The following is a 144,179-nucleotide window of genomic DNA, read 5'->3' as shown; positions in this document are numbered from 1 at the left end:
CTTTGGTATTTATCTACAGTTTTTTATAGCTCCTTCTGCTAATTTGCATGATCTTTGAATTACACAGGAGAAGTAAGATCTTTTGCCATTAATAGCCTAAAGTGAAGTGATTCTGGCTTACAAGATTGTTTTTCTGTTCCAATTGACACACACAGATCCAAAGTTTTAATAACCTGGTTATGGTAAATTCTAAACAATGGCTCACCTTGTACACAAGTGTCACTTTCTGAAGGTGATCTACATGGCCCCAGTCCTGCAGAGAAAGACCATGATGGTGTGCTGGTACATTGTAATTTTATAAAAAGGAAGGAAGGGAGGGAGGAGAGGCAAACTGAATTGCACTGAGATGTTTGTCCTTTTAATTTTATCTTCCCGCAGCCTCTTTTCCTCTCTTGACACTTTTCTACACCAAGCATTATCCATCCAAAACTCCCAAGTTCCCAAATGGCTTCCAAAACAATACCTTAAGAGGTACAGAAGCAAGAAATCCATTTCTACAGAGAAAACTGTTTTTCTCCATAGAATTTATAGATGTTAAATGTAAATCATATCAAATTATCACTGAGCATTTTTATTTTATTACAAAATTTGATTGCAACTAGTTAAAAATAAGTTTGTGCCTTTAGCTCTTTAACTCTAGTTCTATAATTAAACAAAATAAATAATCATGGATGAACAAAAATATCTGTGTATAAAAATTGCAAATTGGGAAACGGACTTTGGCCCAGTGATTAGGGCTTCTGTCTACCACATGGGAGGTCCGCGGTTCAAGCCCTGGGCCTCCTTGACCCGTGTGGAGCTGGCCCATGCTCAGTGCTGATGCGCGCAAGGAGTGCCCTGCCACACAGGGGTGTCCCCCGCGTAGGGGAGCCCCACGCGCAAGGAGTGCACCCATAAGGAGAGCCGCCCAGCGCGAAGGAGGGAGCAGCCTGCCGAGGAATGGCGCCGCCCACACTTCCCGTGCGGGGCTGACGACAACAGAAGCGGACAAAGAAACAAGATGCAGCAAAAAGACACAGAAAACAGACAACCGGGGGAGGGGAGGGAAATTAAATAAATAAAAATAAATCTTTAAAAAAAAAATTGCAAATTACCTATAAGATAAATATCTAAAACTAAAACATTGGTTAAATATCTTATCATTTATTAATAAATAAGAATAGTAAATAATCACTAAAGGTGAAGCTATAGAAATATGCAATGAAATAATTTTTAAAGCAAATCATGAAATACTACATAAAGTATGGTAACATTTTATATAAGACTCATAATTGTAGAAAATAAACACTAGAAAGATACTCATCAAAATATTAATAATGGTAGTTTCTGGCTTATGGGATTATTATTAATTTCTTTTTTGTCCTTAGTAGTTAGCTATTATATACATTATAAATAATAAGCATGTAATATTTTTAGAACCACTAGAAAAAAGAAGAAAACTCTTGGATTCTAGTTATGTCTGGCTCACTTTGAGCAAGTTGCTTAAGCTAACTCAGCAAGTTACTCACCTTAAAAACTGGGATAATAACTGTACCAATCTCACAAGGTTGGGTAATAATGAAAATAAATAATACAATTCATGTAAAATTCTTAGCACTGTCACATAAATAAATGGGGTCTTGAAAAGCCCAGCTGAAGGATCCTCTACAGGAATTTCAAGTTTTCCCCTTTCCTTTTATTCTTAGTCATTTTAACCATCAAGAATTTACTTAATCTACCCTAGAATTCAAATTCTACTGAAAGCAAATAAGTGCTGCCCTAATTTGTGGGAGTTGGTTGCATCAAAGAACATAACTATGGCTGTGGCCCAAGTTGATATTTTCCACCAGCTGCATTACACGTTGGTGGTTTCAACAAATGGCCATAATGGCCAACAGGGGAGAGAAAAGAATTATCTTTCTAATCCACACTCTTTGGGAACCCTAAGAAGGAAGCACATAATTACTAGAATTTGGCTGGCATATTGAACCTAGTGCATTAAGAAAAGTCATGGGACTCTTAATAATAGAAAATGGTTCAGACCTCAGGTTTTGTATGTCATAAAATAAAAATAAATCCTTTAAGCAAAGCACTCTGATGAAGAAATGTTTTACTTCTGAGCATACTTCAGTCATTTAAACTGGAAAAATAAATTGTTATTCTGTATAATTATGATATTGTCATTTTTCTTGGATGTATATATCAGTGTTAATCAGGTAATAATATGATTGAAGACATTCACAAGTTCAGAGCTTAACTTATTTCTTCCTTCATTCATTCACCCATCATCTGTTTATTGATCACAGAGCATATACCCTTCTCTAAGTAGGTACTAAGGGTAAGTCTCTTCCCCTGGAGCATACTATACAGCGGAAAAAGTAATCAAATTATTATGCAAATAAATATGTATAAATTTAATGTAATTAATGTTATGAAGGAGGTAGTACAGTACTAGGTAAAGAGGGGAGGATGTGGAATTAACAGCATCAAGCTTTTAAGGTGTTGAGTAAGGCCTCTTTGTTTTCCGGTGTGAGTGCTAATCGTGGTACATGTGCATCCATACTTGACCTAGTGAGATGAAAATGTTAGGCAGGCGTTGGAGAGCAGAGTTGCCATAAATGGTTGTGCCTGTCATGCGTTACGCTACTCTAGAGTGTGTCACTCCCATCAAAGTTATCTTAAAGTTGCATATTCGTGATGAAAATTTTCCTGCAGAAAGTGTCTGGAGGAAAATTTGCCTTTTCTGATTTTCACAAAGGACCATCTTGGCTAGCAGTGCTGCTTTATGGTAGGACACACTTTCCCTCCTCCTGATATTCCCTTTCATGTGGAGGTGTTCCCCTAGAGTAACTCTCCTGGCCTCTCTTTGCCTCACCTACTTCTCCTTTAAAGAGTGATTTCTTCCCCTTTTTTTTTTTTGAGGTCCCAGGGGCAGGGGATTGAAACCAGGCCTCGTAAGTGGGAAGCCAGCCTCTACCACTGAGCCACATCAGCTTCCCTGGTTTGTTTTTCATTTTGTTCTGGTTTGGATTTGCTTTTTGTTCATTTCTGTTTTTTCAGGAGGCACCAGGGACCAAATCCAGGGCCTCCCATGTGGGAGGTGGGTGCTCAACCACTTGAGCCACATCCAATGCCTGATTTCTTTTTAATGATTACTTTTGTGAAAGGCAAATCAGAGTCAGTCTGCAGTCCTCAGCATTTTATTCAGGACACCAAGGTTTTGTTGAAGCAGTGGAAGTCAGAACCAAAGTAGCTTGGGTTTTTATACACACAGAAAGGAATTTAGCTTGGCTCCTATTGATTGGATCAGGGTTTGTCTATGTTATAGGGGTGGGGTTAGGACAAGTGGGCTTTATTTTGTAGTGTGTAAAAAGGTAATGAATTGGGAAGTGGATGTGGCTCAACTGATAGAGCATCCGTCTACCATATAGGAGGTTGAGGGTTCAAACCCAGGGCCTCCTGGCCCATGTGGTGAGCTAGCACATTCGCAGTGCTGCCGTGCACAAGGAGTGCCATGCCATGGAGGAGTGTCCCCTGCATAGGGGAGTGCAAGAAGTGCAAGTGCAAGAGGTGCACCCCTCAAAGAGAACCACCCCACATGAAAAAAAAAAAAGCACAGCCAGCTCAGGAGTGGCACCACACACACAGAGAGGTGATGCAGCAAAATCCCCAAACCATAGAGAATGCAAGGGGACACAGAAGAACACACAGCAAATGGACAAAAAAGAGCAAAACAGCAGGTGGGGGAAGGGGGAGAAGGGGAGAAAAATTAATAAATAAATCTTTAAAAAAAAATAAGGTAATGAACTAGGGGCCTGATTAGCTATCTGGGTCTGCTGCCTTGGTAGGGATCTCAGATTTCAAAAGTGCAACTCCAGAGGGCATGGATTTATTATTTTGTGTTTGTTTTGTTTTGTTATTTGCTGTTTGGCTCTGAGGGATCCCAGGGCTTTCACTAACAATTTTATCGCTTTGAAAGGAAAAATTGACCTTCCATGATTCATCTGCTTCCTGTTTCTTCCCTTCCCATCTTCTGAGAACCAGCCTATCCAAAGAGAAATTGTGTTCCAAGTTGTCTTCAGCCACTTGGTAGGTCTGGCCATAAAATGGCCTACAGGGAACTGCCTTGAAACTTTCTGCCTAATTCTGAGGTTCAGTCGTAGAAATTACACGGACCTACAGATATAAACCATAATCTCCAATATCAACATTATCAGAAATTGAGGTTATAGTCCACTTCCTGCTCTACTGTTCCATCTTAGTTTTCAATTGGTCCAAACTCAGGAAGAACCCCTCATACCTCAAGAAAAGAAATGCAATTTCAGTTTCCAATCCTAAAACCATGAAGGAAATTAGCTGTCTGGGATAAAAAGCGGGGTCCATTAGGCGTCATCTTTCCTCCCAAGACTTCTCATGCCTGTCGTGGTAGAACCAGTCAACGAACAACTTCAGTTTCAAAGCCCACCTCTTCTAAGCTTTTGGTTTCTTACTCAAATTAGTTCTTGGCCAAAGTCTTTAATATCCTATTGCAGCTTGTTTTAGACACTCGAATGCCAACCAGTGGTAAACCTCACTGCTCTTCCCTGCTTGCTAGTGACTGGAGGAATAATTCTAGTCGTTTTCAAGCCTCGTGTGACTAAGGAGAAGCAGCCATTTTTAAGATACTTGCAGTTCTCTGGTTTGGCCTAGCTAAAAGCCCTAAGGTCCAAGTGCTGAGCAACTAATGGAGGCTACCTGTACCCTTCCTCTTGCCATTGTTCTGTGAAAACCAACAATTTAGACCCATAAATTGTTAGGCAAAACATACAGTAAAAAATGAGCAAGGTTCAGCATCATTGAGTGGGGCTTTGCCATTTCCTCTCTGCCAGCACCTCTTACTCCTGTCCCGGACTGACTCACCTCAGCCCATCCCACCTCACTCTGTTTTGGCAACGCACTGGCCTCCTTGTTCTTCCTAGAATGTGCCACGAGGGTTTCCACCTCAGGACCTTTGAGTGTTGTTCCCTCTGTATGAATACTGTTACCCAAGGTATCAATCTTCAGGTCTTTACCAAATGTTACCTTCTCAGTGAAGCTGTCTTTGACTGTCCTGTTTAAAACTTTAACTCTAGCACCTCTGCAGAAATTCGTGTATGCTTTCCTGATTTATATTTCTCCATAGCACTTAACACCATCTAACAGACTTTGTTTGTTTCTTCACTTGTAAGTTCTATGAGGTCAGGGATCTTTTTCTTAACTCCTTTTTTCCTTGCTGTATCCCCAGCACCAAAAGCTGCATCTGGCACTTAAAGAGCACACTAAGTATTTGTTGAATGAATGAATGAATGAATGAATGAATGAATGAATAGCTGGTACCTATTGTATTCTATCCTCCCTATTAAATCCATTAAATTCTATTAATAAGAACTCTCTTAACCATAAAAGAGGGCTCATTTTATAGAGCCCAGGAATTATGTAGAATTAATTATGTAAATAGATATTATTCAAATTGCAATGGTTTGGTACAGCCTCCTAATTCTATTTTTCTCCAATTTTTCAGTCTTCTCCTCTTATCATAGCACTGAAATGGCAGAACAGGTAACACTAAAAAATAGGGAAAGAACTACCTCCAGTTGTCATATTAAACTACTGACCATTGCTAGAGCAGACTCCTTTGCTTACTTATAATAGATTTGTGTCCTACTTTTTTAGCATTAAATAAATAAGTAATCTTGACCAGAACTCTAGTTTGAAAATGTCATCCTCCCATGTTGCATATAAGAAAATGCTAGAACAGAAACTATGGCAAGAACAAAATGATGGAATGTGGAAAACCACAGTGCTCCATTCTAGTTGTCAGGGTCAGAGCTCTGAAAGCCAAAGTGTATGCCTGGGAAACTTTCAGACTCTGCTTATCCTCTGACACACCTATACTTTGGCCCTGTTTGAACTCAAGGAACTCCATGAGACTCCTATTTTACATTCACACAGTGACACAACAAGAGCAATGTGGGGTAGGGTTAAACATGCAGCTTCTGGAATCAGATGACCTGGGTTTTATTCCCCCATTCTACTACTGTGTGATAGTAGGCCTTATTTAACATCAATGTGCCAAATATTTCCTCATATATAAAATAGAAATGATAAGTATATCTACCTTTAAGGTTGCTGTAAGGATTTATTAAGATTATAATAAGATCACAAAATGCTTTGTGTTTATAAGCATTTAGTAAAAGGTTGCCCTTACTCTTTCTGCTTTGAGATACTCAGGCTACCCATCCAACTCCCCTGAGGAGCAGATGAGGGCAGCACTGATAATTAGTGTTTGACCGCAGCTCTAAAAGGCTGTAACTACATTCCTCTAATACCCAACACCTGGCAGAGCACCTGACACACAGACATATTTTCTCTACATTTGTTGAATGAACAAGCTAACTAAAGGAATCAAGGCTTTTTGGAGAATTCCAGTCTATACTTGAGAAATAATGAGCCTTTCTTAACTCCTTGAGAGTGAGATTTCCAGCTCATTAGGCTATAGCCTCTAAATTGTCTAATATGGTATCCTCTTTCTAGAAGGTACCAAAATATTTGTTGGGTTGTAACCAGATTAAACAAACATAAAATATACTAATATAATTTTTACCTTTTCTGAATGATTTTACATGAGAGGCAAAGAGCTCCTGGGATTAAGGGAACCATTGCATGATTAAAAATGCTCACTGCAGGTCTATGGTGAGAGGAAGAGGAGGCTGTGCTGCTGAAACACAGGATTGTTTTGAGAATCGAGTAAACTACCAGAATGCTGGGCACATGGCTGAGGCTCTATAAAAGTTAGTTCCCTTTCTCAATAGTTCTAGATCACATTGGTCACACTACCGCCAATGGTCACAAGTCACACAGAATGTTCTCTGTAGTTACTATTGCCAGATAAGAAGTTTCCTCTGAGAGTAAAAAAATCTCCAACCCTTGTAATGCTTCACGTTCTGCTACTGCAAATGGTGGCAATGACCCCTGCTGGAAGAAACTTTAAAGCTCAGTCTTTATAATCAATTCAAATATCATAAATTACAAAGTATCAAAGGAAATGGTTGGGACTATTAAAAGAAGACATGCCATTTACTATCCATTTTGGATAGGCATCTGTAACATTTGCTTCAAAATAACATAGATTTTTTCATTTACAGCTCTAGTGAATTTATGTGCCTCATTATAAAGTAATTCTGCAGGAGGTGAGGGATTAGAAAGTAGAATCATTAACTCTTTCTACAGAGGAAATCCACAATAACCTACAGAGAAGGAATGAAAAATGTAAATAATAATCTCATATTTAGCACATAGCCATTATGTCATTTTAAGATATATTCCTAATCACGTACTAATCAGTCTCTTTGAATTTGACTATTCAAAAAAAAAGATCAACCTATTCTTGATTGTCTGAGTTTAAATAAATCATGACATGATCTTGAGAACTTGGCAAGAACATCAATGATTTTGCATCAGGCATCACACACCAGCTGCATGTTGAGGGATTGAAAGGCTTTTCTAATTCTTTACCTTGCTTCATTAGTGAATATGTGGTGATGCATGCATTACCGCGTTTGTGTGCAGGCTCAGCGCCCCATATGGAGAGGCATCCAGCAATGTCACAAAACCCAGGCATCGTTTGCTATGATGCTGAACTTTCAAAAAATAATAAGGTGATATTTTCTACTAAAATGGTTTTATCTATGAATGGACATATGTTTATTTGTCAATAGAGCTATATGCTTAACGTATATTTGTAGAACCTGTTGCAAGTCCCTAATGAAGAAACAATTTTAGCTGTCACAGATGAACACATGTACAGTATGGTACCCATCTTCAAGTCATCATACAGTAAAAAACAATAATTTCTTTGCCAAATCTATGTCCAACACATTTTCTACTTAGTTCTTGACAACTACAGTACTTACTGGAAAAAATATCTGTACTGTGAGCTGTATGGTTATCTAATTAAAATTTTTTCCCATGTCCTCAGTCTTATCACAGTTATTTACCTTATATTTGAATATGATAAGTTAGCAAATATCCCTTTTGTTAGTTATCTGTTGCTGTGTAACAAATTACCTCAAAATTTAGTGACTTAAAACAACAATAATAATTTATTATCTCATGGTTTCTGTGCATCTGGAAGTCAGGAGTGGCTTGACTTGAACAAGGTCCCTCATGAGGTCACAGGTGAGAGGCCAAGGCTGCAGTCATATTAGGGCTTGACTGTGGCTGGAAAGTCCACTTCCAAGATGGCTCATTCACATGTTTGACAAGTTGTTGCTGGATGTGTTGGCACAAGGTCTCAGTCCTTTTTATGTGGAACTCTTCAAGAAGTCTCCTTGAATGTCCTCATGATATAAGCTTCATTTCCCCAGAGTAACTGATCCAAGAGAGTAAGGCTGAAGAAGCAATGACTTTCATGATCTAGCCTTGGAAATCACACACCATCACTTCTTCCATGTTTTATTAGTCATATGAACCAACACTGATACAATGTGGGAGGGAACGAGACAAGAGCTTGAATATTTGAAGTGAAGATCAATGAGGGCCATCATGGAGGCTGGTTACCACACTCACAAATGGATTTTATTTTCAGATTTATAATCTTCCATTGTACTTATATTAATTTGTTTAAAATCTGGTGTTGCATATGTTCATTCTTCTATCTTGGCTGAACATGAAAATAGCAGTACAAAAGTAAAACCAGAAGATCAACCATAATAAAAATGATAAACATTTGCATTTAAGTAAAGAAAAAAACATATCTGACAATATGGCAATAGTCATTTGTAATTTATTGGAAGCAATTACTTAATGAAAATGAATATCACTTTAAGTAATTGTTTAAAGTTATAGATCTGAAACCTAATTATTTAGAGGGATTTTGCTGCTGCATCTTGTGCAATATTCTGAGACAAAATCATTTCATCTCAAACTAAAGTATTCTTAAAATAAAGAAATAAAAGCTTCATCATGTGTCTGGTATTCTGAAAGCATTTTATTAATGACACATCAGTAAGAGAATGAACTTTATAGGTTTTTACAGCAGTGTAAAAGAAATATCCTTGCAGAACTTATCATAAATCCTATTTGCAGAATCTCTAAGTAGCCATCCTTTTCCATTCAACAAATATTTCTGAGCATTTGCTGCTTTGAGATACTCTAGGGGCATAAAGAAAACTAAGTCACAGCATCTGCTCTTAATTGCATTGATAAGGCATTGATAAGGCTGACACATACTTTAATGCTAAACATTTTGTGATAAGTATTTTAAGAGAAGGAAAGAGTATGATATAAATTAGAGTAGAGAGAAATCATTTCTAATTGGCACACCCAGAAGGGCATTATGGTATACCAACATTTGAGCTCACTTTTTAAGGATGAGTAGATTTTAACAGCAAGAGACAAAAAAGTGGTGATTACAATGAAATGAGCAGCAAACCTGAAGTGTAAATGAAAGATATCATGACGATACTAATACACACATGGTCCTCCCAAATATAGGCTCATTATACCACAACCTACATATTTCAGGGTGAGACCAGGTAGATCACGCTCCTCTGATGATTATTTTCTTTTCCTCTTCCATCCTCCATCCAGTTCCACATCATCATTAACTTCTACTGGCTTTTTATCACCCTCCCCATTTAGCCTGGACTCTTTCAATTGCAAGTATGCCAATTCAAAATACCTCAGAAACTGAGAAATATTTATTGGATTGCTCAAAAAAAAAAAAAAACATGTATGAGAAGAACAGGAAAGCAGCTGGGCCTTGGGGACACCTAGTACCAGAAATACAATTGTCACCAAGATCATCTCTCGTTGACCTACCATTGCCACTCTCTGCCTATTGGCCTCATTCTTTTATATCAGATTCTTCTATGTGGATGGTCTCTTGCAACTTTGTACCTCAAGTCTTACAAAAAGGGACAATACTTCCCTTAATTCTAGTTTGAACAATCCTGGGTAAGGACTCTCATAGACACTCTTAGAAAGTAGTTCCAGGAAGTGGATTTGGCTCAACTGATAGAGTATCAGCCTACCACATGGGAGGCCCAGAGTTCAAACCGAAGGTCTCCTGACCTGTGTGATGAGCTGGCCCACGCACAGTGCTGATGTGCACAAGGAGTGCCCTGCTACGCAGGGGTGTCAACCCAGGTAGGGGAGTCCTACATGCAAGGAGTGCGCCCCATAAGGAGAGCCACACTGCATAAAAAAAGTGCAGCCTGCCCAGGAGTGGTGCCACACACACAGAGAACTGATGCAGCAAGATGGCACAACAAAAAGAGACATGGATTCCCAGTGCTGCTGACAAGAATACAAGCAGACAGACAAGAACACACAGTGAATGGACAAAGAGAGCAGACAATTGGGGGGGGGGGGGAGGTTGGAGAATAAATAATTAAAAAATAAAAAATAAATCTTTAAAAAAAAAAGTAGTTCCACCCCTGGACTAAACAACTATAGCCAAGAATATAGTTGACTATATAGTCAAGACTACAGCTGCCAGACTATACCTGGAAGTCTCTATTAGAAGCATATAACTGAAGCAGAAGCTGTTCTACTAAAAATGGGTACAAAGCAGATGAAAAAATTAATATGCACTAGAGTTCAACCTTTAACTGCTTACAATACAGCACATACACACACACACATGCATACACACAATTCTTCCAATATATGCATTTCCTACATTCTTTCTGCATTTATCCATAAGAAAAAAAACCTGAGAATTCCAATCAGCTACTGCCTCCAGCTTTGATTTCAGTTATGTAGCTGATGATCATTTGTCTCTTCCAGTCCCAGATAAAAACCCTTATGGTCCTGAAACTTTGGGAATAAAGGAAAAACATAACCACTCCCAACATTCATGACATAAAATCATGGAGGAAATCAAGATAGCTGTGAAGCCTTCCATTTGTGTCGGTAAGGCAACATAACTCAGCACATGTACCACACCCTGCTGGAAAGGATGGTAAGAGGAAGGAAAAAGCATGCTAATTCCATGGGTATACATTAATTGACCGATTTCTGTCATGGATGTGAGAGTCAGGCAATCTGTTTTCCCCAGCTCTATTTTATCCCTTGTCCTCCAGTTTCTCTTCTGAGAAGGCAGTGTGGGAAATGTTTCTAGAGAGGGCTTTTCACCTTAGTAACCCACTTGTTGCCGTGGAAGTATGGAAACCCAGGAATTTTTTTGAAGGTTTTGAGCTATTCAACACCCCTGTTTGCCAGTATTAGTGATTTTTTTATCAATTCAGATCCCTTATCTGATGGCGGGTTCCATCTTAGATGAACCCAATGTCAGGCTAACCTATTCCAGATATGTTACTTATGCATGTTTTTAAATGTCAACTTTGTGCAGCCTGCCCAGGAGTGGCGCTGCACACACGGAGAGCTAATGCAACAAGATGATGCAACAAAAAGAGGCACAGATTCCCGGTGCCGCTGACAAGAATACGAGCAGACACAGAAGAATGTGCAGCAAATGGACACAGAGAGCAGACAACTGGGGTGGGGAGGGGCAAGGGAAGGGGAGAGAAATAAATCATAAATAAATAAGTAAATAAATAAATAAATAAATAAATGAATGAATGAATGAATGAATGTCAACTTTGTCTTTGAGAGTACCAGAATGTAATTCATATGAATTGATTTTTGCACACACACCCCCAAAAAAGAATAATTATAAAACATCAGAAGGTACATAACAACAAACTACTACTAGCATTTAGATCTGGAAAAGGATTAGAGAGAAAGGGGGAACCAGAGAGTTAGTTTTTCATTTCTGTATTTCCGTATTTTTTGACATTTTTGCAGCAGCAATATATTTGCAATGAAAGATTGAAGAAAGGGTAATTTTAGAAAAAGCATTATTTTCTTGTACTTAACCTGTTATAAAAATTTATATATATATAAACAATTTATAAGGGAAAGGACTTGAAACTTGGTTAAGCATATCGTACTTAGTTTCAGTCGCTTAAATCTCAAGATGGCATGCTTAGTCATTTCAAGAGCAGCTCTTCAAAGGAACAAGCTGTAAACTGTTTTATTACCACCAAGTCACTGAAACGCATAGCTTTTCTGAAAAATTCAGGCAAAGTACTCAGTAGATGAAATTATGCAATTATATTCCTAATTCTCCCACAAGTCTCAAGGCATTTAACTATGCAGTTCTTGTATAACCACTCCTCTTTTAGTACCTCCATAGAACCTCTTCAGAAGAATTCTAAATTTATTCAAAGTATAAAACATTACATGAATAAGACTGTCCTGACAAGCATTGGATTTTAGCAATCTTTTCCAAACTACCTGTATGCTATTGCAGTGCACAAGTTTTGTTTGTTTGTTAATAGTCCAGCCTTTGAACTCCTTTCTTTGTTGGAATATCCACCATTGTGGGAGTCTTGGGGAAGGAAAGACACTATCTCCCACAATGGAAATCAAAAAGGCCTGGTTCTTACACTCCCTGTCTCCAGAAAGCTAAGGAGAGTTGGCTACCTCCACCCAGGACTTTGACTGCAAAGAATCTGGGACAGATTATTCTTCCACTGTTGCCAATAGAGATGCCTGAGGTCTAGAAGTTAGGATGTCAGGGACGAGAGGAGTTGTGCAGCAACCAGAGTTCTGCAGCAGTCGTGGCAGCAGTGTCCTGAGCTCTTCCAGCGACCTGGTTCAAATCTGGTTCTTCCCTCTATTGGTTTATACATATTTTCTGAGACTGATTTTCTTGTCACTCCATCAATTCTATAATTTACACAATATACTTGCAATAAGTTATTTTGTTCTCCTTCAAGTAACCAGCAACGGTCTCTATATATAATAGAATTTAAATTTTAAGCTATTTCATTACAGCCATTGTGTCAGATTGTGTTTCCTTGCATGACCATGAAAAGAACTCCCATCCCTCATTCTCTTCTTACAATGTGACTTTTATACTTCTTCAATCAAGAGATGGAGTCTTTGGTTCCTTTCCTTGAACCTCAGTGGGGTTGTGACTATGTTAAAAAAAAAAAAAAAGGTATTAAAAAAAAACAGTATTATGTGACTTTAGAGGCTGAGTTATAAAAGGTGAGAGAGCATCCCCATGGACCAATGGGATGCTCATTCTTGGAATCCAGTCATCATGCCATGAGCAAATGGAGAGACCACATAATGAGACCATGAGTAGGAGTTTGGGCAAATAATCCTAGCTGAAGTCCTGGTCCCAGCCACCATCTGACTCCTGCCACAGGACCGATCTCAAGTGGCAACTGCCAAGCTGAGCCCAGTAGATCCTAGAACTATAAAGTGGAAATAGAGAAATTATTGTTGTTGTTTTAAGCCATTATGATTTGGTGTGATTTTTTCCACAGCATTAAATAGTTAAGAAAGGTTCTAGTAACTGGAAGTGGGATGCTGCCATAACAAGATCACTTAGAACACATAGCATTTATTGTCTTTGGGGCCAGGTGGCAAGAAGAAAGTTGGAGAATATTGAGGAAACTTACTCAAATCCAAATGCCTCCAGAAAAGTGTTAGCAGAAGCCTAAAGAGTCTCAAGAAGACTGTCTGCAAGAACTCAAGCAAAGTAAAGGAAATATCATTAGAAGCAGAATGAAGGGATGCACTTGTTATGCAAAGGCATAAAGTTTTGCAACACTGTCACCGGGGATAATGTGAAAAATAGGAAATGTACCTAGTCAACTTGATGATCTAGCTAAGGAGATTTTTACACAAAATATTGAAATTGTCACCTGGCTTCTCACCTCCTATGATAAAATGTAGATGAAAGAGATACACTAAACAATGAACTGGTAAGTATAAGAGAGCCAAGACTTCTCGGGCTTGAAAATAAAACAGTATCTTTTTCCCAGCCTCTCTAAAAGACAAAGGGTTCTAAAATTAAATTATTTTCTGGGCAGAGATGAACTCCAGAGCACTATCAAGAAAACATCCTCTAAAAATAAAACTAAGAACTGTAAGGGAAGAGCAGGCAAAACCGCATCAGTTTAAGAGTATACTCATCACCTCTCTTGCAAATAATGGCTGTGTGGGGCCAAGATGCTACCCAAGTGAGTTGTTTTGGGAACCCACAGAGCAAGAGGCTTCAGGGTATTGATCTAGAGAGAGTTGGACAAGAAGATAAATTGCTCAAGTTAAAATCCTGAGTTTCTAGCCCCTGAGGCTGGAAACTGCAGGACAAGAAGGCTAAGCCCCACCCTTAAGGCAATAAGCTGCTCCAAGCCCTGACGGGCCACCCAGCAAGAAGGAGCATTCTCTGAGAATTCTCCAAGAATGGTAGGGTTCTGGCGAAGGGTGAAGAGGGGTTTCCTTTCTGTGGGTTTGTTTACCTGGGCCCCCTTTGACCTTTGAGGAGGATACCAGTTGGCCTGAGGTAGCACCAGGAAGAGGGGAGAGGTGAAATCTGCTGAGGCAGCCTGATTTACCTAGCCAACCTGGAAGAGACCAACTTAGCCTGGGAGAGTGTGCAGTAAGGCAATTGAGTAGTCTGTGCTGCAATCTATCAAAATATCAACTCTCCTAAGAGTGGCAGGCAATAGGAAGTACTTAAAGCATATTTAGGGTCCCCTGGGAGGAGGGGGTGGTGTCGAAGAGGGTTGAGTCTTTTTCTGTGGCAAATTCAGTCACAAGTGTCCCATTTGAATTTTAAAAGTGAACTCAACCTGACCCAGACAGGTGAGGGGTGATTCCTTCTCACAGGCTATTGAGTCCTGCTGCCCTAGGGGAGAAAGAAATAAGAATAGAAAGGGGGCAGTGGCAAACTTGCCCGATGGAAAGTGACTGGATAGCCTTCTGAAGAGTTAACAGATCCAAAGAGAAAGTTAAGCTCAGTGGAGGAGTTTCTGCCTTGAATATACAAGGTCCCTAGTTTGATTTCCAACTCCTCTTAAAGCCGTGATCTACCAGGATATCAAACACCTAGACGATACTTTAAAACAGGGAAAACATAGACGTTATATTTGTGCCAGCTTCTCTTGGGTCCCTTATTTTTGCTGAAAAAAAAAGGTTACTTTTTTGAAAAGTTTAACTTAGCTTACTTGCTAAAACCCACCTCAAAACCTGCAGAGGGAAGGCTGCAGAGTAATTGATTGATAAACACCAGCAGCCTGAGATGCGCCACAGGGGCCAAAGAAGGAAAGCTGTTCTTCCTTAGTGTTTAACTGCTTGCTTGTGTGTCTGTTTGTTTTCTGTTTTCTTGTTTTTCTTTCCTCTTCCTTCCCGACCCCTTTTTTTCTTTTTTTAAATTTGGTGCTTCTGGCATGTTTCTTATTTGTTGTGCTCCCTCTTCCATGATTTCCCCATTTCTGTGTATACCAGTTTTGTCTACCAAGGCTATCTCTTTTCATTCCTTCATCTGCCTATCTTCCACTTTCAGTTGTTATTCTTACATCCCACTTCTCTGTTTAGTCCACAATTTTTCTGGTTTATATTTCTAACTTAGCTATTTTGTTTTCTTTCTTTCATTAACTTTTTTTTTTCTTTTGTCCTTTCTTTTCTCTTTCCCTCTCTCTCCTCATCATTCTGGCCTTTTAATTCATTCCTTGTTTTTCTCTATTTGGATTCCCATTTGACTGTAGGTACTCCACTTTATTGTTCCTGTTACTCTACACTGCTTACATGAGTTAAATATTCATTGTCCTAGGTCTTATATGGTTCCTCTTATAACTTTTACTATTATTATTAATATTATCCTTTTTGTTTTCTTACCTCTTTTGCTTTCTCTGGCCCCAGTCTTTTTTCTTCAAGGGAATATAGAAATCAGCAAAGAAATAGAACAAGAAGAACAAAGTGCCAAAGAGAAAACTTAACATGCGCAGAAAAACAGCAGCTAAATAAAACTGTAGAGTAGAGAGAGCAGCTACTCAACAGAATAAACCCGTCAAGATAAAAAAATGACCAGACAGCAACAAAAAATTACAAACCATACCAAGAAACAGATAGACATGGCCCAGTCCAATGAACAAACTAAAAACCAGGAAGAGATGCAGACCATCAAACAACTAATAAAGCTGTCCAAACAAATATCATGGACCAACTTAATGAAGTGAAGGAAGAAAATAAGGATATTAAGATGACCCTGATAGCATATACTGAAGAAATTGTAAACTTACATAAAAAGATAATGGATATGATGGTGATGAAAGACACAATCCAAGAAATCAAGAATACACTGGAGGCACTTAACAGCAGATTTGAACAGCAGAGGAAAGAATTGGCGATATGGAAGACATTACGTCTAAAATCAAATGGAAAATAGAACAGATAGATTAAAAGATAGAAAAAATTCAGCAGAGACATAGAGATTTGAATGACAATGCAAAACACACAAACATATGCATTATAAGCATCCCAGAGGGAAAAGAGAAGGGAAAGGGGCCAGAAGGAGTGTTGGAGGAAATAATGGTTGAAAACTTCCCAACCCTACTGAGAGAAATGGATGTACATGTCCAGGAAGCACAATTCACCCCTAATAGTATAAATCCCAACAGGCCTACTCCAAGACATGCACTTGCCAAACAGTCCAATGCTCAAGAAAAACAGAAAATATTGAGGGCAGCAAGAGAAAAGAGAACCATCACAGACAAGGGAAGCTCAATAAGATTATGTGCTGATTTCTCATCTGAAACCATAGAGACAAGAAGGCAGTGGTATGATATAATTAAAGTACTAAAAGAAAAAAAACTGCCAGCCAAAAATTCTCGATCCAGCAAAGTTGGCATTCAAAAATAATGGAGAGATCAAAATATTTACAAATAAACAGAAATTAAGAGAGCATACCAATAAGAAACCTACCCTTCAAGAAATACTAAAGGGAGTTCTGCAGGTTGAAAGGGAAGAAAAGGAGAGAGAGAGCTGGAGGAGAGTGTAAGAATAACTAAAAAGAAAAAGAGAAAAAGAAAAACAGTATTTGACATACATAAACCCAAAGAAAATATGGCTAATGTAAGTAATTCCTTGAGAGTAATAACACTGAATGCTGATGGATTAAACTCACCAGTCAAAAGATAAAGAATGGTAGAATGGATAAGGAAATATGACCCATCTATATGCTGTCTACAAAAAACCCACTTTAGACCCAGACTTTCACAGAGACTGAAAGTGAATGACTGGAAAACAATCTTACAAGCAAATAATAACAAAAAAAGGGTGGGAGTAGCTATACTAATATTGGACAAAATAGACTTTAAATGTAAAACTATTGTAAGAGACAGAGACAGACACTATATATTAGTAAAAGGGGTAATCTTTCAAGAAGAAAGAACAGTCATAAACACTAATGTACCTAAACAAGGAGCCTCAAAATACATGAGACAAACACTGGAAAAACTAAGTGGAGAAATAGATGCCTCTACAATTATAGTGGGGAACTTTAATACACCATTATCTCCATTAGACAGAACATCTTGACATAGAATCAATAAAAAGCAAAGACTTTGAATAATATACTAGAGGATCTGGACCTAATAGACACATACAGAACACTACACCCAAATACAGGGGGATATACATCTTTCTCAAGTGGACATGGATCATTCCCCAAGATAGACCAAAAGCTAGTCCAAAAACCATTTTCAATGAACTCAGAAAGACTAAAATTATACAAAGTAATTTTTCTGACCACAGTGGAATGAAGCTGGAAATCAGTAAGGGCAAAAGAACCAGTTTAGGCACAAAGATATGAAAATTAAACTGCACACTCTAAGAGAAACAGTGGGTCAAAGAGGAAATTTCAAAAGAATTTGAAATTCTTGAATTTGAAATGAATGAAAGTGACAACACAACATATCAAAACCTATGGGATGCAGCAAAAGCTGTAATGAGAGGGAAATTCAGAGCCCTAAATGCATATATCAAAAAAGAAGAGAGAGCTAAAATTGAGGACCTAATTGCACAAATTCCTAGAAACACACAAGAAACCTACACTGATGAAAGAAGAAATTGATGAACTCAAAAGACCAATCACAAGTGAAGACATAGACTCGGTCATCAAAAACCTCCGAACTTAGAGCCCAGGACCAGATGGCTTCACAAGGGAATTCTACCAAACATTCCAGAAAGAACTAACACCAATCCTACTTAAACTCTTCCAAAAAATAGAAGTAGAAGGAACATTGCCTAACTCATTCTGTGATGCCAACATTACCCTAATACCAAAGCCAAACAAAGACTCCACAAGAAAGGAAAATTACAGACCAATCTCTCTAATGAATATAGATGTTAAAACAAAATGCTCAGCAAAATACTAGCTAATTGTATTCAGCAACACATCAAACAAATTTTATACCATGACCAAGTCAAGTGAGTTTCATCTGGGGTGTGCAAGGATGGTTCAACATAAAATACACCAAAAATAAACAGATCAAAAGAAAACAATCACATGATCATCTCTATAACAGAAAAAGCATTTAATAAAATACAGCACACTTTCATGATAAAAACATTGCAAAAGATAAGAATAGAAGGAAACTTTCTGAATATAATAAAGGGTGTGTATGAAAACCTCACAGCTAATATCATATGCAATGGTGAAATCCTAAAAGCTTTCCCACAAGATCAGGAAAAAAGACAAGGATTCCCACTATCACCACTCCTATTTAACATTGTGTTAGAAGTACTTGCTTGAGCACTGAGGCAAGAAAAAGATATAAAAGTCATTCAAATTGGAAAGGAAGAAGTAAAAAATTCACTATTTGCAGATGACATGATTGTATACATAGAAAGCCCTGAGAAATCTACAGCAATGCTTCTAGAACTTAATAGGAGTTCAGTAAAGTCACAGGTTATAAGATCAATGCACGAAACTCAGTAGCATTTCTATACACCAATAATGAGCAATCTGAGGAAGAAATCAAGAAAAAATACCTTTTACCATAATAACTAAAAAAATCAAATACCTAGGAATAAATTTAACTAAAGAAGTGAATGATTTACACACATAAAACTACACAACACTCTTAAATGAAATCAAAGAAGACTTAAATAAATGGAAGAATATTCCTTGCTCATGGATAGGAAAACTAAATATCATTAAGATGTCTATCCTATCCAAACTAATCTACAGATATAATGTAATCCCAACAAAAATCAACACAATGTTTTTTACTGAATTGGAAAAACTATGAAATTTATTTGGAAGGGTAGGAGGCCCCAAATAGCCAAAGATATATTGAAAAAGAAAAAGGAAATTGGAAGAATCACACTACCTGACTTTAAAACATACTACAAAGCTACAGTAGACAAAAAAGCAAAAAAGTATTGACACAAGAATAGCCATACTAACTGATGGAACTGAATTGAGAGCTGATCTAGATCCTCACATATACAGTCATCTGATATTCAACAAGGCCACCAGCACATTCAATTGAGAGAGAATGGCCTCTTCAACAAATGGTGCTTAGAGAACTGGATATCCATATCAAAAAGAATGAGAAAGGAACACCATCTCACACATTATACAAAAATCAACTCAAGAATGATCAAAGATCTAAATATAAGAGCCAAGACCATAAAGACCTTGGAAGATAATGTTGGGAAGCATCCATAGGAACTTGTAATGGGAAATGAGTTCATGAACTTCATATCCAAAGCATGAGCAGTGAAAGAAAAAATAGACAGATGAGACCTCCTCAAAATTAAAAACTTTTGTACCTCACAGAGTTTGTTAAGAAAGTGAAAAGACAGCCTACCCAATGGGAGAAAATATTTGGTAGCCATATATTTGATAAGAGTCTAATATCCAACATATAAAAAGAAATCCTGTATCTTGAAAATAAAAAGACAAGCAACCCATTTAAAAAATGGGCAAGTGATTTGAACAGACACTTCTCAAAAGAAGAAATACAAATGGGTAAAAAGCACATGAAAAGATGCTCCACATCACTAGCTATTAGGGAAATGCAAATCCAAACTACAGTGAGATACTATCTTACATCCATTAGACTGGTGGCTATTAAAAAAACAGAGACCTACAAGTGTTGGAAAAGATGTGGAAGAATGGAAACCATCATCTACTGCTGGTGGGAATGTAGAATGGTCCAGCCATTGTGGATGATGAAGAGAAAGGGAAGGAGGAGCAGAAGAATCTAGGGCATGAATGTAAATCTCTTTGTTAAGATTTCAGAAAAATTTAGAACAATGCCTCATAGCACAGTCAATTCCAAGACTTTTAAGGGTATTAACAGTGGGTCTTAAAGATCCTCTCAGTTAAAGAATAGAGCCTTTAAAAATCTTAAATTGCTTTTGTTTTCCTACATAAGCCTACAGAGAATCCAACATTAGGGAAAGGTTTATTTATTTTTTTTATATTTTATTTTATTTTTTATTTTTTGGGGGAAGTGTTTATTTAAAGGAATAAGAGGGTTTGCCTCAAGGATTATAAAGTGATAGATTGAAAAAGAAAGAAAAAACATTTTAAGAGGATTATTCTGGTGGATAGGTAAAGTATTAAATAAAAGGAGATATCTGAAAAGTAAAATAAAAATAAAGAATAAAAATAAAACCAAAGAGGACTTTAGACCTCTACCCTTTTACTAGCAGGAAATAGGCAAATTCACGTTTTCTTCTTTTTGTTATTGTTCTGTTTTGCTAGGCCAGTAAAAAGAAATTGTTGAGAAATGGGGGGAAAGAACAGAGCTTGCTGAGAAATGGGAGAGAAGGACAGATTTGATGCAGTCTCCTTTAGGCAGAGACAGTCACATTTCTTTATGGGAAAAAAAAAAAAAAAAAGATGACTCTGAAGGCAAAACTGAGAGCCCAGGGGATGGAGCCAAGAACCATAATAACAACTCCCAGGCCAGTGAACTGAGCCCTAATCAAAATTCAGGAGACATGCTATCACTCAGTGACTGCTGTGCTCCTCTTATTCTAACCTTTTTGAACTATCCCATAGTTGTAATGTTGGGAGTGTGGGAAGAAGATAGCCTGTCTCTTTAGTTCAGAGGTCTTCAGATTGAGAGGAATGGTATTTAAAGGAGATGTACCCAAGGAAAAACGTTCAAGGAATCTCATCTGCAGCTAATCCTGGTTTAAATGGCAAATTCATGAGTTGAGACTCAGGAAAATGAAAAGGGATGAGTGTATTTTGAACATGGAAGTGATGTAATTTATCAGCAATGTGTCAGTTTGATGCTGGATGGACCCCAGAAAAACACGACCTTAGAACGAATTCATTCCTATGGGTGTGAGCCTATTGGAGGTGAGACCTTTAGATTAGGTTCCTTCAGTTAAGGATTTTTTATTAGATTTCTTCAGTAGGGTATGACCCAGGGCAGTCCTTAATCTTCTTAGTGGAGTCCTTTACAAACAAGATGAATAAGAGACAAAGACAGAGAGAATCCCAGAAGCTGAGAGAGAAACCAGGAACCTGAAATTGACAAGACTCAGAGGAGATGGAAGATGCTGTCATGTGTCTTCCCATTTGACAGAAGAGTCCAGGATCACCAACGGCCATTATTTAGGGAGAGGGCATCACCCATTGTCTTGATTTAGACATTTTTATACCCTCAGAACTATAAGCTTGTAACCTAACAAATGCCCATTATAAAAGTCAACCCATTTCTGGTATATTGCCTTGATAGCCTTTAACAAACTAAAACCTGGTTTGAGGGTTGACTGTAAGATACAGTACTTTCTAAGGTGACTGCAAAGCTTCCATTCCAGAGGCTTTCCTTATAATAAGATCTTGACATTCTGGCCCCTGAGGGGGTATATGTTTTCTCCTCTTTGAATATGGGCATGCCTAGAATAATGGCAGAAGTGAAAGGATATGACTTTATAGGATAGATTATACCAAACAATACAGTTTCTACCTGGGCTTCTTGGGACACTCACTCTTGGTATCCAGGCACCATCTCATGAGGATGAGGAAAGATCTCACTGAGAACCACATGAAGGCGTTCTGGCCAACAGCCCAGCTGAGGTCCCAGCCAATAGCCAACATCACCTCCAAATGTGAGGAAGTCAGCTTCACCATGACTCCAGCCACAGCCATCTGCCCACCATAGCTTGCAAAGTGGCTCTGCTTGACAAATTTATCCAGGGATGAAAGTTTTTTCATATTATTCCTTTTCCACCAACTAAGGTTGTCTTCATCTACAGGGTTAACACTACTGAATAGTACCATATTTACATCTTCACTTGAAGAAAGGGCAAATAGAGCAGAGTGGAAGGCAAGGAACTTCCTTATTAAAATAGATTCCAGAACCATCACATTGGCTAAAACTTAGAGCCACCACTGGCTGCAAGGAAGGTTAGGAAATATGGACTCTAACTGAGCAAGTATATACCCAATTTTGGCATACAGGCTGTAAAATAATCCCATGATCCCAGTTTCCTGGTATTCACACCCTTCTGTAATCCTCTGCCCTGAAGGTGAACAGGACCTGTGACTGACTTCTAATCAATAGAATATGGCAAAGTGATGGGTTGTGCACGTACATGATTTTATATAACTTAAAATTGTAATGTCCCACCTGCTAGGAGACCCTATTGCTTGCTGCCATGTTGTTAGTTGCCATACAGAGAAGGTTACACACCAAGCCAACAAGACACTGAATGCTGCCAGCAACCTTGTAAGGTTGAAAGCAGATTCTTCCCAGTGTAGTATCAGGTGAGAACACAGGCTTGGCCAACACATTGATTGCAACCTTGCAGAGGACACAGTGAAGCAGTGTCCAGACTCCTGACCCACAGAAACTATGAGATAATAAATGTGAGTTGTTTGGACAGGGCAGGTCTTCCCCCTGTTGTTCAGGAAGAGTGCTGGCACCACAGTACTCTCAGAGATGGAGCCTGCTCCCCCAGGATTGCAGAGAGCTTGGCCTCAATCGCCAATGCTGAAAGAGAGTGGACCCCTCACCCCAGTGTTCAAGGACAGTACACTGCTGCTACACAAGGATTTAGAAGGGGTGGGGCTGCTGCTTTATCAGTCACAGAGGCAAAATATCATCCAATAGGTGACTCTCAGACCTTGAAATCTAATAAAACATGCCCCACAGGGTTTTGGAATTGTTTGGGACCAGTGACTCCAGTTTTCCTTCCAATTTCTCCCTATAGGAATGTAAATGTTTATCCTATACCTGTCCCTCCCTTGTATATTGGAAGCAGATAACTTGTTCTCTAGGTTTCACAGGACCACAAACAGAGAGGAACCGTGCTCCAGAATAGACCACTCCTTTAACTGAATTTGAGGAGAATTTGTACTAAGAATGTTTACTGAAATGACTCAAGGCTCTGGGGATATTGTGATAGAATGAATAGATAGTGTACGTATAAAGAACATGTCTTCTTGGAGTCCAGACCTTGGAGCGTGGTGGTTTGAAGCTGTATGTACTCCAGAAAAATACATCCTTAAATCTAATCCATTAGCATTACAAGGAGGATCTTTTGATGAGACTGCTTTAGTTAAGGTGTGACCCACCTCCATCAGGATGACTCTTAATCTTATAACTGGTGTCTTTTACACAAGAATGAAATTCAGACAGACAGAGAAAGTCACGGAAGCAAGAAGCTGAAATCAAGGAAACTTGGAAGAGTAGGGACAGACCAGCAGAAACTGCCATGTGCTTTGTCATGTGACAGTAAAGTCAAGGATTGCCAGTAGCCAGCCTCAAAATACCAGTCTTCAGGGAGAAAGCTTCTCTTTATTGATGCCTCGATTTGGACATTTTCCCAACCTTAAACCATAAGCTAATAAATTCCCATTGTTTAATCCTAACCATTTCATCATATTTGCTTGAATAGCCTAGGAAACTAAAACATTGTCTTTCTAACAACAGCAACAAAATCTAGCCAATTTATTTGTGCTTACAAGTCAATTTTTTAAATTAAATATATTGAGTCAAATATGGAATTCTGTGGGTACTTGGAGGGGTCTGTATACCCCAGAGACCCAGAAATTTATCTGTAAGGAGGACATGGAGAAAAGAAACATTTTTCCCTTGGCCAGAGTTTAAAGGAAAGTATTGCTTTCTGGTAGATAAATATGAATTGAGAAACTATGATTTACTTATGATGTGATTCTATGTTGCATTAATATTTCTGACCCCATATTAGTTAAACAAAAGATAGTGTTTCCTTATTGGTCTTCATTCCAGTTTTTAACCTCTGTGTGTGGGCAATGGAGAACATAGGAGTTAAAATACCCCAACCCATTCCCACTGTGTGCAGGGTTCTTTTCAGAGTCAAATAGAATCCGTACTTGCTCTCCTGGTAAGGGAAAATGGAAGCAAAGATTGCTTGGGTTTTGGTCCCACCCATCTCCATTTTATTTTTAAGCCCTTCCCCCTCATTTCCTGGCCTGCCCCTATCCTAAACCACAGGATCAGATGTCTCATGAAGTCCTTTGATTATGCAGGGATTTTGCCAATTTAGGCTCAAGATGTAAACTGACCTAAAGTCACATATTCACTTTTCCTCTGCTGTATCTTTTACCACTATTTTCTGAATGGTCTAAAAACTAAACATTGATCAGAGATGTGGAATAACTGCTAAATTAGTTTTGTAATCTTGAGCCACATTAATTTTATGTATCTTAGGCTGCTATACAGAATAAATGAAACAACAATGCACTCAATTCTTTTTTTTAACAAGTCAATTTTATTCATACATATTAATAAAACATAAAATTCATCCAAAGTGTACAATCAGTTGTATTTGGTATAATCACATAGTTGTGCATTCATCACTTCAATCACTGTTACAGCATTTTCATTATTTCAATAATAATAAACAAAAAACAGACAAACAAACAAAGAAATTTCTCATCTTTCAATCTCTCTGTTTCCCCCACTTACATAGCTGCTGCTTTTGGCTATTCTATCCAAAGTGTATAATCAATGGCTTTTACTATAATCACAATGATGTACTTTCATCATCTTAAAAATTTTAGAACAATTTCATTACTCAAAAAAAAAAAGACTCCACACCCCTTAGCATTTCTCCCTCAGCCCTTCATAACCACTAATCTCATTTCACCTTTATAAGTTGATTTATATTTACATATTATATAAACAGAATCATACAATATGTAATACTCTCTGTCTAGTCTCCTTCACTTAGTATTATGTGGTGTTTTTTGTCTGATAGTAACGTTTTGTAATATTAACTTACATTTGTTCAGCTTCAAAGAAAAATAGTCTTCTATATGCAATTCTATCCCTGTCCATATTTCACATAATATGCTTATATTTCACATAATATATTTTGTTCATAATAGGGCAATCATACAGTATTTGCCTGTTGTGTCTGGCTTGCTTCACTCAACATAATGTCCTCCATGTTCATCCATGATGTCATATGTTTCACAAGTTCATTTCTTCTTACTGTTGCATAATATTCCATTGTGGGTATACTCCACAATTTGTTTATCCATTCTTCAGTTGATGGACACCTGAGTTGTTTCCATTTTTAACTATTGTGAATAATGCAGCTATGAGCACCAGTGTGCAGATGTCAGTGTCACTGCTCTCAGTTCTTCAGGGTATATACCTAGCAAAGGTATTGCTGAGTCCCTTGGCAAGTCTATATTCAACTTCCTTAGGAACTGCCAAACAGTCCTCCACAGTGACTTTACCATTCTACATTCCCATCAGCAGTGAACATGTGTGCCTATCTTTCCACATCCTCTCAACATTTACAGGTTTCTGATTTTTTAATAGAGGCCAGTCTAAAAGGTGTGAAATGATACCTCATTGTAGTTTTGATTTGCATTTCCTTAATTGTTAGTGATGTTGAACATTTTTTCATGTGTTTCTTCACCATTTGTATTTCTTCTTTGGAGAGTTGTCTTTTCAAGTCTTTTGCCCATTTTTTAATCAGATGCTTTTTCATTTTATTGTTGAGTTGTATGATCTCCTTATATATCATGGATATTAAACCCTTATCAGATATTGCCAAATATTTTCTCCCATTGAGTCAACTGTGTTTTCACCCTTTTGACAAAGTCCCTTGAGATGCAAAAGTGTTTAATTTGAGGAGGTCCCATTTATCTAATTTTTTGTTATTGTTGCTTGTACTTTGGATGTAAGGTTTAAGAAACTACTGCCTACCATAAGATCTTGAAGATGTTTTCCTACATTTTCCTTCTAGGAGATTTATGATTGTTGTTTTTACATATAAGTCCTTAATCCATTGTGAATTAATTTTTGTATGAGGTGTGAGACAGGGGTCCACTTTCTTTCTTTTGGATATGGCTATCCAGTTCTCCCAGCACCATTTTTTCAGTAGACTGTTCTGTCCCAGCTGGGTGGGCTTAACAGCCTTGTCAGAAATCGCTTGGCAGTAGATGTAAGGGTCAATTTCTGAGTTCTCAATTCAGTTCCATTGGTTAATCTGTCTGTCCTTATGCTAGTACCATGCTGTTTTTACCACTGTAACTAAATATTATGCTTTAAAGTCAGGAACTGAGACTCCTCCAACTTCTTTTTTTAAAGATATTTTCATTTTTGACTATCCAAATAAATTTGATTATTGGCTTTTAATTTCTGCAAAAAAGGTTGTTGGGATTTTTATTAGGATTGTGTTGAACCTGTAAATCAGTTTGGGTAGAATAGAAATCTTAATGATATTTAGTCTTCCAATCCATGAACACAGAAAGTACTTCCATTTCTTTAACTCTTATTTGGTTTCTTTCAGCAAAGTTTTGTAGTTTTCTGAATACAAGTCATTTATGTCCTTGGTTAAATTTGTTCCTAAATATTTGATTGCCTTAGTCACTATAATAAATGAAATTTTTTTCTGATTTCCTCCTCAGATTGCACGTTAATAGTACACTCAACTCTTAATAATAATCTCATTTAACTCTTCTTAACAGGTGCAATCTCACCTTAAGTTTTATGAACAGTTGTTAGGATCACACTTGAGGAGAGACTTAAATCAACTAAGCAGAACGACTAATGATGAAGGACTTCACAAATATATAAAATAATAATATTGATAATAATAATAACAAATTCTTACTGCTTATATGTGTCAGTCATTGTGCTTTGCATGCATTATCTCAAAAAATTACATCAACCCTGAGGGAAGGGAACTATTGTGCGCCGTACTTTATAGTCTAGGAAAATGAAACTAAATGAGATTAAATGACCTCCCAATGTTACATTGTAGTAAATGGCAGAGCTAGAACTTGAACATGACTGACTTAAAAATTACACTGCAATTTCATAAGAGCAGTAACTGAGAAAACTTGGACTGCTTAATTTGCACAAAAGGTAACACAGCATGTTAAGGATATGAGGATTGAGAGGAACTGGTGGGAAAGTATGATATTTAATTCCAAATATTTAAATATGTGCTCTTCAATAATTCAGCCACTAGTCACATATAGCTATTGAGCACTTAAAACATGGTTACTCTGGTTTCCAATATGCTATATATATAAAATATACACCAGTTTCAAAGACTTAATTTTTTAAAAATATAAAACTTGCCATAATTTTTATATTGCTTACATGTTGAAATGATAATAGTCTGGCTATTTTAGGTTAAAGAAAATATATTGCAATTAGTTTCTTCTATTTCTTTTTACTTTTTTTAAAGTGGCTACTAAAAAAGTTAAAATTACTCTGTGGTTCATATTGTATTTCTATTGGACAATGCTGATTTGAATAGCTGTTACGTGGAAAAGAAATTCTTCTGGTTCTGCATGGTGTCTGAGGACAAAATCCATCATGTTGCCCTTTAAAAAATCACTTATCCCCTTTTTACCATCTAATTTCTCAACTCTAAAGTAAGACTATCATACTTTAGAATAAAAGAAAGGCTCAGCTCTCACACTTGAAGTCACAGCAACATCAGTACAGTGCACTGGTCTCCTGCAGAAGACTGGCTGACCCTCACCCAAGAGACAGCAAGGAGTGGTGATGATTACCTTCCTCAATTTACCACGATCTGTCCCTCAGCCTCATAGTCTCAGAAATCGTATATGTCAGAATGCAAAGAATGGTTCCCCCTTCAATAACAGAGAAATCACACTTAGACCCCAGGAGGCAACCTTAAGGCATTTAAATGAGAGAGACTATCACAGGAACAGGCCACTCAAAGCCTGCCTACCCAGCTCAAGTCATGAAGGTAAAATCATAATTAGCAATTGAGCCTGCAGTCAGTGTAAAGATGCTGACCAGCACCAGGGTAAGTTAGCATGGCATGACCACTGCACATTAGGGTGAGACCTGCAAGTCTGACTTCCAGAAAGGGACTGGATGAGAAATGTTCATCCTCTTCCCTGTGGCTTTCTTCTATTTCAAAGGCAAACTGACTGACTTCTTCTGATTGACACATTCTTTTCTAGGTATTTTTGTAACCCAAATGTGTCAGATAAGGCCATCGTGAACAGAAATACAGATTGTACAATGTACAACAGGACCACATACAAGGCAGCAGCATCTATACTCATATATATTTCATGTATTTGTATATTAATCATCATACTTTCATATATTTGCTTATATATTCTGGCATTTATCCAACTGGATGGAGTCAGTGTCTTGAGGAAGGGATACCTTTTGTAGTAAATCACATAAAACTCTGTATGGTCTAGTAGCAGCCAGGGCTACTTCTTCCTGCCCCTTAAGGGTAAATAGGAGGATGAGTCCATCATTAACCTATAGAGAGAAGCTTGAGAAGCATCCTGATTGCCTGTACCTGGAAGTTCTTGTCTACACTCCACTCCAACCAGTAGTCCATAGACAAAGGACCTAGCCCCCTTCTTAACTCTGCCGTGCTTGCCCTGGCCAAACCAAAGCCATATGAACTCTCAAAGTGGTTTGATGGTTTGTGTAGTTCTTTGACAGGCCAGTAATGTATCCAAAATTTACTAACCAGACACATTCTTTCTAATTAAAGTGTTAACTTATCCCATAAAGGGAGAGGGAGTGAAGAAGTACATTTTGGAAGGCATCCCACTTGGACATCATCTTGCTTCTAACTCTCCATCACCATGATACTTTCTCAGCATCTATCCTCAGTCCCTCTTTAGGACTTCCCCTTGGTCCACAGTCCTCAAGCCCTTCCCTGAAGAGTATTTGCCTCTCCCTAAAGGAGGTGAGTCCCATCCCATTGTTCTTTCTGTGTCTTGTGAACCTTGATGCCTCAAGTATCAGTGTGATTTTAATGCTCATTTTCTTTTTTTTGTTTCATGCCTTCCCTAAAAAAGAGAGAGGGGACTTTGAAATTGAGAACAAAATGAAGACAGTAAGTGCCAAGATTTCAGATCAATCTTTCTGCCAACAGGAGCTGCAAATATATTTCCTCTTTGATTATCTAAGGGCAAACACACCACCCCAACAATAAATGTTAATTTTCTTCCATAGACAATATCATCTCATTTACCTGAAAAAAGAATATCCCATTATCAGTGTGACTTGGACCCAACACTCAACTAAATCCTAAGCTTGATTGATAGTGCTAAAAATATATTTACCCATTTCATGAACTTTGAACTATTTTTTGTTTGTTTTTAACTGCCCAGCCAACTGAGACATCTGAGTTTGCAACCCCATGGATAGAGTCCAGTCTTGTAGGTCTTGAAACATTTAAGTTTTTAAGGTGACTACATACATAGCTGCAAGATTCTCTATTATATTATTCTTAAATTTTAACTCTCATAGAGTAAATGTTATTTCAAAATTCTTAGAGGAAGCTATTTTTTAATAACTGCCATACACTGACAACATGAACTTTGAAAATGCTTTCTAAACTAATATAAAATGGTTCAGTGGGTGGAAGTTAATAGAGTTGCAGATTTTACTAAATTATGGAAGAATTTCTCACCATTAAAGTGATCTGAAAATAGAATGGGGCCATGTGGAAAGTAGCAAGTATTTTGTACTAGAGATATTTATTGAGAAGATCTGTTGTAACAATGACTATAAATTAGAGAGAGTACAGTGGCAGGCTTATAGTAGACACTCAATAAATAATTGCTGAAGCAATGGCATATGGAAAGTTCTTCTGAGGTCCATGAAAATCTAGTACACTGTAATTTTACCATGGGTCCAATTAGAAAAATGAAAATATCTAAAATCATTTAGTATGCATAGAATTTTGGACACTTAATAATTTTATTAATAATATTACTTCAACTACTAATAGCTGCTAACATGGGATATTTTCTATTTCTAAGGTTCTGGAAACATTAAGTGCCTTAATATTGTCTTATGTAAATACCTCTATGAGGTATTATTATTACCAATTTATAGGTGAGGAAACTGAGGCCTACTCTGTTTACTTGATGTACACAAGTTCACACAATTAAAAAGAAATAAAATGAGGATTCAATCTGAATTTGCCTGACTCAAAAGTCATACTTACCATACTGTACCACTTTGAAGAACATTTCAGAGAGAATATGCCAAACAGATAATTATTTGAGAGTGAGAAAGAGACACAACTGTTCTCAAAGATGGATATTAGTCACTTGAATCAAAGAGGTAACTATTGTTCTTGCTTGATTGGGACTCACGCAGGAAAGAGACCACATGGCAAGGCTGGAGGGAATTTTCACTTTGCTGAGCTTCGTCCTTGGGAACAAAAGTCAAGGGAAAATTCCACCAGACACTTCCAGCTACCATTTTAAAGGGTGTGGGAACTATAAACCAGAGATCACTGCTGGGAGAATTTGCAAACTTTGAAATGTTCTTAAGTATATGGATCTTTTTTTTTTTTTTTTTTTTTTAAAGCTTTATTTATTTATTTAATTCCCCCCTCCCCTGGTTGTCTGTTCTCTGTGTCTGCTTGCTGCATCTTGTTTCTTTGTCTCCTGTTGTCGTCAGCGGCACGGGAAGTGTGGGCGGCGCCATTCCTGGGCAGGCTGCACTTTCTTTCGCGCTGGGCGGCCCTCCTTATGGAGCACACTCCTTGCGCGTGGGGCTCCCCTACGCCAGGACACCCCTGTGTGGCACGGCACTCCTTGCGTGCATCAGCACTGCGCATGGGCCAGCTCCACACGGGTCAAGGAGGCCCAGGGTTTGAACCGCGGACCTCCCATGTGGTAGACGGATGCCCTAACCACTGGGCCAAGTCCGTTTTCCCTAGTATATGGATCTTGTTATTCTTTTTTTCCAATATGATTAGTTGAAAACCTGAAAAGAGAAAAGGACCTGGATGCATGATTTTGAGCACAGTAAGGAAAAGGTGATTTATTCTTTTTAACAACGAGGCCTAGTAAGGAGAAAGAGAGGATCACTAAGTGACAGTTGTAGTGGAAACTACCTGGGAACTCACTAGAAATGCACATTCTCAGGCCCCATCCCTGACCTACAGAATCAAAATTCTGGGGATGAAGTCTGGCAATCTGTATTCTAACAAGCCTCCAGGTAATTCCAACGCATACTAAAGTTTGCCAAGTACTGCATTAGGGAATAGGATTTGGCTCATTCAACTTGGGAGGTAGTGTTTCCCTGACAAAAAGGGGAAAACAAAACATGCTGATTGGAAAGTAACTGTGCTGGGAAAGCTAGAGACTGTTTATATTTTTCAATATTCACCAACAGAAAACGTCAGAAAATAACACGGCAAATAGTCCATAAAATGATCATGAGACATCACTCTGTATAGTATCTCTTTCATGTTTACCATACAATCCATATATGTTTGCTGACAGTTTTGTGAACTGAAACCAAGAATATTCACTTTAAATTACACAAAAATAGGACTTAAAAATAATGAAATTTACCATATCCGTTAGCAATGAATTTGACTGACACCAACAGCATATCCCTAAGATAAACACATATTATTCATTCCAGTCAGGCAATTTAAAGAAAAAATTGAAATAAAGAAACCCAGACTCTAATTATCAATGGTATGTAAGGCACTAGTATCCTAAAACAAATTTTTATATTATTCAAGTATACTCGTGGACTTGTTTAAAAGGTAACAAACCCTATTATCCTTAATACACTAGTAAATGTATACACATTTACACATTCAAATGTGTTGGAGAAAAAAGGGAAAAACAGTATATAAAATCATCCCTGAGCATGAAACCATGGTATTTGTTTCCCAGATTTCAAAATATTAATTTTTAAATTTATATCATAACAGATGTTTTCCCAAACTTTTTCTTTTCCCCTAAGATTGGAGATTGAGTACATCAAAATGAGAAGAAATGTTTTAAAGCAACCTTTTTATCGAAGAAAAAGCAACTCAAGGCCTGTCACCTTTAGTAAAAAATAATCCCATCCGTGGCATGAAAGAAGGTGATTAAGCCATAGATAAAAGGAGACTCTCCAACTGCAGAAAATTTTACAAATGTTAACAATTCTGGAGTGATGCCAAAACACCTCATTTTGAAAGGTGGGCAATATGAGTCATGAGTTTGCATACAATGACAAGGACAGAAAAGCTACTGTGGAATGCTATCCACCATAGGTATGATAGGAACAGCAGACATTTCTCATTCTCAAGTGCATAAGGTTTTTCTTTATTAAAATAATAACCCAGAATGGTACTGACATTGGAATACCAGAGCAACAAAGTGCTACTTTACTTTAGTTCCTACATTTCTCTTTCCAACCTTGCTGCATTCAGAAACCCCTAATATCACAATAAACTTTGAAAGACCATTTCTTCATTGCTTCTAAAATAAGCATATGGTGAAATATTTTTATTGTTATCTTCTAAATGAAATGAAGAAGAATTGATTTAGTATATAATACTTCTAATATACAAGAAATTTGAAAACCTTTGAGCTATAACGTTTGAATGAGTGGGTTAATAATTTTCTTGACATATATTTTGCATGTTTGATTAATTAATTGGTGTCTTGAGACTATGTCATTTTATATCAAGATTTGAGTGTACGTGGGTTAATTTAGTAATAGATATCATTTTAATTGGATTTAAAATGGGGTATATGTCTCCAAGGATCTGTAACTGGTCAGAGTAGTCAAAAGTATTAATTAATGTACTTTTGAATATTAGCTTATTATCTGAATGCCTTATAGTACTCCTGAGTTCATAGATTTATGAAAGTTTTCCTCTCAGTACTAATGCATGCCCACACATTTGTTTGTAATAAAAGATTATTAATGCAAATTTATGGGGAAAAAAAAAGTTTAAAAATTTATCATTGATCTTTTTTTGCTAGTTTTTTTAAGTACTTTACTGAAAATGCACTTGAAGTATCTGGAAATGTTCAATTTTGTGTTTCTGGGATGTCTATGTCTACTTTCAATGCAATGGGAATGATTTGGCCAGTATTTTCAAAGTAAGTCATTTAAACAGGAACTTATGTCAATCTGTCTTAGAAATATTTGTGTCAAAATCATCCTTAAGTAAGCTGGAGGTTAGCAAACATGAGAATTTGTTGTAGTTCTTCCATTCACAATTCTTGCAACTCTAGCATTTTAACCTCCCTTTTTGTGTTTGGTAGCCTTAATTGTAAAACAATGCTGTACTCTATACCCTAACATTGCCATGGCCCATTTTAGCTCTTTGAAGCATGCACAAAGAAGAGATTGTTTCTACTTGCCAACTTTGCTGTGTTTCTTGAGATGCCTACCAATCATTCAAGGGCACTGGCAGTTTAATGATGTGCGGTTTGGAGAATGAGCAGAAGCCAACACCATAATGCACATAATGTGGATCCCCAGTATGTTCCTAGAAATCTCTTTGGAAAGGCATGTAGTCCAGGTACACCTTCCAGGCAACTTCTATGCCAGGAATCCCATCATGAATCCCGGCCTAGAAGAAAACAAAGCCAAGGACTATGTATTTTGCCCTCTGTTTTATTTCCTTGTTATATGTGGGTGAATAATTACTCTCAAGTGTTTTAGAACCAGAGAGAGGCAAAGCCTTGCTTGATGTGGCCTACAAGGCCTGGCATTATCTGGCCACCTGCCTACCTCTCTAGTTTCATCTACCTTGCCTAGCAGGGGGACTCCCCCTTGCCATCCATGCTCCAGTTAGAGTGGTTGCATGCTTCCTGTCTCAGGGCTTAAGCACCTGCTGCTTCCTCTGAAAGACACCAATTACATGCTCCACACTCTTCACCTAGTTAACTCATTCAGATCTCTGTTTAAGCATCACTTTCTCAGGGATATTTTCCATAACCCCCAGTCCAGCTCAGGTTCCTTTTGAATGAACTCTAAAGGGTCATGATCCTTTCCTTTATTAGCTACATTTGTAATTATGCATTCATTGAGGGGATTACATGAATAATATCTGTCTCCCCAAGTCAGTGGACGCATCCATGAGCATGTTGTACTTTCAGACTTTTTGCTTACCAGATCTATCATTCAAGTTCACAGATGCAAGCAACAGAAACCAACTCTGGCTGACTTAAAAGACAGTACAGTATGGTTAAAAACCTAGGTCTTGCACCAAGCTTCCTGGGTTAAGATCCTGACGCTGCCACTTTCTAGCTCTGTGACTTTGGGTAAATAGTTTTAACCTCTCTGTGCCTCGGCTTTCTCATATGTAAAATAGAGATAATAAGAGAATCTATGAGAACTTTAGTGAGCATTAAATTGCTTCATTAATGTAAAGCACTTAGTAAGAAGAGAACATAACAAATGTTAGCATCCAATAAATTTTATTTATTATTTAAGCATAAAATACATTTATTAATATTTATTAAAAGGTTATTGGATAATAGACTATGGTTCCAGAAAAAAGAAAATGGTAGAGATAGAAAACAAATCAGGAGCTGGGGGTAGGCCAGTAGGTGAATACAAAGGAGTAGCTTGAGAGAAAAGGGGGCTGGGGACTGAGGATGGAACTCTTCTATATCATGATTGTGGTGGTAGATCATGACTTTATATATTTATCAAAATCCATACAGCAGTGTACTTCAAAGAGTGAATTTACTATATGTGAATTTAAAAATAAAAGTCTACTCGACAGCTCATATAATTACTGGAATGGTTGGAGAACTATGCCTAGAATGAGCAGACATAAAGAAGACTGGCCACTAGCCAGGACCACAGCCCTAATCTGTGCAGGGGTGGCAATGCACCTCTACTGCTGGAAACTGCATGCCATAGATTGTAACACCACCCTCCCAGGGCAATAAACCAGGGGAAGTTGACTTTAGGATTCATTGCCACTGCTGTCCCTGGAGACTGGATAGTGATACCTTCGTGGAAACCACCTGCCACCAGAGAGGAATTTTTGCACTATTTCTTGGGCCACTTGTTAGTAATTCAAAGTCCAAGATGGAAGCAGAAAAGATTAGCCAAGGCTAGATCACATGTAGATAGATGTCTTAACTGCGAGGGAGGCTGGGATGTGGGAGGCAAAAGCTGCCCCTGAAAAGAGTAATAAGATGGGGAATTATCCCCAAAATAAAAATAAGCAACATAAAGTAAACATGTCATAATTTTCCAATAAATACTTATTGAATCAGATTTACAGCAGAGAACTGAAATAAGGCCCTTCAAAAGGGGGTTCTTCAGGAAGATGTGGTTCAAGCAGTTGAGCATCCACCTCCCCTGTGTCCCAGGTTTTGTTCCCTGTGCCTCCTAAAGAAAAAACAAACAGACACTGAGGAGACAATGAGCAAAAACAACAACAACAACAAACAGAGGAGTGCAAACAATGAGCCAAAACAGTGAGCAAACAGATGAGGGAGGGGATTCTTCAACAAATAACTTTAACTGTAAATGACTTCCTAGTTATTCTTATCCAAATTAGATATAAACTAACATTTAACAAGAAGTAGTAGTATATATTATACCTGAAGTAGAACTGAAGTAGACATCCATAATTCTTGAATTCATAGACAGATCTCTTAAGGCTTTAATCTCATATCTCTAAAACAAAACTTATCACAGGCTTGTGGTAAGAGTAAAATCAGAAGAAAATTATGAAAGAATTTTTAAAACCCTAAAATCCTTTATAAATATATTAATAAGTCATGGAATAATATTAAACTGTTAAATGATTTAGATTCCTATGTATTGGAATGGCAGGATCTTCAAGACATGTTTGCTGGAGAAGAACATTCTATCCTTCTGCCTCATATTGCCATGTCAGCCCACATGAGAGGGCATAATACCAGCTACACTCCCATGCCATCTCTCCTCCTCCCAACCTCCCATGAAGGGAGGAATTGCTAATGCTACTAGCCTCATTCTTGGGTCAAATTTTACCAGTAAGAGGTAAAACATGAAAGGGATGTTGACTTTTTCCTCTAATTAGCTCTGAGTAGTTTGAATTGTTGCATAATACGTGTACTCATGAATTATGTGTGAATGTTTAATCGTTTTTTTTAATACATAGAAGAATAACTAGCTGAATCTCAGAAAACTAAAGAATAAATTGTGTTGTGTTTTAAACACAATAGCTTTCCTTCAGTAAATGTACGGTCTTATCAAAAACAAATCCCTCTTGCCAGAACAACAAAATTCTATAATAAATATAAGAATCCGTGATAAATAATCTTTGAAAGAAAATACTAAAACATAAAATACAAAATAATTATCTAAGTTTCATATGCCTTAGTTTGTTTGACTTACTGTCACTTTTGGACCTTTCTTAGAAATGGACTATTAAATAATATGCAACTGAAGAGATGGGTAATGAATTATGAATTCTTTGAGAGCAAGAGCAAGGGTGCAGTTTGCCAATTCAAAAACTAATGTTATTACCAAGTGCTAAACATCATATGTACATATCTATTGTCCAAACATATTTCTTTGTGTATACATACAATACACACACACAAATATATTATTATTGAGCTTTCTAAAAGCCAGAACCATGATTTAGCCATCTTTGTAGCCACAGTAAGTAGCAAAATATTTGGCTCCCAGTTGACAACACAAATTTTCTGAACAATATATATATAAAATATTTATAGCTACTATTGATTCAAGACTTTTTATGTAGTCATATAAATATATTGTCATATAATCTTTTCAATAACTTAGGTAGTATTATACCCACTTTACAATTGACATAACTGAGTCCCTACTCAAGGTCACAACTTTACAAAGTGTCAGAGTTAGAATTGTAATCCACGACTGACTCCAACTATAGTCCTGAAACTCTATGCTATAAGGTCAATGAGTATTTACAAACATGATTATACATACAATCTCTTAAAGTGACCTGGCCAAGACTTCCAGACTACTTTTGGAAATGCAAAAATGCTAAAATCCTTCAATGTGTTTGTTGCTTTTTTCTACTCATGTGCACTACAGCTGATTCCATGCTTCTAAGTTAAGTGAAAACAGCCCTGCTAAACAGCAAAGGCTAAATGCCCTTATATGCACAGGTTGCTTTGGAAGCTGAATAAGAAATGACCCAAGGTAAAAGACAGAGTGGATTAAATTATTTTACTCTGACTGTCTGATTCTTTTGGTAATGTGTCTTAATAGACCCATAATGTAATGGATATCTGTTACATTTGTTTGTCCTACATCCTTTTCACCTTATTCTAGGAACAACAACCCACATTTTCTATGGGCTCCTATTCTTTTGAGCCCTAATGGTACTGCCAAGAGAAAGGTAAGCAGATGGCCAAGCCCACGACATCGTAAGACTCCTTCCCACTGCAATTGGACAACACAGGCTCTGGGTCCAAGCTTGCAGTCAGCCTCTCTCTCTAATGGTCTGAAACCTGAGTGGAGCCACATAAGGATAAAAGGAATTTGGAGCTGCGATATTTCAAAGATAATGCCCTGAAGAGATTGTCCTTGATTTCTCACCATAGAGTTCCCTGGAGCCACCCTGGGTCCTGTTCTTCTCCAGGTCTTGACATTTTTACTCTTCCTTTGATTCTTAATCTGTGTAGTAGACTTTCAATTCATTCTCTTTTTTTAGCCCAACCTCACTAAAGCTAGTCTTTCTTCCTTGAACTTAAACCACCTCAGTGGTACACATACTTGCACAGCCTAGTCCCTCCCTCATAATAAGCTCTTAATAAATGAGTTAATTTCATATTCTAAGGCTTCTTTTTAAAAAAAGTGGAAAGTGGCTTTCAAAATACATTTCTCCATCACACCTATCCAATGTTGGTAGGTGACTAGTAGCGTGTCCCAGGTGGTAAAGGTCAAAGAACAGATGCTAACAAATAAACAGACTTTTGCAACACATCAAACAGTTTCCTAAGAAAATTAAGGGTGAGAAAAAGCAGAACACCACGTGGAAAATTTGAATTGCAGAAGTACAGAATTTGCTGAATAACCAGTTTGGAGTTTGTACCTGCAGGGCACAGGGGATAGGCAACCAACATGGAGCTGGAAAATAAGCCTCAGCACCAGTAGGACAACAGTTTGATTCAGTAAGAGAATTTTAAAATCACCTTTCACTAGTAGTGTTTCTTGGCATCCCTACATAAAAAAATATCTAGAGAAGTTTTTTTCTGTTTGCCAAAACAGTGATTTCCCACAATGAAAATTACTTATTCTGCATTTGTTATTTATATCACTTGCCCTTTGTGGGACATCACATTCAAAAATAAATATTCTCCCAATCCCCTACCATTCACAATTTTAAAATTGTATTATCTAGTTCAGAACTAGATAATACAATTAAATCTCAATATTAACCTAACTTTTCTTGTTTAAATTTTAAAACATCAATACAGCTTTCACTTATTTTTCCATCCTCCTTCAACCTTAAAAATTAAACTTCACTAATCTTCTTTCTAATACCTGGGAGACTTACCTATGGTTTCTGTCTTTCTTTGCCCATCAAAGAACTGATACAAGAGATTTCAAAAGCTGTATTGGTCACTGATGAAATTGATTCCGTCACTGACGAAACTGCCATCATTCACACTGCCAGTCTGCTGCTTTAATTAGCAAGTATTAGGAATGAACTTTTACACTCCAGAGAAGTAAATCATCTCCTGAAGTGGGTTAACTAATGGGGATCATCAGAGTAGCCTTATTATCATGTCCTATACGTAAAGTATCTCTATTACCAGTGCAGCACTAATCCTTCTTTCACCCAACTATAAATCTACTGTTTTAGTCTCCCAGCTAAACAAATTTCATACAATGAGTTGGCTTAAGGAGAACTTATTGGTTCACAGTTTTGAGGCTAGATGAAGTTAAAATGAGCACATCAGCAAGGCAATGCATTCTCCCAGAAGGCTGTGGCATTCTGAGGCTGGCCGCTGGCTATCCTTGGTCCTTGGTCCCACCAGAATGTGGATTAAGAACAAGAACATGTCCAAACTTGGTTATACTCAATGCACCATATCTACAAATCCAAATTTCTTTTCTTTTCTCTCTGCCTCTTCTTTCTCTTCCTCTTTCCCTTTGCTTCTTACCACTCTCTCAGTTTCAAAAGGTTTCTTTTTCAATTTCCAGGATTAGATAATCCCACAAGAAGAGAAAATGGTGGTAAATATATTAAGTGCTAAAAGCCCCCAGCATGCTTTTTTCCCTCATGTGAAAGCATCACCCCAACAGTCCCATCACTAATCCCCAGAAGGGAAGATTAAGACATGGTCTTTGCAGATCATTTCTGTTAAAATACAGCTGCCATGGTAAATTAGAACACAAATTAATATGTTAGGGTGGTTTGTGTGCTAGGGGATGAAACACCAGGCAGTAACTAGCACAGATGAAATATTCAGCTCTGATGTGATCAGATCATCAGTGGGATCACAGATTTAAAGGCAGGAATAAAGGATTGAGGTGTTATAAGAAGTTATGATTTGGAAGGAGATAAGGGAAGTGTGTTCAGTAAGGTGAATTGCTTCAGTGAGAATGCAGAACATATCCATGTCCTGTGGCATGCAAAGTTACAAATAAAAATTTGGGGTACAAAGTATTTATTTACAATAAGAAAAGTAATCAAATTACTAATTTTTAAAAGTTAACAAATATCATAAATAAAAATAAAATTTCTTATAAATTAACTGCCTGGCACACCTTTCTAACACTTTTTTCCTACATCTGTATATTCGTTGATCATCTCTTGAAAAGACAATTTTGTCAGATTTTCTTCAGGGAGGATAGAAATGTAATTGACTCTTTCCTCTAGCATGGTTGACAGAATTTCCTATTACTGAAAGATTCTAAAAGTTTCTTTTTTTATTTTCATAATACCTAATTATTTTAATATTGTTTTCAAATTTGAGAAAACCGCTATCAAGTTTCTTTCATCTAAGGCTAGTTTCTGATCCTGTACATTTCAAACGTTGTTTCTTCCCACTACCTGCATACTTTCAGTAGCAAAGACACACACACATCACAATATGCTCTCTGGTCCTTGCATCTTTAAGTAAAGCTGCCTAATAGTCCTACGCCAGGACAGGAAGTAGTTTTGGTTTTGAAACTACATGTTAAATGTAAAACTCACATCAACAATTTATGTATAACATTTTTCTCTAACCAAATCGCAAGGCAGAGAACCAGTCAGAGTATTTGGCAAATCTACATCCATTTTGAAATGTTTGTTAAGTAGGGAAAATCACAGGAATTTACTAATAATTTCCTCCTCACCAGAACAATTGTTTTTTGTGGTTTGGCTTTCTTTCAAGCCTTTTTAGATAGCAGAGCTGACCAAATTATCCTGTGATTCAGAAAATACAATGAAACATTAGATCTTATTTATTTTTAATAATTAAATCCATGTGCAGCTGCTGAACAAGAAACACATTCCTTCTAATGCAAATTGAAAATCAATTTTTAAAACATTGCTTGGAAAGAGTGCATTAATAAACTAGAATATCCTATATTTAAAACTACATATAGCAATGTAGGCAACTATGGATGCATTAAGTTGCGGGGGGTAGGAGGAAGGCTTGCCATTCATGTTATTTCGTTCTATTCTCATAAAATGTTATGTTCTGCCATAAACTACACTATTAATTTACTATAGAATTAATATTTCCCAAAGTGCCTAATTTAGAAAGCTAGACTTTTAAACTATAAAATAAAAGCAATATTTACCATAGAACTAATTGAAAGCATCCGTTCACCTATTCTTAGGATGGCTATGAAGTTTATGATTTGTGTCACAATCATTTTATAAAATTAAAAACTCGAAAGACTTATTCTGAATTTAACTTTATTAAAATGTGGAAACCCAAGAACACTTTTATATCACTCATATTGTCCTTTAGTAAGTTCTTAGAAGAAAAAATGTTTAGTACAAGCAAAATATGTTTTAAAATTTGCTTTGATTATGAACAATAGTCAAATGTTACTTAAAGGTAGTTATACTCAACCTTAGCTACATAATATAATTACCTGGGAAGTTTTAAAAAAATCCTAGTATCCAGGCCATGCCCCAGACAATTCAATTCGAATTTCTGATTATAGGACCAGGATGTCAGTATTTTTAAAGGTTTCAGGTGACTCCAATGTTTTGTCAAATTGAGAACCATTGCTTTAGAGTGAAATGATAATGAGCCAGCAGGCAAGGGCAAGCATACATTTTTTAAAGCGCAAAAGACGGCTTTTTAATTTGCTATGGTTTAATTCAGAGGAAAAGCTGTACAAAGTACCAAAGTTGAGGACAGGAATCATTCCAGAAACAAGAATGATCTGATTTAGCTACAGTAATGAAGTTTGCTACGTAGGGTAGACCCAGATACCATGAACAGTATCTCAAAGTGATCCATAATGACGGTACAGGTGGGATGAGCTTTTCACTTCTGATCACAATGAGAAGACAGTGCCAAGGCATCCTCAGAACTCTAAAATTTGCATTTGAGTTAAGAGCTAGATCCAGGCTCAGAGTAGTAAATGAGAATTTAATGTTATTATTTCATCTTTATCATATAAATTATAATAGCTTTGTAATAAGTTTTAAAATCAGGAGTGTGAGCCCTCCAACTTCATTCTTTTTCAAGATGGTTTTTGCTACTTGGGGTTCCTTTTCCTTACATATAAATTTGATGACTGACTTTTCCATTTCTGTGAGGAAGGCTGCTGGAATTTTTATTGGGATTATGTTGAATCTGTAAATCACTTTGAGTTGTATAAACCTTGTAACAAAATTTAATCTTGAAGTCCATGAACATGGAATGTCCCTCCATTTATTTAGGTCTTCTTTGATTTATTTTAGCAATGTTTTGTAGTTTTCTGTGAGCTAGTTCTTTACATCCTTGGTTACATCTATTCCTAGATGTTTGCTTCTTTTTGTTGTTATTATAAATGGATTTTTTCCTGATTTCCTCTTCAGATTGCTCATTAGTAGAATACAGAAATACTAATGATTTTTGCATGTTGATCTTATATCCCACCACTTTGATGAATTTGTTTATTATCTCTGGTAGTTTTGTTGTGGAGTTTAGGATTTTCTATATATTGGATCATGTCATCTTCAAAAAGGGAAGTTTTACGTCTTCCTTTCCAATTTGGATGCCTTGTATTTCTTTACCTTGCCTAATTGCTCTGGGAAGAGCTTCTAGTACAATGTTGTATAACAGTGGTGACAATGGGCATCCTTGTCTTGTTCATGACATTTCCTTCTTCGCCTTTGTATATAATGTTTGCTGTGGGTTTTTCATATATGCTCTTCATCATATTCAGGAAGTCTCCTTCTAGTCCTAATGTTATATGTATTTTTATCAAGAATGTGTACTGGATTTTGTCAAATGTGTTTTCTGTGTCAATTGAGATGATCATGCATTGTTTTTTTCTCCCTTCATTCTGTTAATGTGGGGTATTACATTAATTGATTTTCTTATGTTGCACCACCCTTGCATTCCTGTAATAAATTACGCTTTGTCATGGTATATAATCCTTCCAATGTGCTGTTGGATTTGTTATGCTCATATTTTTTGAGGATTTTTGCATCTATCTTTGTTTTGGTTTCTTGGTTGCTAAATCAAATACTATGCAACTGGTTGGCTTAAACAATGGGAATTTCATTGGCTCGTGGTTTTGAAGCTAGGAGAAGTCCAAAATCAAGGCATCAGCAGGGCAATACTTTCTCCCAGAAGACTGGCATTCCAGGACTGGTTGCTAGATATCCTTGGTTCTTGGCTTTTTTTTGTCACATGGCAATGTACATGACAATCTCTCCTGGCTTCACAGTTCTGCTGACTTCCAGCTTCAGCTGCTTCCTCTGTGTCTTTCTCTTTCTGTGCTCTTCCCTATAAAGCCTTCAGAAATGGTATTAAAATCCATCCCAAGTCAGTTAGGGCACATCCTAAATGAGGTAACCTCATCAAAAGTCCTATTTAAAAGAGTTCACACTCACAGCAAGGATTAAGTTTAAGAACATGTTTTTCTGGGGTACACAGCTCCAAACCACCATATAACCATATGCCCCCAAAATTCTTAAACAGTATACTGCATTTCCATACATAAAAATAAGGTAAAAACTTGGAAATCTCAAAATAATTTGAGATAGTCTTTTTCTTTAAATAATAAAACATGCTATCCTAAATATTAGAAAATGTTAATGTAGCAAAAAAAATCAAATATTTTTTCCTTCGAGTTTTTTTTTTCAAATAAATCTCTTAAATATCTGCTCTAGTTCTTCTAACAGGTAAGGGACATCATGCATTATATTCATTAAACATATGAAAAATCATGTTTTGTACCTTAAGCAGTAATATTAATAAATTAAATAATATTAAATAATATTAATATTAATTAATTAATAATATTAATTTAATATTATTGATAATATTAATTTAAATAAATTAAATAATAATTAATTAAATAATATTAGTAAATCATTAGTTTTAATGAAGGTATATACAGCTATGGAATCTCGAGCAAAAGTAAATGGCAGAGGTGTTGGTCTGACACCTGAAGGGTAAAAAAAAGAAAAATATATGGATATTTTCCAGAGTATTATAAAATCATTCTTTTTAGACATTCTGAACCCGTGACTAATTATTATAAGAAAAAAAATTATCTTGGATACTTCTTGTACTCCATATACTTCTTTTTTTTTTATCCTCCCCTCCTTGCAGCTTGCTTGCTGTCTGCTCTCTGTGTCTATTCATTGTGCATTCTTCTGTGTGTCTGTATTTATTTTATTTATCTCCCCCATCCTTGTAGCTTGCTTGTTGTTTTGCTTTCTGTGTCCATTCGCTTCTCTGATTTTTACTTGTCTCCTTTTCTATTGTGTCACCTTGCTGAGTCAGCTCTCCATGGCACTTGTGGGCTGGTGGCTGGGCGGCAGTCTGTGGCATGCAGGCGAGCCTGCCATCACAAGGAGGCCCCGGGATGCAAACCCAGGGCTTCCCATATGGTAGACGGGAACCCAACTGATTGAGCCACAGCCGCTTCCCCCCACTCCATATACTTCTATTGTTGAACCAAAATAAAATTTGGGCAGAAGTTTTCTGAAAAGATAGCAGAAAAGCTTTAGTGTATGAAACAAGAAAAAAGAAATTTTAGAAAAGAGGGAAGGAAGATTTTGCAATAGGAAGTGTTAATATAATACTTCAAGAAACACTCTCCCAGAAGAGGCATTTATGTTCAAAAATATGAGAAAATGATAAAACTGCATATTCCAAAATAAATGTGGCAGAAAAATGTCAGGGAAAATAAAACTATGCAATTAATAAGACCTGCCTTTCCTTCAGTAGTAAGAAAAAAAAATGGCCCAAATATTTTATTATAAATTTTTCATCATACCTGGGTAGCTTATAGATCAAAGTGACACCATAAATAATATGCATGTGAATCATTCACATTTGTCTTAGTTTGGATCTCCCTCAAGTGCAAGTAGCTGATTTGGTGCAAGTAGCTGATTTGGGGGAAGATCTCAACTAAGTTGATCTCAGTTGATCTCAGTTGAGATCTTCCCCCAAATCAGCTACTTGCACCAGGAAGTCAGGAAAGAAGCCACTGAGGAATGTGTCATTAGGGCAGTTATCACTGTGGGCAACCAGATTTAATACCAAAGGGGGACTCTTTGTAGAACATGCCCACCTAGCAGCCAGGGAGGTGGGGTTTTTATCCACTTATTCTCCATCTGTCAGTGGTTGAGAGATGCTCTCCAAAAGCATTGAGTCTTGGACCATTCTCACCTGCCTTGAGCACATGCAGGGGGACCCAGACCCAGAAAAAGGCCCCAGGCAGTGGGAAGGACTTTGTACTTCAATGGCAGGACCCAGGAGATATGGGAATTTTCTGTACAATATTTTGGACCAGGGGTAGGCAACCATTTGCTATAAAGGGCCAGATAGTAAATATTTTAACCCTTATAGGCCACAGGATCTTTACCACAACTATTCAACTGTGCTGCTATAGCACAAAAGCAACCACAATCAATTCATTAACAATTGAGCATAGCTGTGTTACAATAAAACTTTTTTATGGACACTGAACCTTGAATTTCATATCAATTTCAAGTGTTATGTGATACTATTCTTCTTTTGATTTTTTTCAACCATTGCAGGCCATACAAATTTAGGTGATGTGCTATATTTGACCCACAGACCCTAGTTTGCCAACCATTGATCTTGTCTATAAAGATAATTACCCAGTTATAAAATCCATTGGGAGATAATATTCAATTTGTAAAAATATCACGTGATATTTAATAACCTAGGGAATACAAAAACGTCTCTAGAGTTTTGAAAAATAACATAAGCCACTGCAGAATGATATTATATAGAAGGAACTTAGGTGAACTGGTTGGAAGATGGGGCTAGACTTGGCTATGTTTGCATAACAAGCACATCACTTTTATTTAGATTGCAAATTTGTTTGGGATTAATTTATAGGATGAAGGGGGAAAATGGTGTAGACTATAGGAGGGCATAAGGTCTCTCCCTTCAAAATACCCTCTGAATATCTTTTATTTTAAAAATAGTTACTGAGCACCAATTATGCAAAGGTACCATGCTAAATGCTAGAGATAGACTGTTTTTAAAAAGTCCAAACTTTCATGGGTACAGATGAAAACAATTCAACTTGAGAAGTGTTCAATTAAATGTGTGAACATGTGGTGTGGGTTCTCAGAGGAGAGAGTGACTAACAATCTTAATAGAAAAAGAAAGCCTGCACACAGATTTGAGCTAGTTCTTTAAGGATGAGTAGATATAATCAAGGCTCTGCATGCCATGGGAATGAGTTTACTGTTTATGCTGCAGCCAAGAGATGAAAGGTCTCTGAGATGGAACATGTCATCACCTAAAACACAGGCTGCAAGGTTAATATAAGGGATCAGACCGAGACATATCTGGACTAAAATGGGCAGGACTATACTGATTAGCTGTGGGATGAAATAGAGAGATAGTCAGTGAAGACTCAAATCACTGCCTTGGTGGACTGGGTGAATTGCCATTGATCTAACTATATTATAAAGAAGCAAAGAAGTCTTGGGAAAAAATAACATAACAGTTTGGTTGGGGGGGACGGGCGGTGTTTTAGTTACATGCCCTATATCCAGCTTGTCCATACAAATAAGAACCTAAAATTTTTCAACCCTAGACTAAAGTGTTACATTTAGGATTTACATTAGGATACATTAGGATGAGAGAAAATAGAAGAGGTTGAAAAGAAAATCCCAGATAATACAAACATTTTCTTATTTGTAAGATGGATATAATTATGCACCTTAGAGCAAACATTCTGAATACACATATAGGTTTCAAGAGCTTCACTGAAATTTACTTGCTGATTGAACAAATATTTATCAGATGCCTTATGTGTGTCAAGTCCAGTGCTAGGTCATAGATTTGCAACAAAAAACCAGTTAGGCAAATTTGGTGGGCTCATGGAACTTACAATCTGTGGAGGAGACAAGTAAATAAATAATTAAAACAATTATAGACTGTTCTAAGTACTAGGAAGGAAATTGGTGGAGTGCTATGATAAAGAGAATAAGAGACTTACTTAGAAAATTTTGATTTTTTAAAATTATACTTTGCCAGGAACAAATTTCTCTGAGATGATTTCATTTAAGCTGAGATCTGAGAGAAAAGATAAAGGTAGCATTAAAGGAAAGTATAGGGCATTAGTCAGCCAAAAGGGTACTAATGCAAAATACCAGAAATCAGTTGGTTTTTATAAAGGGTATTTATTTGAGATAGGAGCTTACATATACCAGGTCATAAAGCATAAGTTACTTTCCTCACCAAAGTCTATTTCCATGTGTTGGAGCAAGATGGCCACCAACATCTGCAAGGGTTCAGGCTTCCTGGGTTCCTCCCTTTCTCAGGTTTCTTTTTCAGCATTTCTCTCTTCCTGGGGCTTGCTTCTGTTTCCTTGTGTGCTTACTTCCCGGGGCTCCAGCTTAAGGCTCCAACATCAAACTCCAACATCAAAACTCCAACATTAAGTCCTCAACTCTGCTTTTTGCCATACCTTTTATCTTTTACTCAATGCCCTACTGGCACAAGAGATTTACATAATTACTTAATCAAGTAAACCTATGAATCCAATATAATCTAATATGCCCAAAGGAGAAAATCAGTTTACAAACATAATCCAATATTATTTATTTTTCATTCATCAATACTATCAAACTGCTACAGGTAGCAAGTGCAAGACCTTTTATAGGGAAGAACTTGACAGGCTATCAAAACTGAAAAGAGGTGGTGGACTTGGCCCAGTGGTTAGGGCATCCATCTACCACATGGGAGATCTGCAGTTCAAACCCCCGGTCTCTTTGACCCATGTGGAGCTGGCCCATGTGCAGTGCTGATGTGCGCAAGGAGTGCCATGCCACGCAGTAGTGTCCCCCACGTAGGGGAGCCCCACGCGCAAGGAGTGTACCCCATAAGGAGAGTCGCCTAGCGCGAAAGAAAGTGCAGCCTGCCCAAGAATGGTGCCGCACACAGGGAGAGCTGACTCAGTAAGATGACGCAACAAAAAGAAACACAGATTCCCATGCTGCAGACAACAACAGAAGCAGACAAAGAAGACGCAGCAAACAGACACAGAGAACAGACAACCGGTGGGGGAGGGGAGAGAAATAAATAAATAAATCTTTTTTAAAAAATCATTTAAAAAAAAAAACTGAAAAGAGACTTACATGACTGGTGAATACAAAACAAGACCAAATGAAGATGAAGATGAAGGCAGGTGACAGATCATGAAAAGTCTTAGAAAATATAAGAATAGGATTTAAGAGTGAAGAAATGGAAAGGGTTGAGGATGACTCCCACTTTTCTGATGTTATTAACTAGATGGATGGTATATAATTTATACAGAAAATAGAAACTGAGGAAAAGACAAGTTTAGAGCTAAAATATAGAATTTGATTTGTACATGTTAAATTGAAATGCATACAAGATCACCAAGTGGAAATGTAAGGAAGCCTTTTTTGGGGGGGGTTCTTTATTATGTATGAATACATTTTTTATTTTCAAAAAAGATACTTAGATTACATAAATACAACATACAAAATATAGGGGATTTCCATATGCCCTGTTCTGTAGTCCTCCCTCATTTTCCCAAATTAACAACATTCTTCATTAGTGTTACAATTGATGAATACGTTTGGGAGCCTTGAAACTAAGCATTGGTTATAGTTTACATCATAGTTTATACTCTTTCCTACATATTTTTGTAAATTATGACAAGATATATAATGGCTTATATCTGTCATTGCAATATCATTCAGGACAATAACCAAGTCCCAGAAATGCCCCAAAATTATATCTTTTTTTCCCTCTCCTTCCCCCAGAAAGTCCAGTAGCCACTGCATTCACATCAATGATAAAAGTTCTTCCACTGCTAGAATCACAATAAGTTTATGTAGAATGACAATAAGTCTACTCTAGTACATCATTCATTCCCCAGTTCTGAGGATTCTGGAAGGGTGATGCCCACCTTCTAATTGAGAGGGAGCTTAGATTCAATGGGGCAGATGAATGAGACTATCTTACTTGCAGTTTCAGACTCTCTCTGTTCCTTGAGGTGGTCATTGCCCATCATTATCCCCTTGCTAGTTGTCTTGGGTGAGTCCAATGAACTGAAGAGTATGTGTTGCAACTCTTTTGAGATTCAGAGCCCAACTGGTACATGGACAGCTCAAAGATATAAGTCTCTTGGACACATACTTATCAACGCTAGTACCAACTATAGGTTCAAATAGAAGGGGAAGAAGAGTCATACGTAGGGAAAGTACAACTGAGTCCAACTCTGTCACACTGTGGAGCATAAATTCCAAAGTAAGGCCCACTGGCAGGGCACCAAACTCCTTAGCTGTCTGCCCTGTCTATAGTATCTGGATGTCTCCAGAGCCCTCAGGAGCCCCACTATTTGAGGCAATATTTACTTTGGTAGTCAATAAGATCCTGCTGAGATGTGCATAAGTGTAACCTCTGAAATGACCTCCCCATTCACTTTGAAGTCTCTTAGCCATATAAATTCATTTGTCTTTAACCTTTATCCTTTTTGGTCAAGGTCTTTGCTAGTTCGTACTTGGTGGTAATCCCTATATGCCAGGGAGGCTCATCCCCAGGAGTCATGTCCCACACTAGAGGGACCATACACATGTAAAATGTGATTAATAGGGGAAAAGGGAATAGAGGGAGGATGTTGGGTATATGGAAATCCCCTAAATTCTGTATGTCACTTTTCTGTAACCTAAAGCTTTTTGAAGACAAAATGAAAAAAGAATGAGACAATTGGAGAATAAATGAAAGAAAATGTCCCTATACATACAAGACAACAGATCTTACAGTAATGAAAGACATAATGTCAATTTTTAAAAATTTTATATAATTTTTTATTATTTCAAATTTATTTTTAAATTTCTTGTATTTTATTTGTTATTTTAAAAACCATCATTATTTCATTTTCTTATTAATTGTATTTGGTTATTTTGTTAGTTTCATTTTTGAAGAAGTTTTGGATCACACAAGAGTCACAACTATGGCAGGGGAGGATCATTGATGCAGGTTGTCAGTGATGGGGTATGCATGGAAGAAGGGTCAACTGGGGCATATGCACAAGGCATATGAATGTGTTCAAGAGTGCATGGGGCATTGTCATGGTGGGTGGAGAATCACACAATAACCTTAAGATGCTTAAGAGCATCCTGGGGTGCTCGGACACATTCTCTAATGGACGAGCAAGAATCCCCTGAGTACAGAGGCAGTGAATAGTGAGGGAGGATGGACAGGCCCTTGATATTGATGACTGTACTTACGAAACTACGAAACCTTTGTTTTGAAATTGAAACCTAGGCAAGTATTATATATAGGTTGCCTAAGAGTTACCTCCTGAGCTTCCTTGTCGCTCAAATATGGCCTCTCTGTAAGCCAAACTCAGCATACAAATGTATTACCTTCAAGTAGGGTTTTGAGTGTATGTATCCAGAGCTCAAAGAAGAGATTTTGGAGTATTTCTTTTCTTTTATTATTTGTTTGTTTGTTTGTTTCAAAAGCTGTATGTCCTTTATTCCTTCACTTATGGAATATTTATTAAGTGTCTCCTATGGGTCAGGAACAGTGTCAAGGGCTGCAACTTCAATAGAAAACAAAACAGACAGGGTTTGTATCCTCATAGAGTTTACAGCCTACTGGGGAAGATAATCACAAAAGAAATAATCACACAAATCAATATATGATTACATTTTTTCTCATTTTATTTTTATTGTGGTAAAATATATATAACAAATTTTGACATTTTAACCATTTGAAGTGTACAATTCAGTGGCATTAATTACATTCACAATGCTGTACAATCCTCACCACTAGCTATTTCCAAAATTTTTCATCACACCAAACAAATTCTGTACTCATTAAGCATTAACTTTCCATCTTCTCCACCCCTACCTCCACACCCCAACCCCCATCAGAGGGGAGATATTGACTGAAAATATATTTTAGGGGAGCTATGTAGCTTATAGATGGTATTGTAAGCTCTGAGAAGAAGTGAGATTAGGTGAGAACAGTGCTATACCATTTAACAAAAATTTTGCTGAATGAATGAATGAAGAATGTATTTAAAATATGTCTTATAAGTCTGATATGTATAGATTTAAATACTTACTCTGTCATTTGTGAGCATTGGGTCCTTAGGCAAATTACTTAACACCTCTAACACCAATTTTCGCATCTCTAAAAATGCAGACAATAATACTAAGGTCATTTGACTGATTTTAGGATTAATGAAACTGCAGGTATCATGTGCCTAACATTGCATGCATATAGCAAACTCAGTAGATGGTAATTTCCCTCCACCCCACTTCCACAACGCTTCTATGCCATCCACTGGCAGTGAAGTTTTTTACTGTATATTTACCATTTCTTATTGAATCTTTACCAAAGACATTTTATGACAAGTACCAGATTATTATCTCCTCCTCCTCCTTCCTGCCTTCCTCCCTCTTTTCTTTTCCTTCTTTCCTTCCTCCCTTCCTCCCTTCCTTCCTACCTTCCTTCCTTCTTCCTTCCTTCCCTCCCACCTTCCCTCTCTTTCTAAATGCATTAAGTGCCTGCCATATGCTTAAAGCTTCTCTTAGTTTCTGAGGATACAGCAATGGACAAAAGAACAGAAGGAAAGAACACAAAACTCTTACTCCTATGCCTTTCATAATCCTAAAAATAGAATTAAATTAAAGACCCACCTAATCTAATTAATGATAATAAAATAAGTCACAATAAAAGAAACATCTGTTAATTCAAGTACTCTGGTATAGCTTAATAAATAGCAGTAGCAATCACTCTATAAAAATAAACTTGGCTTTCCCTGAAACATTAGTATTTATGACCCTAACCTCTTAGACTTTCATGCTCTCAGCAGTAAAACTGGGACGAAGCTGCCTAACTTGAAGGACTCTTGCAGGAATGAGTGAGACCATCTACTGCAAAGATCTAGCACAGGGCTGGATACAAAGCAGACAATTAACAGTGCTATTTCTATCTCCATTCCCCTTCTCCTTGCATTTTTAAAAAATAATTTCTGATATTTAAAAAAAAAAGAAACCTAGCTCAATCTTTTATATAGAAAAGTGAAAAAATAAATTTAAATGTCATCAAACATAGACAAGTCTAACTTCCTTTTGAAAAATAATCTTATTTGATATTAAAGAAAAGGCAGCAGTTACTTGTGCAACTGCTCTCAAATATAAATCAAGTATAAATGTAAAGAACTCACTCAAAATTGAAACTGTCATATAACTATAGGTACCTTATATTGTACAGAAATATGATTTCATGTAAACAGGCTCTTGAGATTAATATTTTAAAATTTTTACTTATTACTTAATAGCATTTAGTAGAAATTAAGTAATTCACAGCACTTCCTGAAAAAGGGGTCTTAAAGGGAATGCGAAAAGTTTGTATTTGGTCAGCAGATGGCGCCAAATTCCCAAAAATCTTAGTGCTAGGTGTACAAACTGCATTCAAGTTCCTGCCATAACCCACTGAATGTACCGGGGGAGAGTGCGAACTACAGGGTAAACTATTATCTGTGTAGAACAGCAATGCCCCAAAATGTGTTCACCGAGTGCGATGAGTGTGCCACAATGATGGGGGATGTTGGTATGGGAGGAGTGGGATGGGGGGTGGGGGGTATACAGGAACCTCATATTTTTTAATGTAACATTTTTTTGTGTGATGTATGTATCTTCAAAAACATATAATTTACTAAAATGATGTGGTGGGGTGGGGAATGGGTTATATGGGAACCTCTTATGTTTTTTGTTTTTTTAAGTTTTTTAATGTAACATTCCTTGTGATCTATTAATTAAGTTTTAAAAAATTGATAAAATAAGAAAAAAACAAATAAACAAGACAAAAAAAAAAAAAAAAAAGAAGCTAATTTAGGGAAACAGATGTGGCTCAACACCAATTGGACTCCCGTCTACCATACAGGAGGTCCAGGGTTCAATGCCCAGGGCCTCCTGGTGAGGGTAAACTAGCCCACTCAACGAAGGCGGCCCTGTGCAGGAGTGCCACCCTGCATGGGAAGGCTGCCCAGCACAGGAATGCCAGCCAACATGGAGACCTGGCACAGCAAGATGCCACAACAAGAGGCACAGAGGAGAGAAAATAAGAAGATGTAGCAGAACAGGGGAGCTGAAGTGGCGCAAGAGAGTAATTGCCTCTCTCCCACTCCGGAAGGTGCTAGGATCGGTTCCTGGAGCTGCCTAATGAGAACACAAGCAGACACAAATAAAAATAAATAAATCTTTTTTTTTAAAGTTAATTTAGAGGTAGAGGTAAAAGGTTATTTTGCTTAAGCATTTGGAAAAACCATGGGAAATTAGTTGTTGGAAGTCAAGACTCCTTTATGTGACCATTTCAGTGTCTTGCTTTGCTTTTCATATTTTAATCTAGCCAATTGGAGAGATTAACTCGGTTCACTGTCATAACCTTAACACATAAACACAGTGAAGAATTTGTTCATTAAATGTTAGAAAATGAATGAAGACGTGTTAACTAAAATTACTCCCAGCTCTCAAATTTTAGTTATTTCAGAAACTGTTTCAAAGCAGCTTTCATAGCCTGATTGAAATTTGGAGTCAGAACTAGAAATATTTCAGAAGTATTAATGAGACATGGAAACTCTGTTCTTATACATTTTGTGCAGTTGCTTCTTTTCAAAGGTATTTCATCTTCATGTATTTGTATCCTCAGCTTGCCAATTTCAGTATTTCATTATGTATTTTAAAATCTGTTTTAGATATTTCTGGACAATAATATGAGACTAAGCCTCCTATCTTGATCTCGTTGAACTATTCAAGTTTCAACACTCTATTCCTTTCTTTTAAATATAAGAAACAGAATTTATTGAGATTATAGATATTTGAAATCATTTCAAAAGAACTTAAATTTAAAAATCAATAAAGTTAGAAATTTGATCATTTTTATCATTAAAGCTATGTATCCATTTAAGATATGTCACTTTTGAAAAGGTTAAAAAAATAAAAAATGTTTGTATGAGTATTGATAGGTAGCGTCTGTTTACCAGGCTGCTATAACAAATACTATAAAATGGACTAACTTAAACAATGAGAATTTTATTGGCTCACAGTTTCAGAGGCTAGCAGGCTGGCTTCCTCTCAGATAAACAGGGCTCTGGTTCTGGCTTGCTGCAGTCCTTGAGGTTGTTTGGCTTTCTCTTCATATGGCAACATCCTGTTCTTTCTCTTCTGGTTTCTTGCTGGCTTCCTGGTTCTGGCTCCTCCCTATGGTTTTCTCTGACTCTGGTATCCAGTTTCTTTGTCTTTATAATGCCTCCAGTAATCTGGATTAAGACCCAAACTCATTCAGTTGGGCCACACATTAATTTAAAATAATATCTTCAAGCTATCCTATTTAGTATTTGCAATCAAGGCCATGGGGGAGTATAACTGAATCCACCACAGTTATGGTACTATAAACTACAATGCCCAAATCTCAGTGGATTAAGAAACAAAGGTTTATTTCTTGCTCACACTACAAATCCACTGCAGATCAGTTGGGGCCCACCTCTACATCATACTCACTCCAGGCCCAAGCTCATGGAGCACTCATCAATGGGAATATTTACAGGGAAAGAGACGTAGTAAATAGTAAATCTACACTTGCTCAAAAGCTTCCACCTGGAAGTGACACATCACTTAAATGTACATCTCATAGGCAAAAACCAGTCACAAGAGTATACCAAAACCTCAGGGAGCATGGCAAGCAGAAAGTTGGAAATATCTGGTGAAGAGTCAATGTAATTCACAAATATTAAGTCATTATCCTCCTACAACACAGATTTGGGGCTACTATAATATAAAATAATTTGATTTGATATTTTTATGTCCCTACCAAATCTTCTTTATACTTCCATTCTAGGTAGGGTAAAAAGATTAAATAAATGCAAAATGTTCCCTATAGGAATTAAAACTGGTCAGAAAGAAAAGGCATATTTGAAAAACAAACAACTTATGGCAACCAATGCCACAGATTTTGATAAATATTCTCAAAAATGCTAAGGAGGATGGGAAAGAGACACAAGATAATATCCTAAATAAGACTAACTAAAGGAAAGGAGATTTGGTCTGAGAGTTATAAGAAGCATAGAATTTATATTGAAGAAGTAGCAGATGGACATTCCAAACAGTCAAAATAACTATGAGAAAAGACAGGGACATGAAAATAAATAAATTGTTAAGTGTGAATTATGTAAAATGACTGTACTCACTAAATATCACTGACAAGAAATTTTAAAAAAAAGGTGTGTGTGTGTGTGTGTGTAAGAATAAAAGATGGGACGGTAGGGAGAAGACAATTATCAAAGTTGCCAATTTACACTTTTCCCCAGAAAGGCTCTTTTTAAAATTCTGCCATGAGCTATCACCTTCACTTCATGGGAAAAAAAGTAGGAAGAACAATCTCAAAATTTTAAATTTGAATAATTTCAACTTTATAAAACAGAATAATTTTAACTTTGTAATATAAAAAATTATCCATAATTTTATCATTATACTATAGGCCAGAGAAAACTTTGCCACAAGTCAGCTCTTGGGAGCAAATGGGCTGAAAATGGAGAATCCAAATTGATATTAGTGAGAAAGTCAGAAAGTCTTCAAAGCAAAGCTGTGTAATTCCATCCAGTTGGCAACCACTGACTACGATACATCTTTAAATAGAAGACTGACTAGAATGGGGGTGTCGGGTGGAAGAAGCACCTGGAAAAAGGGTGAACTTCCAAAATGACCCTTGCAATAACCAAGAAGATAATGATGACCTAGATCAGGATGCAAACAAACAGAAGAGTGAGGCATTTTAGAACGGGAAAAAAAGAGACATAAAAATAAGCCTTGGGAAGCGGACGTGGCTCAACTGACAGAGCGTCTGTCTACCATATGGAGGGTCCAGTGTTCGATCCCCAGGGCTTCCTGATCATGTGGTAAGCTGGCCCACGTGCACAAGGAGCACGGTCCCATGCAGGGGTGCTCCCGCATAGGGGTATCCCAAGTGCAAGGTGTGTGCGGCGCCACTCCTGGGCAGACTGCGCTTTTTATACACAGATGGCTCTCCTTGAGGGGCTGCCCCCTGTGTGGCACGGCACTCCTTGCACACGTGGGTCAGGAGGCAAGATGATGCAACAAAAAAGAGATGCAGTTTCCCAGTGCCGCCTGATAATGCAAGCGTAGCGAAAGGAATCAGAGAGCAGACAACGGGGGATAGAGGAGAGAAATAAATTTTAAAAATCTTAAAAAAATAAACCTAATCATCCCCCAGGGAAGGTGGTTGGGTTTTTTTGTGTTAATGGTTTGTATAACAAACAGAGTTCTTAAATGTCTAATTGCCCAAAATGTGCTATAGATCTTGAAAAAAATGCTATATGAACAAAGAGAGCTATAACTTGGCTATGATAAAGAAGAGTATTTCAACATCTCCCTCTGGTTGCAGCCTGGCACTGAAACCTTGATCTAGTAGGCTTGGCCTCCAGGGAATGCAGCAAACTGAACTTGTTTTTGTAATTCTAATCTCACTTGTATTTTTCACTCTTATTGTGACCCATTCAACCACATAGTCATATGAAAATATACTACTTATGCATTAATGATAGTTTTATTCTTATGCAACTCTGGAGAAAGAAAGCATTACTGAGATTAGACTACAAATATTTATCAAGAGTTATTGAAACTAAGAGCACATTTTATCTTCAAGTAGTTTTAGCCCTGATCTAAGTCACAGTGCTTTCTTTTGAAGTAAAATATTATTTCTCTATTTTTCTGGGAAAAATTGAAAGCCTTTTTTCATCAATTAACTTTTAAAAACATATTTCTTTATTCAAGATGTTCTCCACTGCAAATAAATTAATGGGTGGCTTAATTTCCTCAGATAAATCAAAATCCAACATCCAATCAAGTTCATTAAAACATTATGCATCCTTTTGAAAATGCCTATTGCCTCATGTTTCTAAGAAATAACATTAGTGAATATTTCCCCTATGTTTTAAGTGTAAAATATTTCAGTTCTATCAAAAACCACAGAGAATAATAGCAGAAATATCCAAGCACCCACCATGAGCTTAAAACATGAGCTGAAAACATAAAGCATAAAATGAAAGTCATTTGTGAATCTCTATGCACATGCTAATTCTATGCCCTTTGCCCATCTCCAAGATAGTCACTATGTAAATTTGATGTTTATTATTATTATCTTGTATATTTCTGTACACTACCACATATGTAATCATTCATAAACAATACACAACATCGTTTAGTACATTTACAAATTTTAGAAACAAGAGACTCAATTGTACATATCTTTTCCCGTTTTGTTTTCTCCACTAATCAGTATAATGTGATTTAGGCACAGGTCAATACACATAACTCCAGTTCATTCATATTTTCTACCACATAATAGTTATTCACCAATTATCCTATTGTTAGGCAATTAGATACAATTTTATATGTGTATTATTAACTGTGCTGCCATCAACCTTTTCCCACTCACCTTGTACACACATGCAAGACTCTAAATTACAGACTTTGATGTGGATCATTGCAGTGGCACAGTCTCTCACCAGCAATATGAGTTATTTTTGCATCTTCTCCCTACCAACACTTCTTTTTGGGAAATTTTCTAATTTTATGCCAATCTCATGAATGAAAATTGCATCTTGTTGAGGTTTTGTTTGTTTGTTTGTTTTATTTTTTAATTTATTTCTCTCCCCCCACCCCATTGTCTGCTCTCTCTGTCCATTTGCTGTGTGTCCTTCTGTGTCTGCTTGGATTCTTGTCAGCAGTGCTGCGAATCTGTCTCTTTTTATTGCATCATTTTGCTGCATCAGCTCTCCGTGTGTGTGGCGCCACAACTGGGCAGGCTGCACTTCCTTTGCGCAGCGCAGCTCTCCTTACCAGGAGCACTCCTTCCGCATGGGGCTCCCCTTTGCGGGGGACACCCCTGCGTGGTTCAGCACTCCATGCGTGCATCAGCACTGCACATGTGCCAGCTCACCACATGGGCCAGCACACCCTGGGTTTGAACCCTGGACTGCCCATGTGGTAAGTGGATGCTCTATCTGTTGAGCCAAATCCTCCCCCCCGTTGAGATTTTTAATTTCCTTTTTCCTGGTTACAAATGAGGTAAAGCATCTTTCCTTGGGTTAAAGGACATTCAATTTTCCTCTGTGAGTAGTGTCTCTGTCTTTTGCTTAGTTCACTATCATATTGCTGATCTTTATTATTGATTTGTAGGATTCTCTGTATATTTGGAGTAAAATTTCTTTGAAATTTTACTGTGTGACCTGTGTGACCTAGGCATAACTTAAAGGTTAACAACACTCCTCAGGGGGAAAATGCATAGATGGTCTCATAATCTATAACCTGCCCAAAGCAGTAAACGTCCTTGGTAAATGTCCTTCCTACAAGCAATAAAAACATCACTATGCCCTTTGTGTACACTTCATGTGACCCTAGCAGGAACTCTGTTCTCATACCCTATGAAATGCCCTTGTTTTGAAACCCCTTATAAATTGCCCCTCATTTTCTCATCTCTTTGCGGAGCGCTAACTTCATTCTTTGGCCCCCATCAAGATTCTCTCCTGTCAAAGGTTCTCTCCTGTCCATAAGTTTCAATAAAGCTTAAGCCCAACTAAATGCCAGGTGTGTTCTTTGGTCTCGTGGCCTCACCAACTCGTTGCTTTCAGGAGTTGGGCTGTAAAAATTGGCAAGCCACGAGCCAGGAGACTAAAGGACCACCAGCATTAGTGACATGAGCTCAAGGAAAGGAGAATCCATAGGGGAATTCCTGAGTTGGCCTATAACATCCATGTGGGGAGGAGTCGTTGACCTCCAGGACAAGAGGGGACCACCGAGAGAATATGGGGATACCCAAAAAACACCAGCAGGTATGCTGGCTGTGCTCCAGCAGAGAGCAGAGCAGCTGCACTTAATTAAGTAAAGGAAAGGGAGACTGCCAGATTTAGTGGCAGCTATAGTTTGGCCCCTGTTAGGACCCTTGAGGGTGGCTACCAAGGAAGACCAAGCTGCAAAGGCCTCTGTGCACTGCTTAGAAAGAAAGTTAAAGTTAGAAAGGGATATGTCCTAGCACAGGCAGAGATGAAATGTTCCTGCACTGAGTTGATGATCAGTTATATTGCAAAACTGTGTAAACCAGAAGAGTTTAATGGGATGTTATTTTGACAATGTTTGACATTTTATTCACATTTTATTTTGACCAGAATTTTTATCAAGGTGTAAAAAAGAACTTTCAGTTATAAATCAATAGCTTACTCCTGAACTTTGAATCCAAGTGTACTCCTGAAGAATGATCCAGAAAGTATTAAATGTCTCTGTCTAAACTGCTAAATTAGTGCTTAACTGCACTTAAACTGCTCAAATATTACTAACTTGTTGCTGTTTACTAATGAGAGTGTTTCCAGGAAACTGCTTGCATATTACAGGCAACACTCATTCCAGAGGAGATCTTAAAAGCAGTAAAAATCAGATATGTGACATGATGGAGCACTTGGATATAGCCATACCAAAGGAGTGAGAATTATGAGTTAAATGAGTGAGATTTATGATTCTGTTGATGTGTCTTATCTCTTTTGTTTGTTTGTTTGTTCAGTGTATATTTTCATACCTCCAGATAGTAATATTGAATTAATAAGTGAAATTCTTGGCAGCGGACTTGGCCCAGTGGTTAGGGCATCCATCTACCACATGGGAGGTCCACGGTTCAAATCCCAGGCCTCCTTGACCTGTGTGGAGCTGGCCCATGCGCAGTGCTGATGCGCGCAAGGAGTGTCCTGCCACGCAGGTGTGTCCCCCGGATAGGGGAGCCCCACATGCAAGGCGTGTGCCCCATAAGGAGAGCCGCCCAGCGTGAAAGAAAGTGCAGCCTGTCCAGGAATGGCACTGCACACACAAGAGAGCTGACACAAGATGACGCAACAAAAAGAAACACAGATTCCCATGCTGCTGATGGCAACAGAAGTGGACAAAGAAGACACAGCAAATAGACACAGAGAACAGACAACCGGGGTGGGAGGGGAGAGAAATAAATAAATAAATAAATCTTTAAAAAAAAATAGGTGAAATTCTTAAAAGAGCTCTCAAAATTTTGCTAAAAATTAATAGGTGCTTATATAGGTAAATGAGTACTCCTGAAGACCAAATTGGAGAGCCAAACAGGATAAAAAGTCACATAAAATCTGAATAAAGAAACTATTTAAAGGACAGAAAGCAAAAAGTTTATATTGAATTTTTCCATAATCTTTCTATAGTTTATCCTATCCCCAAGTCTTCTTCTAATCTTGCCTGAATTCCAGTAAAACCATTTGCAGAAATTAAGGGAATGGGATGGGTGTGGAAGCATAGGGGAGATGTGAGTTTAGCCTAGAACTCTCTCAGTAGGCCCAGAAATTCAAATAACAGGGACAGAGGGATATTACAGAATAAACCTTGTTTTGCATAGTCTGTCCTATAATTTCCCAATTAAATTTTAACAGCTTTTGTGATGACAGTAATAATCCAATGGCCAAATTTCAGTAAGTAAAGAAAAAGTTCTTGAAAGCTACAAAGGATTTTTTTTGAATTATGATTAAAACAAATTAAACAATTATAATGGATTCTAGAACCTGGCTGTCAGTATGCCTTTAAGGTTATTCACAATTTTAGAATTTTATTAAAGAAAAAAGAGGTTCCTTCCTGTTGGAGGAAGGAAGATAAAAGAGCATTTCTTCCATAAACTATAATTGTTCCTATTTTATTTAGCTTGGGTATAATCTCCCTAGGCTTATAGCATACTTATAAAATAAATTAGCATTATATATATTAAATCTTTAAGATGATGAAAATTTTAAGTTTTGGCTAACAAAATTATTACAAATCTCTTTTTTAAACAACTTGTTTATCCTAAATTGAAATGAATAGTTTTTTTTTTCCTTCACAGAACAGAATGAGGGATATGAGACTTAAATGGATATAGAAAGAAGTAAAAGGTTTGTGGAAGTGAATTCATCATCAATGTTGACTAAAATTTGAAAAATTTGCTTAAGGGAATGTGCTTTGTCCTAAGATAAGAGGGCTGGTTTTCATAAAATCAGGGTGGAAATAAATAAACAAGGCATGAATGAATACAGAAAGTTGTAGAAGGTATTTATTTTTTAATTAATTTATTTTGTTTTTAAAGAAACTTTAGATTACATTAGAGTTACATAAAAAATATAAGGGATTCCCATATGCCCTACTCCCTCCCCTTCACACACTTTCCCACATTAACAACATCCTTCATTAGTGTGATACATTTGTTGTAACTGATGAACCCATATTGAAGCATTGTTATTAAGCATGGACTACAGTTTACATTATAGTTTATACCCTGTCACATACAATTTTGTAAGTCATGACAAAATATACCATGGCCTATATTAATCACTGTGATGTCATGCAGGACAAATCCAATGTCCTGAAAATGTCCCCATATTATACCTGATCTTCCCTCTCCCATCCCTTAGAAACTCTGGTGGCCACTGCCCTTACATCAGTGGTAAGAATTCTTCCATTGCTAGAATAATAATAATTCTAAGTAGAATAACAAGTCTATTTCAGTCCATTGTTCATTCTCCAATCTTGAAAATTCCAGGGTGGTGATACCCACTCTGCTTCTAATTGAGAGGGAGCTTACATTCCATGGGGTAAATGGATGGAGTTGTCTTGCTTGCAGTTGCAGACTCTTTATTCCTTGGGATTGGCATTGTCCATCATGTATTTTTTTTTTAATTTTTTTATTTTTTATTGACTTTGTAATAATATTACATTAAAAATATATATGTGAGGTCCCATTCAACCCCACCCCCCCACCCCCCCTCCTCCCCCCCCCCCCCAACAACACTCGTTCCCATCATCATGACACATCCATTGGATTTGGTAAGTACATCTTTGGGCACCTCTGCACCTCATATACATTGGTTCACATCATGGCCCATACTCTCCTCTATTCCATCAAGTGGGCCCTGTGAGGATTTACAATGTCCGGTGATTACCTCTGAAGCACCATCCAGGGCAGCTCCATGTCCCGAAGACGCCTCCACCTCTCATCTCTTCCTGCCTTTCCCCATACCCTTTGTCCATTATGTCCACTTTTCCCAATCCAATGCCACCTCTTCTATGTGGACATTGGATTGGTTGTGTCCATTGCACCTCTATGTCAAGAGGAGGGTCAGATTCCACCTGGATGCTGGATGCAATCCTCCCATTTTCAGTTGTAATCACTCTAGGCTCCATGGTGTGGTGGTTGTCCTTCTTCAACTCCATCTTAGCTGAGTGTGGTAAGTCCATTAAATCAGATTGTAGGTGCTGGAGTCTGTTGAGGCTCAGGATCTGGCTATCACATTGTCAGTCCAGAGATTCAAATCCCCTAAATATATCTTAAACCTCAACATTAACTGCACCTCCAGCACATTAGCATGAAAGTCTTATGAAGGGAGATCCCATCTGAGTCCAGATTCATCACACATAAACACCATTTCCAAAGAGGGGCCATCTGCCCTGGTAGTTAACCCCATCGGCCATGACCATAACTCCCATGGGTCTCTTTAGCCCTCAAAGGAACCAATATCTGGGGGTTGTATCTGCTTTATCTGTCTCTCTGACTCTGCTCAGTTGTGCATGAGGGCAAACCTTCTGCCAGCCTCCAGACTCTTTTTTAGAAACTCGTAGCCATATAAACTCATTTCTCCTTTCCATTTCCCCCTTACTTTAGGTCAAACAGCATTTTAAAGTCATGGTATTTTATGTAGACATGGATATGCTGCTTTTCCGCATTGAATCTTCCGTATAAGGTCATTTTCCAGTTGCATCATCAGTTGGTAGTTGATAGTGGTCCCTCGTTGCCAGGGAGGCTCATCCCCGGGTGTCATGTCCCGCGCTGGGGGGAAGGCATTGCATTTACATGCTGAGTTTGGCTTCGAGACTGGCCACATTTGAGTAACATGAAGGCTAACAGAAGGAAATTCCCAGGCACAAAGTTGCTCTAGGCCTTGTTCTTATTTTGGGTTTATCAGCTCACAAGCATAGTCATTAGCATCTGGGGCTCACTGTTGAACCCTCACTCCCTCCCGGTCCCCACCACTGTACCTGGGAGACTGTCGCTGCTCCCCTAGGGACCACGACAGAGCACCACTGGCCAGGAACCCAGTACCCCCCCTACTGTGGTTTTTAATTGTTGCCACTATGAGTATATCCAAACATTACCATGCACCCTGGACATATGTTCTGTACAGCTCCCTGTCAGTCATATATCACCTGTCATTGGTATCCCATACCAGTATCCCTCTATTGCCATTGTTGAAACACTCTGTGATCCAGAACTCCCCGAAATTTGAAGCCCAATATAATGTCATGGTCCCTTACTAGGGAATGGCATATAGCGATGAGTTTAAAGGATAGATAAAGAACTTGGATAAAGTTAGATAAAGAACTTAGATAAAGAATGTTGACTTGAAAAAATTCCACATCCTGTTTTTTTCTTTCCCCCCCCCCCCCCCCCTAATTATTCAGCTTTTCTTCACAGGAGTCCTAGACCACAGCAATGTATATATATAATATACAGCACTCCCACACATCCACCAGAAAACCTTTTCCCTTCCACAGTGATACTCTTACGCCCTATTCATATCATATTTACTTAAAGTGATGTACAGAGTCTGAGACATTAGCTTTCTAACAAGGTGACATCTGTGCTTACATTATGGTGCATACTTTAGGATACACAGTTCTTCACATTTTTAGTTATCCTATGTTTTACATTATGGTTTACATTATCAGTCTGTCATCTCCTATATGTTATGGTGTAATATTACATGTTTTATATCCATCTTTGTGTACTCTCAAGAAACTCCTCTCTTACCCCCCATTTACTTTGGTTCCACACATTTAACGTCCATTTTCCCTTCCACCTTGGTGCCCTCAGTGATAGCCAACCTCCGTTTCCTGAGGAGCCACTTCCAGAGATAGATGGAATAGTGTTCAGGGCCTAACTTGCTCAACTGCCCCAATGCCCTGGGAGCCACCCTTTCTCTCGAGGGATACAGTTCCCTCTATTGGATGGCATTAGTCCTCCCCAGGATGTGGGTCCACCCCCACTCTCACTACTTGGGTTTCTACCCCATGGTGTCACCCACTCTGGCAGAATGAGCATTTAGACATTCCCCAGGAGCCCGTCCTGCATCAGACCCTCCCCTCCGAGCATTCTAAACAGGTAACCCTCTTTATTATATTTTGATATGATTTTCTCGGCATTTTACTCTCCACCAACACCTGACCCTCTCCTGGTTCGTATGCTACCCCTCCCTCCCCCCACTTTTGGGCAACGTTACCCATCCGTCCCTCCCCAGCCACCCTCAAACCCGCAAAGCCCCAAGCAAAGGCAACCCCTTGCCCCCCTTTTATCTCTTCTTTGTGTTCATACTTACCACCATCTCGTCTTAAATTCCACCCCTGCAGACATCGGCTCATATCCTTCCTCCACCCTCCGATTTCCTGCAAGCCTATCGTTCAGTCTCTTGCTATCTAGGGCAGCTTGTTTATTTCATATCATTGAGGTCATGTAGTATTTGTCCTTCAATGTCTGGGTTGCTTCACTCAACATAAGGTTCTCAAGATTCATCCATGTTATCACATGTGTTTGTAGTGTGTTTGTTCTTACAGCCGAGTAGTATTCCATTGTGTGTATATACCACATTTTATTGATCCACTCGTCTGTTGATGGGCATTTGGGTTGATTCCAACTTTTGGCAATAGTGAACAATGCTGCTATGAACATTGGTGTACATATATTGGTTTGTGTTCTTGTTTTCAGTTCTGCTGGGTATATTCCCAGCAGTGGTATTGCTGGGTCATTGTCCATCATGTATTGACAGGAGGTTCACCTGGGGCATACCTATAAGGCATATGAATGTGTTCAAGTGTTCATGAGGTTTTGTCACGGTGGATGGAGATTCACACAATAAGCAAAAGAATATTGAGTTCTTGTCGTGGGTTGCTCTGCCATATTCTCTAATAGGACAGCAAGAATCCTGAGTACAGGGGCAGTGACTAGTGAAGGATGAATCATTGATGGGCCTGAATAGTGATGACTGTACTTACAAGCCTTAACTTTTGAAATTAAAACTTAGTCTAGTATTATAGGTTGCCTAAGAGTTACCTCCAGAAAGCCTCCTTGCTGCTCAAATGTGGCCTCTCTCTAAGCCAAACTCAGCATATAAATGCATTACTTTCACCCCAGAGTGGGACATAACTCCTGGGGATGAGCCTCCCTGGCACAGAAGGATTACTACCAACCAATAGCTAGCAATGCAGCTGGAAAAAAACCTTGACCTAAAGTGGGAACGGGTAAAGACAAATGAGTTTATATGGCTAAGAGACTTCAGAGTGAATAGGAAAGTTATTCCAGAGGTTACGCTTATGAACATCTCAGCAGAAGCTCACTGGTTGCCAAAGTAAATATTGCCTCAAAAAGTGAGACTCCTCAGGGCTCTGGAAATATCCAGAAACTATAAGCTGGGCAGACAGCTCAAGAATTTAGTACCCTATCAGTGGGCCTTACTTTGGAATTTATGCAACCCAGGATAGCAGAGACTTATTTAAAGGTTCTCTACACATGGCTCTTCTGCCATGTTTGAACCTATAATTAACACTATACATGATAAATATATGTATTTATACTTTTTAATATAAATGTTTAAATTTATATTAAGATTTAAGTTTCGAACCCAGATACTTAAATCTTTGGTCCATCCATGTGCCAGTTGTAGAAGATATTTAGAAGGTACCATTAAGTAAGGGAGTGTGTTCTGTAAAGGTGAAATTTGTCTTGAGGTGAAGTAACTATAGTCTATGTGGATATGGATAGTTACGGGAAGTCTGTAAAGGCATTTTCTAAACTGAAATATTAGTTCCAGGAAGCCATTAGTAAAAAGAAACCTGAACTGATATTAATAAGATAAGTCATTTCATAACAGGCAAACCTGTCAGGGGCCACCTCAATCTGCATATTAAAGTGGTGGTAAGGGGGAAATCATCTTGATTCCATTGGGAATCTTAGATTTTCATAAAATAATGGAGAAAGTAGTTTTTCCTATACTGCTTAAGTAAAATACCTGTTAATTAACATAACCATGGTAAAGGAATAGAAGTAAAAAGTAAGTACTAAAAAGAGTTAAGTCCATATAATATGTTATAAACTGCATTGGAAGTATTTAGAAAGTCTACAGAAAATTAAGAGATAGGGATGCCCAATGGATAGGGCATCCGCCTACCACATGGAACGTCCAAGGTTCAAACCCAGGGCCTCCTGACCCATGTGATGAGCTAGCCCATGAGCAGTGCTGATGTGCGCAAGGAGTGACGCCCCATGCACGGAGTGTGCCTCATAAGGAGAGCCACCCAGCACAAATAAAGTGCAGCCTGCCCAGGAATGGCGCTGCACACACAGAGAGTTGACACAGCAAGACGATGCAACAAAACAAGACACATATTCTGGGTGCCGCTAACAAGAATACAAGCGGGCACAGAAGAGCACATAGCGAATAGACACATAGAGCAGGCAACGGGGGGGGGGGGGAAGGGGAGAGAAATAAATAAATAATAAATAAAATCTAAAAAAAAAAGAAAGAAAATTAAGAGATAGACTTCAGTTTTGTCAAATTCTCTTGTGCATTCAAACAAGACCCCAGTATCCTTCATGGTATCTCTCCCTTTGAGTTATTGCCTAGGTTGCTCACTATAACCCCTAAAATAATGAAGGGATCTACCACATCTCTGGACATGGTTTCTGAAGTGGGTTGAAAGTATGTTGCAGTTTCAGATTCCTGCTGGAGCTGGTAATGGCTCATTATAGCCAGATTTACATGGACATTGCCACCAGACTGACTCTGTTTCATAGTACCAAAGGATGGTATCCACCAGGATCTAAAATCCTGGGACTTCCCTCCAAGGGCCAATGATGCTGCAGCATGCTGGCTGTGTGAAGGATGTACCAAGTGGAGCAATAATTACAGGGCTAATGTGAGTTGAATCTAAACAGACACAATTGGCATTATGGCCTGTTCTCATGGAGAGACAACACATATGGTATTGCAAACCTGGAGCTTAGTTCAAAGAGTGACTTGTGCATTGATTGTTATTAAATGTTGTATGTATTTAACTAATGAATAAATAATGTCTCTTCTATTCTAGATCTTATGCAGAAGGATATTAAACATGTTAAAAGTCTTTGTAAACTTAATTCATTTTCTAAATAATTAATGAATGTGCTTATAAGATAAAAGAATGGCTCTCTAGTTATTGTCTATATTTTGCTTGCCTATATTGTCTTTGTGACTTTATGTCTAGAACAGTGCCTAGATACTTGTACCTCTCTGTATTAGTCAGCCAAAGGGGTGCTTTGCAAAATACCAGAAATCAGTTAGTTTTGATAAAGAGTATTTATTTGGGGTAGAATCTTACAGATACCAGCCCATAAAGCATGTTACTTCCCTCGCCAAAGTCTATTTTCATGTGTTGGAGCAAGATGGCTGCCGATGTCTGTGAGTGTTCAGGCTTCCTGGGTTCCTCCCTTCCAGGATCTTGCTTCTCTCTGGGTTCAGGATTGCTTTCTTCCCAGGGCCTGCTTCTTCCTGGGCTCTCTTCCTGGGACTTGTTTCTCTTTCCTCTGTGTGCTTACTTCCTGGGGCTCCACCTTAAGGCTTCAGCATCAAACTCCAACATCAAAAACCCTTCTACTCTGTCCTTTGCCATGCCTTTTATCAGTGCCCTTGGTGGGTGGGGACTCAACACCCTACTCACATGGCCCAGTCAAATCCCTAATCATAATTTAATCATGCCCAGGTACAGAAGAGTTTACAAATACAATCCATATCTATTTTTGTAATTCATAACTATACCAAACTGCTACACTCTCCTAGCTATCTTAGGCATAACCACTGCTGTGGGAACTGGGAGTGGCAGTTTACTAGCCAACATTTGAAACTTACAAGACCATGCCCATCAGCTTCAGGAGGATGTAGCCTCTGGAAGCGCCTGACCATTCTCATTCCCATGGTCCAGTATGCCATGGCTGGTCCCCTTTTGGAGGCTGCTTACCACATTTTCTTGATCCTTTTAGTAAGACCACATATCTTCAAAATTCTAACTTCACTTCTTTTAGTATAAGTGCCTTCCAGCACAAAGTATTTGTCATGGAGGAATTTCATCAAGTTCCAACCAAGGTGCCAGATATGCCTTCCCTCAACTTCAATAGAAGAGCCAGAGTTTCACACCAGGTCAGGCAGGTTCTACTGCCCTTAACAATCAGGAAGCAATACAGAGGAATAACTATCACCATTCAGCATTCCCTTAAGAATAAGGATGTGAACTCTCTGAGGCAGGTTAGTATAGGAAACAGGGAAGGGAGCTGGTCAGAATAAAGCCCACCAAAGACCGTGGCCAAGAGGTCCAGTTTGAAATTCCTGGAATGCTTTGTTACCCATCGAAAAATTTGGACCAAGACCTCATTTAAGACTGAAATCCAGCTGCCATCTTTCAATGAGACTTGTAATTATATGTTTTCCCTTGTTAGGAAGCAGGTGAATAAACCCAGGCCTTTATTAGGATATGTTGTATATAATGGCTTAGGATGGTTAACAGCTGAGTTTGTCACCCTAGATCACATTACTCATCCCATGGAATGACAAGAGGAGATCCAGGATGTGGGGTGGTTAACCCCCGAGTTATGTAATTTTACTATCAAGGCTAAATACAGAGCAAAGTACACCCCCTGGTGGTTCTACCCATTGGCCATTTTTGTGCTAGGTGGAACTGCAATTGTCACTGAAATACACACAATGGCTTTAGCTGTTGTCTTATACTGTTTCTGTGGAATGTGGATGCAGTGCTTATCCTATGGTCAATGTAGGCTGCTACGTGGAGGTGGATTGTGGGGACCCAGGCCCCCTCCCCAAGTCCTCAGCACATACAACCTATGTGACCTAGACATAAGTTAAAGGTTAACAATCCTCCCTGGAGGGGAGAGAATACACAGATGGTATCATAAACTATAATATTCCCAAAGCAGTAAATGTCTCTGGTAAACATCCTTCTTATGAGCATAATGAAAACATCACCAACCCCATATGTACGCTTCATGTGACCCTGGCAGAAACTCTATTCTCACACCCCATAGAATGTCTTTGTTTTAAAACCCCTTGTATAACACCCCTCATTTTCTCATCTCTTTGCTGAGAGCTAATTTCATTCATTCTTTGACCGGCAGCCATCAGATTCTCTCCTGTCTTTAAGTCCCAATAAAGTTTACACCTGACTAAAATCTAGGTGTTCTTTGGTATGCCCTTTAGGAGCTGGATTGTAACAGAAAGTCAGTAAAAAATACTACAAATATCATCTCTCCATCTGTGGCTAATACTTTCATTGTTTTATGCTGTTTTATTTAGTGCACATAAAGTAATAACAGGAATACCCATGGACCCACCATGCAGCTTTAACCCTTCTGTGATATGGCTTGTACTTTTTAAATTTTGTGTCTTATCTTTAAAAAATCACTACTCAGAAGACATAAAGATATTTTCCTATGTTTTCTTGTAGAAATTTTACAGTTTTCCTTTCACATATAACTTTTTAATTTATCTAGTATGATGTTAGGTAAGAATCTAATTATATCTTTCCATATGGATTAAGAATTGTCCTGGCACCATTTATTGAATAGTTCCTCCTTTTCCCTTTGATTTTTATAACAGCTCTATCATATAGCAAGTTTCTATAAATGTGAGGATCTGTTTCTGGGTTCTCTATTCTTTACCAGCAACAGGGTCATTCAAAGAGGAAAGCTTTATTCTAACCCTTACAAATCATTAACTGAATTTTTTCTAGAGAAGAAGTGTAAAATACAAGAAATTTTACCACTACATCTTTGAAAAAGATTGAGAAATGAACTAAAAAAAAAAATCAGGAAGCAGACTTGATCCAATGGATGGGGCGTCTGCCTACTGCACGGGAGGTCCATGGTTCAAATCCTAGGCCTCCTTGACCCGTGTGGAGCTGGCCAATGTGCAGTGCTGATGCGTGCAAGGAGTGCCCTGCCACGTAGGGGTGTCCCCCGCATAGGGGAGCCCGACGCTCAGGGAGTGCACCCCGTGGGGAGAGCCACCCAGTGCGAAAGAAAGTGCAGCCTGCCCAGGAATGGCCCCACCCACAAGGAGAACTGACACAACAAGATGACGCAATGGAAGGAAACACAGAGTCCCGGTGCCACTGATAAGGATAGAAGTGGTCACAGAGGAACATACAGCGAATGTGGACACAGAGAGCAGACAACTGGGGGTGGGAAGAGGAGAGAAATTTAAAAAAAAAACATATCAGTCTTCACCAATAAAGCAGCAAAAACTTAGTACAGAACTCTTGAGTGGTTCCCTAAGAAATACTTCATATTCTTCAGGTTAAAACAGTCAGCCAAGATTTTCTCTTTTCCCCTTGCCTCTGGGGTGGTAGTCACTGAGGTGAGCCATTGTTCTTGGCAGTGGAATGCTTTGAGAAAGAGGGGGAGAGCCAGAGGTAGAAACCATCATGCACTTGCAGGTGCACCCTCTCCCCTGTAATTCACTGCTCACCTCCTTCTGATTCATCTGTATGGTTAGTCTTTTTTCCCACATGTCGTCCTCATACGTGATACCACATCCCAGGGACCAACTGGTGTGATCGTAGAACATAGCATTTTGGGAACCAAATCACTTTTGCTTGAATCTGGGTCTCTCACTTGCTAAATGTAGGACTTTGATTGTATTGTTTAACCTCTCTATGCCAGTTTCCTCACTGATAAAATACAGTTACTATGTACCAGGCACTTTCTGTGAGGTAAAGATTAGCATTATCTTCATTTTACTAAGGAACCGAGGCTCAAGATTTCACAGATGGAAGAGCCAGGATTTAGAAAAGATTTGATATATTACAAAATCCTACCCTAATTTTCATACTTTTATACTTCAAAGAGGAATTTAATTTTTTTTTAATTTTTTTTTATTGACTTTGTAATAATATTACATTAAAAATATATATGTGAGGTCCCATTCAACCCCATCCCCCCACCCCCCCTCTCCCCCCCCCAACAACGCTCGTTCCCATCATCATGACACATCCATTGGATTTGGTAAGTACATCTTTGGGCACCTCTGCACCTCATATACATTGGTTCACATCATAGCCCATACTCTCCTCCATTCCATCCAGTGGGCCCTGTGAGGATTTACAATGTCCGGTGATTGCCTCTGAAGTACCATCCAGGGCAGCTCCATGTCCCAAAGACGCCTCCACCTCTCATCTCTTCCTGCCTTTCCCCATACCCTTCGTCCACTATGTCCACTTTTCCCATTCCAATGCCACCTCTTCTATGTGGACATTGGATTGGTTGTGTCCATTGCACCTCTATGTCAAGAGGAGGGTCAGATTCCACCTGGATGCTGGATGCAATCCTCCCATTTTCAGTTGTAATCACTCTAGGCTCCATGGTGTGGTGGTTGTCCTTCTTCAACTCCATCTTAGCTGAGTGTGGTAAGTCCAATAAATCAGATTGTAGGTGCTGGAGTCTGTTGAGGCTCAGGATCTGGCTATCACATTGTCAGTCCAGAGATTCAAATCCCCTAAATATATCTTAAACCCCAACATTAACTGCACCTCCAGCACATTGGCATGAAGGTCTTATGAAGGGAGATCCCATCTGAGTCCAGATTCATCACACATAAACACCATAGAGGAATTTAATTTAATCACTATTATGCTGTTGTGTTGGAAAAGATACCCCTAAATGACTCTGATCCCAAGTTTTTTTATTTCACCAATTGCTGCTGTTTCTGGAATGATTTAGTTTCCCCAAGCATAGACTCTTGCCTGGTTTGGAATGGCCAGTACACTTGCACTGCTCTACAGAACCCAGCTGTTTAAGATTTTAGGACACTTCTATTTCCCAGGGCATCTCCCCACACAAAGTCTTTATTTCACTTTTCCTCAGCCCCCTAGCCTCCTCCGCTTCTTTTCTTTTGACATGATGTGTATACCTAGAAAATTTTCTCACAGGGTGCGAGATACTAAATTAAGGGGCTTAACTCAACTCAAAGTAAATTGGCTACCAGCATTTCTAGCTTAAGGGACTTTTTTAATAGTGTTCTGCTGCTGACTTGGAGAAGCAGAGGGGGTTCCAGTGCTAAAAGGGTGCCTGGCTTTGGCTCCAGGGCCAGGCTCCACCCACTGCCAAATGACTACCAGTGACCAGTAAGATTATGCTATCACAACTTTAGGCCAAATCACAAATGAGACAAATCACATTCTTCCAGAATGACATTTCTTTTTCATTTTAAACAAAGTGATCTAAACATTTGCCCTATTACCACTCTTGTGTTGTTGTTTACTTTTGTTTTGCTCTACATAATATTATTACTTTATTTAGTTACCACTCATAGTTTGTCTTTTTAATTATATGGTACTGAAAAAGTGTAATTTTTTAATCACTGTTATCATTTAGTTAGTTAGTTCTCACACCCAACCCAAATAAATCTGTTGAAGTGACTGGTCTGTGTTCAGAACTTAGCTGAGTTGGTGGTTGAATTTGCCTGTGGTCTAACTCATGCATTGCAGTTCAAGGATGCACATTTACCAGAGTGCCAGGTGATAGCTGTACTTGCTATGAAATAATATTTTGCATTTTTATATCTTATAAGGGTGTAATAGTTTCTGTTTATTCCAAGTATATAACAACTCATCTTATGTTCCCTGGATTCTGCACACTAGAAGATAATGTCTCAGCCTTAAAAGATGAATAAAAGACAGTTTCTAGTTTATTGTGATTGAAAGGAGAACAAGTCTACAAAATAGGAAAATACATATGAAATTTTAGTAAGAGGCTTACAGTCTGGGGAACCCTGGCACATATGAGGCTCTAGTTTACTTTCAGTGGAGGTGCCTTTAAAAGGCACTTTCCCAAAACAACAGTGTAAAAGGATGGTATCTGACTACAGGCAATAGTAGAAAGATCTTGACTTAGGAATCAATCCCTGCTCATCACTTGCTATCTATATGACACTGAGCAAATTACCAAATTCAGTTTCTTCACCTGTAAAATGGAACCTATATCCCCTAATTTTGCAAGATTATTGTAAAGAATAGAAATAAATAAATTTTTAAAATATGCTTTATGAAGTTGTTGCTTTTGCTGTTTTGTAAGAATTGAAGCTGAGACTAGAGAGAACAAAGAGGGAGTATTGCACAGGCCTGGGACTGGGAAGTGACCCCAGGGGTTAATTAGCAAGAGGTCCACAAGGCTACACTGCATGTTTGCCCTTCTATCTAGTTTGGAAACCTGACCCGGGCTCACCTCTTAGTCCCAGAAGCTGGCTTGTTCTTTCCAGGTAGAGCTGACTCCCCAGACGTTCACCCTTAAGAAGTAGGTACCAGGCATTTCTTTCCATTCTTTAATCCACTGTGTCCACTGAGGCTTAGCTGCTGCTGTGACAACTGCATCTGCACATGCTGTCTCTTGTAGCTTTTTTACTACTTGAAATTATATTCTAAATGTATGGGTTTACTTCATCATTATTTGCCTCCAACATTAAAAAGACAAGCTCCATAAGAGAAGGCATTTTTTTCTCTTTTACTACTGTTTTCTCAATATCTATAACAGGGGGTGGAAGATAGAGTGAATTCAATAAACACTTGTAAAATGAATAAATGAATTAAATAATGCACTCTGTGCAGCTGAACATAAAACTCAGTTCTGATTCAGTAACCATTAAATAATTCCTTCATACAAAAATACCACCGGGCAATGTTGATTTTGCAGAAGATTCTGTAAGAGAAATAGAGAAAGAATTTGTATTGGCACTCTTCATTTAAGTTGCCCAATCTTGTTCATAACAAAGAATACAAATTAAAACTACACCAAGACAACCAGCAAAATGGTAGCAGAGTAAGGAACTCCTAGAGTTAGCTCCTGCTACAGAGAAGTTAGTAATCACCCAGAACAATCCAAAGCACATGTTTGGGGGCTCCAGGAGACCAGAAGAGCATCCTGCAACATCCTTGAAAGAATGGAAGGAGGAAACTGCTCATCTGCAGAGAAGATTCATAAGTAGAGCACTCCACGTCACAGAGGCCAGTGCCCATCCTCCACTAGAGTCGCAAGCCACTACGGAAGCTGTTCCACAGCTGGAATTAGAGGCCCCCTCAGGGGTTATTCTGAGGCTGGAGTTGGAAACTCCAATTCCCAAAAACAGAGGAAGTAGAGAAAGTTGGCCACTGGCTTCAGCTACTGATTAGTAAACTCAGCTGACTAAAGTATAACCCTAAGAACAGCTAGTGTTTGAACCTATCCAAGTCAAAAAGAGGCCCATAGCTGCCATTTTTACTCCACCCCCAGCAGGAGTAGAAGCCAGGCTGACTGAAAATACAGTGACTGTGGAAACCTGTTTCTTTCACACAGACTGGTTTGCAGTTATAGTCTAGGCTTCAGCCCCAACTCTAGCAAGGAAGAAGCAGGCAGGCCCTGCACTAGCCTATCCAGGTAACTGCAGGTACATTAGACTGGCACAGACTGAATAATTGTAAGTCTACCTGGGCAACTGCAGTCATCTTAGACCCACACTGCAGAGATTGCTGCCCATATCTGCAATTCCATTCCCACCCCAGGCAGAGGAGAAAAGGGTATGAGTCTTCATTAGTCTCTCCATGTAACTACAGTCTAGGACTACAAGACTTGGATTATTCCACACAGCTGTGGCTTTGTCCCTACCCTTGGCAAAGGAGAAAGTTGGGAGAAGTTTCATTGGTCCCTGTGGCAATTAGGACAGCTTGAGCCTCCACAGCTTACAGCAACAACTACATCTTTGGCTCCCATTATACAATCAGCAAGGGAGAAAGGGGAGGAAGCCCTAACCTAAAGAGAAAACCTACACCCAGAATAAATACTCCAGTAAGCTAGATGCCAAGACACCAACAAATGATTACTATCCACACCAAAAAACAGGAAGATATGGCCCAATTAAAGGAACAAGATAAGCTTCCAGATAACATAAAGGAGTTGAAACAACTATTCAAAGATATTCAAACAAATCTCCTTAATAAGTTCCATGAGATGGCTAAAGAGATTAAGAATGTTAAGACATTTGATGAGCATTAAGAAGAATTTGAAAGCATACATAGAAAAATAGTAGCTCTTGTGGGAATGAAAGTCACAATAAATGGAATTAAAAATATAAGTAGTCATATAATAGCAGATTTGAGAAGGCAGAAGAAAGCACTGGTGAGCTTGAAGAAATGGCCTCTGAAAGTGAACATACATAAGGACAGATGAAGAAAAGAATGGAAAAATTGAACAAGATCTCAGAGAACTAAATGATAGCAAGAGACATGCAAACATGCATGTCATGGGTGTCCCAGAAGGAGAAGGGAAAGGAGGCAGAGGGAATATTTGAAGAAATAATGATAGGAAATTTCCCAACCCTATTAAAGGACATAGATATCCATGTCCAAGAAGCACAATATACTCCCATCTGAAAAAATCTGAATAGACCAACTCTGAGACACATAGTAATCAGAATGTCAAATGCCAAAGACAAAAAGAGAATTCTGAGAGCAGCAAGAGAAAAGCAATGCATAACATATAAGGGATACCCAATAAGATTAAGTACTGATTTCTCACTAGAAACCATAGAGGCAAGAAAACACTGGTATTATATATTTAAGATATTGCAAGAGAAAAACTTCCAGCCAACTATCTTGTATCCAGCAAGATTGCCTTTCAAAAATGAGGGTGAGTTTAAAATATTCACAGATAAACAGAAACTGAGAGAGTTTATAGCAAAGAGACTGGCTTTGTAAGAAATACTAAAGGGTGTGCTATAGCCTGAAAGAAAAGACAGGAGAAAGAGACCTGGAAGAGAGTCTAGAAATGAAGATTATATCAATAAAAGTAACTAAAGGTGTCAAAGGAGTGGTGAAAATAAAATATGACAAATAAAATCCATATATTCAGGAATAAACTTAACCAACAATGTAATGCACTTGTATTCAGAAAACTACAATTCATTGTTAAAAGAAATCAAAAAAGGTCTAAATAATTGGAAGAACATTCCATGCTCACGAATTGGAAGACTAAATATCATTAAGATGTCAATTCTACTCAAATTGCTATACAGACTCAATGCAATCTTGATTAAAAAAATTCCACCAGCATTTTTTTAAATAAATGGAAAATATAATTATCAAATTTATTTAGAAGGATAAGTGTCCCAAATAGCCCAAAACATCTTAAAAAGGAAAAGCGAAGTTGGAAGACTCTCATTTCCAGACTTTAAATATATTACCTAGCTACAGTGGTAAAAAAACATCATGGTACTGGCATAAAGACAGATACATAGACCAATAGAACCAAACTGATGGTTCAGAAACAGACCCTCACAGCTGCCGTCAAGTGATTTTTGACTAGCCTGTCAAACCCATCCAGCTTGGGCAGAACAGTCCATTCAACAAATGGTGCTGAGAGAACTGGATGTCCATAGCCAAAAGAAGGAAAGAGGACCCCTATCTCACACCCTATACTAAAGTTAACTCAAAATGAATCAGAAACCTAAATACAAAAGCAAGAACCATAAAGCTGCTAGAAGAAAATGTAGGAAAATATCTTCAAGCCCTAGTGGTAGGTAGTGGATTCTTAATGGACATAAGAGGACTGAGATGGACTGCTGATGTTTAATGCATGCAGAAGTTTTAATTAGCTTTACTATAAAAGTGCAGAAATATACAGAGTTGATGGTTACACATTATAGTAAGTAACAGGTAGTTTATAAATGGGGATGTTGATGAAAATAGTAGTCTAGGGATGTAAATGCCAATTGACAGAATGCTAGAGAATAATCTAGGAACTGAAAAGTACAGTAAACCCAGAGGTGAATGAGAATTGTGGTTGATGGTGAAGAGGCAAGAGTGTCCTTTGTAAGCTAGAGGAAATGTACATCACTATTGCAGGGTGGTAGAAATGGGGAGAAGCATGGGAAAAATACTACTGGAGTGACCTATGGATTGTAGTTAACAGCAATAGTGTAATATTTTTGAATCTATGCTAAAGATATACTGTGTTGATAATGGCGGAGTATGGAAAATGTGTGCGAAATGTATGCTATGGATCTGGTAATAATCAGATGATAATATCTCGTAATCTGTAACAAATGTTCCACCACAGTTCGGTGTGTTGATAGAGGGGTGATGTTTGGGAATTCTGCACAAGTGCATGATTGTTTTGTAAGTTTACAACATCTGTCATAGAGATATATTTTAAAAATAATAATAGGGTGAGTTGGGGGGAAACATACCAATTGTAATATAAGGACTATAATTAGTAGTAAGATTTTGACACTATTCTTTCATAATTTGTAACAAACATCTCATGACAATGCAAGGTGTTGGTGGAGGGTTGATTTATGGGACTCTGTATGACGTTAAGTATGTTTGCTTTGTAAGGTCACAACTTTTACTATATACTTATTGTTAATGTATGTTCATGTATAAATGATATAAAAATAATTATAATAGGAAGGGTTGGGGGAAAATATTTGGTTAGTAGTAGTATTTTGAAGATTAGTCTAGATCATTAGTCTAAAATGTTTAACAGCAATGTAAGGTATTGGTGGTAGGGTGAGGTATGAAAGCCCTGTATGATGCTATGTATGTTTGTTTTGTAAGTTTACAGCTATTACTACACATTTATTGTTTATGTGTGTTCATGTATGAGTGATATACTTCAATAAATTTTTTTTAAAAAACTTGGGAAGTGGATTTGGCTTAAATGATAGAGTGTCTGCCTACCACTTGGGAGGTCCAGGATTCAAACCCAGGGCCTCCTGACCTGTGTGGTGAGCTGGCCCATGCGCAGTGCTGATGTGCACAAGGAGTGTCATACCATGCAGGGGTGTCCCCCGTATAGGGGAGCCCCACACGCAAAGAGTGGGCCCCGTAAGGAGAGCAACCCCATGTGAAAAAAAGTGCAGCCTGCCCAGGAGTGGCACAGCACACACGGAGAATTGACGCAGCAAGATGACACAATAAAAAAGACACAGATTCCCGTTGCCACTGACAAGAATACAAGCAGACACAGAAGAACACACAGCAAATGGACACAGAGAGCAGACAGCTGGGTGGGGGGGGAGAGAAATTAATACAAAATTAATCTTTAAAAAAAAAACAACTATACCAAGAGGCATGAGGTATTGGATCCAATGATGAGTGAAGAGGATTTAGGTGGGAGATGGGGTGTTGCCTGGCACGAGATATGGAAGTCCAGGCTGGCTGAGAAAGATATTTATGTAGGAGTTCAGCAAGGTGATATTTGTAATTTACAGGAGAATTGATCGCATAAGTAAATATGTTAAGGATAATGTGAGTCAGGTTTCTCACTATCAGAGCTGGGAGTTACACATTTAGAAATGGAGAAAATGGAAAAAAACTTGTGATATTGGATAAGAATTGGAGGGATAGGTGTCAACTCATAGTTTTTAACAAAACATAAAAATAAATAAATAAATGCAGAAGTAAATAATACATCTGTTCATTAAGAGTGTCTAGGTAAAGTGACACCTCAATAGCACATCTAGCACCCAGATCTTTGCTTCTAAATATTCTGCTTCTCCACTAAAAGACTCCATGAAGAAATGGCTAATTCCATGTTTGGGCATGGAACACACCAGATGAGCTTGAAACATCTCTTTGGCTCAGAAAGCAAGAAAGTGCCCACAAAATGATGGAGAAAAATGATAAAAGAGCTAGCTTGAAGGAGCACCCACTAGGCAAATCTGATGCAATTTGACCATCAAAAGAAATAATGAAAATAATATTATGATCCATTGACTAAAGTAGGTATCCATGAGTCCATACTAATATAAATAAAAGAAACAAATTGACAAATTGTTAATTTAATAAGGAAAGAGATATTTACATTATTTCAATGTACCTTACTAATTATAAAGACTACCTCTACAGTGGAGACCCTTGGCAGTCACCATGTTAATCAAGTGATCAGAGTGAACATCATCAGTAATGGGGCAAATCAAAATACTGCTAAAATGCAATAAGAGCACAGCATCACGTCTGTGATATTTCTGCCAAAATCTATAATCTGAATTAAATTACAAGGAAACTCCAAGCAAATCCAAATTGAGGAATATTTTACAAAATAAGTGGCCTATAATCTGTATAAGTATAGAGATCGTAAAAGCCAAGGAAAGCAAAGGAGCTGTTTTAGATATGAAGGGTTTAAAGAGACATCACAGCTAAATGCAGCCATGATTATGGCATGGATCCCCCTGCTTGGAGAACATAGTGACAACTGGCAAAACATGAATGGAGTCTGAGGAGTAGATGATAGTAATGTATCAATGATACATCTTGATTTTGATGGTTTTATCTTGATTATGTACAATTTCTTGTTTGTAGGAAATATACCTTAAATTATTCAGGAGTAACGGGACATCATGTTGGCAAATTACTCTCAAATGGGTCAGGAAAACAAGTTATTTGTACTTGCAATTTTCCATAAGCTGGAGACTGTTTCAAAAAAATTTTTTAATTGCACTTTAAAAAAAAACTAGACACCAAGATACCCATTTGTCACCTATAAGATTCGTGGAAATGTGAAAGTTTGACAACACACTGTGTTGGCAAGACTGTGGAAAAACAGGCACTTTCAGGTATTGGCAGTATAAGGGTTCAAGGTTTTCAACCTCACAAATGCAAATATCCTTTACCAACAATACTTCTACCAGGAATTTATCCTATATTCATGTTCTAATGCAAAATAAGACAAGTACAAGTTTATTCATTGTAACATTGATGTAAATTCAAAAGATCTGAACAATCCAATGTCCATAAATAGGATGCCTGTTAAATAAAGAATGATACACCTATAAAATGGAATATAGTGTGACAATGAAAAAGAATTAGAAAGGTCTCTATGTACTGAAAGAAAGTATCTCCAAAGTATAATGTATACTATAGTGAAAACATTTCAGGTACTGATCACTGTACATAATGTCCTAAATTTGGTGTGAGAAAGCAGAGGAGGGAAATAAAAAATCTATATTCATGTTTGCATGTATTAGGGTGCATAAGAAAACATTGGTTACTTGGTGGAGGAAGGGGGAAGGGACAGGGGTACCAGGATATTAGGGAAACTTTACAGTCCATGTTTTATACTTTTGTTGAAACTTGTCTCTCTTACTCCTTTAAAAAATTAATGAAAACAATTTCCTGCTTATATATTTTTGTTTCAAAGCCTTTTCTTAACCAAGTGGCTACTTCCTTTCATTTCCCCATAAAAGATTCAGCATGCTGGTTCTTCTCTTCCCAGATTTCCCTCAGAATCTTCCATTCCATTTTCTTCATACATACTTGGAAACTCAGCCCTCTCAAGACTTCTCCAAACCTACCAACCAACTCTTTAGGGAAGTGAAAAAAAAAAAAGGGCCATACTTGGAAGGCAATGTGCCCTTATTAGGACCAGCAGTTCTGACAACAGTCCCCTAGCAGTTAATCAGACTGTTTCTTCTAAATGCAAACATTCTTTGCCAAATCTGATGAATGGGATTTCGTCTACTTCAATGAGATGCTCATTTATTCACTGGTGGTGACACACACACGTACATACCTCAGATCCTCTCCCAGAGCCTCATTTTGGGGTCTTGATATGCATGTTCCACCATTCCTCTTCTCTCATACTTATCTAAGCTGCATCTATCTCTAAATAGGCCAAAGACTCTGCCCAAATCTGGAGAAATACGTAAGAACTAGTCCAAACTAGGGATTTGGGGCTCCAACTCACTATGAGAAGGATAAACAAACCCTGACCAACTGAAATCCAATTCCGATATATTTTCCTGCCCTTCTAATTGAAGCCAAATGTTTGAATATTTCCCAAATTACCTCTCATGAAATTCACTGTTATTTTGCCTAATAAAAGAAAGTGAACTTATACTTAAATTTTCAATAAATTCATTTCAAGACATGCTGGTATTTCAGTTTGTTTTCCATGGTGTATCATGAATCTCCACCTTGGGCTAGTCCGATGAGATCTATTTTTTTTAAGATTTATTTATTTGTTTATTCCCCCCCCCCATTGTCTGTTCTGTCTATTTGCTGCGTCTTCTTTGTCCGCTTCTGTTGTTGTCAGTGGCAGGGGAATCTGTGTTTCTTTTTGTTGCGTCATCTTGTTGTGTCAGCTCTCCATGTGTGCAGCGCCATTCCTGGGCAGGCTGTACTTTCACGCTGGGTGACTCTCCTTACGGGGCGCACGCCTTGCCATGGGGGTCCCCTACGTGGGGGACACCCCTGCGTGGCACAGCACTCCTTGCACGCATCAGCACTGCGCATGGGCCAGCTCCACACTGGTTAAGGAGGCCTGGGGTTTGAACCGCGGACCTCCCATGTGGTAGACGGATGCCGTAAACACTGGGCCAAGTCCGCCGCCAAGATCTAGTTTTTAGTAGCCTAAATGACCCATCCAGTCCCTGGGCTACACATGTACCAAAGAATTAGGGGTGTCACAAATTGTGTGGATACCATCTCACACAAATTTTTCTCTCCAGTGATACAGGGAAGCCAGGGAAAGGGGCTCCAGGATATTAAGAACCATTTAACATTAACATTGGAAAATATGAAATCTTCTGACTTAACCATATTTCAAAATAATGTTAATAATCCCAAACAATTCAGGCAGTGCATTTCAGAATCTACTGTAGGTTATAGCCTGATTCCCACAATTCGAGATAGATATAAGTATTTCCATTGTATAAATCAAGATATGAAGACACAGAGATGATAACTGAATTTCTCTAGATCACATAGCAAAGACCGGGTAAACCTGTGAGGTGACTGAATTTGTCTCATTCTCAGTGAACTCAAAGTAAATCTCTGTAATTATTAAGTTTAATAACTCTATTAGTAATGGGTATTTCCAAATTAAGTTTAAAATTTTATGAGGCTATCTAATGCCTTGAGAACAGTATCTGCTGAGGCTGGGAGTTGCAGAAAATAGGAGCTAAAAGGTTAATTTATTCTGACAGAAGGATGATTAATACAAGGTAAGATTACCTACCTCTAATTAACCTAGTCCATTATTGAGTTCTTAACAAGAAGGATACGGATAGCAAAAATGTCACTCAGAAAGAATTCAGCTGAAGAAGTTTGAAGACAGTGCCACTCTGGGAATGATCATTGTTATATTTGATAGCCATTGGGAATGCTTAAAACCATCTTTGCATTTAAGCCAGAAACTAAAATAGTTCTTTATTCAAACCTCTGTTAAGGGAACTATAAGGCTTAAGATTAAAAAATGCATTTTAACATCTACTTCAACAAAAAATGTCTTTCAAGTTTCTTAAAGAGAAATTTATTTTTAAAAAATCAACACCAATCCCGCTTATATTTAAAACCCTTCTAATTAAAAAGCAAACAGTTAAACATTGTTTAACATAAACTGAACTATGCCCCTGATTAATGATAGGCCTAACTCCTCTCCTTCACTGAGACACCATCTGAAAACTGCCAATTTGCAGGCAAAACAACTATAATATTTTTATTAATAGTACTTCATTAGAAAGGTATATTAGAAAAATGAACGCTGTTTGAAGGATATCTAACTTAAAAACTTAGGCACTGAAAAGATCTGATTTGCCATATCCAGTGGTTTTACTTTGTGTTTTTTTATTATTTTCATTGTAGACTCTAGTACCAAATAAGAATGAAGGATACTATTTATTTTGAGTTTTTGCTATAATGATAGAATGTTGAATAGGATTTTTCCAGTTGTGTTGGAATTGGTTATTATGATCTAAAAATGACAACCAAAAAAACACTCATAAGATCTCTTGAAAGATTGGGGCAAAAACCCCCCTGGGGAGGTATGTAGAAGTGAAGGAAACACCTCTACTACTCCCAACCAACATCACAGCCCTGGGTGGACACTGAAATGTTCCCTCAGCCCACCAGAAACCAGTGATGGGGGAGGTTTAAGGGAATACAGAACTGGGGCGCTTACAAGGAGGAAAGATTAGCAGTTCACTACCTAGCTGAGTCCCATCTGAAGGCTGCCTTCAAAGTGGAATGAGTGCCCAGAAAGGAGACTGTGGGGGAACTTGACTTGCAGTCTTTGGAAGTTGGGCCCAGGCACATCTGAACACCATGAAGAGTACCTGTTTTTTTTTTTTTTTTCAGAAAATTTTGAAAGATGAAGACTTGCTGACAGAGCTCAGGAAAGTGAGATAAAAAGAGACCGTGTCATTGGGAGCTTGAAAAGAAGGGAGGGGCAACAACCTTTAACTCATTCCAGTTTTCCTCATCCATCAAAGGATGCAATGGAAGGCTTTCATGTTTGACTCAGTGTGAAAGAATATAGAGATGGGAGGAAAAAGCTGGGACGCTCAGGTTGCCTGACAGCTCCTTCCTAAGGGAACTGAGATGTGGACCAAAGAAAAGACTAAAGGGAGACACAGATAACCCTCTGTAAGTGTGTCCTCAGTGATGTAATGGACCAAGCTAAAGCTAAAGAAGGAGGAGAACACCACATCTTCAGAGACTAGCAGCAGCAATGAAATCATGCACAGTCTTGAGGAAAGGGACACTTCCTCAATTCCAAAAAATAATTCCTTCCACCTTTCATATTCTTCCTTCGTGACTAAGAAGTTAGCTCCTAGTAGAAGAAAGAAGTTGATTATATTTGATCAGATTTGAAATCAGAATTTTACACTGGGAGTAAATTAGGTTTTTTTTTAATAACTAAAAGTGATGAGGAAGTTGTGAAGTATGCCCAGGAAGTTGTCTTGGGAGACACAACAAAGCACTACTGGGAACTGTGATTGGAGAAAAATATAACATTATTGTGTTAATATCCACCAAGTAGAGTCTGTTCAACAAAACTGATTATGCTAAAATGTTGACTTTCTAAAACAGGCTGAGAGGGATGATTTTTGGAAAGGGGGGGTTATACATCTCAAAAATAGTGGACAATGAAAAATAAAAATGAAAGTTCTTAAGTATAGAGAATATGAAAGATTAAAAGATAATATATTTTACTATATAAGTTGAAGACCCACACTTTCCAAAAGGAAGAACTTTTAGTGAAATCAATCTTGTACTAGTAGAAGACCTTAAATTTGTCAATGCACTTTTTGTACTTTGATTTCTTGTGGGACAGCAAGCCTCCCTAGGCACGGCCAGCCCCGGCGGAAAGCAGACACGTAGCCTGGAGCCAGGGGTCAGGGTGGCTGGCACGGGCGCAAGCCCTCAGCCTGCCCAGGCCTACTACCCGGCGGTTGGAATGGGCAGCCACGTCCTCAGCCGGCACGGGCGTGACGCCCTCAAGCCCGCCCAGGCAGAGGCTGCGCCCATAACCTCCCGCCTAAACGTAACATCTGGTCGGCCCTTGCCACTCCACCCTTCTTCCCCTCCCTTTCCTGCTCCCTTCCCCCCACGCAACTGCTTTGTTCTCTATTTCCCGCCACAGCCTAAGAAGCTCAAGTCTGCCTTCCACCCCGGCAACAGCAATAGCCAATCCCCTGCCACCACCTCTCCCACTTCATGTAACCTCTTACCAGTCTTCCCCCCTGGCAACTGCTTATGGCAGCCAACCAAAATATTGCCCACCTCTGAACCAATCAGCATTCCCCACGCCACCCTCCTGCCCTATAATACTGTGCTTACTTCCTGAATAAACCAGACCTGTGCCACCAGCCTCCTCTCCTTGGTTTGAGTTCCTCTAGCCCAGCTGCGTCATCCTCACCTAAGCCCGCGGCCCCAAGAAGCCCCACAGAGGCTTCGGGGTCCCCCACGAAGCCCCCCAGAGGCTTCAACAATTTCTGGGTAAAAGAACAAAATCACATTGCTCTCTTTTATATTTATAGTCCACATGACAGAATCTGGACCATAAAAATATTCAAACCATGATTTTCAAATTAATCTATCACCTTCTACCCACTACTCCCCTTTGTTGTCATTTATAGCAACATCTTAATCATTTTTCAACATTCATTGAAGATTCGGGGAAGACAGTTTTGATTATTTTTACAATATGCATGTATTATTTTTGTAATAAGAAAAATAAAATTAAAAAAAAACAAGGATTGGAATTTTATTCACTATATTCCTTTCCATATCAAATCATGCTATATCCTGTATAATTTCAATACCCACATATACAATCCACCAATGCTGAACTTCTGTTGTTTCCATTCCCCTTCTTATTTTATCAGCATCTTTATTTTATTCTGGGGAGCTATCCCTACCCACTTCATATAGTCTTGGTATAACTTTCAATCTCCTGGCCAAGATGGTAGGCAGAAGACCCAATCAAGGCCATTTAAACTTTCTCTTCTGGTATTTAAATCCTTAGCAGTGACACAAGAATGGTGGAGTGGTTTCATCCCAACAGTGGTAATCTGAAGAGGCTTTCCATTACATCTAAATACCTAAGACACCAGAGCTGTATGGTTCCTGTACTTTGGGCATCTAATTGTTTAACCTATCTTTTAAGCATATGAGCTACTCAATATGCTTATAATAAATCCTTCCCTGCCCCTCACCCCCTATATACATGAATTCTCTTAAATTAGAGGTGGTTTTGATTGTTTGGAAAAAACTACACAAAGACTGAGAAAAGCCTGTGACCAATCCACTGTCTGTCTTCCACATCCCTTCTCTCTTCCTTTACTTTCTTGGTAGTTTAAGATTCCATGTCCCTTAATTTCAACCTCTCTCTACCCAATATCTTCAATTCACTTATCACATGTCTTCCTATTTAACTGTTTGCCTGACAAAAACAGCTTTCTCTACACTTAGATCTGGGCAATATTGGAGAAAACACTATAACCATTCAGGTTGCTATCATCTACATGTTCAATTTCTTTTCTTAGGCCTTCCATACCAGTCAGAAATATTTGTTTTTGCTCATTTCACTTTCTCATTCTCTATGGTGATTTCAGAACTCTCTCCATTTTTCTCAAATCTCCAGTTATCTTACTCCTTCTAAGCAATGTCCACACTAAGAAAGGAAAAGCCATGGGATAGAAATTCACTCAGCTTCTGACCAGAAAATTCTCAAATCAATCTATATTGAACCCATTCTCCTCTCCTAATCTTTATTTAAGTGGAGAATTGGTCTTTCCTCCTACTTAAAACTAATTTTTAGGATAGGGCTCCAGATCCTATCCCCTTCTACCTTCTGAGAGAACTAACTTTATCGTTGCATCTGCCACTTCCATATCTTTATCCTCACCCTCTGGAATGGCTCCGAGGTGATTCCATATAAACATATGAAGGCAATCCTTTCTCATTGAAAACAATTTTCAGAGGACTTCCAGGAATATGGCATCAGAGTAGGCAGACAGGACTCAAATCTCTCATGAAGACAATGGAGAAAGGGCAAAAAGCTGTCTAAGGGACCTGCTTTGGGGGTAAGCAGACCACGACAGTGCTGCACAACCCCCAGAAGGGTGAAGGACAGAGAGACAAAGAACTCAAAACAACAACCATGAGTTACCAAATCTTCATGGTGACCCAGAACAGCACCCATCCCTCACCCCAAGGCATGCAGCCTTGTGAAAACCTGTGGCTCACTAGAGCCAATTGAGAAAGGAATAGTCATCTTCCTACCTGGGAAGAGGAAGGGTGCAGCAGAGGGTGGAGAGTGGTTTTTCTTCAGTGAATTTAGTCAACAAAGCCTACTTTGAATCTCAGCTCTGGCCAGACAAATACGCAGGAAAGCAGAGACTGAAAGAAAGACCTCTATGGAAAGGTGTGCTGTTGAGTACCATCTGTTGGTTGTTGTGAGAACTGCATGGAGAAAAACTGCTTTTAGAGGTCTCTCTTAACCCAAACTCCTGGGAGAAAATCTGTGTATCATTAGTGAGTCGCTGGCCCAAAATCAATAATTTAAGCTCGGCAATGATAAAGACTTAAAACAAATTGAACCAAATATCAAAGAAGAGCTGTGAAAAAAATACACAAGAGAGAGAAATTGGCCATCAGAGTAAATTCACCAACATATTCAGATGCTTAGACATCAGCAAAAAATTACAAGCCATATTAGGAAACAGGAAGCAATGGCACAGCCAATGGTACAAACCAAATATCCTGAAGAGATACAATATTTAAGATAACTAATCAATGATAATCACACAATTCACCTAAATCCATTAAAAGAATTTAAAGAAAATATGACTAAAGAGATAAAGGATATTAAGAAGATACTGGGTGAATATAAAGAACAATTTGAAACCCTGCAAAGAAAAGTAACAGATGTTATGTGAATGAAAGCCATGATGGATGAGATTAAAAATATATTAGAGGCACATAAGAGCAGATTTGAATTGCTTGAAGACAGAAATAGTGATTTCAAACACAGAACATCTGAACCAGAAAAGACAGGAGAACAGAAAGAGGAGAAAATGGGAAAAAATGAAACAGGGTCTCAGAGACTTGAAAAACAAAACTAAATGCACAAACATACACATTTTCAGAGTCCCAGAGGAAGAAGACAATGGAAAAGTGGCAAAAGGCATATTTGAGGAAATAATGACCCAAAATTTCCCAATATCCAAGAAATACACCCCAAACATAATAAAACCAAATAGACCTATCCCAAGACACCTACTCTTCAGAATGACAAATATCAGAGATAAAGAGAGGATTCTGAAAGCAGCAAGAGAAAAGCAAAGCATCACATACAAGGGAACATTGATAAGATTAAGTGTCAACCTCTCAACAGGAGTCACGGAGGCAAGAAGAAAGCAGTATGATGTATTTAAGGTAATGAAAGAGAAAAACTGCCAGCCAAGAATTCTGTATCCAGCAAAACTTTCCTTCAAAAATGAGGGTGAGTTCAAAGTCTTCACAGACAAACAAAAACTGAGAGAGTAAGTTACCAAAAGATCAGAATTAAAAGAGATATTAAAGGGAGTGCTGCAACCTGAAAAGAAAAAACAAGGGTAAGAGAACTGGAGAAGATGTAGAAATGAATATTATTAATAAGGGTAAGTTAAAGGGTAAAAAAGCAGACAATAGTAAGATATGACAACAGAAAGCCAAAGGACAAAATGGAAGGAGTAAGTAATGCCTTCAAAGTAATAACATAGAATGGTAATGGCTTGAACCCCCCCAATCAAAAGACATAGACTGATATGAGCCATCCATATGTTGTCTACAAGAGACTTACCTCAGACATAAGGACAAGACCAGGTTAAAAGTGAAAGGTTGGAAAAAGATATAACATGTAATTAGTAACCAAAAAAGTGAAGGAGTAGCAAAGCTAATATCAGACAAAATAGATTTTAAATGCAAAACTGTTATAAAGGATGAAGAAGGTCATTACGTATTAATAAAAGGGTAAATTCATCAAGAAGAAATAACTATAATAAACATTTATGTATCTAACCTGAGTGCCCCAAGATACATGAGGCACATGCTAGTAAAACTGAAGGGAGGAATGGATATCTCTAAATAATAGTTGGTGACTTCAATACACCACTCTCAGTATTGGATAGAACATCTAGACTGAGGATAAAAAAGAAACACTGAGCCTGAATAATATGATAAATGAACTAGACCTAACAGACATCTACAGAGTGTTGCACTCCAAAACAGCAGGATATACATTCTTTTCAAGCACTCATGGGTCCTTTTCCAGGATTGACCACACATTTTGTCACAAGACAAGACTCAATAAATTTAATAAGATTGAAATTATACAAAACACTTTCTCTGATCATAATGGAATGAAGCTGGAAATCAATAATGGACAAAAAGGGAAAATTCATAAATATATGAAGATTAAACAACACACTCTTAAATAATCAGAGGTCAAAGAAGAAATTGAAAGATAATTCAGTAAATATCTTAAGATGAATGAAAATGAGAACACAACATATCAAAACCTATGGGACAAAACAAAGGCAGTGAGAAGAGGGAAGTTTATAGCCCTCAGTGCTTACATTAAAAAAGAAGAGGGAAGCAGATGTGGCTCAACTGATAGAGTGTCCACCTACCATAGAGGAGGTCCAGGGTTCAAACCCAGGGCCTCCTGGCCCCTTATGGTAAGCTGGCCCATGTGCAGTGCTGCTACACACAAGGAGTGCCATGCCATGCAGGGGAGTCCCGCACATAGGGGAGCCCCAAGCACAAGGAGTGCACCCTGCACCGCCCCACACGAATAAAGCATAGCCCGCCCAGGAGTGGCACCGTACACATGGAGAACTGATGCAGCAAGATGATGCAACAAAAAGAGACACAGATTCCCGGTGCTGTTGAGAATGCAAGTGGACACAGAACATACAGCGAATGGACAAAAGAGAGTGGGGAGGGGAAATAAATAAATTAAATAAATCTTTTTTAAAAAAGTTATAATCAAAGACCTAACTGCACACCTGGAGGAACTAGAAAAGAACAGCAAACTAATCCCAAGCCAAGCCAAAGGAAAGAAATAATAAGGATTAGAACATAAATAAATGAAATTGAGAACAAAAATGAGAGAGAAAATAACTAAAATCAAAATTTGGTTCTTTGAGATCACCAAAATAGACAAACCTTTAACCTGACTGACAAAGAAAGAAAGAAAGAAGACAAAAATAAACAAAATCAGAAATGACAGGGAGAATAATACTACTGACCCCTGAGAAATTAATAGAGATCATAATAGGATACTATGAACAACTGTAAATGAAAAAACTAGAATATGTTTGATGCAGAAAAAGCATTTGACAAAATACAGAATCCTTTCTTCAAAAAACACAGGAAAAGATAGGAATAGAAGAAGCTTTCTCAATGTGGTAATGTGCACATATGAAAAACCCACAGCTAGCATTGTAGTCAATGGTGAAAGACTGAAAGCCTTCCAACTGAAATCAGGAACAAGACAAGAATGCCCTCTGCCACCACTGTTGTTCAATATTGTGCAAGAAGTTCTAGCTATAGCAATTAGGCTAGATGAAGAAATAAAAGGCACCAAATAGGTAAGGAAAAAGTAAAATTTTGCTGTTTCCTGATGATATGATACTGTATCTAGAAAATCCTGAAAAATCCAGAACAAAGCTACTAGAACTAATAGACAAGTTCAGCAAAGTGGTGGGATATAAAAATAATCTGAAAAAATCAGTAAAAATCATTTTATACAACTGATGAGCAATCTGAGGAAGAAGTCAGAAAAAAATTCCATTTTTAATAGCAACTAAAAGAATCATATATTTAGGAATAAACTTAACCAAAGACACAAAGGACCTATATTCAGAAAACCACAAAACATTGCTAAAAGTACAAAAGATGACTTAAATAAATGAAAGAACATTCCGTGATTATAGACTGGAAGACTAAATATCATTAAGATGTCATTTCTACCCAAATTGATTTACAGATCAATGCAATCCCAATAAAAAATTGCAATGTTTTTTTTTGTGGAAATGGAAAAGCCAATTATCAAGTTTATTTGGAAGTGTAAGGGGCCCTGAATAGACAAAAATGTCTTTAAAAAGAAGAATGAAGTTGGAGGACTCTTGCTTCCTGTCTTTAAAGCGTATTACTTAGCTACAGTGGTAAAAACAGCATGATGCTGGCATAAAGGCAGACAGATTGACCAATGGAACTAGATCCAGAACTCAGCAACAGACTTCACATCCACAGTCAAATGATTTTTGACAAAGCTGTCAAGCCCAATTAGGTGGACTGAAAAGTTCATTCAACAAATATGCTTGGAGAACCTGATGGCCATATCCAAAAGAAAGAAAGAGGACCCCTTTCTCACACTTTATCAAAAATTTACTCAAAATGGATCAAGGACCTAAATATAAAAACTGCAACCACAAAACTCCTAAAAGAAAACATAGGAAAACACCTTCGAGGTCTTGTGGTAGGCAGTAATTTCTTAAACTTTATATCCAACACATGAGCAAAAAAAGAAAAAAATAGATAAATGGAGCCTCCTTAAAATTAAACACTTGTGCTTCAAAAAACTCCGTCAAGAAAGTAAAAAAGCAGCCTGCACAACGGGAGAAAACATTTGGAAACCACATATCTGATAAGGGTTTGATATCCATGTTATATAAAGAGATCATACAACTGAACAATAAAAAAATAAACTACCCAATTAAAAATTGAGCGATAGGCTTGAATAGACGTTTCTCTAAAGAGGAAATACAAATGGCCAAAAAGCACATGAAAAAATATTCAATGACACTAGCTATTAAGGAAATGCATATCAAAACTACAATGAGATACCATTTTACACCTTTTAGAATGGTCATTATTTTAAAAAAATAAACAGAAAACTACAAGTCCTGGAAAGGATGTGGAGAAACAGGAACACTCCTTCACTGTTGGTGGGAAAGTAGAATGGTGTAGCCTCTGTGGAAGTCAGTTTGGCCGTACCACAAGAAGTTCAATATAGAACTGCTGAATGATCCAGAAATACCATTACTAGAAATATATTCAAAAGAACTGAAAGCAAGGACATGAACTGACATTTGCACACCAATGTTCATAGCAGTATTATTCACAATTGCTAAAATTTGGAACCAGCCCAAGTGTCCATCAGTCAATGAATCGATTAACAAAATGTGGTGCATACATATGAAGGAATATTATTCCGCTGTAAGAAGAAATGAAATTGGGATGCATATGACAAAATGGATGAGCCTTGATGATATTATGCTGAGTCAAATAAGCCAGACACAAAAGGAGAGATATCATATGGTCTCACAGGGATGAACTAAATACAATAAGCAAACTCAAGGAGGTAAACTCTAGAGTATAGGTCACTAGGAAATAGAATATGTGTTTAGAATGGGAGCTGATGCTTAATGTATGTAGCATCATTAATAAGGTTAATTTTAAAAGTGTGAAAATAAATATAGTTGGTAGTAACACATTGTAGTGACTATTACTAACACTGCTAACTTGTAAATGTCATTGTGGCTGAAAGTGGTAGTCTGGGGATGTAAATGTCAATTAAGAGGAAACTAGATAATAATCTAGGGAATATGTAACATGGTGATTTCAGTGGTGGATGAAGATTGTGATTGATAGTATAAATATAAGAATGCTCTTCTTTTACAAAGTGTTATTAATACAGTGATACACAGGAAAATTACAACTAATGTAATGAATGACAGTTAACAGGAATATTTTGCAGCAATGGCAAGAAGATATCATTTCAATACTAAAGGACAACAATATGAGGGTATAAGGGTATGGAATTTTTCCTTTCAGAGTAATGAAAACATTCTAAAATTGACTAAGGTAATGACAGCACAACTCTGATGAAAATGAGAGCCCCTGAGTGGATTGTACAAAGCATGGGACTGTATAACACAGGGAATCCTGTGGTGAATGATGGACTATGGTTAACAGGACAAATATGAGAATGTTCTTTCATGAACGATAACAAATATATAATACTAATATAGGGTGTTTAATAATTGGGTGGGTTGGGGAAAAATACACCAAATTTAAGATATGGGCTATGTTAGTAGTAATATTTTGGGGATGCTTTTTGAGAGTCTGTAACAAATGTTTCTCAGTAACACGAGGTGTTGTTGGTGGGGAGATGCATGGGAGCCTTGTATGACAATATGCATGTCTGCTTTGTAAATCTACAAATTTAACGATATACTTATTGCTTGTGTATATTCACGTACAAAGGATATACTTCAATAAAATTTTATTTAAAAAAAGAATTCTTTTCTGAATGAGTCTCCCTGGAGTTACTGCCCCTTTTCCTTCTCCTTCATAACTAAATTAAACTGTTGCTTTCCTGACCTGTGAAGGACAAGGAGAGCAGGAAAGAAAGCAGCAGCATGTTTGTCAGAATCCTCAGTGTGAGGAGGGTATCACAAAAAGAGTAGTTTCTCAGTGTCAAAGAAGGGGTTTTTATATGTAGAGGGAGAACAAACCCTAAGGTGTTAGACTGGAATTGATTGTATCAGTATAAACTTAAGAGTTTTATAGAGAGATAATTAGATAGATAATAGATAGGCAGATAAATGGACGTAGATATAGAAATAAATATAGATGCAAACGTGTATGCATTTTCCCCATACATTGTTTTCGTGTAGTTTATTTTATTAGAGAAGGTATGGCTTTACAGAAACATCAAGCAAATGCATGAAACATAGGATTCCTATATACATCCTTATTAACACCTTGCATTCATGCGGTACATTTATTACAACTAATGAAAGCACATATTTATAATTGTACTGTTAACTATAGTCCATGGTTTAACTCAGGGTTCACTGTTTGTGATGTGCTATTTCATGGATTTTTAAAAATCTTTTTCTTGCATCATACATACAACCTAAAATTTCTCCCTTTCAACCATATTCAAATACATAATTCAGGGCTGCTAATTACATTCACGATGTTGTACTATCATCACTATCATCCATTACCAAAACTTTTCCATCATCCCAAATAAAAACTCTGTGCATTTTAAGCCTTAATTCCAGTTTCCCTACCCTTACTCTATCCCTGCTTCTACGTTCTAGACTTTAACTATATGAGTTTGCTTATTCAAATTATTTTGTATCAGTGAGATCATAACAATATTTGTCCTTTTGTATCTGACCTATTTCACTCAGCATGATATCTTCAAGGTTAATCTAGGCTATCACATATATCAGAACTTCATTCCTTTTTACAGATGAATAATATTCCATTGTGTGTAAAGACCACATACATGGATTTATTTATCCATGTATCAGTTGATGGACACTTGGGTTAATCCCATCTTTTGGCTAGTGTGAATAATGCCACTATGAACATCAGTGTGCAAATATCTATTTGAGTCCCTGCTTTCATTTCTTCTAGGTATCTACCTAGAAGTGGGATTCCTGAGTCTAATGGTAACTCTATACTTAACTTTCAAACTATCTTCCACAGTAGCTGCACCATTTTACATATCCACCAGCAATGACTGACTGTTCCTTTTTCTCCACATCCTTTCCAACACTTGCAATCTGTCATTTTTTTAATAGTAGCCATTCTAGTGGTTGTGAATGGCATCTCATTGCAGTTTTGATTTGCATTTCCCTAAAGGCTAATGATGTTGAACACTTTTTCATATGCTTTTTATCCATTTGCATATCTTCTTTAGAGAGATGTCTACTCAAGTTTTTGCCCATTTTTTTAATTCCTTTTTTACTTTTGTACCAAAAATTTATATATTTAATGTAGACACTTCCTTGTTACCTATGTGCCATAGATACATAAAGTACTCTGCATTAAAATTTAATCTGTAAAGATACATTTAACACAGATTTCACATTTTCCTTTGTCAGATTAGAATATAAAAAGCATGAACATCAACTTTTAAAAGTTTAGTCTTCCTCAAGAAAAAATATGAACAGTCTGAAAATGATCAACTAGTATAAATGAACCATTGTACACAGTTAAGTCACATTTAGTGGTTGATAAACATACCATTCCCTTCTGGAAATTATGGAACCATCTACATGTGAGACTATGTCATTTACATTTTCAATAGAATGTTCATGATTGACAAACTTCATTTCCATTTTTAGATCTTCATAATAATTCATTGGTCTTTCAAACCTATTGAGGTTTTCTACACTGTTCCACTGAGTTTTTCAGGCATTTCTAAACAGTCTTTACTTTTCAGATTGTTCACTCAATTTTTATTTTCTCTTTTTTACACTGTCTGGATAAGAAGCAAGTCCAACTTGTTGAAGAACATCAATTTATGATGCTTTTTGCATATCTGAAGGTAGAATGTAATTCTTGGGAAAGTAGTTTCCATTAAATGTCTGTCTTCTCCTATAGCAGAATATTCCAGCCAAAATATTTACAAGAACTATGAAAAAGGCCACACTCACTACTCTAGCAATGATCATACCAATTAATGAAGACTGTTGTCTGAAGCCAATAAACCATCTGGCCACTGTCCATCCAACCTGCTGCACAGAAGACTGAAGGGTGGTGGATTTGCATCAATCTTTCTACCTACAAATGAATTTCCATCATACTCTGTTACTGAAACCTCAAGAACATACTGTATATCTAATATAAAAGAATATCAGATGTCTTTCCCCAAGCTTGCATGTTTTACAACACAAATTGTCTTTCTCAAATAAATCTGGTTGTAAACAGATTGTACTGGCTGACAATCATTGCTGTTTCATTTGGAAAAGAAGTTGTAGTGCATTCCATCTCACCAAGATCACCTTCCCAATCACTATGTGTAACTGGTTTTCCAGTGGCTGCTTTACAAATGGCTGCTACAGGGAAATGGATTTGGCTCAAGTGACTGGGCTCCCACCTACCACACGGGAGATCTGTAGTTTGCTTCCAGGTGCCTCCTAGAGAAGACAGAGAGCTGGTGGGACAAGCAGGTGCGGCAAGTTTACACAACAAGATGATGCAACAAGAGACACAAGAGATACTAAAGGACATAACAAGAAACACAACAAAGCAAGAAATGGAGGTGGCTTAAGCAATTAGGTGTCATATTGGAGGTCCCAGGTTCAGTTGCCGGTGCCTCCTAAAGAAACAAAAGAATAGACACAGCAAGTGCTGTGGGAGAGACGAATAAATAAAATAAATCTTTTCTAAAATATCACAAATGGTTGCTACTGATTCATTTCCTCCATCAGTTAAAGAATCTGGCCCTTTAATCAGACTTATACTGTGTTCCACTAATTCAGTTACAGTCGTAAAATACTGGACATAACCAAGTTGGAATGTAACAGCTTTTCATATGTCTTTTCCAGAATCAGAGAATCCTATGTTATGTGGAGTAATTGTTGCATCGTAAGTGAATAGTTCTTAAATAAGACTCTTCCCTGATATTCCCCTTGAGCAGAGACTCCATACTGAGTTTGAAGAAATGCAACAGTCTGTGAATTTTTGCCACAAATCTTCCCTCATGAATTTTGTGTTACGGTTTCATTTACGTCAATTAAACACTTCAATGAAACAGTCTTTCCCCATACACTCTGTCCAATGAGGGAGGGGGAATAGAAGCAGACTATTGGAATGGGCACTGGGACTCACCTGCCCACTCAGCTCAACTCCTGCTTGAGTCTCTTTGCCCATTTTTTAATTGGGTTTTTTGTCTTTTTGTTGTTGAGTCGAATTTCTTTTCATATATTCTGGATATTAAACTCTTATTTTACTTTCATGATAAAGTAATTTGAAGCACAAAAGGTTTTAATTTTGATTAAGTCCCATTTATCTACTGTTTAAAAGATTGCTTCATTTATATTTTTTAGTTTATTTTTAGTTTATCCCCCTCCACCCCCCGCCCCCCATGCCCATGGTTCTCTTTGTCTGTCTGCTCATTGTTTGCTTGGCTTCTCCAAGAGATACCAAACCCAAGTCCTCCCACATGGGAAGCCAATGTCCAATGGTCTGAGCCACACCCACTTCCCACAGACTGAGGCATCTGCTGGCCGGTGGCATCTGCTCATTTAGGCAAACTTGTTGCAGTGGGGTACCGTGTGCAGGCCTCTAGCTCTCATTGCGATGGGGTGCAGGCATCTACCTCTTATTGTGGCAGGTGCAGAGGTCTGCTTGTCTTCTTTAGGAGGCACCAGCCCCTGAACTCAAGACTTCCCATGTAGTAGGCAGATGCCGAACTGGTTGTGCCACATCCACTTCCCCCATTTATCTATTTTTTCTTTTGTTGCTTGTGGTTTGGGTATAAAATCCAAGAAACCATTGCCTAACACAAGGTCTGAAAGATACATCCTTACATTTTCTTATAGGAGTTTCATAGTTCTGGCTTTTATATTTAGTTCTTTCATTAATTTTGAGCTTATATCTTTGTGTGGTATGAGGAAGAGATTGCCCTTCATTCTTTTGCAAGTGGGGATCCAGTTTTCCCAGTACCATGTGTTCAATAGACTATTCTTTCCCAATTGAGTGGTCTTTGCTCTCTTGACAGAAATCATTTGCCTATGACTGTGAGGGTTGATTTCTGAGCTTTGAATTTGATTCAATTGGTCTACATGTCTGTCCTTGTGCTGGTACCAGGCTGTTTTGATTATTGTAACTTTGTAGTAAGTTTTAAGATTGGGAAGTATGAGTCCTCCAACTTTGTTCTTTTTTCAAGATAGCTTTGGCTGTTCATGGCCCTTATCCTTTCATATAAATTTGATGATTGGCTTTTCCATTTCTGTAATGAAGTTTGTTAGAATTTTATTGAAATTGCATTGAATCTGTAAATCACTTTTGGTAGAACTGACATTTGAACAATATTTAGTGTTACAATACATGAAGGAATGCTGTATTAGTCAGGATTCTCTAGGGAAACAAGATATTTACAAGAGATATCTGTAAATAATACAAGATTTTATAAAATTGTCTCATGTGACTGTGGGGATGCATAAGCCCAAATTCTGTAGGGCAGGCTGCAAGCCAGTGACTCTGATGAAGGCCCTCTTTGAGTTTCTTAGGAGATGCTGGCTATCTGAAGTAGAGATGGGAATTCTCTTTCTGAATGCTGAAATCCTTTCTTTTAAAGCCTTCAACTGATTGGATGAGATATCATTCATTGCAGTCTCCTCAGTTGATCATAGATGTTATCAGCCATCTATGCAATCAACTTACTGGTGATTAAAGTCCACAAAATACCCTTGTATTACAATTAGCCCAGTGCTTGCTTGACTTGACAACTTACTTGCTTGACAACTGGGCACCATTACCTGGCCAAGTTGGCACATTAGTCTAACTACCACAAATGTCTTTACATTTATTTAGGTATTCTTTCATTTCTTTTACCAGTGTTTTATAGTTTTCTGTGTCCAAGTCCTTCACATCGTTAGTTAGATTTATTCCTAGATATTTGATTCTTTAGTTGCTGTTGTAAGTGGAATCTTTTTCTTGGTTCCTTCTTCTGATTATTTATTACTAGCGTATGGAAACACTATTGATTTTTGAGTGTTGATCTTGTACTTAGCTGTAGGAGCTTGGTTGTGGATTTTTCAGAATTTTCTGTATATAAGATAATGTCATCTGCAAAGAGGGAAAATTTCACTTCTTCCTTTCCAAACTGGATGCCTTTTATTTCTTTATTTTGCATGTTGCTCTGGCTAGAACTTCCACTACAATGTTGAATACCAGTGGTAACAATGGACATCCTTGTCTTGTTCCTCCTGTTGGAGGGAAAGCTTGCAGTCTTTCACAATTAAGTATGATGTAAGCTGTGATTTTTTTCATATATGTCCTTTGTCATGTTGAGGAAATTTCCTTCTATTCTTTGTTTCCTATGTGTTTTTATTAAGAGATGATACTAGATTTACTCGAATGCCTTTTCTACATAAATTGAGATGATCATGAAGTTTTTCTGTTTTATTCTATTAACGTGGTATATGACATTAATTTTCTTATGTTGAAACACCTTGCATACCTCATATAAATCCTACTTGACTATGGTGTATAATTCTTTTATTCTGCTTTTGGATTGAGTTTACTAGTGTTTTGTTGAGGATTAATGAGATAGTATTCAGAAATTTTCTTCCCTTCTGGTATCTTTATCTGGTTTTCATATGAGTGTGTTGTTGCCCTCATAGAGTGAATTAGGGAGAGTTCTTCTCTTCAACTTTATATATATATTTATATATATATATATATATATATATATATATATATATATATATATATATATATATATAAGTGTTTCCAAGAACAAGCTTGTATATTACGGATGACATGGATCCCAGAGGAGATCTTAAAAACTGTAAAAGCCAAAGGTCAAATTAGTGAGGTTTTTTTGTTTCTGTTGGTGTGTCTAACTCTCTATTTGTGTCTGTCTCTTTATTCCATATATATTTTCATACCTCTGGATGGTAATATAAAATTAACAAATGAAAATTCTTAGAAGAGCTCTATTCAAATTGCTAAAAAGTAATAAGTGCTTATATATATAAATGAATATCCCTAGAGCACCAAATAAGAAAAGGTGAGAAGGATGAAAAAGGTCATATAAAAATCTGACTAATACTATTTGAAGGAAAAAAAAAAAAAAACAACTTAAAAGATTCTCCTGAGCTCCTCTATAATCTTTTATAGCCTTTCCTACTCCCAGGGTCTTCTCCTAAACTTGACTGAAAACTGGTTGAGGGAGCTATGGAGGGAAGGGCTATGTGCAGTAAGATATGGAGAGGTAAAGTTAGCTTAGAATTCTGTCTACTAGGCCTGGAAATTAAGAATGACAGGGACAGAGAGAATGTTACAGAATATACCTCAGTTTGCATAGTTTGTCCTGGAATTCCCAATTTAAAATTTTTAACTGGCTTGGGAAGAAAGTAATTAAAATCCAATTGACAAATTTCAGTAAGTAAAGAAAAAGCTATGAAAACTTTTTCCTAAATTATGATTGAAACAAATAAAGCAATTATAGTATTCTCCAAAGCCTGATAGTATGCCATTGAGGTTATTTATAATTTTAAGGTGTTATGAAAACAAAGAAGTTTTAAGGTCCTATGGAAGAAAAGGAAAAAAAGAAAACATGTCTTATGTAAGCTATCAAGATTTTAATTATATTCTACTTGGGTGTAATCTTCCTAGGTTTATATAGCTACTAATAAGTTAACATTAAGTTTGTTAAATCTTTATGACAAAAACTTTAAGTTTTTGGTTAATGAAATTATTTTTATAAATGTTTTTGAAAATAACTGTTTTGTAGGATATATAAAAACAGTTCAGAGATGGTTTTGGGAACTTGAAGAATGAGGTATGCAGGTATGTGAAGTATGTACAATATGATTTGTTGAAGAAGGGAATGAAGTTTTGTCCAAAAGTGAAACAACTAGTTTTTCACAGAACAGAATGAGGGATATAAGACAAGACTTAAATGGATATGGAAAGAAGTAGAAGGCTTGTGAAAGCTTGTTTAAAGGAGTGTGTTTTATCCTGAGATAAGATGGTTGGTTTTCATAAAATCAGGGTCGAAATATGTAGGACAAGACTTGAATTGATATGGAAAGTTGCAGAAGGGTTTGTGGAAGTAAAATTTGCTTGCTGTTGACTGTAATTCAATAAGCTTATTTAAAGGTGAAATTTGTCTTAAGGTAAAGTAACTAGTCTAAATATGGTTGTAAGGGGTTATAGGAAATTATAAATTGTAAAAGCATTTTCATGATTTTTTTATTTATTTCTCTCCCTTCCCCTTCCCCTCCTCCAGTTGTCTGCTCTCTGTGTCCATTTGCTGTGTGTTCTTCTGTGTTCACTTGTATTTTTGTCAGCAGCACTGGGAAACTGCATCTCTTTTTTGTTGCATCATCTTGCTGCATCAGGTCTCCGTGTGTGCAGTGCCACTCTTGGGCAGGCTGCACTTTTTTTCACACAGGGCAGCTCTCCTTATAGGGCACACTCCTTGCGCATGGGGCTCCCTTACACAGGGGCACCCATGCATGGCATGGCACTCCTTGCACACATCAGCTCTGTGCATGGGCCAGCTCACCACACCGGTCAAGAGGACCTGGGTTTGAACCATGAACCCCACATGTGGTAGGTGGATGCTCTATCAGTTGAACCAAATCCTCTTCCCTGTAAAAGCATTTTCTAAACTGAGAAATTTCAATGTAAAGGTCTGATCCTAGGAAGCCATTATTAAGTAAAAATCTATGAATTGATATTGAAAACAAAAGTAACTTCATAGCAGAGGAATGTGTCAGATGCCACTTCAATATGTTATGATCTATGCTAACTAGGATTTGTTTAGTTTTGCAAAACTAAAGTTTCATTTTTCTCTCTGTTAAAATAACACAATTTTCTTAAATTGTTGGTCTGTTTTAAGTGGAAAGATATGTCTTCTTGAAATAATCAATATATAAAGAACAAATAAATAAATAAATAATAGCTGTTTAAATATAATGAGGTTATATTTAATAGTCTGCCAAAGGGCTGCCAATGCAAAGTACCAGAAATTGGTTGGCTTCTATAAAGGGTATTTATTTTTTGGGGTAAAAGCTTACAGTAACAAGACTGTAAAAAGTCCAACTCAAGGTTGCTTTCTCACCGAAGTCAGTTGCCATGGGTTGAAGCAAGATTGTTGCTGATTTCTGGCTGGTTTCTGCCTTCCCCTCTGGGCTTCCTCTTCCTCTTAAGACTCTGTGGGCCCAGCTTCTTCCAGATTTCAGTTATAGGCTGGCACAGGGCTTCTGTTCCCCATCTCAGCTGTAAGCTACCAGGCAAAATGACTCATCTCTCCCTAGGGCTTCATTTGTTTGAACCTTCTTCATCTGTCATATTGCCACATCAAAAATGATAGACTTCCCTATGTGTCTGTCTTATGCGTGAGTCCTTTTATATCAGACCCAGGAAGGGGGTGAGGACTCAACCTGAGTCATGCCTTGCTGATATAGTCCAATCAAAGCCCTAATTCTAACAGATAATCTAATCAAAGACATTGCACCTGACTTTAATGTAATCAAAGGGTAGCACACCCAGAGGAACAGATTAGTTTAAATACAGGGGTCCTTAACAAGGGGTCCATGAGCTTGAATTGAAATTCAAAAACACAATATTCTTGTGGGGACCTGTTGGTGTGGGTGTGATATATTTATTAATAATAAACAGTATAATGTGAAATTAGTAAATGGTCCATGGTTTTCACCTGACTGGCAAAGGGACCTTGGATCCCTTTGTATGTAAAATTATGTATATAAAGTTTATAAACTTTACAAACATAATCTTTCTCTTTTTGGATTCATAAAATAACCTCAAACTGCCACAATGTTCAAACATGATAACTTTTAATATTGTAATAAAGCCCTTAAGAATATCTTTAATTTCAAACTACAAAAGAATTTGCTCTTTCACCTTATAAAATGTGCAGTGTTAAAATATATACATTTATGAAATTAACATTTTCAATATATTTGTATTTTAATTCACAATGGAAAAATATATCCCAAAACTAGAAACTTGAAAAGTTTTTGTAAACTGTAGAAGATGGGAACTCAGTGTTATTCTGACAGTGTTTTAACTTTTAAAGTCATATTTTATTCTGATCCAGATATTGAGATTTATTTCCTTAGACTATTGTGAATGGATAGACTTATGTTTACTGCTTACTGCTAAGGGAAATATTATTTATAAAATCATATATAACCTAGTATTAACTGCCTATTTCAGAAACTTAATACTTGCAAAGATCCATATTACATTTATCACTCTGAAGGTTTAAAGAATCACCCTCAATAACACTCCAGGCTCTAAAAAAAAAGGTATAAAATTATTTCCACAATATAACATGGTTATTTAAACCTATAATTCTCAATTTACTTATTAAATTTCTTTTTTCAGAAAGTTTCTGAATTATTCCTATGTCAGATAAGCCCAGGAACCCAGAGTCAAGAATGACAACCAGCTTCATTCCTCTACCCCATCACATTGACACCCATTTTACAGCATGAAGAGGCCAGAAAGATCCATGGTCCAGATTATCCCCAAGAGTGGAAATTTTACAAAACAGAGAGGGAGGCTAGACCTGCTACTCTAAAGGTCATTTTAAACAGGTCTCACCCCTGTTTATGGTTACTCTAGACTTAGCCTCACCCTTGTATATGATTACTATTGTGATGATATTCTAGACTGACCTTATCCTTATTTATGGTTACCCCAAAACTAGGCTCCGCCTTGTGTATGCCTACTATTGTGATGGTAATCACTTTACCCTCCATTTTTGTTTGTTTGTTTGTTTCTTTCTTTCTTTGTTTTTAAAGAAGCTTGAGGTTACACAAATGTTACAGCAAAAATATCGAGGATTCCCAGATTCCCCATCCCTTCTTCCTCCCATAATTTCCCCTACTAACAACATCTTTCATTAGTGCAGTATATTTGTTATAACTGATGAACACATTTTGAAGCATTGCTACTAACCACGATCTACAGGTTACATTATGGTTTACGCTTTGTACCATACTTTATAGGTTTTGACAAAATGTTTAATGGCTTTTATCTGTCATTGCAATAACCTACAGAACAATTCTAATGTTCCAAAATGCCCATGTGACACCTATTCTTCCTTCTCCCTCCCCTCAGAACCTCTGATGTCCACTACCTTTATATCAATGTTACAAGTTCTTCTGTTACTAGAATAATAATAAGTACTTTAGTCCATATTTGCATTCTCACCTTACATTTGTTCATTCCTCAATCTTGAGGATTTGGGATGATGATGCCTACTCTGCTTCTGATTGAGAGGGACTTAGGTCCCATGGGGCACATGGGTTGTAAATGTCTTGCTTGCAGTTGTAGATACTATTTTTTAGGATGTTATCTATTCTTTTGTTAGCTGTCCTTGGCGAGTCCAATGTAGGTGTTGGCTGCACCTCTTCTGAGATTCAGGGCTTAACTGGCATATGAACAGCCAGAAGATATAAGTCTCTGGTACATACAATTAATGAGTATAATACTAATTATTTGCTCAAATAAAAGAGGCATAAGAATTATGTGTAGGGAAAAGGACTTGGCCCAGTGGTTAGGGCGTCCATCTACCACATGGGAGGTCCACAGTTCAAATCCCGGGCCTCCTTGACCCATGTGGAGTTGGCCCATGTGCAGTGCTGATGTGTGCAAGGAGTGCCCTGCCACACAGGGGTGGCCCCCACGTAGGGGAGTCCCACGCGCAAGGAGTGCGCCCCATAAGGAAAGCAGCCGAGCACGAAAGAAAGTGCAGCATGCCTAAGAATAGCACCACCCACACGGAGAGCTGACACAACAAGATGATGCAACAAAAAAAGACACAGATTCCCGTGCCACTGACAACAACAGAAGCAGACAAAGAAACAAGATGCAGCAAATAGACACAGAGAACAGACAACCGGGGTGGGGTGGAGGGAAGAGAAATAAATAAATATATAAATCTTTAAAAAAAAAAAGAATCATGTGTAGGGAAATTATAAATGAGTCTAACTCTATTACAGTGGAGAGATAGGTTATGATAAATTCCAAAGTAAGGTGCACTGGTGGGGTGCTGATTTCCTGGGGTTATCTGCCCTGCCAATAGTATCTAGATGTCTCTAGATATATGATTATGAGTCTCCAAAAAGAGTTGGGAGGTTATCAGAGGTGTCGCCCTTATGCACACCTGAGCAAAGTCCCAGAGACAGATAAAGTAGATACAACCTCAGGTATTGGTTCTACTGAGGGCTACAGAGACCCACTGGTTCTATGGTCATGGCAGATGGAGTTCAGTGCCATGTTAGTTGGCCCTACTTTGAAGTTTGTGTTTCTGTGTGATGGAGCTGGACTTAGATGTGATCCCACAAGTCTCTCCTGTTACTTTTACAGGATCTGTAGTTGTTGCTGGGGTTTAGTGTATACCCAGGGGACCTGAATCTCTCAACTGACCATGTGATAGCCAGGCCCTGAGCCTCAACAGACTTGCAACTCCTACACTCTGGTTTATTGGACTTACTCCACTCAGCTAACATGGAGGTAAAGAAGGTCAACCACCACACCAGGGAGCCAAGAGTGCCTACAACTGAAAGCAGGAGAACTGAATCCAGCATCCATGTGGAATCTAAGCCCCCTCTTGATACAGATGTGGAGTGGACACAACCATTCTAAGGTCTACAGGATGGAGGAATAGAGTATGGATGAGAATGGACTTACTGATATTCTGTTCAGGAACTATTGTGATTAGTAATCGAAGAAAATGTGGCATTGGTATGGAGAAAGTGGCCTTGGTGGCTGCTGGGGGTAGGGAGTGGGAGGAAGAGATGTGATGCGTGGGCATTTTTGGGACTTGGAGTTGTCCTCGTTGGTGCTGCAGGGACAGTTACTGGACATTGTATGTCCTCCCATGGCCCACTGGGTGGACTGTGGGAGAGTGTGGGCTATGATGTGGACCATTGACCATGAGGTGCAGCGGTGCTCAGAGATGTATTCACCAAATGCCATGAATGTCTCATGATGATGGAGGAGATTGTTGCTATGGGGGGAGGAGTGGAATGAGGAGGTGGGGGGTATATGGGGACCTCATATTTTTTTAATGTAACATTAAAAAAATAAAGACAAAAATAAATAAATAAAAGGAAAAAAATGAAATATATATATATATATATATGTATGTCTCTAGAGTCCTCAGGAGCACCCCAGCTTGAGGCACTGTTTACTGTGGCAGTCAGAGAAATCCTCCTAAATATGCATAAGCATAACCTCTGGAATAACCTCCCAACTCACTTTGAAATCTTTTAGCCACAAAAACTCATTTGTATTTAATATTTAATATTTCCCCCTTTTGGTCAAGGTCTTTTTCCAAATTCATCACTAGTTGGCACTTGGTAATAATCCCTCAGTGCCAGGGATGATCATCCCTGGAAGTCATGTCCCATGCCAGGGGGAAGATAGTGAGTCAATATGCTGAGTTTGGCTTAGAGAGAGGCCACATTTGAGCAACATGGAGGTTTTCAGGAGATAACTCTTAGGCAATATATAATACTAGGCTAAATTCTAATTTCACAAAACAAGTTCCATAAGTGCAAGCATCAATATCAAGGGCCTTGCGTATGAGTCTATCCTCCTTTGCTAGGCATTGCCCATATACTCTAGAGATTCTTGCCACTCTATTAGAGAATGTAGCAGGTCTCCCCAGGAGAGGGATTTATTATTACCTTAGTTATTGTTTCTGCAGATTTCTGTAGATCTAGGAGGCAGTATTTTGGCAGCTCAAGCCCCTCCCTTGCTTGTGCAAACAAATAAACTCTTTCTTTGTAACCCCAGTGTCTCAGGTATTGATCTTCAGAGTATGTCAGGGAAAAGGAGCCCTCATTTACTCAGTATCATCTGCAGCTCTGAAAAAGGCTACCATCTTGAAGTCTCCAGAACCTTTTTCTAGAGTAGATTGGAACAAAGGCCATCCTCAGAGCTGGGCCCCCAGTTATTCAAAGTAGCTAATTGAAAGCCATGATCAATGATGGGTCCATCCCCACCCTAAATCTTGAGTAAGTGGATTATTATGTACTTTTCTGGCATAAGCAAGCTAGGCCAGGGTCCAGAACCCACTGCTGCCTGCTGAAGAGTAGGGGCTGGGTGCAGGTAACTGCCTGGTGCACAATTTACTGGCATTTATGGTACCTTACCGGCCTCTTCCTCTTAATCTTCCTTGGATGATATACAGTGTTCTACTGGACTCCAGAGTTCAAACTGTAATACAAGGACATGTACAGACTTTAGTGACCAATGACTTTACTGCATGGATAGTTGATTACACTTATATCAATAGAGAGCTTGCCATCAGCAATGAGAGATATTTTATCCAATCAATTGAATGCCTTAAAAAGGGAGCATTCAGGGAGAATTTCCAAGCTCATGTTTGGACAGCCAACATCTCCCAGAAACTCTTCAAGGACCTTCATTGGACTTACATTGGAGCCCCTGGTTTGCAGCCTGACTGTGGAACCTGGAGTTGTACATCCCCATGGTCACGTGAGAGACTTTTACAAAATTTCTTACTACTGACAGATATCTCCTGTTGATTCTGTTTCCTTAGAGAACCCTGACTAATACAATCTTCACTCCTTCTCTATGCTCATCTCAGTGAATGACTCCATCCTACATCAAATTCTTAGGCTAGAAATCCAGTGCCATCCTTGCTTCTCCCTCTCCCCATCACAACACATATCCAATTAATATGCCTCCCTTTGTACCCACATCTAATTACTGGTGATTCTACATCCTAAATCTCTCTCTCTCTCGTCCATTTTACTTCTATATTTGAACCCCCCTGACACGCCAGTACAAAAGAGAATTAGAGCTTAGTTACTTTGCTCTAAGTTTCCATTATTTTCTTTCTCATTCTTGTTTGCATTTTCAGCATTGTCTTCTCCCTAGATGCTTTCTTTTCAAAAGAGTTCCTCCCCTAAATCTCTCTTAAATTTATCTATTTCTCTCTAGTCGCAATGCTACTACATTATTCCGGCTGCCCTCAACACCCTCCTCAATTACTGAAAGTCTCCTCAAATAGTTGCCATACTTCCCCCAAACTATTTTCCACAAGTCAGTTTTTCTAAATCACACATATGATCATGTAATTCCTTAATTTAAAACCCTCCAGTCATGTTTGATGCTCCTAGAATGAAGTTAAGATGTTTAACATTGCCCAACATCCTGGTTTGCCCAGACAGTTTTTGTTCATTCCTGTTGTACCAATATAATTATTAATAACCTCTCTTTCACTCTCCTGTCTAGCTTAACCTAACTCTACTGGGACATCTCTGCCTGAGTACTGGATCAGAATTCATTGCCCTTGCAAGAAGCTCCCTGATACTCTACTAGTACTGTTGATAATACATATCTACTGCATATATCTCTCTATTCCATCTATCTCTTTTTGTCCTGTTACCATATAAATTCTGTAACAGCAACTCTGCCATTTATGATGTAACCTTTATCAAGTTATTTGATCTCTCTAAGCCCCAATTTCTCATCTGGAATATGAGGATAAATAATAATTATTATGAGAACCAAATGATATAAAACATGAAAAAAGCTTACCCCACCAACTCCACTGTTATATCTATTTTAAAGACTTATGTAAATGGTCAAATGTATTTTTGTCCTTTATAGCTCCTTAAAAATCTTATTTCCTATCTAATATTTTTATTTTGTTTTATATTTCCCATTTACCAAGCAAGTAGAGTTAAAAATTGTTTTTTCTTTTATATATTTAACTAGAATATAATAAGATTCTCCATGATAGAGTCCTTTTAAATTTTATTTATTTTCTTTTTTTAAAAATCACACATGTTCTTCCAGAAAGTCATCTTCTGGGAAATAAGATAATACCAGAAACTATTAGTACTGCTCAGACATGGAACATGTTTTCTTCTGTCATAGAATGTAAATACTTATTAGTTCCCACAGAAGATCATACACATACATTATATAACAAATATGATATATAAGAAAAATACACTTTTAGCATATTACAAAACAATGAGGACCAAATGTATAAATTTGTGGAAAATAATGTCTACAATTTGAGCAGATATTTATTAATAATTATATGTAGTTTTTGGGTGAAAATTCTTCTTTATAAAAGAATAACAATTTAACTAATGTAGCCCTACATTAACAGACTGAACTTTGTTTATAATACATTTAAAGCTCTTCTAAGTCTCAAAATTCTAAAGAAAAATATGCAGGTACTTTGTAGCTCTCTAACTCATGTTGTGTTTTTTTTCTAAATTTTAGGCCTAAAATTCAGACTTACCTGATTGCACATTTCTACTCATTATAACAGTTTCTCTACATACTTTCTCTATGTTGTTATCGTGTTTCATCTTTGTTATCAAAAACTTTCTAAGTTTAATACAGCACATGAGATAATACACCAATATATCCCTAAAGATTTCCTTTTAGGAGTTAAATTTAAAAACACAAATATGATCCACAGCACTGACCATTATTGTTCATACTTTCTGATATCTCCCAAGTGTCCAGAAAGTTACATCCCATTTTTATTCCTAAGTCCTTAAGAACTTGCTTCTCCAAAGCAAATACTGACTTATTTCCTATCTAGTTATTTCATTGTTTTCAATAATAATAATATATTGAAATATAAATAATCATTTTAAAAATAATATAGTCACCTGCGTTTTTCCTACCCTATCATTCAATTTGCCAAATCTAGCACTAGAAAGAGAATAAAAGTATGGTCTTCAGGGTTTTTTCATACATTATCCTCTTAAGGATCATGTCCTTATTCTACAATCAGTCTTTCACCTGCATCAGTCTCCTACTGGCCTCTTGTCTACCAAACGACTCTTTTTAAAGTTTCATCCCTCTTTCCTCTTCATTTATTTGCAGAGAGACCGAAGTAAGGGAGCAGTCATGTTTCTTCCTATACATTCACTTTTCTGAGGCCTTCTACCAAGTTTCACCAAAAATGACTCAAATAATAGTAAAATATATTAATAATGAAATAAAATGGAAAGCTCTCTCCCTATTTAATAGGCCCACCGGTATAAATAAAGTTCCCTATTTCTAAGAGTGTAAACCATGATTTGGACATTAGAAACTATTGGATAAAATATCTATCATAGCTTTCAAACTTGTTTTTAATGCAAACCTCACAAAATTATTTTGGCTTTACCAAAGCATTACTCCCACTTTTTAAAGACCAAGACAATCTATATTATTTTCATTTGCAAATTATTCATGATTTAATTCTGTTGCTCATAGATGTCTTTGGATACTTTGTTATATTCACCTTTACAATAGGATGCATACCTCCATACCCACAAAACTCTTCATGTATGTTTAAAGTCCAAAATAATAAAGCTTTAAATTCTTTTCTATCAGTTGCTCTCCAGAGAAGTAATTTGATGTTCATACATGACTAGAAAAAGATAATGTTAATTTGGGGCAGAAAATTTCATCTGTCTCATGTTTCCACGGAAACATTAATATATGTAGTTTATATATGAACTAAAAAGAGATTTATCTTATAAAAACAATAAATACAAACTTATTGCCAATTATCCATGTGTGAATTTACTGTCACAAATTAGATATGTGATTTTTAAAATACATTTTTTATTTATTTTTAAAAGATACTTAGATTACATAAAATGTTAAATTAAAAAAATATAAGGGATTCCCATATGCCCACTCCCCACACCTCCCAGTTTTCCCCACATTAACAACTTTCATTAGTGTGGTACATTTATTATAACTGATGAACACATTTTGGAGCATTGCCAGTAAGCATGGATTATAGTTTACATTGTAGTTTTAGATGTGTGATTTTAAAGTTTAGCTATCGTCTAAAAAACCTGTTTGCTGACCATGAAACACAGAGTTCTGGAGATAATGAGGCCTTGGCAAACTTTAAAAATAATTTTTTTAAGGAGTACCAGGAATTGAACCCTGGACCTCATACATGGAAAGGAGGCACTCAACTACTGAACTACACCAGCTCCCCAAAACTTGTAATCTTAAAGAGGCTCTCTTCCTTATAGCTTTTCCCTGACAAATCTTCCTTTATCATAAACAACTATTAATAGTAGCAAGTAAAATTTCCCAACAAGAAAGATAGTAACATGAAAGCTGAGCTACTTAAAGATGAGTGAGAAGCAATAATTCTTAAAATTTTTAAGTTTCAATAACAAAAAAGATAACAATAACACTAAGTAAAATTAACTTTAGGCAGCAAACTCTTCAAAGATGCTTCCATTAAATAGTGTTGAAGGGAAGCGGATTTGGCCCAAAGGATAGAGCCTACCTCCACCTACCACAGGGGAGGTCCAAGGTTCAAACCCAGGGCCTCATGACCCGTGTCATGAGCTGGCCCATGCGCAGTGCTGATGCGCGCAAGGAGTGCGGGAGCCCCACGGGCAAGGAGTGCACCCCGTAAGGAGAGCCGCCCAGTGCAAAAAAATGCAGACTGCTCAGGAATGGCACTGCACACAGAGAGCTGACACAGCAAGATGATGCAACAAAATGAGACACAGATTCCCGGTGCTGCTGACAAGAATACAAGTGAACACAGAAGAACACATAGCGAATAGACACTGAGAGCAGACAACTGGGGGTAGGGGGCAGGGAAGGGGAAATAAATTAAAAACAAAAATAGTATTGAAAAGACCCTGAGTACCTAGTTTTCATTTTTTAAAATATCATTTATAATAACTATCTCCTTCATCAACAAAGAAAATATCAAATGACTGAAAGGGTAACATTCCCCAAGTAAAATCTCACAAATGAATATCCAGTTAGCAAATATAATTTGATATAAAAAACTGAGAACTATATAATCCTTGTAATTATAGTTTGTCACTAAAAATCAATAAATATTGATCAAGAAAATAGTAGCTACTATAATATGAAATTTTGTACCCTCATTACATAAAGTCATGTCTGCTCAAAAGTTATAAAATAGTTCAAAATAGTAATTTAGCATTTCTGCTCCTTCTTGTAGGCCAGAAGCCACTTGAGCCTAGAAGAATAAACTTAACCAACTCATCTAACTTAACAAGCAACAGTGTTACAAATTCACTCAAGTGACTATTCCTTGACACCATAATCAAATGTGTTGTCAAAAAGCAACCAGGCTTTGGAAAACATAAACCATAAATACTTATCAATTTGAAACTCCAGCTTTTGCTACTTACTAAAAGTGACGGCAAATAAAATTTCCCAACAATAGAAAAGATCCTAACATGAAAGTCAAGCTAATTAAGATTAGGCTTTTGCATGTAAATATTTAAATAATACCAATAAAATAATAGAGATACTAAATACTGATTCTACCATCTCTCCCAAAGAGCAATATTTAAACACTTAATCTGTACATCGCCTAGAATTTATCACTTAGTAGAGTACTAAAATTGTTTTCAAAAATCATTAACTCCCCAAATCCAACCCAGTTTTTAAAAAAATGCATACTAGAATTCAGTATTGTTTTCTAATTTCCACTCCCTCCTTTCTCTATGCCTACCAATAATATAAGGATAAGAAAGCCGAAGGTTCTGCATAGAACAGGTTTATTCAGATCTTGCCTGTAATTGGAGAATCCCCATTAAATATGGCAATGGAAACAATACAATCCATTTTTATAAATCTACTTAGGCCTATCCTAATATTTTTGGTCCCTGAGCACAAACAGGACCAATATCAAACTACTTATACTCTTGGCCATTCTACCACTCTTAGTCCTTAAGTGAACTAGGATAATTTTGAAATATGAAGAGGGAAATAAATACCACTGATTATTATGTTATTATTTTTTAATAAATATCTCAACTTGCTGTGTGACACTTATTCCCCAAAATGTCTCTATCACTGACAGCTGAAAGAGTTACAAGAGATAAAGGAAGCATTAAATGCCTCTAGTACATTTTTTCTCTCTGCAAATGCCTCCAATCTTTTCACTGTAATGTCATCACTTTTTTATTTAAAATATATACAAATGTGGCTTAGTTCAGAAAGGACTGTAACTAGGTATAATTGGGACAGAAACACATATTTGGATTAGCAATGAGATGGTCCTGCTAGTATGGATAGTTATATAAATTATGGTCATTCCACATGGAATACTATGCAGTCATTATATATTTTGTTAAATATATGGTGAAGTTCTTTGTGTGTATATTTTTCCATTGAATTCAAAGGCACACAATTTTTTATTTCAATGTCTTTTAAATCATAATGCACTTTATACTCCATAGCATATTATAGCTGTCAGAGAGGAGATAGTCAACATAGTTCCAAGTATCTACAAACTTAGTCATAAATGTCCATGATTTTGTCATTTGAATTGAGTTATTATTCATTGTTGGCACAGCATGTGCTGAGTTTAATTGCCATTTATCTTGAATTCCTAGTTGCTGTCTAGAATCTTCAGTTAATACTTTATAGTAAATTAAGAATATGCCAACATTAAAATCTGTAGATGGAGTGATAACAGCCTGGAAGAAAATCCTGGAGACAATAATGAAGTTAAGAACTGCTCACAAACCACTCAATGGCAAAGAGGCTAATACTGTGTAAAAAATTTCTATGCGATAAGAAAGCATTGCCACAGCTTAATTAGCAATGTTTACTTTTTTAAAATTTTATTTTATTTTTAAAGAAGGTTTAGATTACATAAATGTTAAATCAGAAATGTAGGGGATTCCCATATATCTACTTTCTTAATTGTACATTTAGATGGAAATACACCAAAATGTTAACAGTGGTATCTCTGGGTAGACAGTGAAATTATGGGTGATTTTTCTTAAATCATAAAATAAAATATAAAAAATTAAATGGTGTTTACACACTGCACATCATTCAATTTAATGAGAAAAGAAACCATGTTGTACAGAATTTTATCACAAAATACATGACACATTTACACGTCTACTAAGGATTAAGAACATGGTAAAATCACAAATAATTAGCTATCACATATAGAAACAAGTCTTATTTTGCTAGTAATATAGCAAGTCTTCACTCCAGTATCCATCACAAAGTCAATTTGACTGCATTTTGAGGATGTTAAAGGGTTAAGTCTGAGTTTAAAAGTCATGAAATACAAGATTATGACTTAAAAAACAAACAAACAAACAAAAATCACTTAGTTCTATAGTACTAAGCCTGTCAGGTTCCAGCCAAAATAAAAATTAAGCATAGATTTCATATTTTTCTTAAAGAAACAGGTTCTGACTACTAGTATGGTTTTTCTTACAATAACACATAAAAGGGGGTCTTATACCAAAACTTTCTATTGCAATGCCTTGCTTTTCTTTTAATAATGATATTTAGCATTATAATTTTATGTGACAAATTCCACACTTTGCAACTGTTTCAACTTATCTCAATAGTATATATCTTGATAGCAATCAGCATTTGTCAGATTTTCATGGAGTACTTGAGATTGAGTTCAAACTTTGATACATTAAGATGGAACAGCCATTGAATTTAAAAATCCAAGAAACAAATACCATACAAGATTCCCAATTAAGCTCTGCAGAAGACATAAAAAGGGGGGCTAGTTATTCTGTCTAGTCAAAATTTTATTCAGTGGTGAAAAATGAATCTAGTGGAGGGATTACAAGAAGGTAAAGGAGATAACATAGTAGTGGGATGTTGTTCTGGGCACAGAAAGGCCATGTAACTGCACATTGGCAACAGTGGGACAAGCTAACAAAGAGGACAGAAGATGTACTTGACAGGAGTATAGAGAGTTAGCAGATGAGTAGGAGGAGATGACATATGAGTCGTGGGCTGGGGTGCAGTAGGAAAGAGTCTTGGTGGTAAAGATAAATTGCTTAAATTTAATGCAAAATACAATGAGGGCTGTGTGAAACAACCTAAGAGCCCAGGATAATGGTTACAGTACATATTCCGCTGTCTAAGCCGTAGATCTTTATGGACAGGAAGTCTTGCAAAGGGGAGGTTACAAAAGTCAGAGGAGAACACATTCAAAATTTGATCCGTGTTCTTTTCTTTCAGAAATTAAAAGATAAGAAGGAATTGAGAGGTGCTAGAATGTTTTGTTTTGTTTTGTTTTGAAGCAAGTAAACTCAATTTCAGGTACTTGAGAAACAGTCATGTGATCAAATCCAAAGAGAAGAAAAATAGGGTGAGTGAATACGATCTTAAGATGATAGGGGACAAGAATTTCATGGTAACTTGTCAATTACTTAAGTGTTTTGAAAGACACGGTAAAAAGAAAATAAAGAAAAATAGCAAAATAAATGATAAAGACAATGATTTATAATATTCTAAGGACTTTAAACAAATAATTCTGTAAAATACAGTGACAGAAATGAATTATAATCATATAATATGTTAAAGCAATTCTCCGAATGACAGGTAAATTTCTTCCGGTGCCTTTTTTTTAAGTGCAATTCTAGTTTAACAAGCTAATGCTTTTTTTTTTTTTTCAGAAATGTTATACTGTAATTGGAGACATTTTACTAAAAACTCCAAAGAACTCAGCCACTTCACTACCCCTTAAAAATGTAAAGCATAAATTTGGTAATGAAGGCCTTATTGTATACAGTACTCTAAATCCACTCCTTGTTCAATGTCATTTGAATGCTTAATAAATACCATTTGACCACGACTGTGAGAAAAAACATTTTAGCAAATTCAATAAATTTACCACTAGGTGGCGAAAAAACACAGGTAGAGCTAGTACAAGGTCTCAAGAATTTTATAACCAGAATTTCCACCAGGTGTCAACAGAGGAGGGAAAAATACTACTTTTACCCACACAAATTCAGTTTTAAGTATAAGGACCTAAACTTTTAATCAGAGATAAATGGCCTGCCCTTTAACTATCCAAATAGTTTGCATTTATAACGTTGTTTAGTCCAATATATCAGACAACTAAAATCCAACTAAATAAAATTTAGTTTAGAAAAAACAAAACAAAACGACTTAAGAGTTGTTTATTGTTATTCATAGGCTCAACCTATGCCAATACAGTCCGCAAAATAATCTAAAATGTTTAGAGATGGACAGCCAAAAATCTTCCAAAGCATATTTGATCAAACATATATAGATCCATATTCATATTTCTTCTTTCTATATTTCTCTTATAAGTAGTTGTGTCGACTGCCCATAATCTAGATGCGTTTATGTGGTTATGCTTTGAATCAAAGCATATTATCAAAGTGTTGCCATTTTTTAACCAGTCACAATAAAAACGATGAAATATACTTATTTTTAAGATGTATTATAAGAATTACTGTGTTGAACAATCCACGACTCTCAGCCGAAAAGCAAAAATAAGACTTTACGGAATTAAGCCCCATTTCAATACCGGACCATGGTTTTTAAAAGCCATCTTACGTGTTATACTAATTTCTAACAAATATTTCTCGATCCTGCCGTAAACAATATGTCAGCTAAACTGTCATGCTGCCTTTTATAAAGTGGTACTTTTAAATGCCGACTTCTATTCTTACTCCTCTGGACACAGGATCAGCAATCATGTCATACTCTGCAAATCTTGCAGTAGGTGGTGTCTTTTAAAAGGACTTTTTCTTCCTTCGAGGAAGTGATTAAGCCTTTTCTACTGTTGCCATCATGGAAACAACTTGGTTAGTTTTCGTGGCTATCTAAGAGATGGAGGAGAAAGCAGTTTAGGAAAAAAAATAGCACTACTGATTAAATTATTCTTGATTCTCTTCTTGCTCCTTATAGTATTATCTTTTCAAGATCCCTTTGGCCTCAACCGAGTTCAGTTCACCCTGCCTACAAAACACCGGTTTTAAAAAATATATTATTCTTTACACATACATATCCAATACAGGTATCCAAGTCTATGAACAATATTTCTTGTCTAGTTTTTATTATGGTTTCTTTTAAAATTCGTTAGATTATGCTCGGCAACTAGCCACTTGCCCAACCGGTTTCTCCCCTTCCCCCATCTCGCTTCACACATCACTTTTTCCTCCTTGCAGCCAGGCTACTGGCAAATCCCTGCAGTCCCGGTAAGGCACGCTTCGGGCTGGTCACTCAGCAGTTTATCCTTACTTGGCTTGGCTAACAGCTCCCCACCCAGTCCTGGTCCCCTAGCTCCCTCCTCTGACATTATCTATCTATTAGAGTGAGCTCGGTAAGGGGCTCGAGATAGCACGTCGAGGGTTTACGGTAGCCAGCCTACCAATAGGAGCCCACAATGAAGAGAAGTCAGGTTCAGCTTTCCGGCAGCCCCAGTGTCTTCTTCCCCCAGCTCTACACCTACTGTACCCGCGAGCGAGGGCGCGAGCGAACGAGGGCGCGAGCAGAGCCCGGGAGGGGGCGCGCAGGGCGGACAGCAGCCGCGGCGTGCGCGTGCGCACTGGGGTTGTTTTTCACAAAGCTGCTCTTAAAGTGAGCTGGCAGCTTCCAACCGCCCGTCTTTGTACAGAGACCACTGAGACGAGCAGGAGAGCGGAGAACCAGCCTCTCTGCTGCCCTGACTTTTTAAGAAATCTCAATGAACTATTTGTAAAGAATCACTGATCCTGCTTGCAAGCTTTTGCACGGCGAAGACATCGATCAGTGTTAAGTGAAGATCTCATTTTATATGCGATCTTGACTTTTTTTGTCTTACATTATATTTTTATAGATTTTGTTATAAACATGGTGCTGGGAAAGGTTAAGAGTTTGACAATAAGCTTTGACTGTCTTAATGACAGTAATGTCCCTGTGTATTCTAGTGGGGATACTGTCTCAGGAAGGGTGAATTTAGAAGTTACAGGAGAAATCAGAGTAAAATCTCTTAAAATTCATGCAAGAGGACATGCGAAAGTACGCTGGACTGAATCTAGAAACGCCGGCTCCAATACTGCCTACACACAGAATTACACTGAAGAAGTAGAATATTTCAACCATAAAGACATCTTAATTGGGCACGAAAGAGGTAAGTTTTTATATAATTCGCAAGTCGTTAAACCTGTTTTCAATGGAAAAGTATTTTTTCAATTTTTCTGAATTATTGTAATTCTACTTCTAATATAACAGCAGTTTGATAAAGGTTAGCAAAGTTAGAAGATTTGGATTCTCCTTGACATCGTGTTAAGCCGTAATGCATGCAGGCATCTGCAAAGTGACTGCAAACTGCACTTATTCCAGTACCTCTAGTACCAGGCTTGCTCTGTGCCATACGCACTTGCAATCCATTTATTTTGGATTTTCCTTAAGTCTGATTCAGTAATTTTACTAATACGTTTTCAAATAAATTTCCAAGAGCGGCACTTAAATATTAAGATTTTTCCTCTTTTACTTCGCAGCCAGAGCCCTAAAAAATAAGTTTCATTGGAGAAAGAGTATAATTATTAAGTGGGTAGTAGGTGTTTTTAAATTTTTAACATTTACATGCAAAAGACTTAGGAATTGATCCTTATTTTTTGATAAAAAGAGTTTCCCGTGGCTATTTTGACATATGGTATAAACACCCCACGTGTTTCCCCCCATACTTTGCAATTCCTTTAGAAATTTACATCAAGCATTTTTTATTTTAAAGGCCAGTGTCTAATATTACGATAGGTTTCGAGTCAGTTTTAGAAGCCACTTAGGGTCAGTAGTTTTTCTTTTCTGAGCATCATGTCTAACTTTGGAACGTGCATTCAATGAAACCCATGCCAGTCAAATGGAATTGGAAAGTGTTCGGCACATTGGATTTGATTTTTGGTTAGAAAAGCGAAATAAAGGGTTGCCAAAGGGAGAAGGGGTCCTGAGGTTTCCAATCTATTGTTAAAATGGTTACATTGTGGAAATATAGGAGACTCTAAGCTTGTTTTTCTAAGTTTCCACCCTTTGTTAGAAGCGGTTCAATCCTGTTTCGGACCAGTTCTGGGGGGTGGTGAGGAGGGGCGCTTGTTCTGCTCTCAGCAGATTGGTTACACGCGTCAGGTGGTGGCGATGACTTAATTCCTAGCCCGAGAAGAATATAATGTTAAAACTGGTTATGTAATTTTTGTGCTTCTCTATTTTAATGCAGTGTTTAGTTGCAATGCTGATGATTTTTCCTATAGAGGCAGAGCACATTTACATTCTTTTATATGTATATATACACGTATACACATCAATTGAGCAAGTGATTGACCTAAGGCGAGTGTAGAAATTGAGTTATACCATTAATGCACTATTTTTTAAAATATCATGGTGCAATCAATTTTTAATAGGGTTTTCATAATTATACATAGGTAATTTGCATCTTGAAATAATTGCTAATAAACCTTTTCAAGCAGTAACACTAATACAGTATGTAAATGCCTAATGACAATCCCGGTATTTGTTGAGAAACAGACACATACGAGTTTCCGTGTTAACCTTTCGGGAGATTGCAGCCTTTTATAAAATGGGTAAGATACAAAGGTTTTCCTTTAAGGAGTTGCGACTCGCCATGGGGAAAAATTAGAACTATGAGCTGTGGGGACAAAAACAATTTCATTAATTGCTCCACAGTTTCACGGTAAAGAAACTATTTGACCCGCAACCCCCGAGACCCCCAACCCCGCAAAGCGTGGATGCGCTTTTCGCCTGGAATAGTTTCAATGACTTAGAACTGGGATCTCTCAAACTAGCCTGTTAACTGAAGCCCCGCCTTGGGCGGCCCGCGATAGGCGGAGCCGGGTTTGTTAGCCTGTTGCTAAGGCGATGCCAGGAGCTGATTGGATTGGGCGCTGGCGGGTGGGGAGAGTAGGTTCGTGCCGGCCGGGGCGAGGCTTGAAACCGGCGTGCGCCGGTAAAGGTGCCTCCGAGAGCGGCCGCCCCGCCCTGCCCTTGGGCCCCTCCCGAGTCGTCTGGAGACGTCCGAGACCCTTGTCACGTCACATTCTACCGCCCCTCACCCCGGCCTATTTGGGGCCACCGAGAGAAACGAATTTAGGCTTCATAGAATACGAGGGAGATCTGTTGGCCTTACAGGTGCCTAATGGTTCTAGAAGCAACTTCAGCTGAAAATCCGATTCCAAGGGAAACTTGGGTGGGGAGAGTAACAGGGCCCTATTTTCCAGATGAAAAGTGTCGAGTGGGTTCTGTGAAAGCTGTTTTATCTTAACCAGTCACTAGACCGGCTACCTTGATTTGACCCCAGAGGAGATAACGAAGACTGGCCAATATAAGTAAAAGTGGTTTTAATGTCGAAATCCGGTAGGAGGCTTCAACGAGTAATCCCGGCCCCCCCCTCCCCCGTTCCCTATTGTTTCCCGGTTCTCCCGCCCCAGTTTGCCTCGCTGCTGACTGTAAAGGTGTCAGGGTGGCCCGAGCCAGATCGAACCGGTCGCTGGCTGGGGCGTGTAAAGCGGAAGCAGCCTACTCGCCCCGCCCTTCTCTAGCAATTTAGGCTGCGCGCACGCGGGGGCGAGCGCTGCGCGACGTATGCCGTATGTATAGCGCAGCGCTCGGATGGCGGCGGCGGCGCGCAGGCAGGCCGGCTGGGATCTGCTCGCGCCGGTTTAGGCCGGTCCTCTCCTGCTCCGGTCTAGTTCTTGATTGACAGCCCGGCACTTGTTTACCACGGTGCTGCCGCTTGCCTCAGTGATACTGCTGAGCTGGCACAAAAAGGGAATGAGAATGGAAGAAGGGAGAAAGGAAGGCAAACTTTAAGGTGCCTTCGATTAGATGGTCTCCAACTTAACACCCAGTTTTCGGTGCTGAAATCCTTTCACGTTTCATTGTGATTTGCATAGGGACGAGGAAGATCGTATTTATACATAAGCGAATCACCATGATTTTTGAATTAAAGTGCCGACATGTAGGTGCTTGTTTCCTTTGATCGTTTGCTGTAAGGGGAGCATCACGGTTTTTGTATATGTTCAATACTTGGGTGAGGGAAAGTTAAATGATAGTACCAGCTTCCCCTCTTGTGGTTAATAATAGAGGTTTCTACACCTAAATAAATCATTTATATGATCATATTATTTTGTACAGAACTCTAAAAATTACACTTCAAAGAACCCAGAACCCCTTTCCACGTTTTCGGTAACTTAACTTCATTTTCGTGCTTAAAATATGTATTTGACCAAAAAAATTAGGTTTTTCTAGCGAGTGGAACAGCCTTGTAAGACTTATTTTTAAAGGATGTGGGACAGTGTTTACCAGGAAGCAAGCACCCCTTAAATCCTCTCGTTTATAATTATTAAGATATATTTTAGATAATGTTCAAATTTTTAGCTGTTGCTAGGAAACAGGAAAGCGAAGTGTTGTCATTTTAGGTTCGATAAGGAATTATTTTTAACTATGAAACTGATGTGAAAACGTTTTTTTTCCCCCACATCTATTGACAAAAAGTTTATTTAATGATTTTGAAATTATATCATGTCCATTAGTTAAATCTTTAGTATAAGAGTGGGTATAGTTCCCTTCACAACTGACATTTTTAAAGATGTTTTCATGGTATATATACATTATGCCCTTAATATGGTAAAATATACAGGCAAAGACAGAAATAACATCTTAAAATGATTGGAGACTTTTACTATTATTAGAATTAGATACTTGATAGCTTGGGTCATTTTCCATTGGGGGGGGGATCTATGGAGTGTCAGTAGGAATTACCCCCATTTTATAGATGAGGCAACTAAGGAGTCCAGATTTTTATTTTACCTGCAGTGATGAAGCTGGAGTAGAAATCATTCTCAGATCTCTGGAACCAAAACTTTGTGGCCTTAACTATTATGAACATTTTGACTGTTTTACCACCGTGAGGGAAGTGTGAAGGTTTAATAAGTTTTTTTTTGCTTTCTTTTTCTGTTTTAGATGATGATAATTCTGAAGAAGGCTTCAACACTATTCATTCAGGAAGGCATGAATATGCATTCAGCTTTGAGCTTCCACAGACGTAAGTATTTGGAGTAACAGCCATCTTTCATAAATAATCATGGTCACAAAAGCATTCTTTAAAAATTAAATAGTCTGAATTTAAGTCTAAATATTTTTAGTAAAGAAAAAAAACCCTTTTCATTGTTGGAACTTGAAAAAGAAAATAATATATTAAACATAAGAAGCTATTTTTTCATCTAGCATGGCAAAATTATAGAAGACAAAGGTCATTTCTTAGTATTCTTTTCCAAGATTTGGTTTTTGAAACATGGAAAGTGTTTAAGGAGTGACTCAGAGTATGCTAGTCAAATAATAAGCACATTATAAATACTTACCTTATTATCAGTTAACTTTAGCAGAAAGTCTCATTCAGTAGTTCATTTAATCAAATTCTGTGTTCAAACTTTTCTGCTAATACTAACCAATAACAGTAAATCAAGAAGGTAAAAATAATTGGGAAATATTCTAAATTTAGAAGTGATGTGCTTTTGATAAGAGTTCAATAGTTGCTGTGCAGAGCACTGTTGGGAAGATTACACCAGAGCTATTAACAGATTGGTGGCAGAAATTATACAAACTTTAAAAAAATGAGGCCTTTTAACAGATATTAAAAACCTGCAAGGTGGCACTTGTACTGATGTGGAAGATAAACTTAGGTATGTAAGAGTTGATATAAAGTGCCAAATGTACATAATTCTGTATTTGTTTTGTTAACTTTAATACTTGATTTTGTTTTACGTGCATAGAGTTCAATAAATGGTATATTTCAGATATTCTATGTACTGTTTAAGATTTAGAGTACTACATTTTATGTCTCTGCTGTGCACGTTAATTTGGGAGTGTGAAATGCTCTATTTTTTTAAATCCGCTATTACACAAACACAAATAGAAGCTAGCACTCCACCTTGTAAATAACTGAATCTTGAGCATTTTTCTAATCAGATAATGAAATAACAGTACATCCTCTAAAACAGGAATCCTCCACAAGTAATAAAATCTGGGAAAATTTTATAAACAGTTCTGATTCTTTAGAGACACAGGTCAGTTGGAATAGTTCTTTTTCTTTTTAAGCCTATAGTAAAGGTAGAAAACATGGCTAAAAGAGAAGTAGAACAATGAGGAAACAGGGAAATAATAAGGCAATTTTAAAAGTTGCAGAGTTTTAAAATCTGAAATTTTTAAAACTACAATGGCTATTCTAGGCCTTTTCTAGACCATAATTAGTTGCTATTAAAAGAGGTAATAATTCTTAGCTAATGAAAAGGGGCACGGCACACTTTAGGGAGTTGGTGATCTGAATGTTTAACCAATGTCAAGAATTTCTCTATAGAAATAGATGAGGTATGCTTAACTGTATTTTTTAATTAAATTCTTGGCCTTTGCTAGAATTATTTCTAAACTTTCATAATTTTGCCACTGGCTTTGAAAGTAGCCTCTTAGTTTAACGAATTGTATTTTTCTTTTTTTTTTTTTTTTAAGCAAAATTTCCATATTATGTATTATTTAGAAACAAGTTTTTTTCCCCAATGACTTATCCCTTTGGAAATTTTTAAATTGTATCTTTGATACCTTAGTACTAAACAGTACAACATATTAATACTTTTATGCTGACCTACTGTGTAATTATTTAAAAAGAGGCATAAAATTAATATATTGACCTTTATATTCTGCACAGACCACTTGCTACCTCATTCGAAGGCCGACATGGCAGTGTGCGCTATTGGGTGAAAGCCGAATTGCACAGGCCTTGGCTTCTACCAGTAAAATTAAAGAAGGAATTTACAGTCTTTGAACATATAGATATCAACACTCCTTCATTACTGGTAAGAATTGACTAAATTCCTCATTCAAAAAAAATCACTTACAATATGCAATTTTTATAGTATTAAGATAGTTTTATTTTTAAATCCCATTAATATTAATTTTTAAAAGTCTAGTCAACCTACCTATTAAGAAAACTGTTCATATTTTCTGATATTGTAATAATTTTAAATTTAATAAAAATAGTACATTGTATGAAGTCTATTATTTATGAGAAAATAGTAATAAAAATGAATCTGTTCTCTGATTAATGAAAGAGAAACAGTAGTATCATTTATTTAGTAAGACAATATCACTTAACTTGAAAATATCAAATTGCAATATTGTAATGCATTGAATTATTCCAATATAGGGATAGTTGTCAAATGCTGGGGAGATTATTGCTTTCATAAAAAAACATAATTCCTACTTTAAAGGAATCTTTTCAAATTGCATTTTTTCATAAGATTTTAATTCAAATTTGATTTAATCTTTAAAAATTGTATTTGGTTTAAACAAATGATATCTTTAAAGAAAATAATTAACTTTAAAGATAAGCAGGTGGTTTTTTTTTTTTTGGATATTGATTTTACCTTCTCAAAGAAACATTTAAGAATATAGCCATGTTGCTTTTATACTGCCTTTTTTTAAAGCAGTTTAAATGGAAGGTGGAAAGGGTTTTTTTTTGTTGTTTTTTGGGTTTTGTTTCATTTGGTATGTTTGTTTTTAATTACTGTCTATTTAAATAGTGTGGGCTAAAGCCATGTTTATAGGATATGGTGGTAATGAGCCATGTAAGTCTCCAAGACCTTCGGACTGTATTTGCTTTCTTTCCAGTTCATGCATTGATCTATTTCTCTAAATTTATTTTTCGCAGTCACCCCAGGCAGGCACAAAAGAAAAGACTCTCTGTTGCTGGTTCTGTACCTCAGGCCCAATATCCTTAAGTGCCAAAATTGAACGGAAGGGCTATACCCCTGGTATGTATGCAGTGGATTCCCATTTTTTTAATCTTTTTTTCATTTACATTCTTTATATACATTTTTAATACTGCTACCACATGCAGGTAATACAGTATTCTTGTAAAATAACATGAGTTTTGCTTATCCAGTTTTCTTTGATTAAGTAGAATATATATAATCTCTTTATTCAAATTGAACTTTCTAACTTTAAGTGTCTACATTTGTGTATATATTTTTTTAACATTATTTTTCCCCCTTTACAGGTGAATCAATACAAATATTTGCTGAGATTGAGAACTGCTCTTCCCGAATGGTGGTGCCAAAGGCAGCCATTTACCAAACACAGGCCTTCTATGCCAAAGGGAAAATGAAGGAAGTAAAACAGCTTGTGGCTAACTTACGTGGGGAATCTTTATCATCTGGAAAGACAGAGACATGGAATGGCAAATTGCTGAAAATTCCACCAGTTTCTCCCTCTATCCTTGACTGTAGTATAATCCGTGTGGAATATTCACTAATGGTATGTATAGATTTAAGGGTTTTTTTTAAGTCTTAAACTTTTAAGGATGTCATTTTTTTTTAAATCCAGCATGTGATTTTTATATTCCATGTATAACAATATATGTAAATATATGTATCTCTAAGGCTTGGGTTATAATTACTAATATTACTTTGTATATAAACATACTTTATAGTATTATACATAGTGGAAAAACTTTTCATGTACATCATATATAATTAGATAATAAATGAAGTACAAGATGGCCTCAGATAACCTTAAAACTGGGTTGTTAGGTTTTTTTACAAGGGAATAGTACTCTGCATTCTAAACCGATGATCTTCTTTGACTTTGTAGGTATATGTGGATATTCCTGGAGCTATGGATTTATTTCTTAATTTGCCACTTGTTATCGGTACCATTCCTCTACATCCATTTGGTAGCAGAACCTCAAGTGTAAGCAGCCAATGTAGCATGAATATGAACTGGCTTGGTTTATCCCTCCCTGAAAGACCTGAAGGTAATTTGCTAATCCATATCTAATCTCAATTCTTTATGATTGTTATGGAAAACATAAATTTTGCTTCTGATGTTTTATGACCTTATGTTAAACTTTCCTCTTTCCCTAGAAAGAGAATAGATGTGCCCCTAATGTTACATTTAAAATGAATAGTTTCCTATTATTGATCACCAAATATTATTTTATATTGCTTCACTTTTTTTTTAATTAGAGAAGTTGTGAATTTACAAAAGAATCATGCATAGCATACAGGATTCCCATATCTCATCCCACCACCAACACCCTTTACTTGCTATAGAACATTTGTTACAGTGATGAAAGCACACCATCAAAATATTACTGATAACTATAGTCCTGCTTATTTTTCCAATAAAGTGTACGCTATTATTAACACTGTATTAATATTGTATATTTGTTTATAGTTCATAAGAGAACATTCTCACATTCGTACTAACCACAGTCCATCATCTACCATGGTCTACCATGGGGTTCACTGTTATACAGTCCCATGCCTTGTACTGTTCATCCATAGTGTATACTCAGTTGCTCTCAGTTTCATCACAAAGTTGTGCTGTGGTCACCTCAGTCAATTTTAGAACATTTTCATTATTCCCAAAGGAAAAATCCCATACTCCATTATACCCCCCCCATTGTTGGCCCTTAGCTTGATATAGATAGTACTTTTGCATTAATGTAAAAATACTACAGTATTACTGTTAAATGTAGCCCATAAGTTACATTAGTTGTATTTTCCCATGTATCTCCATATTCTTAACACCTCGTATTAGTGACGTACATTTGTTCTAATTCATAGAATAACATTTTTGTATTTGTACTATTAACAATCTTCATTTACCACCAAGTTCCTATGTTATACACTCCTTATTTTTCTGGCTTTCATTCATTTGACATTTATGTCCCTAGACTACCCGTTTCAGCCACAGTCACATAAATCAGCAGTTGTAGTTATGCTAACTATAATGTGTTACTGTCAGCTCTCTGTTTCCACACATGTACAGTCAATCTTATTAAACATTCCACATATCTTAAGCATCAGCTCCCCCTTCACAACCTTCCTTCTATCTCCTAGTAACCTATACTCTAGAATTTAACTCCATGAATTTATTCATTGTATTTAGTTCATATTAGTGAGACCATACAGTATTTGTCTTTTTGTTTGACATTCCATTTTAATATCTATTATTCTGTGTATTTTGACATGCATAAGAACATGCTGTTCGAATTGCGTGTATCTTTTTCCTTCAGCACCACCCAGCTATGCAGAAGTGGTAACAGAGGAACAAAGGCGGAATAATCTTGCACCAGTGAGTGCTTGTGATGACTTTGAGAGAGCACTTCAAGGACCACTGTTTGCATATATCCAGGAGTTTCGATTTTTGCCTCCACCTCTTTATTCAGAGGTAAGCACCAAGCCCTCAAGTATGAAATGGGCAGATTCTTTTGGAAAATAACATTGCATATTTTTAAAAAATATACTTAGGGTCTTGATTATCATGGTAATAGAATAAGTAATTGATAACAATAAAAATAAGATTAGGGTTGTCAGTATTTACTAGGTTTGACACCAAAGTAGGTTTGTTCCCATATAGGTGAAATAAGGATAATCTAACTTTGTGGTGAATTATTTACAATTTTTGAGGAATAATCTTACCAAGAAACTGAAATCTCAATAGAATGAACTGGCATTTTGCAAACATTAACATAAATAGCTAGAATTTATCTTATTCATGAGCGTTTTTCTGTTGTGTATTTTAACAGTCATAGGGGAAAATAACATTTGCAGTAACATCTTAACAACATTGCTACACCATTTTATTTTCATTCACTTCATATTAATGGGGTAAGTACTAATCTAAAGAAAACATGGCCCCTGATTGGGAGATGCTTACACACATGTAAATATAACAAATTTAGAAACAAATTATTACCTAACAATGGCATAAGTACATACTTCATTTGAGGAGTAGCTTTCTGTGCCTTGGGAATCAAGAGAGCCTTCTCTGAGGAGGTAACTGTTAATTAAGCAAAATCTTGAAGAATGAGTAGTAGTCAAAGGGTGGGGACAGTCCAGGCAGGAAGAACAAGCATACACTGAGGGAGGGGAGTTAACTCTAGCAATTTCAGAATGATGGAAGCCCATAGTACATGTAAACCCAGTCTATGTTTCGAGGGACTTTGAAGACGGTTTTCATACTGAAATAATACCAGAATAATTTTGCAGATCACTAGAGTCAGCCTTTTTTTGGTTACTGCCGTTTAAATAGTTAATCTAAAATGAAATACTACTCCCAAATTAGACATTGGAGAAGATTGTTTTACTGTTCAACAAATTGCTCTTTTTAAAAAAAAAAAACACCGTAACTTATTTGAAGAGTCAATTTTCTTTTGGATGTGGTTAATATGAGATCCATTTTATTCACTGATGATGGGATTCTTGATTAGAACTAATTTTTCCTATCCCATTATTCCAATTCATAAAATTTTCTATTATATGCTAAAAAATGTTCTGCCACTTGTTAGAGATTTTTTTTTGACCATTTTTATTTTGAAATTTCTTTCTCACTAATTAAGTCTTGATTTGGGGCTCCTGGTTATCTTACGGACATTTTTTAAATGATAGCTGTCTAAATATTCATGTTCAAACTGTTGTAAAATTCTACCTTTCTTTCTTAAAGATAATTAGGATTAAAACTTTCAAAACCCTAAAATATGCTCAGGGTATGATTTCATTTGTTAGCATCAAGCCATGTAGAAGGAGAAATTTTAAATTTGTATTAAAACCATTTTTAATTTTTTTTTTCTTTTTAAAAGATAAGTCATTAAAAGGAGAGAAAGGTTGTCTATTTTTCTTCAAAAATATGCTCTATCCTAACGTTTCTGAAGGATTTTGGATTATCCCACATTTAAATTGAGGTGATTAGGTCTTATCCAAAAGACCTTTCAATAAATGAAACGTGTTAATCCCAACATTTTCCTGTCTGTGCCCATTCTCTTTGTACCTGAGGAGCAACTGAAATATATTCGTTTTTCATGGGTACATGTGTATATATTAAAGTCACTCCTGAGATAGAGAGGTGGGAAATAAGCTAGCTAGCAGGCTTTGGGTTCGGCATTGCCCTTTCCTAAAATATTATACTGTATTCTTAGGCCCTCACTGGGGTTTTGCCCCCATCAGATGAGTTATAGAGGGATGAAATGGGATATTTTACAAAAGGAGATCATTGCTGTGAAGATGTTTTCCATTTTATATTTGAGTCTTAAATACTAAGTGTTGAGAAAAAGTCTCCATTCTCTAATAAAATTTTACCATTAGTTTTGTGATTTAGAGGACCATTCAGGCATACTTGTGTAACTTTTAATCTAGTTATTGTCTATCAGGTGCTTAATACCAGCACTTATTCTTCCCCATAGCATTTCACTTATGAAAAGAGAATAATTGGGTATAATAATTCACTGCCAAGCTGTATGTGCTTTTCCTGATTACATTTTTCAAATAGTTCTCAAAATAAGCCATTTGTTGGCATTCTTACTAGAGGGTTTAGACCCTCCTTAGGAAATAATTTTTTAATTTTTTTTCTTTTCTTTCTAGATTGATCCAAATCCTGATCAGTCAACAGATGACAGACCATCCTGCCCATCTCGTTGAAGGAACACTTGATTTAAATCAAGTTGATATGGGTTCTGAACTGTATCTCTTCCTGGCTGAGGACAGAGGAAGTATCTTGGAGACGTTTTCAGAGGAAGTGGAATTGCTTTGCCCAGAAAAATGGCAAATACATGAAAACAACCAGTGTGATCATGCTTTAGAAGCCTATAGCAACATTCTGGGACTGCTCCAACATGCTTGAAGATCTAAGCTTTTCTCCTTTAAAACTGGCACATATTAAGAGCAGTCTTCTTAGCCTATGGTCATAGGTGTCAAGACACCATGTTGTAAAAGAAGGATGAGTTCCTTCTTTTGATTTGAAAATTTGCACATGCTCAATGCTTACATTGTGCAGTTCGATGTCACTACAGCTTTTTTTTTTCCATTTATGCCAGACTCTTGATACTCATTTAAAACTTGTTTGTGTCAGCACAACAAGGAACAAAAGAAAGCTTTGAAAAAACTTAAACATAAAAACTGCACTGACATTTTTTTTTTTTTTTTAATTTAATATAGCCTGGACTTTACCTGCGTATGCACATGCTCAGAATTGTCCTACTAGGCTGACCATGTATCACCTCTTCAGCTTGGATCCTATTGTGGATTTATTTACAAACATCAAATGCCTTCAAGCCAATCCTTCTTGCTGTATGTTTTGCAGCCTACTGTAGTAGATAATGCAACAGTTATGTGGGGAAAGAGATAAGAGGAGGAAGCTAATAGAGACTTTGTCAAGATTGTATACCTTCTTGGTTTCTTTTAAAAATTTGTTGCCTTTCTACTATTACAGCAAAGCAGCATTTTGTTACTGACTGCCTAAAATCACTTAATCTCAGGTGAACGCATCACTTGCCAAACTGTTGGAATGCTATTTGTGTTTTGTTGCACTGTTGAGTTGTTTTTTTTTTGTTTTTTTTTTTTTTGTTAGATTGGTTGGTTGGCTTTTTGGAGAGGAAAATTTGGAGAAGGGACATACACAAAAGTGATAACCCACCCACATTCCCTTTTTATCATTATACAAGAAGAAGCTAGCAGAGCTAAGATTGGAGTATAGAAAGGCAGTATGGCAGGTACCAGCAAAGAGTTAAGGGCTGTTGCTCTTTAAAAATTATTTTTATTGTTTTGTTTTTTTTTAATGGAAATTTTCCAGTCACTGGGGAAAGGAGGGGAAAGTGCATTTATTTTTATACAGAGTTACTTAATTACCTCCAAAACACATATGTTGGAAATCACTTTTGCTGGTGGAAAGTATTTTAATAAGTAAGAATATGTTAAGTTTGTTATTAGAGAGCTCAGTTTAATATTTCCTCTCTGTTCAAGCTTGACAGCATGAAAAACCCAAGTTTATTCTATAAATGTGTAACTTCAAAATTTACTGATACTAGATTGCTGGAATGATAACTTTTATATTTTTGTTATTTAAATGAAAATATTTTTCCCATTACCTAAAGGACATTTTACTAGACATGAGAAATCACTCACTTTGGGTAAATATAGAAAGAAGAATGATCATATCAGTAAATTATAGTTTATATTAAAGATAACATACAGTTAGCTCATATACAAATATACCAGCATTCATATTGACATTTAAAGCTACATTTTCCAAGGTACCAAGTGTACTAATTTTTTTCATTTTAGGAAGAATTCAGCTCTGATATTTTTACTAAAAATCAGCATCTCTGATGTTACAACATACGTGTAAAATGTATGATGGGTGTTACATCTATCCTGCCATTTAACCCCCAGTTAATAAAGTGGCTGAAAATAATAGTAACTCTGGCTTGGTGCTTGACCTGGTTTAAATACTGTCTTAAAGCTTCATACAAAACAGGCTTTTCCATAAGTGGCCTTTAAGAAAACATGGAAGACAATTCATGTTTGAAAAATGCTAACAGGGTGAAGAAAGCCCAGTATAAAAATGAATCGCGTTTTAAGTGATTCAGTTAAAGGGTTTGGGCTCAAAACGTAAACTATTGATAATAAGGAATTGGGGGTGAAATATTTTTTTATAATTGTTAAATCATTTTGTGAATGTCCCCCTCAAAAGAAGCTAATAGGATATTTGGCATAAAGGGCATTTGGTGGTTTTATTTTTGTTTGGGGGGGGGATTATCAGAAAATCCCTTTTCTCTGTCTGACTAGGGAACAATTGTTGATATGCATAGCATTGGAATACTTATTACCATATACTCATATAAATTACACATGAAACAAGAATGACCAATGTTCTGACAATTGGCACTGGGTCACAAAATGTGATAAAATTTTAAACTGATGAAACTTTATCAGATAAAGTTTTCTCCCCATTAAAATATTTCTTTATTATCTTATTTAGAGGCATTACTTTACTTTTTCCTAATTATTGGTCAATTCCTGACATAAGATGTGAGGTTCACAATTGTATTCCAGTATTCAAGATAGATTCCTGATTTTTCAATTAGAAAAGTAAAATCCAAAAGTTAGCGAAACAAAGTGCAATATTAAATGTTTGCTTTATAGATTATATTCTATGGCTGTTTGTAATTTTTTTTTTTTCCTCTTATTTGGTGCTGAATATGTCCTTGTAGGCTCTGTTTTAAGAAAACAATATGTGGGAAATGATTTAATTTTTCTTATTGCTCTTGTGGAAAATAAAGTGTTTTTTTTTTCTTTTTTGTAAAATTGTTTGGAGGTTTATTTGAATCTTGATTGTGTAAGTCACTGTACAAACATTAACACTACAATTAAATTCTGTTTTAGGCTTGTCCATGTAAGAAATGGATTTTGATCTCTTAAAATTACTGAAGGCTTAAAAAGAATTTTTCTGAATTTTAAAAATAGCAGTAAAAACTCAATTTTATGGTGATTGGTAAAATTAGAAGTACCAGAGGAATCAGAACTTACCTTGCAGTGTTAAACATTCATGCATGGGAAATAGCTTTCCCATTCCTTCCCAAATGTATGTACACATTTTTAAAAAGCATGTTACAAAGACATTTATACAAATACATTGTGTACACATTTATAATCACCTAGTTTTACAGAGCTATACTGTCATTCTTTTCATTCAAGTAAGAACCAGCAGTATACACAGCTTCTTAATAGAGTAAGGAATAAAAGTCACAGTGTAGAAGGAAAAGGAGGTAAATGACTCGAAGAGGCATCCTAGATTTTGGGTTCTGCAACTTTAGATTATGGTTGATAACAAGATAATGTGAGTTTTCATCTACAAAGTCATTTTCACCACTGAAGGGATGAGGTTATAATGATGTGGGCTATGGGTGGAAGGCTCTTTGTCTCTTCAGAGATAACTAAGTTGTTTGACTTGTGGGTGTGGAAAGGTAAGAGGCTGCAGTCCTGCCTTTAGGGACAGTGGCAGCGGCTCCAGTCCCAGGAAATGTTTAACAATGCAAGGGCTATAAACTTTAAGTATTTAGGGGAAATGCAAAAACCAAATACGCTAAAGGCTTATCTAGAATGTCTGGAGTCCATGCTAAAAGCTTACCTAAGATGTGGAAGATATATGCTAATTGAAGCCTATTGAGAACTGAAACAAAGGGACCATTTGGCCTTTCCTCTCTGTATAAAAAGACGTTTGAAAATCTTGTTCGGGGCTCGGGATTCAAACAGAAGTTCCCGAGTCCGGCCGGCCGTCAATAAACCATTTTTCCTTCTCAAAATCATTCCTGAGTCCTGGCCTCTCTATACTCAAATAATTGAACTTCTCTTAAATTCCACAACAATAACAGCCTTTAGGTAAGGTAATCAACTATTATAGCGTAAATGCTCTGCATTGCTTCTAAGTTTGCATTAATGTAACTAACCCTTGAGTTCAGTATATATCTCCAGATTACATAAAGGCTCAAATTCCCCTAATTATAATATCGAATGACTGCACTTGATAATATTTATCAGGACTTCTCATTGTGAAAGAGGGAGAAAACTCCAAACAACTGAAGTGAAAAAAACCCAGAATGTATTACCTAGTAATTCCAGGGTACCAGGGATGAACTGCACAATGGATCCAGGAATCTCAAGTAATGTTCTGGGGACACACTCTTGTCTCTGTTCACTTACCCTATTTCGTATTGGCTTTACTTGCTTCCATATTGGCTATATTCTTTCATATTGGAAGGGCCAGGAAATGTGACCCCAGCTTTTGTGTAGTTTAGAGAAGAAGTACTGTCTGGAGTCCCCAAATTATGTAGGAGAGATTGTGATTGACCAATACCTGGGGCATCTTTCATACCAGATGGAACGTGTTTCCTAATAGAGTTGTTCTGTTTCCAGAGCAAGAGAAAGTTCACTACATTTTGCTCTTTCAAGTGTCCCAACAGCAAGGACATCACCTGGGAGCTCATTAGAAAAGCAGAATATCAGGACCTACCCCAGAATATTGACCCAGAATCTACCTGTTTATATGATCCGCAGGTGATTTATATGTACATTAAGGTTTGAGAAGCTCTTCAATATGCCATGAAAAAGTAAGACCGATGAAAACACTGAATAGGCAACCTAACTGAGCTGAGGATTTGGAGAATTAATAAGTGAAAAATACTGCCATTTAATCCCGCAGCTTATTTATAGCTTGATATTTTTTAAATAAAATTCTATATAACTACTGAGAAAGTGGGCAACTGTACTTTAAGAAATCCTTCGTCACAATCAGCATTTCTCAAAATTTCCATAACAAAGACTAATTTTGCCTTTTCTTGATTTAAAAAAATAGAGGAGGCCATTTCTTTTTAATTCATGAGAAAAATTTTCTTGATAGGAGAAAATTTATTTTGACTTGAATGTGGCCTGCAATATTTTCAAAGAAAAAAATTTAGGAAAATAAGAGATGTAATTAAACAGGTAAATATTCCAAGACAGCTATTAGTAGTTTAAAAATCAAAAAGCACTTGGCGAACTGGAATGGATCAGTATTTCTGTCTTTGTTGCACAGTATGAAGTTAAATATACAAAGAAAATTATATTTTCAAGCTAGCTTCATGCAAACTAAAAGACCAAAATGTCAAGATACTATATAGAGCAAAAAATCAATACAGTTGCTTTGAAATAGGTTTTAACATTTATATGTTAGCACTATATGACCTATCATGATTCAAAAAAAATATTTACAAAACATATTAAAAGCTTCTGATATAGCATAACTTACTCAAACTAAAAATGGTAATTCTTCTACTTCTAAATTCCACATTTACAAAAGCCCTCAAATCAATTCCTATCCAAAAAGAATGATTATTAAGTCTGATACTTAATGGGTCTTTGGGAACATAAAAAAGTTAAGAGTGAGTTAGAGCAGATTTTGATGGTATGCAGTTTCAACCAGTGAAAGAAGGATGTGAGAGATTCAAATATACTGTCCTAGTTTTTAACCTTTTAAGAACATTTTAATTTTGCCAATTTATAGATGTATGATGATAAAACTAATGAAAGTGAAAGTATTTTGCTGTAATTGGTTTAGATGATGGGAATTTTTGCCAAAAGGAAAAACTTTCTGATCTTAATTGAATATGGGAATTTGTACTTATTAGGTAATTTTTTGTCAACTAAATTCACAGCTGAAATAACAATATTGAATGCAAATTGTTAGAATAAGCAGCCAGTTTCTGGTTTATTTGTTTTGTTTTGTTTAGAGGAAATCAGTATTTTCACCTTCTAGTGAAAATACTTCACACTTACAATCTAGACCTCATGACAGGTCTGAATCCCATGGGGTAGTACTCAAGATGTTTAGAATAACAGAAAAATAAAAGGAAATTAAGATACAGCACATGCATCATGTAAACGAATAATATGCTGGTAGATTTAAAAAGTATACCCCAAACCTACAATAACAAAATCACACATCCTTTCTTCTCTAATATATTAACCTCAATTTACAAGAGCAGAGGAAAAACTTTCCCGACTTTCACCACCATTCCTTCCATTTGGAGAGCTCACTCTATGAACAACTTGTCATGAAACAGGTATAGAAGTACACGCTAGTAGACAAATGCCTCAGTCTAATGAGCTTTTTTAAGAGTTTTGAGCAAATGAATTGGGGAAAGCCCAATAAATTCCCTCATTGCATTTCATCCTGGCAACAAAAAAAGAAAACATAACAATGTAATATCTGTAAGTAAAAGCTATTTAGAGTAAACACAGTTAGCATTTCTCAATTTCTAGGTAGATTCAGTCCTGAATTGTAAAGTCAACACAGATTAAAGGAAACACCCTTTTCTTTTGCCTAATGCAGGTATCTGTAGTGAGTGAGTACTCAACTGGGAATCAAGAAAAAGGAGTTGTGCTTCACCTTCTAATACTGAGTGGCTGAAAGAAAGTGAACTTCCCTGGGGCCCCATTTCCTGTTTCCTCACCTGTAAAACAAAGGTCTTTTCTGGCCCTTCTGACAATACCCTTCTAGTCAAAGGACCTGATACAACTGGTTTAAGATAGCTCAACTTCCTGTACAGGCTCACAACCTCTGGTCTTCAAGGTTTTGTTTTATTATAAAATTCATCATTTCCCTATATTTTAACCAATGCTTTAACTTAAAACGAACACAATATAATTTCACTTTAGGAAATAGCTTGTATTACTATGTAAGCTACTGCCTTATTTCAAAACAGTAAATGCTCACCAGGTTTTTTTAAAGCTAGCCACACTATCATCCAATAGTTATGGTATTTGGGGAAAGCATATTAAGTCAAGAATTAAGATTCCCAGATCTTAGTCTTGCTTAAGGCAGTCATTCACAATGCACACATTACTACACTTGCTGGATCTCAGTTTCCTCATTCTTCCTCAATAAAAGTGAAAGTTTTCCATGATTTCTCGAGTTTTTTTAAATCCAAGAAGTCTACCTCTTTTTAAGCAGGGATAAAATTCAGGTGAAGAATTAATTTTTCTGTAAGAATGCTACATAATCACACTATGTAATTTGGGATTAATTTGGTTATTTAGGCATAAATCTCTTACTTTAAGATTAGAATCTTCCCAATTCTAGCACCAAGATATATATTTTTATCTAGCATTAGACAGTATTAATGTATATTCTTATGCTAGGATATAGATATAAAATTTTCAGAACATTGCCTAATAAATAAGGAATACCTTTTGTTTTCACATACTTATGCCAGGAAACTTTAATTCATAGTTAAATCATTTGAGTCTTAGTTGGAATAAGAATTGTAAGAAAGTCAACTTCTGTGTGAAGCGTTGGCTAGTTCCAGAAAGAAATGCAAAACCACCTGCCTGCTTATTTATGGTAAAGATACAGTGGCTTTTGGCTTATACAAATGGAGTGAAGGAAATAGGGAGGAAGACCGTAGGGCAAGTTGAAATGTTCCTCAAAGGGAGGTTGACTAGTTTTCTATTCACCTTAACAACCTTTGCTTCAGTGATAATCTCCATTTAGTGTTAAGAGCAGATTTTTTCAACAGGAAACAGCGAGATGGGGATATTTGCATTTGGGACAATGCTACTAAGGTAGAAAGTAGCAAAGCCTTGAGAAAAACAGTAGCATAAAATCTTGGCTACCAATTCCCCCTTATTACACAGTGAGATTTCCTTCCCAAATACCCTTGACTCAGCTCTAATGGAATACAACATAATAGAGTTTTGTTACCGTAGGGTATTATCTACACTATTCTATGCCTCTTTGACAGTTAGCTTTCTTGATTCAATAAAGGAGAAGAAAATTGCTGCAATTTGTGGAAAATGTATTAACTCGTTTTGTTCTCCAAGGTACTATTCTTCGTATTCTGAAGGACTAGCTTACAAAATAATATCATAGAAATCAAAAAGGTCTGACCAAGTAGAACCTGGAGTACATATTTCTAAATCAGGGAAAAGATTTTATGTCTGTCTTTCTTAATCTCCTTCCTCCAAAGTCCATGTAGAGTTATTTGGAAAGTGGAGAAATGACATTAGTATATTTTTCTTTGGCCTGCCATATAAATTCCAGTCTATCAAGTTCCTAGGATATGCCAGGCATTGTGTAAAGTCTCTGTACATAGATTTTCTTATTAATCCTTACAATAGTTTTCGAAGATAACTATTACATCTATTTTTTAACTGAGGAAACTGTTCAGGAAAGTTTGAGCATCTGTCTCAACACATCTTTCAAAGATTCCTGATTCTCACCCAGGGTTATCTGATTTCAAAGCCCTTGCATTTTCTGATAATACTACTTATCTTATTACCAGCCCTTTTTCTGAATCAAAGTTTTGTATAAAGAAAAATTTTTTTCTATATCAGGATCCCACAGGAACAATAATGGAACTGGAATGGTAAAAATAGCCAATTGAAGAGAAGAGATTGAACTATCTAAAATACCTGGTACTATGGTGAGCAGCTCTGAGCTCTTAAGGGAAGTACAAATGGAAATAGGAAAATTTCAGGCAGACCACTACATATCATTTCCACAGAGATTCCTATGGCCCAACTGTCAGCAATAGCTGCTGGTTCAAGAAGAAAGGCCAGTGGAAGCACAATTGCCAAACGGAGAGGTAGAGGCTAGGGATAAAGTACCTGAGTTCAAAGGGAAAACTAGGTCACAGCACAGTGCAGTGCTCTCCAGACTTAGTGCAGCCTGGGACCATCTAAGTGAACGTACCTGCACCAGTCGGCATTCAGATTACTACTCTGAAAATTGAACAAATTAAACCCTTCATGTGATGGGGGAACCATTTTAGCTAAACAATGCTACAGTGTATGAGTAATAAATAATGCTCAACACACTCAAGTTAATGGAAGTACGAGAGCATGAGAGCTCTTGACTGACAAACATCCCTGGTACACACCAGGCTCTTTGGATTTTAAACTTCTTTTAGTCATTCAGTAATCATGCCAACCAATAAGCTTTCGTTTTACATAGTAGTAAATGCCAAATACACCCTCTAGAAAATCAGTACTGAATCTATTTAAGTTTCAGTAGTCTTTCTTACGCCATTATGCCATTTGTTACCACTACATGTCTCAGAGTGATGGTGCTGGTGATAGCTACTTTGCTCTTTTCTTCCCACCCATCTATATTTCTTCAAATAGATCATTCATTCCCATAACTTTGATTATCAACAATGTCAAAAGCTTAAAAATCTATTATCTCCTGTCCTATTTTTCTCATCTCTTATACTAGAAATATTTTACTTGGAAAATTCTCCAATCTCTCCAAACAAATATTTGTAAAATGAACTCCTGGTCTTTCTGTCAAGTACCCATCATATCTCTGCAATTTCCTTCCCTCTAGAATTTCTGATCTCTCTTAAAGGAACTCCTACCCATTCACCCCAGCCTCAGTAATGTAGTCCTCTCCATGGCAATCAGTAATGGAGTCCTCTCCGGCTGCTTTGTAAGTCTCCTAAGGCTCCTGGCCCTTTCCCTCCATTCCCTTGCTACTCTCCTGGTTTAGGTTTTTATCTCTTCACACCCTTCTTACTCCCTTCCACCTGTTCCAAAGTCCCAGCTAGAGTTTCAACTCCTCCATAAAGTTTTTTTGACCATTCCATCTCTTATTGATCCCTGCCTGTTCTGAATTCCCACAGCATTTATTCTACCCTCACTTAGGGTGTTTGTTGTAGTTTATGATCTATTGGTCTTGACTTTCCAATAAGACTACAAGCTCCTGAAGGCGGGGACCAAATCTGTTACTTCTTTTATATTTCACTGCACTCTAACAATAACAGTACCTGGTCCAAGAGTACAGGACAGATGCTAAACAAATAATGAGAAATGATTAACATTAGGGCATTCAGTGAAGTTGGTATTGCCAGTACTGCATCCCATCTCTTAGGAAGAAAGTTTACCCCATACAAAGTAATTTTTCTGTCTATGTGAAGTAGCAATGGAAATAATTAACAGTTAATGGAAGTTCTTCCTGGCTGTAAACCTCTGAAGAAGGTGCTTCTGTCTAGCTTTCAACTACTTCTTCATGGTAATATTTTCCCCTACCCACCCCTTTTAGCTGGGGTGTAGATGAGCTAACCGGGAGTAGGCCTTGTTAACTTAACCCTGTTACCTTGGCCACAGTGAGCCATTTCAAGGATGGGCAAATTATCCATTCCTGGCCAGAGGCACATAAGAAAAATCTTGTGAGGATTTCTGGGAAACCTCCTTGCTCTCACCTGAGAGTAGTCTGGACAGATGTTTTCTCTTCTTCTAGAAGTTGTTTTATGTGGAATTACTGCAGCTATTTGTTTATTGTAAAGGATGCCAAGCTAAAGATGAAGCTGACACATAGAGAATGATAGAGCTGAGTCTTGCAAGCAGAGAAGTAGAGCTGGAGCCTTGATCTGATTGTACCTGAAGCCTGTCATCCCCCTGCATTTTTCAGCTCTATGAGATAGTAAATTTCCTTTATTGACTAAACCACATTGTCTCTGGTCATTAATTACTTGCAGCCAGAAACATTCTGCTTATAGTAGGGAAAGCTAACCCCATCACAATCAGGAAATTATTTTTCACAGGAGAAAATTCAGGCCTTTTCATTCTTAGTGTCTTAACCTAAAGAATTCAAATCCCGAATGCTTTGAAAGGACATTTGAACACATCCTCCCATTACTTTGCTCTGCTGAGTGCTGATCCATCCCACAGCTTGAAACACTTTACTTTGAGGACATTGAATTGAAACTGCATTAATTTCTCAAATCAACACCTAGAGTCTCAGATATCTAGAATAATTGGAACAATAGAATGAATGCTCAAAGAGGTAATGCAAGGGAGTGCCTCCATTAGGAGTTGAGGAATGATGGTTGGACTGCTGAAAAAGGCCTGGGTCCCACTTTCTTAGAAGCACAATGGGAGTCAGCAATGTAAAAACTGTAGAAACCAACAGGAAGTAGCAGAAGGCTGGGAGCCATACATGCTTGTTGTATTTGGAGTAATACCTGCTAGCTAAATTGTTGCTAATGCAAGGGTCAGAAGTCTAATTTAAAAAAAAAAAAATCATTTTGAGTGGGCAAGTCAACAAGGATCTAATGACTTCAGATAAAGATCTATGAGGAAAAAATTGAAAGTGAGATAATGCTGCCCAGAGGTCACAAACTCAGATGCCTTCAATGACTTGGCAGGTGCTCTCTATGGATGAACTGTGTGCAGTGGGGAGTGGAGAGGACTGAGGCTTAGTATTCTGCCCAAAGTGCCTAGGGGCTACTCAATTCCAGCTGAGTATCCTATAGAAATACTGGCTTCATGTTGCCAGCTTTTCCAGAATTCTTTAAAAAGGAGGTGGGAATGAGTTCATGTGAAATCAACTTAGAAAAAGAAAAAAAAGTCACTATTTAAGCCAAAAAGGAAAAGAAAAAAATCAGTGAGCCATGTTGTGTGATTTATGGTTAGAGAGGATCAGATTCTTTGAATGTCATTTTCAAACTATGTTTTCTTCTTCTTCGAAATACCCTGTACTGGGCACATGTGATTACAAAAGAAAAGGGTCCTGAAAGCCTCCGTGTTGCTCAAATGTGGCCAGTCTCAAAGCCAAACTCAGCATGTAAATGTGTTGCCTTCCCCCCAGCCTGGGACATGACTCCCGGGGATGAGCCTCCCTGGTGCTGAGGGATTACTACCAAGTACCACCTGATGATGTAACTAGAAAATGACCTTGAATAAAAGAACAACTTGGACCAGGAGAATATCTCAGTCTACGTATAACACCAGGAGTTAAAAATGCTTTTTGACCTGAAGAAAAGGGCGAAATGGAAAGGACAAATGAGTTTACATGGCTATGAGTCTCAAAAAAGAGCTAGGAGGTTATCAGAGGGGTCGCCTTATGCACACCTCAGCCGAGTCCCAGAGATAGATAAAGTAGATACAACCTCAGGTATTGGTTCTTCTGAGGGCTACAGAGACCCACAGGTTCTATGGTCATGGCAGATAGTGTTCAGTGCCATCTCAGTTGGCCCTACTTTGGAGTTTGTGTTTCTGTGTGATGGAGCTAGACTCAGATGTGATCTTTGTTCACAAGCCTCTCCTGTTACTTTTACCGGATCTGTAGTAGGTGCTGGGGTTTAGTATATACCCAGGGGACCTGAATCTCTCAACTGACCATGTGATAGCCAGGCCCTGAGCCTCAACAGACTTGCAACTCCTACACTCTGGTTTATTGGACTTACTCCACTCAGCTAACATGGAGGTGAAGACGGTCAACCACCACACCAGGGAGCCAAGAGTGCCTACAACTGAAAGCAGGAGAATTGCATCCAGCATCCATGTGGAATCTAAGCCCCCACTTGATATAGATGTGGAGTGGACACAACCATTCTAGGGTCCACAGGATGGAGGAATAAAGTATGGATTAGAATGGACTTACTGATATTCTATTCATGAACTATTGTGATCAGTAATCGAAGAAAATGTGGCATTGGTGTGGAGAAAGTGGCCACGGTGGCTGCTGGGGGTAGGGAGTGGGAAGAAGAGATGTGATGTGGGGGCATTTTTGGGACTTGGAGTTGTCCTCGTTGGTGCTGCAGGGACTGTTACCGGACATTGTATGTCCTCCCATGGCCCACTGGGTGGATGTGGGAGAGTGTGAGCTATGGTGTGGACCATTGACCATGAGGTGCAGCAGTGCTCAGAGACGTATTCACCAAGTGCAATGAATGTCTCATGATGATGGAGGAGGTTGTTGTTATGGGGGGAGGAGTGGGATGAGGGGGGTGGGGAATATATGGGGACCTCATATTTTTTTAATGTAACATTAAAAAAATAAAAAAAAAAAGAAAAGGGTCAGTGCTAAAGCAGTGCTTGCCACTCTTCAGTGTGCAAAGGAGTCACCTGAAGAACTTGTAAAAGAGCAGATTCTGACTCATCAGGTCTGGTATGGAGCCTGAGATTTGCATTTCTAATAAGCTCCCAGATGATGCCATGCTGCTGCTGCTTCAGAATAGCAAGATTTTAAAGCAGATTTTTCCAACTTTTAAAAATATATATAATTGAAACAGAAATTTCACAAGACAAAACTTATTATGTGGCATGTACTGTGGTATTTTTAATTCTCTTTTAGTCAGTTTTATCCTATAATACTTGATATATTTCCTTTTTTAAAATGCTGGTCGTGGGAAGCAGATGTGGCTCAACTAACAGGGCTTCTGCCTACCATATGGTAGGACCCAGGTTTGATCCCTGGGGCCTCCTGGTGAAAAAGAAGTAGAGAAAGCACGCCTGTATGTCAAGCCAGTGCCCACATGATGAGCCAAGTGCCTGCGTGGTGAGCTGAGTGCCCATGCAAGTGCCTGTGCAGCAAGCTGAGTGCCCATGTGGTGAGCTGAGTGCCCATGTGAGCAACCACATGGCAAGCCAAGTGCCTGTGTGGTTAGCCAAGTGCCTGCGTGTTGAGCCGAGTGCCCGTGTGAGTGCCTGTGTGGCGAGCCAGTGCCTCTGCAAGTGAGTCATGCAGCAAGATGATGATGTAACAAAAGAGAGACGAAGGGGATAGTCAAAGTGAAGCACAGCAGAAACCAGATACTGAGATGGCACAATTGACAGGGAATCTCTCTCCACATCAGAGGTCCCCAGGATGGAATATTGGTGAATCCTAGAGGAGAAAGATAAGAAGAGAAAAAAAGGAAATAGATATAGAACATGACACAGCAAATGGACACAGACAGCAAAAACAGTGGAGGAGGGAGAAAGGGAGGGGGAGGGGGGATAAATAAATAAATCTTAAAAAAAAATTCTGGTCATGACTCCCTAATAGATTTCACGACCCACTGATAGATTATTGTATACAGTTTGAAAAACACTTCTATTAAATTTTCTAAAATGTTAACTGTGCATTCTATCTCTTCTGAGGACAGAGCAAGAAGAAAGAACGGGGAAATTTTGCTTGAGGAAATGTGGGCCAGCAGATGATAGTAACAGCCAGCTTTGGTTGAGAACCTTCTATGTGCCTGGAGAATGCTTAAGCATATGTGCTTTGGACCAGGTTGCCTGATTCTAATCTCAGTTCTGCCATTTACAAACTGAAACCTTGGGCAAGTTACTTTACCTCTCTGTGGACAGAGTTTCCATATCTGTAAAACAGGGATGATAATACATACACATCTGGGGCTGTTGTGAGAATTGCTGTATATGAAAGCTGTGTGTGTGTATAAAAGTGTTCTGCACACAGCAAGTGTCATGTGTGTTTGCCATTATCATTATTATTATGAAATGCTTCACAGGAGTTAAATCATGAATGTTTTAATAATCCTATGAAATCGCATAGCAGAACTATTGGTGGTACTGTTTACAGAGCCTCGCCTGCTCCTTTGCCAACAGTTTTCCTTCCTATCTTATTTAGGGCATCTACCCTTACAGTTGACTCAGGAGTAAGTCCTGATTAGGAAGATGATTACAGTAGACCCAGTGGGTAACTTTGTCAGTGACTGGTTAAGGACGGACATAAGAATTGGTTTGGGCCAATAAATTTTGAGATGTCTGGGAAATATCTCTTCTCCCTTAAAAGAAAAGCAGGAGGAAGAAATAACGTATCTTCTTGCAGTGGATGTTGTGATGCCGGAAACTGCAGTGCACATTTGGCCACCATGAGGGAAGCTAGGAGAAAACACAGCGGAAGCCATGCTCTGTGATACCAACAGGTAATGTTAGCATCTCTGCTAGGAATAGGAAAGGTGAGGCCTAAAGAAAATAGAAAATGTCTAAAAAAGTCACACTCCAAAAGCAGCCCATTCTTCATCCACTCTGATACAATAGCCCCATAATTTTAAAAAACAGATAGTCATTAAAAAGAAAGACATATCCCAAAGGAATGAATTGATAGATCTGGAATCAGTAGTCCATCTCAATATCTTTAAGATCAATTAAGATTGTCATCTGTCAAGGGTAGATAGGTTGTGATCCTGTTGGAATGTACAGCATTTATACATTTAATTTCTGCCACACTCGGTCACTGCGCATATTTCATGCTTTGCAGCCATTCTTCTGATTACATGTGTACAGATTAGTTCCTCCCTAACTAGGCTGCCGATTCCAAACTAATTCTTATAAACAACCTTGACCCAAGGTGTTATTGACTAGTAATAGATCAAATTGTTCCTGTTTTCAGTCTGTTTTGTTTTAATGTGCATCTTACCTAAAAAAAAAAAGATACTATGGAATTTCAGAAACTCTGGCAAAGATAGGAGACATTTTAGAACAAAGTGACCACTTCGACACCCCCAAAAATAACACCCGTTAAGGAACTGCTTTGGACTCTACATCTGACATTTTTCTACCAAAACATAGCAGGCACAATATTCTCCATGGTAACTTCTCTTACTGTTGCAGAAAACTCAGGAATATCTAAATAGTAAAGTATTACATAGGCAGGATGTTTAAAATTTACCAAGTTACTTAAAAAAAACAAAACTCCTAACTTCATTTGTTGCTTTTTTAAGCAATATTTTGATTCTAAGAAACACACTTTCAGTTCACATTTTGGATCTTTGAAATCAGGAAGTGTCTTGCAATCTTTGTTGGGCAGGCAAAAATCAAAATGTATGTAGCTGCCATTGAACTGTGTAGACACAAACTTTTAGTTTTATCTTGTGGCACAAATAGAATATAATCCCTTGTCATTTTTCTAAAAACCTTTGTTAATGCCTTTGGGTAGGATGAAGAAAATGCCAGCATTATAATTTTCGAATGACTGTCAGAAGCTTGGGAAAAAATATAAATAGTAAAACAGTCTTTTTGAAAGTGCTGCATCAGCAGCCAAAGGCAGCAATAAAACTGATTCAAACAGTGTATCTGGAAAGCTGAACTCCAAAGAAAATTTAGAAAGGAAGCCCTTACCTCATTATTTTGCCTCTACTTTCATTGTCTATGTACAAGACTGAGGAATGTAGGCTATCACAGAGAAAAATCTGTGTCTAAGTCTAAGAAAAAACTTCCAAAAAGCAATAAATATATCTAAATGATAGAGACTGTGTCATAACTTAATTGGTAATATTTTTCTTTCTGTCTTAGAGACAGCAAAAATAAGGGTACATTTTCCAGTGAATGGCACTTTAGAGTTTACAGAACATATTATTCAAAGAAGAGCAAACAGGATCAGAAAGGCTAAACGACGTATACACACACTCACACACGCACACACACATGCACGCACACGAGTTTCTGAAAGACCAGAAAATAGGTTTCATTTTCTTTGCACTGCAATGCTTTGTCTCTGTGTATGAACCAGTTTTGCAAATGTGCCTGTAAGCCAAGGATTCAATTTGGAAACAACAGTATTTG

At 37.4% G+C, this 144,179-nt stretch overlaps 1 protein-coding gene, 1 long non-coding RNA gene and 1 pseudogene across 4 annotated transcripts; 1 reads left to right on the top strand and 2 right to left on the bottom strand.

Annotated features, from left to right (window-relative positions):
- Positions 1–34,509: 34,509 nt before the first annotated feature.
- On the bottom strand, positions 34,510–95,880 carry LOC139439826 (nectin-3 pseudogene; annotated as a pseudogene).
- Positions 64,606–116,015, bottom strand: LOC111767100 (uncharacterized). Of its 2 annotated transcripts, XR_002798994.3 has the most exons (3): positions 115,901–116,012; positions 105,879–105,942; positions 64,606–64,648 (listed from the first exon to the last, which is right to left on the bottom strand). It is a non-coding gene; the product is annotated as an uncharacterized lncRNA (long non-coding RNA). The 2 variants fall into 2 exon arrangements; XR_011646231.1 differs by lacking the exons at positions 64,606–64,648; positions 105,879–105,942 and adding an exon at positions 112,330–115,352 and having other exon boundaries at positions 115,901–116,015.
- Positions 115,932–130,658, top strand: ARRDC3 (arrestin domain containing 3). Of its 2 annotated transcripts, none has more exons than XM_004470634.5 (8): positions 115,932–116,641; positions 120,484–120,565; positions 122,222–122,369; positions 123,224–123,326; positions 123,572–123,828; positions 124,165–124,327; positions 125,594–125,748; positions 127,938–130,658. In XM_004470634.5, the coding sequence occupies exons 1-8, from the start codon at positions 116,362–116,364 to the stop codon at positions 127,992–127,994; spliced, it is 1,245 nt and encodes a 414-aa protein (XP_004470691.1). In that variant the 5' UTR covers positions 115,932–116,361; the 3' UTR covers positions 127,995–130,658. The 2 variants fall into 2 exon arrangements, 1 of the variants encoding a protein (XP_004470691.1); XR_011646230.1 differs by having other exon boundaries at positions 115,960–116,641; positions 125,556–125,748.
- The last annotated feature ends 13,521 nt before the right edge of the window (positions 130,659–144,179 follow it).

Source organism: Dasypus novemcinctus, chromosome 2, assembly GCF_030445035.2.
Source record: "Dasypus novemcinctus isolate mDasNov1 chromosome 2, mDasNov1.1.hap2, whole genome shotgun sequence".
NCBI lineage: Eukaryota > Metazoa > Chordata > Mammalia > Cingulata > Dasypodidae > Dasypus > Dasypus novemcinctus.
This window is presented reverse-complemented; position numbering and strand designations above follow the sequence as displayed.

Bases quoted from the DNA above. Each gene is read 5' to 3' on its own strand.
- ARRDC3 (XM_004470634.5), top strand. From the start codon at position 116,362: ATGGTGCTGGGAAAGGTTAAGAGTTTGACAATAAGCTTTGACTGTCTT. The intron at 116,642-120,483 runs GTAAGTTTTTAT...TTTCTGTTTTAG, and splicing joins CTTAATTGGGCACGAAAGAG to ATGATGATAATTCTGAAGAA. The intron at 124,328-125,593 runs GTAATTTGCTAA...TTTTTCCTTCAG, and splicing joins CCTCCCTGAAAGACCTGAAG to CACCACCCAGCTATGCAGAA.